Source organism: Coregonus lavaretus (genome assembly GCF_964263955.1).
Source record: "Coregonus lavaretus genome assembly, chromosome: 20".
In the NCBI taxonomy this organism is placed as follows: Eukaryota; Metazoa; Chordata; class Actinopteri; order Salmoniformes; family Salmonidae; genus Coregonus; species Coregonus lavaretus.
The window spans coordinates 25,388,517-25,492,698 of NC_140007.1; the positions used below are offsets into that span (position 1 = coordinate 25,388,517).

General features: G+C 42.4%; 4 protein-coding genes across 12 annotated transcripts; 1 reads left to right on the forward strand and 3 right to left on the reverse strand.

Annotated features, from left to right (window-relative positions):
• Window positions 1-2,978: 2,978 nt before the first annotated feature.
• Window positions 2,979-5,686, reverse strand: LOC311147299 (ubiA prenyltransferase domain-containing protein 1-like). The gene is made up of 3 exons (XM_084183985.1): window positions 5,491-5,686; window positions 4,013-4,629; window positions 2,979-3,886 (listed from the first exon to the last, which is right to left on the reverse strand). The coding sequence occupies exons 2-3, from the start codon at window positions 4,608-4,610 to the stop codon at window positions 3,399-3,401; spliced, it is 1,086 nt and encodes a 361-aa protein (XP_084040111.1). The 5' UTR covers window positions 4,611-4,629; window positions 5,491-5,686; the 3' UTR covers window positions 2,979-3,398.
• A 1,204-nt stretch (window positions 5,687-6,890) lies between these two features.
• LOC311148094 (matrix metalloproteinase-23-like) lies at window positions 6,891-33,283 on the forward strand (the record flags this gene model as incomplete). Its single annotated transcript, XM_084185006.1, has 8 exons — window positions 6,891-7,019; window positions 23,360-23,499; window positions 23,720-23,859; window positions 24,292-24,459; window positions 30,814-30,978; window positions 31,354-31,464; window positions 32,473-32,599; window positions 32,755-33,283. 8 exons carry the CDS (start codon window positions 6,891-6,893, stop codon window positions 32,927-32,929), a joined length of 1,155 nt encoding a protein of 384 aa, XP_084041132.1. The 3' UTR covers window positions 32,930-33,283.
• Window positions 33,284-34,187: 904 nt separating this feature from the next.
• Window positions 34,188-66,590, reverse strand: LOC311147661 (cyclin-dependent kinase 11B-like). Of its 9 annotated transcripts, none has more exons than XM_084184403.1 (21): window positions 66,536-66,590; window positions 65,872-65,919; window positions 65,377-65,510; window positions 64,396-64,535; window positions 64,065-64,243; window positions 55,170-55,320; window positions 43,806-43,939; window positions 42,334-42,462; window positions 42,058-42,153; window positions 41,723-41,839; window positions 41,479-41,553; window positions 41,105-41,316; window positions 39,413-39,503; window positions 39,212-39,333; window positions 38,826-38,931; window positions 38,542-38,663; window positions 38,191-38,298; window positions 37,612-37,728; window positions 37,005-37,153; window positions 35,083-35,272; window positions 34,188-34,863 (listed from the first exon to the last, which is right to left on the reverse strand). In XM_084184403.1, the coding sequence occupies exons 3-21, from the start codon at window positions 65,485-65,487 to the stop codon at window positions 34,771-34,773; spliced, it is 2,442 nt and encodes an 813-aa protein (XP_084040529.1). In that variant the 5' UTR covers window positions 65,488-65,510; window positions 65,872-65,919; window positions 66,536-66,590; the 3' UTR covers window positions 34,188-34,770. The 9 variants fall into 9 exon arrangements, with proteins under 9 accessions (XP_084040529.1, XP_084040526.1, XP_084040534.1 ...); XM_084184400.1 differs by having other exon boundaries at window positions 43,806-43,978; window positions 66,536-66,582; XM_084184408.1 differs by having other exon boundaries at window positions 64,065-64,192; window positions 66,536-66,579.
• A 2,311-nt stretch (window positions 66,591-68,901) lies between these two features.
• LOC311148208 (solute carrier family 35 member E2A-like) lies at window positions 68,902-102,630 on the reverse strand. The gene is made up of 9 exons (XM_084185089.1): window positions 102,395-102,630; window positions 85,682-86,126; window positions 85,366-85,501; window positions 80,872-80,999; window positions 72,064-72,184; window positions 71,882-71,935; window positions 71,545-71,617; window positions 70,779-70,924; window positions 68,902-70,480 (listed from the first exon to the last, which is right to left on the reverse strand). The coding sequence occupies exons 2-9, from the start codon at window positions 85,959-85,961 to the stop codon at window positions 70,243-70,245; spliced, it is 1,176 nt and encodes a 391-aa protein (XP_084041215.1). The 5' UTR covers window positions 85,962-86,126; window positions 102,395-102,630; the 3' UTR covers window positions 68,902-70,242.
• Between the last annotated feature and the right edge of the window lie 1,552 nt (window positions 102,631-104,182).

The following is a 104,182-nucleotide window of genomic DNA, read 5'->3' on the forward strand; positions in this document are numbered from 1 at the left end:
AATTAATAATGTAGCTATCGTGGGCAGTTTGTCCCATCTCCAAAACAATCAACTGCCTTAGCAAAATACCGGTAGCAATGTTAATGTATGACAACTTCTTCATAATTAACAGTATTGTCAGCTTCATAGCTAAAGATGCTGAACTTACCCTCAGATTCAAGTCTGCGTTTCTTTATCTGGGGGGAGGCAGTGGTCCGCTGGGTGAGTTGACGCCTCTTTGGCTGGGGAGGGCGATTGTATCCCAACCACAACTCTGGGAAAGGATTATCCTTGGTAGGTTTTTGGTCAACAAAGTGATAGGAACAAACAAAAACGTTGAGGGGTGGTTTCTTTAGATTCAATGCCTTCAGCCAGGTCCTTGATTCCGAGTCGGTATCAGGCTTGCGAAAAAATGTAAACAATGGAGCGCATGGACATTGCCTCTTCGTAGCTGGTTTGTGGTCGTAGCACTCTCTATCTAACCACTCGTTCAGGTGCTTTCTCGAGTTTTTGCAACCAACTACCGCACACGTCGTTCCCGAACCACTTTTCTTCATGTTGTAATTGTAATTTTTATATCCTCTTTGTCACTGCGATATCAGTGCTTTGTCGGCACAACGGAGCTAGCTAGCAAAACAAACCCAGCCCGGCAGAACGGAAGTGGATTGCATCGACGGGAGGAGTTCAGGAAGTAGAGCGGAAACGGCTCAAAAACGTGTGTATATCGACTCAAGATATGTAAATGAGAACGCATCGTGGCATGCAATTGTCTTACCTATTTTCTATGCAAACTTTCTAAATGTCGACCAACAAAATCAATGGACAAGTTATTGGAAAGATAGCTACTGATTGAGATAGGTGGGTATCCACCCCAAAGTACTATAGCCTACTCAGAAATCACCTCACTTGTTTCGATCAATGAGAGAAGACAGAGGCCCAACTCGGCGGAAAATCTGTCTCCCTCCAGCAGTTGGCGTTCTTTCGCCCACCAAGCAAGGGGTTTTCAGTCAGTGTCGAATTTGGTCAACAAAAGAATGAATGGCTTATTTGCTACGTGTGGTTTATTTGATTGAATAGAAGTTTCGTAATGCTTAGGTTGTTACGAGTGTACGAATATAAGTAGGACATGTGACATCCCCGCAACTTTGAGAAAAAACACTATATCTGAGATGGCTATGCATATTCCTGGCATGAGGCTAGTAGCATAGCATCTCTCCATTGAATACATGCGGTTGACGTCAACAACCCTCATCGAATATTAAAAAAATTATTAACATAATTGCATGTATCCACCAGTCCAAAGAAAGCATAGGTGGGACCTAAACAGTCTGCCATGCGGCTTTGTGGACAATGACTACCATTGTTACGGCGTATAATGTGAACGTCTAGCACCCCAAAGGTTGCGAGTACGAATCTCATCAGGGACAACATTAGCATTTGAACTAATTAGTAACTTTTCAACTACTTACTTATTTTTAGTTACTTTGCAACTACTTAGCATGTTAGCTACCCCATCCCCTAACCCACACCCGTCGCTATGGGCGGGCCATAGGGGGCCGGGCCCGCCCCCAAAAATGCTTGTGCCCCCCCCCACTTGAGGGAATGTATTATTAAATATACGTACCATAGGCTAATAATAATTGTGCCCTGCCCTCCCATGCATTTCATATGCCCCCCTTAAGACTGAGGTCTGGCGACGGGTCTGCCCTAACCTTTCCCCTAACCTTAATTTAGCTAACCCTTCTCCTAACCTTAACCTTGCTCCTAAACTTAACTCTAACCTTAACACCTAGTCTAGATAACGTTAGGCAATTCGTAACATATCATATGTTTTAGAAATTCGTAACATATAGTACGTCCGCAAATTCATTACATATAATACGAATTGTAATTCGTAACGTATAATACAAAATGGGTGCTGGACATCCACAACTTAATTAATACGATATGAAACGTAACGTATCATACTAAATGGAGTATCTCGGATTTACATACAGAATAATACGAAATGCCCTGAGACCAGGTTGAGGGGGTGGCATTATACATTGTTGGATTACTTCATGGTGCAAAAAATTATTTTATTTAATAATGAAGCATTTCCTAAATTCCAACGTTCCACCTGCAACTAGACATGAAGACAGCGGTGCCTTCCAAGTCGAAAATGAAGTATCACCAAGTAAAGATTTGTTGAAAATTAGTTGATGATGGATTGAACTACCCCAAGCTGCAATGGCTTATTGCAATAGTAGCCTACATTATTGCATATCGACCATTGCAGATCTGTAGTTAGGGGGAAGGCTCTTTCAGGGGATGGGCTTGCAAACCTGATGATAAGCACCAGGCTCTGATTGGTGAACTGATGTCTTATTCACACCTGAAGCAAAGACAGTACAGTATTAAGAAACTCTGTGCCTGAAGTTTGGCACTCAACCGAAGGCTGTTCTCTGTGGTGCAAAAATTGGGCACACACAGTGGCCCCATTTTAATTGCATATTTCAAAACCTTAGAAAAATGTAAGGATATAGTTCTTTCTGAAAGTCCAAATTATTGAAATATCTAATTTTGATATAACCTGAAGTAAATAAATAATATGACAATTTTTGCAATCAAATTTTTTTCTTATGACCCAATTTGAACAATGTCATGTGAGGAATAAGAAAAACAAAGACAATAGATGTAATTTCTTAATGAATCCTAAAAAGGTCACCACCTGGTCCAATGCAAATTAAGCTGAGATCTGGACCATTTGGGGGCATTTCCATGTACTCGCATCGCATCACAAGTTCGTATTAGGTTCTGGACTGGATCGATTAACCGTTGAACTCCTATGTCTGAAAATTAAAATGGACAATTCCAATCCGTGACTCCAAAACCTGATAATTACAAGGCTACCGTCTCTTTTCTGAAAACATAAAATTATTGTTGCTCATCATTTTAACCTCATAACCTGAAGAATATATAAAAGCTATTGTCCTAAAATAAGACATTTAATTTAAATGTAGAGATTAAAAGTTGTAGATTTGGTTTATTGACATTTTGAACAATTGCATCACCAGTAGCAAGTCTGAGGACCCGACGCAACGCATGGCAACTGTTTCTTCCATGTCTGTCCTCACGAGGAGGCATAGGGACTTGAAACGTCCTCTGTACTGTGGTCTTATACTAAATGAGTCTGAACACATCTCAGACTTCAACCGATACACAAAACTCTGTGCAAAATACTGGAACAATTACACATCTGGTTATATCTGTCAGTATTACAGAAGAATAACTAAACTGTCTGTTTCTCTGGATGTATAATCTAGACAATAAATTAAAGCCTTTGAACTCAAGCCAATCATTATAAATAAAAAGATGTACATAAACTAGTCTGTATTTAAACAAAAAAAAGCTATAAAAAAATGTAAGCTACAATTGGATCACAGTAGCGGTAAGCTGCCTTTAGGTGCCAGAATGATCCCAAAGACATAGAAAAGTCCCATCAGGAGGTTGAGCTTGGCTGTCTTTTGGGGGATCTTGGAATAGCACTGGCTGCGGAACTGCCTCTCCAGGGGGAAGGCCATGGGCAGCGTGAGCAGGGGTAGGGCCATGCTGATGGTGTAGTGGGTGGCCAGGATGCAGAAGAGCACGTAGGGGACAAACAGCAGGAGGTTGAAGAGGATGTAGGACAGCGTGGGCCCGATGAGGATGGCCAGAGTGACGATGCCTGCCTGTTTGTCAGAGTCCATGTCTCTGGTGTTGTTGCTGTGTAGAATGGCCTCTGTGTTGAGGGCCAGGGGGACGGCGTAGACCAAGGGCAGGACTGACAGGTAGCCCACCTGCACGGCGTGGGCAAACATGACTGCCAGGGGGCCAAATGTGATCAGGATCACCACATCCCCCAGGGCCACATACTTAAGACCAATGCCTGGAAACAGGACAAGGAAGATATCATAAGTATCTGGATATTAGTGTGTGTGTGGTTAGTACTGGTAAAAAGATAGTGAGTGAAATAATGTCAGTAAATCTTTAAACAGGTTAATGGTTAGCTCACCTCCCGTGTACAGGAAAGAACTTGAGAGCCCTCCAAAATAAATAAGGGCCAGATGCTCCATCCTCAACGTGGAGAGAAAGTAGAGCAGCGTGGCACACAAGCAGCCCAGAGAGTAGAGCAGTGCTCCGAACATGACCACGTCCTGCGGTGCCAGGATCTCATCCACAAGAGTCCTATCATCGCTCTTCTTGTGGTCGATCCCTTTGGAGAAGTCATAGTAGGTATTAACCAGGTTCCCTGCCCCATGCACCACCAGCACAGCTACGGCACACACCATGAGGATGACCAAGTCCACAGAGCCCTCCAGCTTGTAGGCCAGGGCACTACCCAACGCCACCGGTGTGAGAGAGGCACTGAAACTCCACGGCCGCAGGGCCAGCACATAAGCAGCACACTTGTACCTCATGTCGGACGCAACTCGGGCCATCCCTGAGCTTCGGTGGTCAGCGGTGTGGTTCCGCACAATGTCATTCAAACCAGAATGCCTTGTCTCATTATGTCCATTCGATCCAGCCAAAACAAATGTCTCTGTGTGGCTTGGTTTCTGCCCCACAGCCATACCTCTGCCAAGGTCCGCAGTAGTACCAGCAACAATCATAAACAAATGGATAGTAAACCTGAAACAGAATTACGGAGGTCACACATAGAACTTTTTTTTTTTGTCATTTAGCAGACGCTCTTATCCAGAGCGACTTACAGTTAGTGCATACTTTTTTTTTTTTTCATACCCCCTGTGGGAAACGAACCCACAACCCTGGCGTTGCAAACGCCATGCTCTATCAACTGAGCTACATCCCTGCCGGCCATTCCCTCCCCTACCCTGGACGACGCTGGGCCAATTGCGCGCCGCCCCATGGGTCTCCCGGTCGCGGCCAGCTACGACAGAGCCTGGATTCGAACCAGGATCTCTAGTGGCACAGCTAGCACTGCGATGCAGTGCCTTAGACCACTGCGCCACTATGTAAACTACTAACTTAATTTACATACAGTGAACATCATCTTGTGTAATGAGCAAGACCAACAAAATCCAGGCTCTGAAGTTCATTGAAAACCAGTAAGAAGCATCTATTATATTGTCCATCATTGAAGGGTTGCAAGAGCATGCAACAGGAAAAACAAATTGTTGTTGAGCAGGATTAAAGCTCGCTACTACATGCTAGGATGTAGCAACAAGTCTGTTTAATTTCCAGTACTTCCATCCTGAGTAACATTAGCTAGAAATATGCTAGCTGGGCCAGCTGTATTTCAATGCACCATCTTGTAAATTGTACAAAACACCTGTAGAATGACCACATTGCTTGCTTCCTACAACCTCGTAAAATGTGCCTTCAGAGCATTGCACTAGGGGGCTGGATCGTGAACTAGCTAGATACAGAGATTAAAGGATTAAAACTAGTAGCTAACTAGCCAGTGTGCTAATTAGCTAGCTAGCTAGCCAATAGCCAGGGAGAAATGAAATGTTCGACACCGGACATTACCTGTTTTATGTATCCTTTCTCTGACAAACTATTGCACACCATGTAACATCTTTCTGTGACCGCTACCTAACCACAGCGCTGACCCTGCTCCGTTGGCAAGCCTGCTACGTGTCAATTTTGAGGATATTTCACTGGCTGATCACAGTTAACCCTGACGGACGCCATTTCGTCCAACCAAAGTGCAGTATAAATAGGCACCGTTGGAAACTCATTCCAATGTCATCTGAGTTCCGCGTGTTGTAATGATGACTTGTCCAATAACCCTTTTCTCAAGATGAACATTTAAATAAAAATATTTTTTTTCTTACAAAATATCGCTTATTATCACACTCGCACCAACCCATATATTAAAAATACTAAGGCAGGAATTATATTCTCGGTTCTTTGGTGGTGGGTCAAAAAACAGCTCCGGGTAAAATTTGCAATAGGATAGAGACAGATCTAGGGTCAGCTCGATCTCTCCCTATCCCACCAGGATTTATTAAAGGGCGAATTCAGGCCAGCATCTAGGGGTAAATACCATACCCTCTAAAACGACACATCTCCAAAAACTTGTATGTACATGTTTGTTTCAATACTTTTCGAACGTTGCCGACTACGAATGCACACCAGACTCAAATTGCGTGTTTTGGCCCTTCACACACGCACTTATTTGATGTAGGCTAGGCTGCTGTAGGCTAGGCTACAACATTTGCGTTTTACACAGTTCTGCAGAATGTATGCCTATCATCATGGCTCACCATCCATTTGATGCAGGTAACTACAACTAGCAATATTCCCTCAACAATGAAAATAACATTTGAAAAATATATTTTACTTACATCAGTTTATATTTTATATTTTACTTGCATAGCCTGTTTTCCTATGCAATTATAAAATAGATGGGCCAATTGAATTTGAATTAAGAGTTATTATATAAATCAAAGTCAACCTAATATTGCTATATGCGCATACCTCAGCTAAAATGAGAGACCTGCACATAGACATTTGAGTAATTTTTTTCTCTTCAAATTAATAAGCAGTCAAAAATAATAGTTTTGTTAAAATAGTTTTGAGATTGTCGACTACATGTAGCTGGTTTCCTTTCCATTTAAACTTGTCGAGCTCTGAACTTCATTTAAAGTAATGTGAAACCATTTGGCAGACTGTGCGGAAAAGCGCTGCGGCCGAGGGTTGTATAGCTGCAGACTTTTTGATGCAGCCTTGAGCTGGCGGCGGGTGACGAAGGATTCCACAACCCATTCCGCTGGACTGTGCTTTGCCACCCTTATCCTCAATTGAAAATATTGTGTTCAAATAAAAGGATTCAATGGCCATTGATATCCATGGGGATAGATGGTGGTGAAATTGACTAGTCTGTCTTTGTTGAGGGAATGTTTCTGGAAGTTGATATCGCAACGATGGTGTGTCAGACGTTCAGAAGTTTACAAAGAGGCGATTTCAGTGCTCCTTTGCTTGCTGTGACGGTGCTTGGGGTTCTGTTCGCAGGGATGCAAGAAACCACAGCATTTCCCACCTGGAGAATAGAGGTATGGTGTGACAATTCCACTTTCTAACGACATACCTCTTATTGCACCGGCTCATTCAGTTTCTATACTGGACAGGTTAAGAAAACCACATTCCTGGAATAAGTTATGATCAAAACTTTGGATGTTGAAACCCATTAAGGACAACAAAAAACAACAACATTTGAACTTATTTTCTCTCGCTCTGTGTCTACCAAGAGATCTGCTTTGTGACAACTGTTGGACAACAGCACATTTTAAATAAAAAAAATGTCATTGTAATATGAAGCACATTTGTCGTTAGATGTTAAAGGACTATAGCCTACTATGACTTCATCAGACATTTACATTTACATTTTACAGACAGAAATCTATATGCCAATACACAATCATTAATTATGCACGAGATAATGTAGCCTTTTCCTATTCAATAATTAGAGGAATTCTGTAGTTTTGATGGTGCAATAAAATTGTAGGCCTTCAAAATAGACTACCTATCCACTGGATATGCTACAGTTAGTGGAAAATATTAAGGACAAAAATCTATTATGGAGTTGAATATGGATTGGATAGTTTCATCCAACTGGGCACACACTTGTTGAATCAACTTAGTTTCCAAGTCATTTCAAAGAAAATTAAATCTTATTTCTCACATGCTTGGTAAACAACAGGTGTGGACTAACCGTAAAATGTTTACTTATGGTCCTTCCCAACAATGCAGAGAGAAAGAAAATAGAGAAATAATAGAAAAGTGAAACACGTAATAATAAAAGTAATAATAGTAATAATAGAGACACAATGAGTAACGATAACTTGGATATATACAAAGGGTACCAGTACCGAGTCAATGTGTAGGGGTACGAGGTAATTGAGGTAGATATGTACATATAACTAGAAATAAAGTGAGGGATAGTAAATAGCAGCATATGTGATGAGTCAAAACAGTTAGTGCAAAAAGGGGCAAAGCAGATAGTCCGGGTAGCTATTTGGTTAACTATTTAACTAACTATTTAGCAGTCTTATGGCTTAGGGGTAGAAGCTGTTCAGGGTCTTGTTGGTTCGAGACTTGGTGCATTGATACGGCTTGCCGTGCAATAGCAGAGGGAACAGTCTATGACTTGGGTGGCTGGAGTCTTTTAAAATGTTTAGGGCCTTCCTCTGACACCGCCTGGTATAGAGGTCCTGGATGGCAGGGAGCTCGGCCCCAGTGATGTACTGGGCCGTCCGCACATTTTTATTTGTTTTATTTAACCTTTATTTAACTAGGCAAGTCAGTTAAGAACAAATTCTTACTTACAATGACGGCCTACCAAGAGGCAAAAGGCCTCCTGCGGGGACAGGGGCTGGGATTAAAAATAAAAATGTAGGACAAAACACACATCACGACAAGAGAGACACCACAACACTACATAAAGAGAGACCTAAGACAACAACACAGCATGGCATCAACACATGACAACAACATGGTAGCAACACAACATGACAACAACACAGTAGCAACATAACATGGTAGCAGCTCAAACATGGTACAAACATTGTTGGGCACAGACGACAGCACAAAGAGCAAAAAGGTAGAGACAACAATACATCACACGATGCAACCACAAGTGTCAGTAAGAGTGTCCATGATTTAGTATTTGAATGTAGAGATGGAGATAAAACTGTCCAGTTTGTGTGTTTTTCTGCAGCTCGTTCCAGTCGCTAGCTGCAGCGAACTGAAAAGAGGAGCGACGCAGGGATGTGTGTGCCTTGGGGACCTTTAACAGAATGTGACTGGCAGAACAGGTGTTGTATGTGGGAATGAGGGCTGCAGGTATCTCAGATAGGGGGAGTGAGGCCTAAGAGGATTTTAAGTAATAAGCATCAACCAGTGGGTCTTGCGTCGGGTATACAGAGATTACCAGTTTACAGAGGAGTATAGAGTGCAGTGATGTGTCCTATAAGGAGCATTGGTGGCAAATCTGATAGCTGAATGGTAAAGAATATCTAGCTGCTCGAGAGCACCCTTACCTGCTGATCTATAAATCTCCGTAATCTAGCATGGGTAGGATGGTCATTTGAATCAGGGTTCGTTTGGCAGCTATGGTGAAAGAGGAGCGATTACGATAGAGGAAACCAAATCTAGATTTAACCTTAGCCTGCAGCTTGGATATGTGCTGAGAGAAGGACAGTGTACCGTCTAGCCATACACCCAAGTACTTGTATGAGGTGACTACCTCAAGCTTTATACCCTCAGAGGTAGTAATCACACCGGTGGGGAGAGGGGCATTCTTCTTACCGAACCACATTACCTTTGTTTTGGAGATCTTCAGAACAAGGTTAAGGGCAGAGAAAGCTTGTTGGACACTAAGGAAGCTTTGTTGTAGAGCGTTTAACACAAAATCCGGGGAGGGGCCAGCTGAGTATAAGACTGTATCATCTGCATATAAATGGATGAGAGATCTTCCTACTGCCTGAGCTAAGTTGTTGATGTAAATTGAGAAGAGCGTGAGGCCTAGGATTGAGCCTTGGGGTACTCCCTTGGTGAAAGGCAGTGGCTGAGACAGCAGATGTTCTGACTTTATACACTGCACTCTTTGAGAGAGGTATTTAGCAAACCAGGCCAAATACCAACACTCCTTAGCCGACCCACAAGAATGGAATGCTCTACCGTATCAAAAGCTTTAGCCAAGTCGGAAAAAATAGCAGCACAACATTGCTTAGAATCAAGGGCAATGGTGACATCATTTAGGACCTTTACGGTTGCAGTGACACATCCATAACTTGAGCGGAAACGAGATTGCATATCAGAGACAATATTATAGACATCAAGAAAGCAGTCAGTTGATTATTGACAAGTTTTTCCAACACTTTTGATAAACAGGGCAAGATAGAAATTGTCTTATACAGTGGCTTGCGAAAGTATTCACCCCCCTTGGCATTTTTCCTATTTTGTTGCCTTACAACCTGAAATTAAAATTGATTTTTGGGAGGTTTGTATCATTTGATTTACACAACATGCCTACCACTTTGAAGATGCAAAATAATTTTTGGGGTGAAACAAACAAGAAATAAGACAAAAAAACAGAAAACTTGAGCGTGCATAACTATTCACCCCCCCCAAAGTCAATACTTTGAAGAGCCACCTTTTGCCGCAATTACAGCTTCAAGTCTCTTGGGGTATGTCTCTATAAGCTTGGCACATCTAGCCACTGGGATTTTTGCCCATTCTTCAAGGTAAAACTGCTCCAGCTCCTTCAAGTTGGATGGGTTCCGCTGGTGTACATCAATCTTTAAGTCATACTACAGATTCTCAATTGGATTGAGGTCTGGGCTTTGACTAGGCCATTCCAAGATATTTAAATGTTTCCCCTTAAACCACTCGAGTGTTGCTTTAGCAGTATGCTTAGGGTCGTTGTCCTGCAGGAAGGTGAACCTTGGTCCCAGTCTCAAATCTTTGGAAGACTGAAACAAGTTTCCCTCAAGAATTTCCTTGTATTTAGCGCCATCCATCATTCCTTCAATTCTGACCAGTTTCCCAGTCCCTGACGATGAAAAACATCCCAATAGCATGATGCTGCCACCACCATGCTTCACCGTGGGGGTGGTGTTCTCGGGGTGATGAGAGGTGTTGGGTTTGCGCCAGACATATCGTTTTCCTTGATGGCCGAAAAGCAAAAGTTTCGTCTCATCTGACCAGAGTAACCTTCTTCCATATGTTTGGGGAGTCTCCCACATGCCTTTTGGCGAACGTGTTTGCTTATTTTTTTCTTTAAGCAATGGCTTTTTTCTGGCCACTCTTCCGTATAGCCCAGCTCTGTGGAGTGTACGGCTTAAAGTGGTCCTATGGACAGATACTCCAATCTCTGTTGTGGAGCTTTGCAGCTCCTTCAGGGTTATCTTTGGTCTCTTTGTTGCCTCTCTGATTAATGCCTGCCTTGCCTGGTCCATGAGTTTTGGTGGGCGGCCCTCTCTTTTGGCCGGTTTGTTGTGGTGCCATATTCTTTCAATTTTTGAATAATTTATTTAATGGTGTTCCGTGGGATGTTCAAAGTTTCTGATATTTTTTTATAACCCAACCCTGAACAACGTTGTCCCTGACCTGTTTGGAGAGCTCCTTGGTCTTCATGGTGCCGCTTGCTTGGTGGTGCCCCTTGCTTAGTGGTGTTGCAGACTCCGGGGCCTTTCAGAACAGGTGTATATATACTGAGATCATGTGACACTTAGATTGCACACAGGTGGACTTTATTTAACTAATTATGTGACTTCTGAAGGTAATTGGTTGCACCAGATCTTATTTAGGGGCTTCATAGCAAAGGGGGTGAATACACATGCACGCACCACATTTCCGTTATTTATTGTTTAGAATTCTTTGAAACAAGTTACTTTTTTCATTTCACTTCACCAATTTGGACTATTTTGTGTATGTCCATTACATGAAATCCAAATAAAAATCCATTTAAATTACAGGTTGTAATGCAACAAAATAGGAAAAACGGCTGAGTCAAATAGGAATCCTGACTTAATGAAGTGGTGATTAAAGAGCTCAGCCATGTGCTCCTCGTCAGTAACAACCACATCATCAACATTAAGGGACATGGGCCGCTGGGAGGAGGGGTTATTCTCCAGGTCTTTCACCGTTTTTCAGAACTTCTTGGGGTTAGACCCACAGAGAGAGAACTGCTCCTTAAAGTAACTAACTTTGGCCTTCAAGATAGCCTGAGAGCACTTACAGTATTTCTCATTTGCGTGAATGACAGCCAGTCAGCCTGAGTATTTGTGTGCCGAGCCTTTCGCCAAATGGTGTTCTTGAGGTGGAGTAACCCTGCCAGATCACGGTCGAACCAGGGACTGAACATGTTTTTAATTCTAATTTTCTTTATGGGGGCGTGCTTGTTAACAGTACCACTGAAAATATAAGCGTTTTCGACAGAGGGGATCAAGCTGATTCTATACCAATTTACAGAGGCCAAGTCATGAAAGAAGGCTTGCCCATTAAAGTTTTTCAGCAAGCGTCTATGACAAATCAGTACAGGTAACTGAGCAGCCATTACACAGTCTGTAAAACAGTGATCACTAAGGTCATTACAGAAAACACCAGACTGATACATATCAGCATTATTTGTGAGGATAACATCAAGGAGAGTAGCCTTTTCTGGGTGTTTGGAGTCACACCTTGTGGGATTGGTAATAATCTGAGAGAGGTTTAGGGAGTCCCATTGTTTTAGGACTTGGTCAGGTGGTTTAAGCATGTCCCAGTTTAGAGGTGGTTAGAATAGGATGGGAGGCCAAGAGTCCGTGTAACAAATAGAGAGTCAGAGTCGCGAGTGTGGAAAAAACATTGTCTGTCCAACGGTCAGATAAACGAGCAAGTTTATAGTCAACAAAGCACGCAGGTATCATAGGGAAAATAGCATAAAGCACAAGAAAAAATGAAACGACTCATTGTAAGTTCAAAGAGTCACTCGCCCCAACAAGATAACTTGAGAGAATAGCTCTCTGAGTCGAGTAGGCTATAAAAGTCTGAGATAAAATAAATAAAAAGTAGGCCTATACTAGTTAATTAAAGTGTTTCTGAGTAAGCTCACATAATAAGCTTCACAAGTTAATTAGCCTACATAAAATTCTGATCAGTCCAAAGTCTGCGGTGTGTGTGTATGTGCGTGTGTGCTGGAGGCGAACGAAAGCTCAGGAGAGAGGGGGGAGTGTGGTGGGGGTACCTGTACCAGACAGGGGAGACAGGCCAGGGCAGACGGGGAACAGATCACCGGGTGGGATCCAAGCAGCAGTGCAGCAGGCAACGGGAGTAGGTGTCACACCCGCTTGGGAGAAGCTTTTTTCGGGAGGCTGAGGAGAGGAGGCGTTTAACCTTACCAGACAGGTGTGTGGTAGAGCAGATAAAAACGTCCAAAGCTAAAAGCTTTGTGAAGAATTATGTTAAAGTTGGCTTGAGTTTCGATATTCGCCAGACATTCGGGCCTTCAAACATCAATGATGAAAACCCAAAACCAGGAACTACTGCTGCTCATAATCACATAATTATACGTGAGCTATGACAGATTCTCGCCTGTAATGTGTCCACTGTCCACTTTACGCTGCAGCGGCGTCAGGTAGCCTCGAGGTTAGAGCGTTGGGCCAGTAACCAAAGGTTGCTGGTTCAAATACCAGCGCTGACAAGGTAAAATAATATGTCGCTGTGCCCTTGAGCAAGGCACTTAATCCTGATTGCTTCAGGGGCGTTGTATAATGGTAACTGTGACCCCACTCTCTGCAGGAGTAGGGCTATGCAAAAAAAAGCACATTTCCATTACACACTTGTGTAAGAGGACAAATATAAGCACCACCCAAATTATTATTGGAGTTGGCATAACAAGTGGTGATGCAGCCAGTCAAGATCCTCTCAATGGTGCAGCTGTATAACTTTTTGAGGATCTGAGGGCCCCCCCTGAGGGGGAAGAGGTGTTGTCGTGCCCTCTTCATGACTGTGTTGGTGTGTTTGGACCATCCTTAGTGATGAGGGCACCAAGGAACTTGATATTCTCTACCTGCTCCAGTACAGCCCTGTCAATGTGGATGGGGGTGTGCTCGGCCCTCCATTTCCTGTAGTCCACGATTAGCTCCTTTGTCTTGCTGACGTTGAGGGAGAGGTTGTTGTCCTGGCATTACACTGCCAGGTCTCTGACCTCCTCCCTGATGGCTGTTTCATCGTCATCGGTGATCAGGCCTACCACCGTCATGTCGTCTGCAAACTTAATGATGGTGTTGGAGTCGTGCGCGGCCACGCACTCGTGGGTGAACAGGGAGTACAGGAGGGGACTAAGCACGCACCCCTGAGGGGCCCCCATGTTGAGGATAAGCGTGGTGGATGTGTGATTGCCTACCCTCACCACCCGGGGGTATACCATCAGGAAGTCCCAGGGTCCTTAGCTTAGTGATGAGCTTGGAGTGCACTATGGTGTTGAACGCTGAGCTGTAGTCAATGAACAGCATTCTCACGTAGGTGTTCCTTTTGTTCAAGTGGGAAAGGGCAGTGTGGAGTGCAATATAAATTGTGTTATCTGTGGATCTGTTGGGGCGGTATGCGAATTGGAGTAGGTCCAGGGTGTCTGGGATGATAGTATTGATGTGAGCCATGACCAGCCTTTCTAAGCATTTCATGGCTACAGATGTGAGCGCTACGGGGCAATAGTCATTTATACAGGTTGCCTTAGCGTTTCTGGACACAGGGACTATGGTGGTCTGCTTGAAACATCAGGGAGAGGTTGAAAATGTCAGTGAAAACACTTGTCAGCTCCATCGGCGCATGCTCTGAGTACGCATCCTGGTAATCCGTCTAGCCCTGCGGCCTTGTGAATGTGAACCTGTTTAAAAGTCTTACTCACATTGGCTACAGAGAGCGTGATCACACAGTCGTCCGGAACAGCTGGTGCTCTTACACATGATTCAGTGTTGCTTGCTTCGAAGCGAGCATAAAAGGCATTTAGCTCGTCTGGTAGGCTCACGTCACTGGGCAGCTCGCAACTGGGTTTCCCTTAGTAATTTGTGATGGTTTGCAAGCCCTGCCACATCCGACGAGCATCAGAGCCATTGTAGTAGGTTTCGATCTTAGTCCTGTATTGATGCTTTGCCTGTTTGATGGTTCGTCGGAGGGCGTAGCGGGATTTCTTATAAGCGTACGGGTTAGTGTCCCACTCCTTGAAAGCGTCAGCTCTAGCAGATCAGTGTGGATGTTGCCTGTAATCCATGGCTTCTGGTTGGGATATGTACGTACTGTCACTGTGGGGACGACGTCGTCGATGCACTTATTAATGAATCCGGAGACTGATGTGGTATACTCCTCAATGCCATCGGATGAGTCCCAGAACATATTCCAGTCTGTGCTAGCGAAACAGTCCTGTAGCTTAGCATCTGTTTCATCAGACCACTTCCGTATTGAGCGCGTCACTGGTATTTTCTGTTTGAGTTTTTGCTTGTAAGCAGGAATTAGGAGGATAGAGTTATGGTCAGATTTGCCAAATGGAGGGCAAGGGAGAGCTTTGTATGCGTCTCTGTGTGTGGAGTAAAGATAATCTAGAGTTTTTTCGCCTCTAGTTGCACAGGTGACATGCTGGTAGAAATGAGGTAAGACAGATTTCAGTTTTCCTGCATTAAAATCACCGGCCACTAGGAGTGCTGCCTCTGGATGAGCATTTTCTTGTTCGCTTATGGCCCTAAACAGCTTGTTGAGTGCGGTCTTAGTGACAGCATTGGTTTGTGGTGGTAAATAAACAGCTACGAAAAATATGTATGAAAACTCTCTTGGTAAATAGTACATTTTTGGTCTCCAAAAACAGGCTGACAGCAAACATACGGCGGCAGGTAGCTTAGTGGTTAAGAGCGTTGTGCCAGTAACCCGAAAGGTCGCTGGTTCTAATCCCCGAGCCGACTAGGTAAAAAATCTGTCGATGTGCCCTTGAGCAAAGCACTTAACCCTAATTGCTCCTGTAAGTCGCTCTGGATAAGAGCGTCTGCTAAATGACTAAAAATGTAAATGTAATACGAAATACTAACTATGACTATAAACAACAATGAAACAGGGAGAACACTTCTCAAGTACCTGTACATACATCTCGCTATCAGACACTGTTTGGCATCGAGAAACTAGCAGAGAAAACAGAGTAAGGGAACACAGGGAAGTGAGGGCATAAATACACAGGTGACACCAATAGGATAATGATTAGTCCAGACTGTGAGTGAGGAGGTGCCGAAGGTTGTCGGAGGATGACACCTAGTGGGTCGCTCCGGAACTGCGACCCCTTCTGTAACAGCTGGGAGTCTAGGCCTCAGCTCTTGGCAAAGCTCTTGTTTTCCTGAGGATTGAGGAACATTGGAAATCTTGAAGGAATGCATAGTGTATACATAGTTTCCTTTTCATAGAGATATTTTACCAGTATAGATTCTGATTGATCAAATAGCCAATTCTTTAGGTTCTATTTCCACTGTATTTGTATGTAAGTTTGAAAACGTTGTATATAAACAATGCAAAGAGGTCAGGTCGTGTTGGTCCAATACTTTATCGTTGATGGTAAGGTGTTTGTGGAGTAGAGCTGTTGATAGGCTAAATTAGCTTATTCACTTGTTGTAAAAGTCACCTGTCACAAAGTCACCTAAAGTGATTTGGATAATCAGTCATACATTGTATACTTTAACTGTATATTTTACATTATATTACTATTATGTAATAATAACATAGTCACAATATATTTCTAACCGCTCTGAAATAGTAAACACCTAACTGGCCTCTTTCAAAGCTGTAAAACGAGAATAGAATCTAGCTGTTATTATTTGGAGAGTCTTATTTGTCCCTCTCCAAAGGGACATCAGACAAACTGTATCTGCAAAATGTATCATACTTAAAGTTTGGAAAGCAATTTTACTGCTGACCACTTCCTTTTTCCACAAGATGGAATGCCCTCGCATGAAAATGTAATACGTAGTTATGTGCTGTAGTAACTGCAGCATTACAATAGAGTTGAATATCCTCAGCTAGTCAAGTCAAACCAGAACTCTTGCAGCATGGAAATGTTGATTGTTTTGATTTTGAACACGTGGTTGATAACTATCAATACTGTATAAATGAATACCATAAATCACAACTGTCAGTTCAACTAACAGTGTTAGTAGATTACAGTACGAAGTTACAGACACACAGGTTCAGACTTGACCTGGTAACACTTTACTTGAAGGGGGTATACATAAGACATTCAAAATAGTTTTCAAAATAAAAGTTCATTTTCATTACGGGACTAAAAGTCTAAAAGTAACACTGAAATATATCTTTATTTATCCATTGTAGAACAGAAGTTTGTACAATGGAATTTGTACAATGGATCAGAACACATATTTTTGGCTTATTTTAGCATAGAACACGCTGTATGCCTAACATTACATTATTTTAACAGAGAACACACTGTATGCCTAACATTACATTATTTTAGCAGAGAACACACTGTAGGCCTAACATTACATTATTTTAGCAGAGAACACACTGTAGGCCTAACATTACATTATTTTAGCAGAGAACACACTGTAGGCCTGACATTACATTATTTTAGCAGAGAACACACTGTAGGCCTAACATTACATTATTTTAGCTGAGAACACGCTTTAGGCCTAACTTTAGCAGAGAACACACTGTAGGCCTAACATTACATTTATTATTGGTGCTCCAGGCCAGAACTCGCTTTAGGCCAGGTACTATGTTTACTTCAGATTAGCTTTCTCCCGGATACTGTCACAGAAAAGGTCTTAATTCAATAACATAATATTGATCTTTAAGGGCTGTTTATCCAGTGGCATCCTGCAGCATTGAAAGATCACAAGAGAGGATACAAAATACTCAATGCAAACCGTCACTAACCGCTTACCCTGTGCTGCTCCAAGCCTGTTACATGAAGTGGGTCAGAGGGTTGGGGACTGTGGTAGTAAAAATACAAATTTCCACTGTACAATAGATAAATAAAGAGCTATTTCAAGGGACTTTTATTTTGAAAACTTCTCACAAATGATGTTGAATAAATGTGTTATAAGGTTTGTTATTAATGATACTGCAACACTGTTATATAAAGGTATACCGTTGTTATATAACTGGTTTCATAAAGGTGTTATGCATGCTTTATGTATACCCCCTTCAGGTAAAGTGTTACCACTTACTTTTACTATATTTTACTCCTTTTACTCTCGAGTTCCCTCCATGAATACTTCTGTTCTTCCATGTCATGTTGTTACCAATATTCATCCTTAGTTCTTTGGTCAGGTTCAGACACTGGATCCTAAGTCAAGTCAGTCACATCATAATAATCTGTCATAATAAAATGTTGATTGGTCAAAGATTGATTAGTGAAAAAAAGAACACAATTGGGCTGCCTGTGTAAATGCAGCCATCGAAAGGAGATAGGAACACTAACAGTGACAGAACACTAAGCACTAGCTATGGATGATAGTTCATTACTATCATCCCCCATCCTGACATCTCTGCACTGGCTCCCCGTCTCATTCCGGATTGAATTTCTGCTGACTTTCCAGTGTATTCATGGCAATGCCCCTCATTATCTCAAAGAACTGCGCACCCTCCATAACCCCATCCGCACCCTCAGGTCAATCGATAGCCTGCTCCTCCATGACCAAGCTCCGCTCCTTGTGGGATCAGGCTTTCAGCCTCTGGAAAACCCTCCCGGCCTAAAAACGGTTCTCTTTAGGAAGGCTTTCTGTTGATAGCTGTGCTCCTTGGTGTCCTTGTCCCTTGTAGCGTTAGCTGTGTTCTTTGTGTCAGTTGCCCTGTCTAGTTGTGTCAATATTTGTTATTCTATTTGATAATTGTTTTTATTTTATGCACTTTGATATTATTCTGTAAAATGAAAATGAAATTATTATTATAAACACAAAGACAAACGCTATGTTATCTAAAAAAAAGTTGAAACCCAGCTAACACAGAACATATCCATCACTTTCCCTAAAGGTTCTCCTTTGATTATTTGCCAAACAATTTTCCCATAAAGTTCTGGAAACCCAAATTAGTTTGCTGGGAATCCAGATCGTGATCATAAATATAAATGAAATCTGGATGTTGAAGTGACACAGGCACGTGCACAGATAAGGCTCTACCTGTGCAGAGCACATGCTCCTTTGCCCTTCCAGGCTCTAATACTGTATATATTTATTTTGTAAACAGTTTTTTTCATTGTTGTTCTGAACCCACTGCCCGCAAGTCGTCATTAAATTCAAGTAAAATATGTTTCATTTAATTAGCCATTAAGATGTGGCCATCTATTGCTTTTATGTAACTAAATAGGAGTATGTGCGTGTGTGTTTGTCCGGCATTTGTTGTGGGAGGGTGGGGATGTTGGAGGGGAGGGGGGGTATGGGATGGACCACGGGAATTATTTGCTAGGATAATAATTGCTTGTCAATAAATTTAATGTAATACAATGGCAATCCGGGTTATATGTTAAAATCCTACGCATGAACTGCCAACATTATTACGCATATTAATTGATAATGATGGAAAATAGGATATGCATAATTCTTTTTAAATAGTTATATACAGTGGGGGGAAAAGTATTTAGTCAGCCAGCAATTGTGCAAGTTCTCCCACTTAAAAAGATGAGAGAGGCCTGTAATTTTCATCATAGGTACACGTCAACTATGACAGACAAAATGAGAAAAATAAATCCAGAAAATCACATTGTAGGATTTTTAATGAATTTATTTGCAAATTATGGTGGAAAATAAGTATTTGGTCAATAACAAAAGTTTCTCAATACTTTGTTATATACCCTTTGTTGGCAATGACACAGGTCAAACGTTTTCTGTAAGTCTTCACAATGTTTTCACACACTGTTGCTGGTATTTTGGCCCATTCCTCCATGCAGATCTCCTCTAGAGCAGTGATGTTTTGGGGCTGTCGCTGGGCAACACGGACTTTCAACTCCCTCCAAAGATTTTCTATGGGGTTGAGATCTGGAGACTGGCTAGGCCACTCCAGGACCTTGAAATGCTTCTTACGAAGCCACTCCTTCATTTTTACATATTTACATTTTAGTCATTTAGCAGACGCTCTTATCCAGAGCGACTTACAGTTTGTGAGTGCATACATTTTCATACTTGAACAGGAAGGTGTCGCGGCGGTCCTTCGTTGCCCAGGCGGTGTGTTTGGGATCATTGTCATGCTGAAAGACCCAGCCACGTTTCATCTTCAATGCCCTTGCTGATGGAAGGAGGTTTTCACTCAAAATCTCACGATACATGGCCCCATTCATTCTTTCCTTTACACGGATCAGTCGTCCTGGTCCCTTTGCAGAAAAACAGCCCCAAAGCATGATGTTTCCACCCCCATGCTTCACAGTAGGTATGGTGTTCTTTGGATGCAACTCAGCATTCAAATGTTTGTCCTCCAAACACGACGAGTTGAGTTTTTACCAAAAAGTTCTATTTTGGTTTCATCTGACCATATGACATTCTCCCAATCCTCTTCTGGATCATCCAAATGCACTCTAGCAAACTTCAGACGGGCCTGGACATATACTGGCTTAAGCAGGGGGACACGTCTGGCACTGCAGGATTTGAGTCCCTGGCGGCGTAGTGTGTTACTGATGGTAGGCTTTGTTACTTTGGTCCCAGCTCTCTGCAGGTCATTCACTAGGTCCCCCCGTGTGGTTCTGGGATTTTTGCTCACCGTTCTTGTGATCATTTTGACCCCACAGGGTGAGATCTTGCGTGGAGCCCCAGATCGAGGGAGATTATCAGTGGTCTTATATGTCTTCCATTTTCTAATAATTGCTCCCACAGTTGATTTCTTCAAACCAAGCTGCTTACCTATTGCAGATTCAGTCTTCCCAGCCTGGTGCAGGTCTACAATTTTGTTTCTGGTGTCCTTTGACAGCTCTTTGGTCTTGGCCATAGTGGAGTTTGGAGTGTGACTGTTTGAGGTTGTGGACAGGTGTCTTTTATACTGATAACAAGTTCAAACAGGTGCCATTAATACAGGTAACGAGTGGAGGACAGAGGAGCCTCTTAAATAAGAAGTTACAGGTCTGTGAGAGCCAGAAATCTTGCTTGTTTGTAGGTGACCAAATACTTATTTTCCACCATAATTTGCAAATAAATTCATAAAAAATCCTACAATGTGATTTTCTGGATTTTTTTTCCTCAATTTGTCTGTCATAGTTGACGTGTATCTATGATGAAAATTACAGGCCTCTCTCATCTTTTTAAGTGGGAGAACTTGCACAATTGGTGGCTGACTAAATACTTTTTTCCCCCACTGTGTGTATATATATATATATATATATATTAGGGGTGTAACGATTCGTTTTAACAACGATTCGATTTGTATCACGATTCGTGGTTGTCGATACGATTCAAGGACGATATTGGTTCATTTAGAACGATACGATCCGAAACGATTCAGTGACTTGAAATCGATTCAGTAACCTTTTAGCCAAAAATTCAACCAGTGTGACTGAAATAAATACCTGGATACTGGACAGTGCAGGTGAAGTTTCCTAGATTCCTGTTTCTTGTAAGGACCGCAATGGTGGCTTGATAATTTCTCGCTCGTCGGCTTCTCCTCTGTCGTCCGCCATGCTATGTTTTGTTGTCTTTGCGCCTTTGCGCTGCTGTTGGCGCGATGACGTCACGGATAGGCAGACTGAATCGAGTAATGTTTAAAGCCTTTATCATTAAAAGTGCTAAGAAAAAACATCCATATAAAGTCTGACGTGCTTAAATCCAATGGGTTATTTCCTAGTATCGATACAATCGATTTATTACATTTTAAAACGATGTTAGATCGATATATGTTGTCCAAAAGGCCAACTCGCCGAGCACAGATCGATGTAGTTGGATCATAGGAATATAAATCGATACATCGATGTAGTAGATGGATCGTTACACCCCTAATATATATACACAGTGGGGAGAACAAGTATTTGATACACTGACGATTTTGCAGGTTTTCCTACTTACAAAGCATGTAGAGGTCTGTAATTTTTATCATAGGTACACTTCAACAGTGAGAGACGGAATATAAAACAAAAATCCAGAAAATCACATTGTATGATTTTTAAGTAATTAATTTGCATTTTATTGCATGACATAAGTATTTGATCACCTACCAACCAGTAAGAATTCCGTATCTCACAGACCTGTTAATTTTCTTTAAGAAGCCCTCCTGTTCTCCACTCATTACCTGTATTAACTGCACCTGTTTGAACTCGTTACCTGTATAAAAGACACCTGTCCACACACTCAATCAAACAGACTCCAACCTCTCCACAATGGCCAATACCAGAGAGCTGTGTAAGAACATCAGGGATAAAATTGTAGACCTGCACAAGGCTGGGATGGGCTACAGGACAATAGGCAAGCAGCTTGGTGAGAAGGCAACAACTGTTGGCGCAATTATTAGAAAATGGAAGAAGTTCAAGATGACGATGCAAGATCTCACCTCGTGGGGCATCAATGATAATGAGGAAGGTGAGGGATCAGCCCAGAACTACACGGCAGGACCTGGTCAATGACCTGAAGAGAACTGGGACCACAGTCTCAAAGAAAACCATTAGTAACACACTACGCCGTCATGGATTAAAATCCTGCAGCGCACGCAAGGTCCCCCTGCTCAAGCCAGCGCATGTCCAGGCCCATCTGAAGTTTGCCAATGACCATCTGGATGATCCAGAGGAGGAATGGGAGAAGGTCATGTGGTCTAATGAGACAAAAATAGAGCTTTTGGGTCTAAACTCCACTCGCCGTGTTTGGAGGAAGAAGAAGGATGAGTACAACCCCAAGAACACCATCCCAACCGTGAAGCATGGAGGTGGAAACATCATTCTTTGGGGATGCTTTTCTGCAAAGGGGACAGGACGACTGCACCGTATTGAGGGGAGGATGGATGGGGCCATGTATCGCGAGATCTTGGCCAACAACCTCCTTCCCTCAGTAAGAGCATTGAAGATGGGTCGTGCCTGGGTCTTCCAGCATGACAACGACCCGAAACACACAGCCAGGGCAACTAAAGAGTGGCTCCGTAAGAAGCATCTCAAGGTCCTGGAGTGGCCTAGCCAGTCTCCAGACCTGAACCCAATAGAAAATCTTTGAAGGGAGCTGAAAGTCCGTATTGCCCAGCGACAGCCCCGAAACCTGAAGGATCTGGAGAAGGTCTGTATGGAGGAGTGGGCCAAAATCCCTGCTGCAGTGTGTGCAAACCTGGTCAAGACCTACAGGAAACGTATGATCTCTGTAATTGCAAACAAAGGTTTCTGTACCAAATATTAAGTTCTGCTTTTCTGATGTATCAAATACTTATGTCATGCAATGAAATGCAAATGAATTACTTAAAAATCATACAATGTGATTTTCTGGATTTTTGTTTTAGATTCCGTCTCTCACAGTTGAAATGTACCTATGATAAAAATTACAGACCTCTACATGCTTTGTAAGTAGGAAAACCTGCAAAATCGGCAGTGTATCAAATACTTGTTCTCCCCACTGTATATAAAAAACATGGGAGATTGGAAGTGATGCAGACAATTACATTGATAGAAGTTACAATCTATCTGCAATATTAAGCTGATCTACCCCCATAAAAAAAAAAAAAAAAAAAGATGTGGCCATCTATTGCTTTTATGTAACTAAATAGGTCATAATAGATCAACAATTCTGTGACCACAGTTGCAGATATTTGTTTTGGGGGGTGCCCTTTTTTTTATCTTGAGCACCCGCCCCCCCAAAAGGTCTATGCACGGGCCTGAAATGACATCTGTGTCCAGTAGGTTGTAACTCCTTCCCTCGCTCCTAACTGGTCGAGCCACGTCTCAGGTGGTTAATCTACTATTTTTTTGTCCAAGGAAGAAGCTCACACCTCCGGTGTGTTGATTATTGGGATTCGCAAAGATGCCCACTCACAGGTTCTCCACCTCTCCAGGAACAAGCGCTACACCTTCACCCCTGAGAAACTAAAATGGGACAAGTTCAAGCTCACATACAAGTATGGAGATTACTTTTTTTCACTCTTTCCTTTCTAACCAAAAGTTTACTGCCTAAAAACAAAAGGAAATGCTGTTTTATTTGACTTCAGACATATTTACGAGGGACGGTTGTCTTAGAGCTTTATTCAGGTGTTTTGATAGCGGCCATTGATTTAACTGATTTCTGCTGTTGTAATATGCCAAGTGGTTTCCTCAGATAATCACATTGTGTCTGTGCAGGCTGCTCTCTTTCCCAAGGAACCTGATGAATGCCAGTGACACGCGCCGGGGCATCGCCAAAGCCTTCACTATGTGGAGTGACGTCTCACCCTTCAGCTTTAGAGAGCTTCCCGCTGACCAGGAGGCAGACATCAAGATAGGTGGGGGCACAACAACATATACTGTACCTAAAGCATATCAGGCATGATGACTCGCATATAGCCCTATTCTAGTAGTAGGCCTACACAGTGAAATGGGCCTGAAATGCCATCAGCATTTGAATTTAACAAATCTGCCTCTACGGTATAGTTATCTAATGTTCAGTGTGAATTATGCCTGAGAAAGAGTCTTGTACACTTTCCAAGCATGTGTAATAATTTTTAAGTGACCTAAATCATGCCGAAGCTGTCCCAGTGGGAGCACCACGGTCTGCGACTCTTGTTCCATAAATACATTATTGGTGCAAATGTGAGAAATGTCTGTCATCCCCAGGGGGGTTGAAAAGTTTGTCCTTTGAAATCCATCATCTTCTAGACTGTATGTAGAATGAGATAGAGGCTGGAGACTAAGGTACAGCTCTCTCTTTTTGGCAGGCTTCTACCCCATCAACCATACAGACTGTCTGCAGTCCTACTTGCACCACTGTTTTGACGGCATTACCGGCGAACTGGCCCACGCCTTCTTCCCCCCGACGGGGGAGATACACTTTGACGACCATGAGTATTGGATTCTGGGAAACATGCGCTTCAGCTGGAAAAAAGGCATGTACCTCTTTCCGGTTTTTGTAAGCTGCTGTTGTGCACTCAGCACCAAAGCTACTTTCTGGATATCCAGTTCAATTATTGTCAGATGCACTGGGTTGAATAGTATACATTGTTGTAGACACTGTAGTTGGTAATTATGTCTTGAAGCTGGAAAAGTACACAGTGTAATACTGTTCCTAAATGTGTAATGGTTGGTTACTGTGATCTTATAGCAGGAATGGGCAACTGGCGGCCCCCCTTTTGAAGGCCCTCGGATCAATTTGGTTGTTCATCAACAGTTTTTCTCTTGTTATGTCAGTCACTGATAGTCACTCAGTTAGCCCATGTCAGCTAAATTTTTTTAAATTAGTCTAGTCCATTCATCCAAACTTCTTGCGGGCATCTGCGTAGCCAGGCTCTAAAATAGAACTTGGTTGACACTTGACTACTCATTGGTTTTTACAAGCAGATACCCACGTGCGTGATTGAAAGATGAGCGAGGTCCAGTTGGTGGTGGTAATGCTCCTTAAAGTTGGTTGCCAACCGCAATATCAAATCCACAGACGAAGAAGAAGAAGAATGAACGGGGAGAGATTAATCAAAGAAAATGTACTAAAAACTAACTAGGTTTCCCTTTTTTATCTGTGGATTAATTGTTGGAGTAGAGAATAAATGATTTTGTATGACCATATGCATTTCAGGTAAAATAACAACCCAATGTTTATCTCCCAGGACAAATTAACAGCAAGCTAGCTAAATGTCCATGAATGTTTCATGTGTTTCGACCTGTCCCAAAATTAATATAGTTGGTTCACAGTTGGTTTTGGTATTTTAACCTCTGTGTCTTTTCACAGTCCCCAGGTCCAGAACAAATTCAAGGAAACGTATAGTATTATACAGAGCCATGAGTGCATGGAACTCCCTTCCATCTTATATAGCGCAAGTGAACAGCAAATTTGGTTTCAGAAAACAAATAAAGCAACACCTCATGGCACAATGCCTCTCCCCCATGTGACCTACTTGTTGTGTATATGTACTGACATGTACAGTATGTGTAAGTGATAGATGCACACACACACACTACATGTTAATATTTTTAAAGGTACAGTGCATTCGGAAAGTATTCAGACCCCTTGACTTTTTCCACATTTTGTTACGTTACAGCCTAATTCTAAAATGGATTAAATTGTTTGTTTTCCTCATCAATCTACACACAATACCCCATAATGACAAAGCAAAAACAGGTTTTTAGAAATGTTTGCAAATGTAAAAGTAAAAAACGGAAATATCACATTTACATAAGTATACAGACCCTTTAGTCAGAACTTTGTTGAAGCAACTCTGGCAGCGATTACAGCCTCAAGTCTTCTTGGGTATGACACTACAAGCTTGGCACACCTGTATTTGGGGAGTTTCTCCCATTATTTTCTGCAGATTCTGTCAAGCTCTGTCAGGTTGGATGGGGAGAGTCGCTGCACAGCTATTTTCAGGTCTCTCCAGAGATGTTCGATCGGGTTCAAATCCGGGCTCTGGCTGGGCCACTCAAGGACATTCAGAGACTTGTCCTGAAGCCATTCCTGCGTTGTCTTGGCTGTGTGCTTAGGGTCGTTGTCCTGTTGGAAGGTGAACCTTTGCCCCAGTCTGATGTCCTGAGCGCTCTGGAGCAGGTTTTCATCAAGGATCTCTTTGTACTTTGCTCCATTCATGTTTCCCTCGATCCTAACTAGTCTCCCAGTCCCTGCCACTGAAAAACATCCCCACAGCATGATGCTGCCACCAACATGCTTCGCCATAGGGATAGTGCCAGGTTTCCTCCAGACGTGATGCTTGGCATTCAGGCCAAAGAGTTCAATCTTGGTTTCATCAGACCACAGAATCTTGTTTCTCATGGTCTGAGAGTCCTTTAGGTGCCTTTTGGCAAACTCCAAGCGGGCTGTCATGTGCCTTTTACTGAGGAGTGGCTGCAGAGATGGTTGTCCTTCTGGAAGGTTCTCCCATCTCCACAGAGGAACTCTGGAGCTCTGTCAGTGAGCATCGGGTTCCTTTTCTCCCGATTTCTCAGTTTGGCCGGGGACCCTCAATGCTGCAGAAATATTTTGGTACCCTTCCCCAGATCTGTGCCTCGACACAATCCTGTCTCAGAGCTCTACGGACAATTCCTTCGACCTCATGGCTTGGTCTTTGCTCTGACATGCACTGTGAACTGTGAGATCATGTCCAATCAATTGAATTTACCACAGGTGGACTCCAAAGAAGTTGTAGAACTATCTCAAGGATGATCAATGGAAACAAGATGCACCTGAGCTCAATTTCGAGTCTCATAGCAAAGGGTCTGAATACTTATGTAAATAAGGTATTTCAGTTTTTAATTTGTAATACATTTGCAGAAAATTCTAAAAACCTGTTTTCTCTTTGTCATTATGGGGTATTGTGTATAGATTTATGATAACATATACATTTTTTAGATACATTTTAGAATAAGGCTATAACGTAACAAAATGTGGAAAAAGTCAAGGGGTCTGAATACTTTCCGAATGCACTAATGGATTGAATAAATACAAATCCTCATAATGACAAAGCGAAAACAGGTTTTTAGAAATTGTTGCAAATGTATTAAAAATAAAAAACAGAAATACCTTATTTACATAATTATTCAGCCCCTTTGCTATGAGACTTGAAATTGAGCTCAGGTGCATCCTGTTTCCATTGATCATCCTTGAGATGTTTCTACAACTTGATTGGAGTCCACCTGTGGTAAATTCAATTGATAGGACATGATTTGGAAAGGCACACACCTTTCTATATAAGGTCCCACAGTTGACAGTGCATGTCAGAACAAAAACCAAGCCATGAGGTCGAAGGAATTGTCCCTAGAGCTCAGAGACAGGATTTTGTCGAGGCACAGATCTGGGGAAGGGTACCAAAACATTTCTGCAGCATTGAAGGTCCCCAAGAACACAGTGGCCTCCATCATTATTAAATGGAAGATGTTTGGAACCACCAAGACTCTTCCTAGAGCTGGCCGCCCTGCCAAACTGAGCAATCGGGGGAGAAGTGCCTTGGTCAGGGAGGTGACCAAGAACCTGATTTTCACTCTGACAGAGCTCTAGAGTTCCTCTGTGGAGATGGGATAAACTTCCAGAATGACAACCATCTCTGCAGCACTCCACCAATCAGGCCTTTATGGTAGAGTGGCCAGACGGAAGCCACTCCTCAGTAAAAGGCACATGACAGCCCACTTGGAGTTTTCCAAAAGGCACCTAAAGGACTCTCAGACCATGAGAAACAAGATTCTGTGGTCTGATGAAACCAAGATTGAACTCTTTGGCCTGAATGCCAAGCCTCACGTCTGGAGGAAACCTGGCACTATCCCTACGGCGAAGCATGGTGGTGGCAGCATCATGGTGTGGGGATGTTTTTCAGTGGCAGGGACTGGGAGACCAGTCAGGATCGAGGCAAAGATGAACGGAGCAAAGTACAGAGCGATCCTTGATGAAAACCTGCTCCAGAGCCCTCAGGACCTCAGACTGGTGGCGAAGGTTCACCTTCCAACAGGACAACGACCCTAAGCACACAGCCAAGACAATGCAGTAGTGGCTTCGGGACAAGTCTCTGAATGTCCCTGAGTGGCACAGCCAGAGCCCGGACTTGAACCTGATCGAATATCTTTTGAAAGACCAGAAAATAGCTGTGCAGCAACGCTCCACATCCAACCTGACACAGCTTGAGAGGATCTGCAGAGAAGAATGGGAGAAACTCCCCAAATACAGGTGTGCCAAGCTTGTAGCGTCATACCCAAGAAGACTCAATGCTGTAATCGCTGCCAAAGGTGCTTCAACAAAGTACTGAGTAAAGGGTCAGAATACTTATGTAAATGTGTTTTCAGTTTTTTATTTTTAATAAATTAGCAAACATTTCTAAAAACCTGTTTTTGCTTTGTCATTATGGGGTATTGTGTGTAGATTGATGAGGGAAAAAAACAATTTAATCAATTTTAGAATAAGGCTGTAACGTAACAAAATGTGTAAAAAGTCAAGGGGTCTGAATACTTTCCGAAGGCACTGTAAATTGTGAAGTATTTTGTCTGTAATGTCTCTTTCATTATGTTTCGTACCACAGTAAGACCAGCTGTCGCCATTGGCGTTGGCTAATGGGGATCCTGATAAATCAAATAAATGAACGCGTCTGGTGGGGATAGACAAAATCAACATGCGCACGCAGATGCACACGCGGAGCCGGTTTGGTTAGTGTGGCTTTTATTAGCAAATATATACTACCGAACAAAGAAATATCAACATTTATAATCATTACTTGTGTTCAAACGTATGAAGTTATCAAAATGTCTGTTGATCAGTGGCCTCTCAAACTGTACACTTCTATGAGAATTTGACCCCTGAGAGTGTGGCAGTTTGAACAAAACAGTTTCAAGAGCATAAAACCACAAGAAAACCATAAAAACATTTTAAATTGATGCTTTTCGCCCCACTGTCACTAACCACGTTTCCATCCACAGTTTTTATGAAAGTAAAGTCACATGCTATTTTTAAAAAAAAATCACTAGTGTGATGGAAACAGAAGGTGTCAGTAAAATTTAGAAATGTCGACAATTTGTTTGTTCGACATGGTGGGATGTTTTTGTCGGTAAAATTAATTATGTGACGAATTGCGGTGGAAATTATTTCTTGTTGATATCATGATGTCGAGGTTTGCAGTCACTTGATGCTATGTTGTGTGGTCCTCCCACTGCAACTTGGAAAAGCATGCACAGTTTAGGCTACAGGGTGGTGAAAGTACACGGTGATGAGCTTATGCTCCTTTTTAACCATGGCCCTTCATGATGAGTTCAGACTTTTTGTGGCCCCCACCACCATCAAAGTTGCCTATCTGGCTTAGAGCTTTGCAGCTTGTGGCGTTGTTGTTAGATCAACTGTATTTCAGTCTTGTCTCCTTCATCGACACTGATCTGAAAAGACAGGTATAGGTGAAAGCCATATGTTGTTAACCCACTCAGGACTAGCTTCCATGTGTGTAGTTCCTTTAGATACACTACATGACCAAAAGTATGTGGACACCTGCTCGTCGAACACGTCATTCTAAAATTATGGACATTAATATGGAGTTGGTCCCCCCTTTGCCGCTATAACAGCTTCCACTCTTCTGGGAAGGCTTTCCACTAGATGTTGGAACATTGCTGCAGGGACTTGCTTCCATTCAGCCACAAGAGCATTAATGAGGTTGGGCACTGATGTTGGGCGATTATGCCTGACTCGCAGTCGATGTTCCAATTCATCCCAAAGGCGTTTGATGGGGTTGAGGTCAGGGCTCTGTGGAGGCTAGTCAAGTTCTTCCACACCGATATTGACAAACCATTTCTGTATCTACTTTGCTTTGTGCACTGGGGCATTGTCATGCTGAAACAGGAAAGGGCTTTCCCCAAACTAATGCCACAAAGTAGGAAGCACAGAATCGTCTAGAATGTAATTGTATGCTGTAGCGTTAAGATTTCCCTTCACTGGAACTAAGGGGCCTAGCCCGAACCATGAAAAAGAAACGCAGAACATTATACCTCCTCCACTGAACTTTACAATTGGCACTATGTATTCGGGCAGGTAGCGTTCTCCTGGAATCCGCCAAACCCAGATTCGTCCGTCGGACTGCTAGATGGTGAAGCGTGATTCATCACTCTAGAGAACGCGTTTCCACTGCTCCAGAGTCCAATGGCGGCGAGCTTTACACCACTCCAGCCGACGCTTGGTATTGCGCATGGTGATTTTAGGCTTGTGTGCGGCTGCTCGGCCATGGAAATCCATTTCATGAAGCTCCCGACGAACAGTTATTGCGCTGACGTTGCTCTAAGAGGCAGTTTGGAACTCGGTAGTGAGTGTTGCAACCGAGGACAGATTATTTTTATGCGCTTCAGCATTCGGCGGTCCTGTTCTGTGAGCTTGTGTGGCCTACCACTTCGTGGCTGAGCCTTCGTTGCTCCTAGATGTTTCCAGTTCACAATAACAGCACTTACAGTTGACCGGGGCAGCTCTAGCCGTGCAGAAATTTGACAAACTGACTTTTTGGAAAGGTAGCATCCTATGACGGTGCCACGTTGAAAGTCACTGAGCTCTTCAGTACGGGCCATTCTACTGCCAATGTTTGTCTATGGAGATTGCATGGCTGTGTGCTCGATTTTATACACCTGTCAGCAACGGGTGTGGCTGAAATGGCCAAATCCACTCATTTGAAGGGGTGTCCACATACTAACTAGTGTATTTCCGTGGATGAGGAAAATAAGAGGGAAAGGACAATAGCCACTTTAGACTCAAGATGCACCCCAATTGCCGAGACAGAATTAACAGTGTTGTGTTGTTATTTGTGCAGGGGTGTGGCTGACAGACTTGGTCCATGTAGCGGCTCACGAGATTGGCCACATCCTGGGCCTCATGCACTCCCTGAACCCTAAAGCCATCATGCATCTGAACGCAACTCTGACGGGGCGCAAGCTCATCACACAGGACGAGGTGTGGGGCTTGCACCGACTCTACGGTACGCCAAGCGCCCACAAGCAAATAGCCCTATATTACAGACACAGAGAAACAATGGTATTACATTGTTTTGTAGCACAAAACAACCAATCGGTACTTAGCATATTTTATACTTTAAAGAACCAATTTATATAGGGTTTATAGAGCATTCATTAAGTCTTCATAAGCACTACATAGCTGCTTCACAAATAATTTAGACGCAACACCATTGCCTGCTGCAAGTAAATGTGGCATTATTGAGTATTGTTGAATCTCTCATAATACAGTGAGTCATTGTAATTGTGCAGGCAGATTGTCTTCCCAAATGGCTTTGCTGCTGCTAAAGTTGCTCTCTGGTCCCTCTCTCCCCACTCCTTCTTCTCCTCCTCTCCTGTAGGCTGTTTGGATAGATTATTTATCTGTCCAGCCTGGGCGAGGAAAGGCTATTGCGACAGCAAGCGCAAGCTCATGCAGAAGCACTGCCCCTCCAGCTGTGATTTCTGTTACGGTAAGAGCAGCACTGCAGAGGAAAAAATGATTACAATCAATCTACTGGTGCAAGGAATTGCTCAGTAACGTTTGCCAAAGCAGCGAAACGCAGCCAACAAAGTCCAGCCATGCAGAACCATGAGGGTTTGCAGCCCTTCTGATTTAAAGGCAGATTAGATACTTGCCTGTGGAGTAGTCATTCACAAAGAATTAACTCTGGATGAGACCCAGTCTGCCTTACAAAGCATGTCAGTGAGGCACCTCGACAGCTTGAATTCCCATAACCTCCACAGCCAGTCTCACCAGGGCCGAGGCCTCCAGTTGCACAACAGGTTATGACTCCTCCTCACCCCGGCAGCCATAGATTGTTGTGGGTTTGTCCGATTTTTGTGTGTAACAAGGGAGAACGTGGAGGAGAGAGGATACCATTCCTTGCTCCTAATATGTTCCTCATTGTTGATTGGGAAACGTTGTACGGCTGTGGAAAATTCCAGAGTTACTCCAAACCACTGGAATTTCAGACTGTGGCTTGAGACACGGAAGGTCAATTTGGGATTTTTGTGGCCCAAAGTAGTGGCTGTCTTTTAAAAATACTTCCAGCTGGTCATGAGGCACAACGTTGAGATTACACTGATAGAATGGCTGTAGCACTTAGGTAGCCCTAAATTAACTAGCTAGACAATGTCCTTCATCGTCTACAAATGGCTTCTGACAGGTGCCAGTGACTTTTTTATGCACAACATGTAGATAGATAGGAGGGAGATATTACGCTTAATTTGAGTGCTTATATCTTGGGGGATAATTTGAAGTTTAATGATCCTAAATTCCCACTCAGATCAGGGTAAACAATTTGTAAGGCGGCATTTTCTGGGAGCTTCTTAGTTTACTTTTTGGAGTAAGCATGTCATGAAAAGACATTAACATCCCCATTGTGAAATGAAAGCCATACTATACAGTCATGTCTGGTTAAGACTTTATACAGAAGTGGATATCCCAGCCTTTAGCCTTGTGTTCCCTAACTCCTCAGAGTTCCCCTTTCCCACCGTGGCCCCCACCCCCACCCCCCAACGGACCAAACACAAGCTGGTGGCTGAGGGGAAGAAGCTCACCTTCCGATGTGGGAAGAAAATTGCAGCTAAGAAAGGCAAAGTATAGTGAGTATGGATTATTTAGTCCAACATCACTTCTAACAAATCATGATATCCTACCAACAATGGATTGAATTTAAATGGATTTGACCCCAATCCTGATATTATGCGCTCTCTGAAAGATCTTTCTAAGCTAGGTGTATTTACTTGTGTTTCCGTAGCTGGTACAAGGACGGAGAGCTTCTGGAGTACTCCCACCCTGGCTATCTCTCCTTAAAGGACGACCACATCAGTATTGTGGCCAATGCTATCAACGAGGGCACATACACCTGCATTGTGAGGAAAAAGAACAAGGTCCTCACCAACTACTCCTGGAGGGTACGTGTGCGCTTCTGAGGGCGATGCCACCCTCTGCACACAGAAGCACTGGGTATTAGCACAGACACAAGACCATAGAAAAATAATTCCTAGAAAACGCAAAGCCCCTCAGACCACTGCAATTTCACTGCACCCTCTTGGGTACACTCAAAATGGCCACCAGTCCACCTATTGACTTGAATGTGGATGTCCGTTCTAGGAATTATATTTCCATGCACACGTTCACTCACACAAACATTGCTTGGTCAAACGGGGACTTCACTCACTTGGGCACATATTTTTATGTATGTACGTTCTATTTCTAAACAATCATGTTTTATGTCTTTTTTTTGTCATGCATTTTCATATGTACACAATAAACACTTCTGTGATAAGTAGTATATTGAATAATGATGTAAAATTACATTTTGTGACGATCGAGTACAAATTAGATACACTGCTGGCATTGTTTCTGTTATGTGAACAATAGACTGATCATTTTAGTTAGAGGTCACTAACACTTACAGGCTAGCTAGTAGCCTCAGACTTGAAATATTGTCCTGAAATGTTTTATAATTTTGCCTAACCTGGCTATATTATGCCATGGGTAATGCATTCTAAAGCTACTGCCTCTTAATGCATGCCATCTAAATAATGTACTGTCTGAATTGAAGTTGCGTAAACCAAAAACATTGTTTACAGTCACTGTAACTATTTGTACCTTTATTCACATATGGAACACCTCAGATATCCTTTAGGTGGAGCCAATGCTTTGCCTCCAGAAGGTGCCGTTCCACTAACAGCTCCCTTTCCATGCTCATTTGACACATCGGGTGTAATAATCCACAGAAGGGCTTAGAGGGGACTCGCAGATAAAACGGATTAATGTACATTTCCATTTGTGTTGGTTCTAAAGAGTCTCCAGACGAGGGAACGTTTTGCAACTGTTTCAGTCCGAGCAGCCAACAGTCTCCCAGGAATGAGATTGCACTGTTTATTTTCCTCCAGCTAGAAATCAAAGAATTTATTGGTTTAGTCCTAAAAATTGCAGAGCCACTTTAACAATAAAGACAGAGAAGTCTGGGGCTCTTTTCCCTGAAAGAACAAAGTCCTGAGACAAAGTGTGCAGTGCAAAGAATTACATCACTCTTGGACGGCTACTATTGAGCTGGATTCAACGCTGGGATTTTTGGGGGACTCAACTTCCCTTCATTTTTTCCCTTTGGCAGGCAGTGTGTGGTGCTGTTTGCTTAGCTTAGACAGCATTTATAAATACCAGCAAAAAGGTGGACAAATAAAAGCTTCACATTTTATTTCTAGCAAAAACATGTCCCGGGTCAGTATGTAAGCCATCGGTTATACAGTAAAGTCCTTATAATATGATGGCTCTAACACTGCTACATTATTATACAGTAGCTCCAGTACTCAGGAAATACCAACCACTTAAAATCTGGTCCTCTTCAGCAGTGTAAAAAAAGAAGACAGAAAACAAAACAAAAAGCAAGACATGAGCTAAGCTACAGACAAAATTGTAGTTCGGTTTCAACGCACAGTTCCCTCATTTACATAAAAGTTCAACCTTGTCAGAAAATCGAGAAAATACTTTAAAAGTTGACAGTTCAATGGTTGGGATTCAGCCATAAAGTGGGGAAAAAAGGGAAATGTAGCATGTTTGTACGTGGTTCATGTCATGTGACGACCAGTCTCTACCCTCACAGGGTCACAGTGAGGGCAGTAAGGTGACCCCTGACAACGGAAGCCATTCCCACAATGTGTCCAGCCACATAAGAAACTAAATGTCCCATGATTCTTGTCCGGTCAGCTGGCCAGGCTAGTATGTCTCTTCCCATACACAGGGTGTCCTGTCCTCAAGGTGCAGCTCAGAACTTGAGGCTGAACCCTGGGCCCACGGCAGAAACCCCTTGGTTGCTGGTGGTCAGATGGAAGCCTGAGTCTTTCAGGTCATCGTCACCCTGGAGAGAGGACAAGCCACACACGTTAGCTGATGAGGAACATTGCCTTTATGCCAGGGAACTAATGTATTCTGAAAACATAAGTATTAAGCAGTGGGAGGATGTTTCTCGACAACACATAGTAAAGTGCTGTAGGTCTACAATCTGTCTAACACAGAAACTGAGCTCAGATGTCAAAACCTAGTCGACAGAGGGCTGTAGAGTTAAACCCAGCCTCACCAGCTGACTGTAGCCCAGGCCTCCCTCAGGGGGGCGTGGGCTGGTGCCCCTCTTCACCCTCTGTTGCTCGCTCTTGGCCGGCCACGTGGGGAACATGGAGGGGTCGATGGGCTGCGGTGTCTCCCGGAAATACTCGTGCTTCAGCGCCTCGTCCGACAGGATCCTCTTGCTGGGGCAGTAGGTGAGGAACCTAGTGGAAAGGGAAAAGGTCAAGGCATAGGGGCGGCAGAGATCACTCAAAATAGCAGCACTTCTGTAATTAGGTTGGACTTGATATTTTCTAAACTTTTTAAACTATTAATTTGTCTTTCTTTTTGTCCATCTTCACAGACTAACATTCTAAAGCTCCCCATTGTGACATAATCACTTCCAACTTCCATTCACTGTAAACACAACAATGCAACTTTTGACACAAATCAGCTACTTTGACCATTTTGCCAAACACTTACACAAAAAGTTAGAGGGTATGACATATTCCTCTACTTCTCTGCTATTCAAATCTGAAATAACAGAAATATCTACTACCAATCAAGAGGTACAGCTGTTTTAGTATCCACGTCAACTAATTTAGCTAACTTCCCACTGTTGAATGAACTGCCATGGAACTTTTCAGAACTTTCAAATTATAACAATGGGGGAGTTAGCATGAGACAATGAGTAAACATTGTGACTTCTGACACTAATCAGCTACCTTGACCACTTTTCTGAACAATGCGTCGTAGACAAAAACTTAAAAGGTATGGCACCTTGGTCTACTTCTCTGATATTCAAATCTGAAATCAGAAGAGCAATAACTACTACCAATCATCCCCCCCACACACACACCATCTACACCTTCAACCATACATTCATTCCTTTATCATACCAATCAGTCCAACTTCACCTGGTTTTATCCCTTCATCCATTTGGTCTTCTATTCCTGTATCCTTACTTTATTCATTGTCCATTTATTTATCTATCCTATTCATTTATCTATCCAGATTTAACTTAATTTTAACAGCCTTTTCCTTTGATTAAGAAATGAATATATGGTTGAAGTAAAGGATACATGCTTGGGATAAAATACAGTTTTCTAATGTGTTTTAAACTTCAACAATGCCTCCTTGTCTTCTGTACTCTATTATTACGGTTTGCATATACTGTGGTATTCTAGTAGGAGAGTGTATAAAAGTGTAGTAGGCTAGTCTGAGTGTAGTTATTTGTGATGAAATATGTGATCTAACTGCCCCACAATCCAAAGTAATAAGGTTTATAGTGTAGTCTATTAAAGTAATCAGACCAATTATTTTACTACATTTAACATGGACTATATTTAACTTCTTGGCTTAAGTAAAACGTTTTAAACTTCTTCCACTACCACAAAAATACTTGTAAAGAGTTAAAGCAAGTCACATCAACTTTTCTTCATGGAAAATTACCATCTAGTCTGTATTAGAGCTTCTACGGAGCACATAGGGTCCCTCTAAATACATAGTTTTCATCTAATCTGATCACACAGGGTAAGTGAAAGCGAAAGCAACAAGGCTGACACAATGCAATCTTAAATCACCCTCCAGAGATTAATAAAGTTAAGTCCAGTCTTGTGGCTGAAGGACTGCCAGCCCCCAGTCCAAACATGATGAGACGGCTAGCAGCCACTGGCCAGGGGTCATTGCACTTCCTGGGTCATTAGACTGTGACGGTGTTCCACTCAGTTGCACTGGTGTCAAACTTCACCCAAAAGATGACAAACTTATGTATAGCAACACTTAGCTAACGTTTCATTTTTGCTAGTATTTATAGAGGACATTTTTAGATTACAATTTCATGGCATTGTTCATTGAGTCCAGTGGTTTTGTATTAAAATCTTCTCAACTGAGATGTTCTAAGAACCAAACGCTTGTTTGTCTGAAATGTAACAGGTATGGGTAAACTAGACGTACTTGTTCATGAGGTCGAAGCCCTGGTCTGAAAGCAGGGCTCCGAAGCGCTTGCGCAGGTTGTTGTAGGGGTACTCTGTGAAAGTCATCTTCTTCACAGCAGGGAGCTCGTTGTAGCCTGGCCAAATCTTCTCACTGGGCGACCCAAGGTCCTGACGAGAACACGTGTCAACACACAGACAAATGGAGTTAATGTTTGTATGTGTGGGCTGGTGGTCCCCCACTATGTCTGGTATGTTTGGAACTGCTAGGGGGGGGGGGGGGCACAGTCAAGAACACAGCTTTTAAATTTAAGTTTTACAACTTTGCCCAGTCACACAACCACCACAGACAAGACTGTTACGTCACCATGTCTATCTAAAAGAGACTGGGTCACTGAACTGCAGTCCCTTTCTGAAAAATACACTGTGCAGTCAAATCAAATCCATTAAATCCGACTACATCCTATTCCTAACTCTGCCACCTTGTGGGGAGATCATAAAACTGCAAAACTCACAAAAACATGGTGGCTGCCAAGAACGCATGCAGATGTAGGAGTGGAGTATATAAAGTGCTTTACCTTTCCAGACAGTATGAAGTAAAATTGACTTCTTGATAAAAATGTGCTAACCTTAAATATCTTGTTAATTTGGTCGATTTCAGATTTTCCAGGGAAGAGAGGTTTCTGGGTAAGGAGCTCTCCAAATATGCAGCCTACAGACCACATGTCCACAGCTGTGGAGTACTCCTGTGGAGAGAGAAACACACACTCGCTAAAACCACAGTATTCTAAGTAACAGACAGCACCGCATGAGTCTGGGTTGGAGTATTTAGTCTGGGCGAGGATAAGCTTTGACTTGGTAGTGGTGCTGTGTGTATGTAGTCTTGGGCTGTGTTCAGAACTGCGGACATCCACACTATTGGAAGTTGTACAAAGTATGTGTTGTGTCGTCTGGGTGCGGTAATGTTCACACTCAAGTAGGCGTTTAAAATGGCACTGTTTTGACTGGAGAGGGTCTTTGATGATTGATGTTTCTTGAGATGTTTTGTCTCAAGGCAGGGTTTTGAATGCAGGTGTCTGTACTGTGTGGCTATGTCGCCCCCAAGACATTGATCCAAGGTCAGTTTTGCATGTCATTCCACAAATGGTCATTGTTAGGATTTGGGGAGGTTAAACAGATTCTAGATCTGTGCTTAGGTCCTGACTCACCTTGGCTCCCAGCAACAGTTCTGGAGAACGGTACCACAGGGTCACCACCACAGGAGTGTAGGGCTTCAGGGGAGAACCATACTCACGGGCCAGACCAAAGTCCCCCACCTAGAACAGCACAACAAACAAAGAACTAACATTACAAAGATGCCTACGAGGCAATTATACACACTCACATTCAAGTCATTATTCTTTGTCATTAACAAGCCTAGAGCCTTGTATTTCTTCATCCGAGCCATGGATGATCTAATCCTTATCTGAAGTTCCCAACCCACAGTGGTTTTAATATTATTATAATGGGATATAATATAATATATCATAATATCAAATACAACAGGACATCTATGACACCTTGAGGATCCCCTTGTGGCTGAGAAGCAGGTTGGAGGTCTTCAGGTCGCGGTGGAGGATCCAGTTGTCATGGAGATGGCGTACGCCTCGCAGCAGCTGGATCATCAGGGTCTTCACTTCGCCTGAGGCCAACAAGAATGAGGAAGTGGAAAAGAGACGTGAGCTCATAAGCTTACATTAAAACAATTATCTTAAGCTAACCTAGCCAAAAGACATGGGAAAATGGCTGGAGGACATAAGCGTACTGTATTTTATCCAACTCAAACTGTATCCCACAATGTTACCTGGAAGAAAAGGCTGCTTCATGGTCTCCATCAAGCTTTTCAGGTCATGCTCCACGTAATTCATCACAATGTAGATCTTGTCCATGTTGCTTCCAACAACAATTTCCTAACATGGGAGAAAAGAGAGGGGTTTATCTAGCACTAATATACCTTGCTCTTTTATCCCTATTTTTTTTTTTTACCACAGTTTTATTCTTTCAATTTGTGAAACACTTTGGGCTACTATGCATTGTATGAAAGGAGCTAAACAAAATGTATTTCAAAATAATATATTATTGAGGGGGGGGGGGGGGGGGTTCCTCAATCAAGTGTGTGCTGCTCACCATAGAAATATAATACAAATACCAATTGATGATATTTTCAATGAGTATTTATATGCTCCTCACCCTGACAGTGACGATGTTGGGGTGCTGGGCCTTCAGAATGGTGTTGATCTCTCTCAGAGATGTGATGGGGAAACCTTCTTTCTCCTTCTCCATCTTCAGACGCTTCAAGGCCACAATCTCATCTAGAAGGGAGAGGCCTGTTTTAGTGTGTGTCTGATTCCAGGGATGGATCGGAAACAGATTGCAAGGTAGCCCACATACCTGTCTTTTTATCCTTGGCCCTGTACACCACACCGTAGGTCCCTTCCTCGATACGATTCAGACACTGGAACTCCTCGACACTGCGACAGCCCTGAAAATGACATGAAACCAACGCCAATCAATACTTGTCTATATGATTTGCGTGTGTGTACAGGCCTGAGTCAAATACGAAATCATATTCAGTCAAATACTTGAGGTGCACTTGATTTCGTCTGCCAGGTGAGAGCATTTCTTGAAATATTCCATTGTACCAGGCAAGCTAGTTCCAGGGTTCACACACATCTTGCCAAATGGAATTTATTGACTTTTCCATGACTTTTAACCACATTTCCATGACCAACAATTGTCGCCGTCTATGTACGTATACAAAAGTAAGCGTAATGTGGTAGACACCTGGAGGCTGCGCTCTGATCCCATGTACCATCTCCTGTCGAATAGAATACCTGTTAGGCAACTGTATAAAACACATGTGGTCAACCCTCAGCCTGGAGAGCTACTTGGTGTGCAGGCTTTTGATCAAGACATCAGAGGCAGTTTATCACGGTCCGGTTGAGCAGCTAATTTCTAAAATGTGGTTTGTTAGAGGGGTACTGGAATAAAAGCCTGCACACCCACTAGCTCTCCTGGATGATGGTTGACCACCCTTGACGTATAACATTGCAACTTTACAACTAAATGTGTTTTATACCTTTTGAAATAATTTGCTCATTTAATATATCAAAGATCAAATGGCTATGGTAGGCTACAAATCATTTTATTCAGCTGAAGCAAGCCCATGAATTTTCTTCAGGAAATGTACCTTTTCTAGTTCAGACATATTTATCTTAGAAGTGTTTACATTTCAGGCTATTGAGTTGCAATGTCCCATACATTGGATGGCCAAATAAACTGGAAATATCTACAAATCAAGTTTTGAAGCGAAATAATCCAAAAGAAAGGCTACATCTAATCTTTTTTTCCTAAAGTTACTGTTTGCGATTGACAAATAATTATTTTGATTCACATGACTCGATTCACCGCGAACAAACTGAATTTCAACTAATAAAATAGCGAAGTGAATCATTTGTTTCGTCAAAAATAATTGTTTAAATTAATAATTTAAAAAAGTAAATCAACTTTGTATAGCCTTATTCGCGATTGTATGGCCTTATTCGCGAGTGTAGGTGGAAAGTGTTTTGGGACATGACATAAGGAAAACATTAATGCATGCTAATAATAGCTAAACGGATAACTAGCGTGTACAAGATATGTTTTTAATTGGCTAACTAGTTATTAGTCTGTTCTCTATCATATTTTATAGACTAGGCCTACCTTCTGCCGCAATGTCCGACTGTCTCATCTCTCCTTGAGCAACCGCCCACTCCTCTCGCACACATGCAGACACGCTAAAGTGTCATTCTGAACCTGGCTGATGTGTTGATTTTTATTTGATTGATAAAATATTTAAAAAAACTGTGCCTAAATAAATTACATTAACAGAAATTATTAAATTAATTTCAATGACATTTCGGATTTGATCATTTTCCAAAACTTTTCCAGGCCTGGAAAACACCATTTAAAAATTCCATTACTTTTCCAGGATTTTTATAATGACTGTACGAACCCTGTAAGTCAAGCGCACCTCAGGCATTTGAAATAAAATAAAAAGGTATTTGACCCTGGTGTGGTGTTCTGCCAGACAGATGGACAGACCTGTAGAGCTGGAAGGTACTTGGGCAGCTCCTTCTTTAGCTCCACGGGGGAGATGGGGGGAGAGTCGAGGATGTAGTTCTCCTCAGGCTCAGGGGTGGCTGAGTGGGAGTGAGACACAGACTGGGGGGTCACGTCTCCATCCCCTGCCTCCTCTTCCTCTTCCTCTTCCTCTCCGCTTTCCTCAGTGTCGTGGTCAAATCGGGACTCTGGCACTGTGAGGGTTAATGAGGGGCAGTTAAGCTGGTTTTGAGTTAGATCTAAACTTTTCAGATAAACAAGCTTCAAGACCATTGAAAACTAACTTTACTCTCAGACATAATAATAACACCTGTTCAAATGACTGCCACCAGACAAATTGGGGGTGAAATGCCTACCTGGGGGAATATGGTTGCCGTTCTCTCTCTCTTCCTCAAACTCTTCCTGAGACTGCTCGTCTTCACTCACCACACCTGAAACACAGACAATGGGTGGGTCAGAGCCGTGTCACTGTGACAATACTGTAATGGTACCAATTTGTAAGTCGCTCTGGATAAGAGCGTCTGCTAAATGACGTAAATGTAAAAAGGGATAAAACAAGTGCACACAAACAAGCAACATAAGTAGAGTAATTCAGCAGACCTGCAGTCTGGTCAGATTCTCCTGAACCTGATTCCTCGTTCTCTCCCTCGCTCTGGCTGCTAGATCCATCTTCAACGCCATTATCCTCATCATCAGAACCCGACCCTGAGCCGGAGCCTAGGGAAGAGAAGTCCACTCAATGTCACCTCCAAACAACCCACATTGACTTATATCACAAGCAGATGTGTCTGGATTGTAAATACAGTATCTATTAGTTAGAACTCTTACCGATTAAACATCAGTAGAAGTGTTGTTTTCATTCCTTTTTTGTGATGCCATCTGGTGTGAAGTGACTGTGGGGTATGTTGCAACCTTGAGTGTGTGTGTCTACCTACCTAAGGAGGACTCTCCTGTGCTGGTCTTTCTCTCGCTGTCACTGATGTCCTGAAGGTCAGAGAGAAGGTCCTTGTCCTCTGGCTTCTCATCCTTCACTGCAGGACCACAAACAAAACAACATGAGCGTCCCTAATCACACAGAAAAATGATAGTCATGGATTTCATTCAATTGACTTTTTAAAAAAGGGGGAAAAATAAGACTTAGTTAACTAAGTCTTGACACCAACTCTACCAAAGCAAAATTATGTAAAACCATCTTGATTGGATAGTCTCACCACCAGTTCTACATGGCTCACTGCTGTGCTCCGATCGGTCCTGGGGAGCCCGGTTGGGGCTGCGGCTGCGGTGGCTCTGTTTGGGCTTGTCCCCGTACTCATCGGGCAGCGCACGGTGGTGGGACGGCACTGTCAAAGGGCAGACAAGACATTTCACTTCCCGTCACCAACAGCGCGTCCTTACATACAGTACCAGTCAAAAGTATGGACACACCTACTCATTCAATGGTTTTTCTTTATTTGTACTATTCTACATTATAAAATAATAGTGAAGACATCAAAACTATGAAATAACACATATGGAATCATGTAGTAACCCAAAAAGTGTTAAACAAATCAAAATATATTTTACATTTGAGATTCTTCAAAAAGCCACCATTTGCCTTGATGACAGCTTTGCACACTCTTGGCATTCTCTCAACCAGCTTCAGCTGGAATGCTTTTGCAACAGTGTTGAAGGAGTTCCCACATATGCTTAGCACTTGTTGGCTGCTTTTCCTTCACTCTGCTGTCCGACTCATCCCAAACCATCTCAATTGGGTTGAGGTCGGGGGATTGTGGAGGCCAGGTCATCTGATGCAGCACTCGTGTTTCTTGGCCCAAGCAGGTCTCTTCTTCTTATTGGTGTCCTTTAGTAGTGGTTTCTTTGCAGCAATTCGACCATGAAGGCCTGATTCACAAAGTCCCCTCTGAACAGTTGATGTTGAGATGTGTCTGTGACTTGAACTCTGTGAAGCATTTATTTGGGCTGCAATTTCCGAGGCTGGTAACTCTAATGAACTTATCCTCTGCAGCAGAGGTAACTCTGGGTCTTCCTTTCCTGTGGTGGTCCTCGTGAGCGCCAGTTTCATCATAGCGCTTGATGGTTTTTGCGACTGCACTTGAAGAAACTTTCAAAGTTCTTGAAATGTTCCTTATTGACTGACCTTCATGTCTTTAAAGTAATGATGTACTGTCATTTCTCTTTGCTTATTTGAGCTTTTCTTGCCATAATATGGACTTGATCTTTTACCAAATAGGGCTATCTTCTGTATACCCCCCCTACCTTGTCACAACACAACTGATTGGCTCAAACGCATTAAGGAAAGAAATTTCACAAATTAACTTTTAAGAAGGCACACCTGTAAATTGAAATGCATTCCAGGTGACTACCTCATGATGAGAGAATGCCAAGAGTGTGCAAAGCTGTCATCAAGGCAAAGGGTGGCTATTTGAAGAATCTCAAATATATTTTTATTTGTTTAACACTTTTTTGGCTACTACATTATTCCATATGTGTTATTTCATTGTTTTGATGTCTTCACTATTATTCTACAATGTAAAAAATAGTAAAAATAAAGAAAGATCCTTGAATGAGTAGGTGTCCAAACTTTTGACCGGTAGTGTATATCAAAATACTTACATTCACGCACACGCTAAGGCTGTAAACGCTAACCTTACATGTGTGCGCAAATGCGTGTGTGAACCCTGACCTTCTCGGCGAGCCTCACGCTCTTTGCGGCGCTCCTCGGCCCTCCTCTCCCTCTCCTTCTGCTGCTGCTGCTGCTGCTGCTCGCGGAGCTTGCGGTCCCTCTCGCGCTGGCGCTCCACCTGCTCCAACCTGTCCCTGTAGTCCGGGGAAGACGGGGGAATCCTGTCAGGAGCTCTCCAGAAAACCAAAAGCCACCCACCCCACACTGTTAATGTCTGCTTCAGGGAAGGGGAAGAGTACAGTTTACAGTGTGACAGGTAACTGCATGGTAAAAATGATGTCTGACCAGCACGTGGCAGTTTGAGGATTTGCACGTTTAAAGGTAGACTAAGATATATGACATCATCATAAGCGTGGTTTCCATCCAATTTGCGACAGATTTTCATGCAAATATGATAAAATATGCATTTTAAAAACAGGTGTTTCCCTCAGACTGACTTTGTTGCGGATAAAGGGCTGTGTGTGTTGACGTAGTGCACATAAAACACTTTTGCGCTTAAGTTTCCATGTACCGAATAAAAAAACATGAGTTTAATGTGTTTCCATTGCATTTCCCACACTACTGATTCTTTGGTTGTCACACAAACTGTAGCGATCAGGGTTCGATACTGCAACCAAAACAGTCGCATTTGTGACCGTTTGTTTGACTTGACAGAGCGACACATTTTTAATTTGTTGCAAGGGTGCCAGTGATTTCTTTTAACCTGGTCATGTTATTTATTTTTATCATCATGATGTATTCAAACAGTATTGTGCAATTGACCAAAAATAAACAAACTTTCTGAAGAGGCAACAACGGTACAGGAATGCCCCTGTCTGTGTGTGTCAGGGCTCGACATACAGGGGAGGTTTTGGAAACCCTCTGGGCCAGTCAATCAGACATTTGAAAAATCTGATATTTCCTCTCAACCTGGTCTCAGAGCATTTCGTATTATTTTGTAAGTGAATCAGAGACTCTCCATTTAGTATGATATGTTACGTTTTGTATGGTATGTATTAATTTGTAGATGTCCATCACCCATTTCATATGATATGTTACGAATTACAATTCGCATTATATATGTTACGAATTTGCAAAACATATATGTTACGAATTCTAGCGAGGTGGCTAACGTTAGCTAGCTGGCTAACATTAGCTAGACTAGTGGTTAAGGCTAAGTTTAGGAGTTAGGTTAAAAGTCAGGGGAATGGTTAGCTACAAGGGTTAAGGTTAGGGGAAGGGTTAGCTAACATGCTAAGTAGTTGCAAAGTAGCTAAAAGGTAGTAAGTACTTGAAAAGTTGCTAATTAGCTAAAATGCTAAAGTTTTCAGTGATGAGATTCGAACTCTCAACCTTTGGGTTGCTAGATGTTCGCGTTATACGCCCACCCAATCACCGACGTTTTGCATTATATGGCCACCCATCCAGACCAACCACCAAACGTAACATATCTTACTAAATGGAGTGTCTCAGATTTATGTACAGAATAATACGAAATGCTCTGAGACCAGATTGTTCCTGTAGTCTTTGGTCCTTGAAAAGTAATTGAAGTTGGCAGCCGATTTAGAAGTTCTACCGCTCCAATATAATTATGCCATGATTTCATTTCTGACCAGTTTTTATGAGTTGTAAGCGCTTTCGTTTGTTTCCCGCCGTTTCAATTGAAAAGTGTTGAGCTAGTCTGTTGCGCTTCTTGCAGTAAAGCTATGTGCGGTTATTATGAGCAAGACAACATTGAATGTTGGCTTCAACTTGGTTTTCCATACAAAACGTTCCATTACGAAGGGAACCCGGTTTTTGGTTGCTTTCTCGTTTTAAAACAGTAACCCCTCAATAACTCTTCAACATCTCAAATGGCGAGACTAGCTATCACATGGACAGACGTCATTAAAGTGTGTGTCGGGAACATGCTATGTATTTAGCCAGGCAATGCACACATTTCTGACATATTTTAGAATGTCAATGAACAATGCCATTGGGTAGGCTTATAATTTTTTTTATTACTTATTCTTAAAGTGGTAATGCATACTTTTTTTCTACAGGCTATTACAACAATTAAATATAAAATGTAGATCCTTGAAAATTATATTTAAGTGCTTGAATTAGTCCTTGAATTTGAAATGGCCAATGTCTGTATGAACACTGTATAGGCTACTTGCTCAGCCCGCAAATGAAAGATAAAATCACCTGCTATTGAAATTATGCATGCATCATACGCTTTCCTGTCAGATCTTGACCTGGGTCAGTATTCCCCCCCCCCATTCGGGCCAGTAGCTTCCAGTTGGCACTGGCAAATTTACCTGAATGTCAAGCCCTGCTGTGTGCGGTGCGCGTAGGGCCTATATGTCTAGCACTTTGTGTAGCCGTTCGCGATGCTAATAGTTTTCGGGTAGATGGAAAGGTAATTAAAAGGTAACTACAGAGTAGCCTATGCCTACCCGGCAGAATCATGATTATTTGCATCAATGCAGTGGCCATTTGTTTTTGAAAACTCCATCACAAGCATGCTACAGAAACACAGCTAGCTAAACACAACTATCTGGATAGGTGCGGATCTGAATTAAAGGGTAACTACACTAACAAATCTACATTTCTCAGATTTTACCCAGACCTCAAATTTTCCCCTGATATGGTTTAAGCATTGTTTTTCTATTAAAAAAGGTGTGATTTTGAGAGTGAAAACCTGAAAGAAACTTGGGGAAATCAGTCCTCCTCACACTGTTTTTTTTTAGCCATGGTACCATTTTGGTATTAAGTATAATTTTTTTACATTCTGCCCTCTAGAGGATTTTGCAGAAAAGAACACATGGCACTTTGAAATCTGCAATAAATACATTTTTTGCACTTTATTTTAAGTCTCTTTTCTTTGCTGTTACAATTAATCTATCCAAATCAATGTAAGAACACAACGGTACGCTAATTTAAAAGACGGATAGTAATTATTAGCCTGGCTCTGTATGGAATGGCCAGGTCATTGTCAATTCTAAAATAAATTATTTAAAAAAATAGGAGTGACTAAATCATGTGCTGATGCCACCAACTGAAAAAGTTGGTAGCACCAGTGCCACCTGTGGAAAAAGTTAGCGTAGAACCTTGAGCGATAAATGGCAAACTTGCCCAATCTGGTTCACGCATGCTGTCCAGACAACAGTTCGCTGATAAAGTGGACACTGTAACGGTTAGGTTATATGATGAGATGGATAAGATCATTTTTATTTGTTAATTGGCAGCTAAGCAACTATTATCATGTCATCTCAACCATCCATCCAAATAATTCCATGCATCTGCCTTTTGTCTCTATACATTTTCACATAGCCTTTTCCACAATACGGGGTAATCCAATGAGCAACACCGCAGCTGTTGCAGTGATCATCATTCATCACGTATGCTATATATAATCAATACACAACTTTCAAGGAGTAGTGTATTTGATGCAAGGGTGTTTGATGTAAACATATAAGAATACTTGTCCATTTGACAAAATTAGCCTACATTATGACATTCTCTTGATCGCTCGAGGAAGGCAATTTGTCCCTGGCTTGCAAACAAAATTCCCTGCATCATTGTCATTAGCCTACCTTTTTGAAAATGTAAATGCTGGCTAAAAATAAATGTCATAATAGCATATTTGAACTACCCCAATGAAAAATTGGACAGTGAGCATAAATCTGATTTCGATTCATGCAAGCATTAGTACCTAGGCTATCTATTATCTCTGCAATGGAAATGATTTTACAAGGATAGGGTCAGCTGGCAATTATAGGAAAGTTACAATCTAATTACACATTTGTTACATAATTTAGCCGTTTAGGCGATGTGTCATCCTATGAAGTGGACGTCATGTCTTTCCCTCTCATTGTAGTAGATATATTTTTCAGTAATACTCTGATCACACCATGCAACAAGGGATGTAGCCTACAGTCAGAGACAGAAGATGGACAACGTTGGTAGGCGGAATGATATCCAACAGGGTTGCAAGGTAAAAGTGTGAGGCGGGATCAGGTCGGCTCCTTTCCTCCTTGCTTGACAGAGATCTCAGAAAAGATACAATTGTGAATCTGCGATGCAAATGTATCACATAAAATGTATGCGCAATATCTCACAACCTGGTGAAGTAGCTTTTGCTCTACCTCTCTCCCTGAGTGAGAGAGGTTTGTACTTTGATAGACAATTTACCTTGACATGGTTATTTGATCAACAATTGCGCAATAAATAATTTCCACCACAATTCGTCGCATAATTAAATTTTACAGACACAAAATTATCCTACCATGTCGAATGAACAGATTGTTGACATTTATAACATTTTACCGACACTTCCTGTTTGCATCACAATTGGTGTGATTTTTTTGGGTATTGCATAACTTTACTCGCATAAAAACAGTGGATGGAAACGTGGTTAGTGACATGGGGTCAAAAAGCATGAATAAATAAAAATATGTTTTTTGTGTGGTTTTATGCTCTTGAAACTTTTGTTCAAACTGCCAAACTCTCAGGGGTCACATTCTGGTAGAAGTGTACTGTTTGAGAGACCACTGATCATACATTTTTATAACTAAATACCTTTGAACACAAGTGATGATTATAAATGTTGATATTTCTTTGTTCTGTAGTATACAGTAGAGTATGAAAATGTATGCACTCACTAACTGTAAGTCGCTCTGGATAAGAGCGTCTGCTAAATGACTTAAATGTAAAATGTAAAAAAAGTACCAGTCAAAAGTTTGGACACACCTACTCATTCAAGGGTTTTTCTTTATTTTTACTATTTGTAGTAACCAAAAAAGTGTTAAACAAATCAAAATATATTTGAGATTCTTCAAAGCAGCCACCCTTTTGCCTTGATGACAGCTTTGTTGGCAATCTCTCAACCAGCTTCACCTGGAATGCTTTTCCAACAGTTTTTTGTATTTTGTATTTATTATGGATCCCCATTAGCTGTTGCCAAGGCAGCAGCTACTCGTCCTGGGGTCCAGCAAAATTAAGGCAGTTATACATTTAAAAAAACATTACAATACATTCATAACAGATTTCACAGCACACTAAGTGTGCCCCCTCAGGCCCCTACTCCACTACCACATATCTACAACACAATCCATGTGTACGTGTGTATAAGTCGCTCTGGATAAGAGCGTCTGCTAAATGACGTAAATGTAAATGTATAGAGCGTATGTTATCATGTGTGTGTATGCATGTGTCTGTGCCTATGTTTGTGTTGCGTCACAGTCCCCGCTGTTCCATAAGGTGTATTTTTATCTGTTTCTTAAAATCTGATTCTACTGCTTGCATCAGTTACTTGATGTGGAATAGAGTTCCATGTAGTCATGGCTCTATGTAGTACTGTGAGCCTCCCATTGTCTGTTCTGGACTTGGGGACTGTGAAGAGACCTCTGGTGGCATGTCTTGTGGGGTATGCATGGGTGTCTGAGCTGTGTGCCAGTTGTTCAAACAGACAGCTTGGTGCTTTCAACATGTCAGCACCTCTCACAAACACAAGCAGTGATGAAGTCAATCTCTCCTCCACTTTGAGCCAGGAGAGCATGACATGCATATTATTAACGTTTGCTCTCTGTGTACATCCAAGGGCCAGCCGTGCTGCCCTGTTTTGAGCCAATTGCAATTTTCCTAAGACCCTCTTTGTGGCACCTGACCACACGACTGAACAGTAGTCCAGGTGCGATAAAACTAGAGCCTGTAGGACCTGCCTTGTTGATAGTGCTGTTAAGAAGGTAGAGCAGCGCTTTATTATGGACAGACCTCTCCCCATCTTAGCTAATGTTGTATCAATATGTTTTGACCATGACAGTTTACAATCCAGGGTTACTCCAAGCAGTTTAGTCACCTCAACTTGCTCAATCTCCACATTATTTATTACAAGATTTAGTTGAGGTTTGGAGTTTAGTGTGAATGATTTGTTCCAAATACAATGCTTTTAGTTTTAGAAATATTTAGGACTAACTTATTCCTTACCACCTACTCTGAAACTAACTGCTACTCTTTGTTAAGTGTTGCAGTCATTTCAGTTGCTGTAGTAGCTGACATATAGTGTTGAGTCATCCGCATACATAGACACTCTGGCTTTAATCAAAGCCAGTGGCATGTCATTAGTAAAGATTGAAAAAAGTAATGGGCCTAGACAGCTGCCCTGGGAAATTCCTGATTCTACCTGGATTATGTTGGAGAGGCTTCCATTAAAGAACACCCTCTGTGTTCTGTTGGACAGGTAACTGTCTCCACAATATAGCAGGTGGAGTAAAGCCATAACACACGTTTTTTCAGCAGCAGACTATGATCAATAATGTCAAAAGCCACACTGAAGTCTAACAAAACAGCCCCCACAATAATTGAATCATCAATTTCTCTCAGCCAATCATCAGTAATTTGCGTAAGTGCTGTGCTTGTTGAATGTCCTTCTCTATAAGCATGCTGAAAGTTTGTCATCAATTTGTTTACTGTAAAATAGCATTGTATCTGGTCAAAAACAATTTTTTCCAATACTTTACTAAGGGTTGGTAACAGGCTAATTGGTTGGCTATTTGAGCCAGTAAAGGGGGCTTTACTATTCTTAGGTAGCGGAATTACTTTTGCTTCCCTCCAAGCCTGGGGGCACACACATTCTAGTAGGCTTAAATTGAAAATATGGCAAATAGGAGTGGCAATATCGTCCGCTATTATCCTCAGTAATTTTCCATCCAAGTTGTCAGACCCCGGAGGCTTGTCATTGTTGATAGACAATAATTTTTTCACCTCTTCCACACTCAGAATTCAAAATTACAACGTTTGTCTTTCATAATTTGGTCAGATATTCTTGGATGTGTAGTGTCAGCAATTGTTGCTGGCATGTCATGCCTAAGTTTGCTAATCTTGCCAATGAAAAAATCATTAAAGTAGTTGGCAATATCAGTTGGTTTTGTGATGAATGAGCCATCTGATTCAATGAATGATGGAGCTGAGTTTGCCCTTTTCCCAGAATTTCATTTAAAGTGCTTCAAAGCTTTTTACCATCATTCTTAATGTCATTTATCTTTGTTTCGTAGTGTAGTTTCTTCTTCTTTTTATTTGGTTTAGTCACATGATTTCTCAATTTGCAATACGTTTGCCAATCGGTTGTGCAGCCAGACTTATTTGCCTTTCCTTTTGCCTCATCCCTCTCAACCATACAATTTTTCAATTCCTCATCAATCCACGGGGATTTAACAGTTTTTACAGTCATGTTCTTAAATGGGGGCATGCTTATTAGTAACTGGTATAAGCAATTTCATAAATGTGTCAAGTGCAGTGTCTGTTTGCTCCTCATTACACACCACGGACCAACATATATTCTTTACATCAACAACATAGGTATCACTACAAAACGTATTGTATGACCTCATACACAATATTAGGCCCAGCCTTTGGAACTTTGGTTTTCCTAGATATGGCTACTATATTGTGATCGCTACATCCAACGGATTTGGATATGCTTTCAAACAAATCTCTGCAGCATTAGTAAAGATATGATCAATACATATTGATGATTTAATTCCTGTACTGTTTGTAACTACTCTAGTAGGTTGACTGATAACCTGAACAAGGTTGCAGGCACTGGTTACAGTTTGAAGCTTTCTCTTGAGTGGGCATCCTGATGAAAGCCAGTCAATATTTAAATCACCCAGAAAGTATATCTCTATTGATATCACATACATTATCAAGCATTTCACACATTATCCAGATACTGACTGTTAGCACTTGGTGGTCTATAGCAGCTACCCACCAGAATGGCCTTTAGGTGAGGCAGATGAGTTCCCACATATGCTGAGCACTTGTTAGATGCTTTTCCTTCACTCTGCGGTCCAACTCATCCCAAACCATCTCAATTGGGTTGAGGTCGGGTGATTGTGGAGGCCAGGTCATCTGATGCAGCACTCCATCACTCTCGTTATTGGTAAAATAGCCCTTACACAGCCTGGAAGTGTGTTGGGTCATTGTCTTGTTGAAAAACAAATGATAGTCCCACTAAGCGCAAACCAGATAGGATGACGTATCGCTGCAGAATGCTGTGGTAGCCACGCTGGTTAAGTGTGCCTTGAATTCTAAATAAATCACTGACAATGTCACCAGCAAAGCACCCCCACACCATCTCACGTCCTCCTCCATGCCTCACGGTGGGAACCACACATGTGGAGATCATCCGTTCACCTACTCTGCGTCTCACAAAGACACAGCGGTTGGAACCAAAAATCTCAAATTTGGACTCATCAGACCAAATGTCCATTGCTCGTTTTTTTGGCCCAAGTAAGTCTCTTCTTCTTATTGTGTCCTTTAGTAGTGGTTCCTTTGCAGCAATTCGGCCATGAAGGCCTGATTCACGCACTCCTCTGAACAGTTGATGTTGAGATGTGTCTATTACTTGAACTCTGTGAAGCATTTGTTTGGGCTGCAATTTCTGAGGCTGGTAACTCTAATGAACTTATCCTCTGCAGCAGAGGTAACTCTGGGTCTTCCTTTCCTGTGGCAGTCCTCATGAGAGCCAGTTTCATCATAGCGCTTGATGGTTTTGCGACTGCACTTGAATACATTTTTGACATTTTCCATATTGACTGACCTTCATGTCTTAAAGTAATGATGGACTGTCGTTTCTCATTGCTTATTTGAGCTGTTCTTGCCATAATATGGACTTGGTCTTTTACCAAATAGGGCTATCTTCTGTATACCACCCCTACCTTGCCACAACAACTGATTGGCTCAAACGCATTAAGGAGGAAAGAAATTAAACAAATTAACTTTTAACAAGGCACACCTGTTAATTGAAATGCATTCCAGGTGACTACCTCATGAAGCTGGTTGAGAGAATGCCAAGAGTGTGCAAAGCTGTCATCAAGGCAAAGGGTGGCTACTTCGAAGAATGTCAAATATAAAACATGTTTAGATTTGTATAACACTTTTTTGGCTACTACATTATTCCATATGTGTTATTTCATTGTTTTGATGTCTTCACTATTATTCTACAATGTAGAAAATAGTACAAATAAAGAAAAACCCAGGAATGAGTAGGTGTCCAAACTTTTTACTGGTACCGTGTATATACAGTGGGGAAAAAAAGTATTTAGTCAGCCACCAATTGTGCAAGTTCTCCCACTTAAAAAGATGAGAGAGGCCTGTAATTTTCATCATAGGTACACGTCAACTATGACAGACAAATTGAGGAAAAGAAATCCAGAAAATCACATTATAGGATTTTTTATGAATTTATTTGCAAATTATGGTGGAAAATAAGTATTTGGTCACCTACAAACAAGCAAGATTTCTGGCTCTCACAGACCTGTAACTTCTTCTTTAAGAGGCTCCTCTGTCCTCCACTCGTTACCTGTATTAATGGCACCTGTTTGAACTTGTTATCAGTATAAAATACACCTGTCCACAACCTCAAACAGTCACTCTCCAAACTCCACTACGGCCAAGACCAAACAGCTGTCAAAGGACACCAGAAACACAATTGTAGACCTGCACCAGGCTGGGAAGACTGAATCTGCATTAGGTAAGCAGCTTGGTTTGAAGAAATCAACTGTGGGAGCAATTATTAGGAAATGGAAGACATACAAGACCACTGATAATCTCCCTCGATCTGGGGCTCCACGCAAGATCTCACCCCGTGGGGTCAAAATGATCACAAGAATGGTGAGCAAAAATCCCAGAACCACACGGGGGGACCTAGTGAATGACCGGCAGAGAGCTGGGACCAAACTGACAAAGCCTACCATCAGTAACACACTACGCCGCCAGGGACACAAATCCTGCAGTGCCAGACGTTTCCCCCTGCTTAAGCCAGTACATGTCCAGGCCCGTCTGAAGTTTGCTAGAGTGCATTTGGATGATCCAGAAGAGGATTGGGAGAATGTCAGATGAAACCAAAATATATTTTTGGTAAAAACTCAACTTGTCGTGTTTGGAGGACAAAGAATGCTGAGTTGCATCCAAAGAACACCATACCTACTGTGAAGCATGGGGGTGGAAACATCATGCTTTGGGGCTGTTTTTCTGCAAAGGGACCAGGACGACTAATCTGTGTAAAGGAAAGAATGAATGGGGCCATGTATCGTGAGATTTTGAGTGAAAACCTCCTTCCATCAGCAAGGGCATTGAAGATGAAACGTGGCTGGGTCTTTCAGCATGACAATGATCCCAAACACACCGCCCGGGCAACGAAGGAGAGGCTTCGTAAAAAGCATTTCAAGGTCCTGGAGTGGCCTAGCCAGTCTCCAGATCTCAACCCCATAGAAAATCTTTGGAGGGAGTTGAAAGTCTGTGTTGCCCAGCGACAGCCCCAAAACATCACTGCTCTAGAGGAGATCTGCATGGAGGAATGGGCCAAAATACCAGCAACAGTGTGTGAAAACCTTGTGAAGACTTACAGAAAACGTTTGACCTGTGTCATTGCCAACAAAGGGTATATAACAAAGTATTGAGAAACTTTTGTTATTGACCAAATACTTATTTTCCACCATAATTTGCAAATAAATTCATAAAAAATCCTACAATGTGATTTTCTGGAAAAAAAATTCTCATTTTGTCTGTCATAGTTGACGTGTACCTATGATGAAAATTACAGGCCTCTCTCATCTTTTTAAGTGGGAGAACTTGCACAATTGGTGGCTGACTAAATACTTTTTTTCTCCACTGTATATATATATATGCTAATACAAGCCACGCTAACATGCTGACCAAACCGTCTCCGTGCGTGCGTCTACGTGTGCATGTTGATTTTTTCTATCCCCATTAGACACGTTCTTGACATGCAGGTTAAAATACCAAAACCAACTGTGAACCAACTATATTAATTTGGGGACAGGTCGAAACACAAATGAAACATTCATGGACATTTTGCTAGCTTGCTGTTGGTAGCTAATTTGTCCTGGGAAATAAACAAACATCGGGTTGTTATTTTACCTGGTCCTTTCTTTAGCTGGATCTTTGTATGTTCTCCACTCCGACAATTAATCCACAGATTAAAAAAAAGGGGAAACCTAGTTAGTTTTTTCATTATTAACCTCTCCTCATTCATATTTCTTCTTCTGTGGATTTTATATGGCGGTTGGCAACCAACAAAGTTGCATTACCACCACCAGTGGATTGTGGACCTCATTCATCTTTCAATCACACACGTGGGTATATGCTCGTAAAAACCAATGAGAAGATGGGAGAGGTGAGACTTGCAGCGTGTCACGTGTCAACCAATTTATATTTAAGTGCCTGGCTACGCAGATACCCGTTGACAAACATAAGCAGTTTGGATGAAATGATTGACTAACGTGCACGTATAAATATATTTTGCAATGCTCGCGCACACAACATGGACGGTTTGGTCAGCATGTAATACACACGTGTGTATGTGGTCACAGTAGTCACCTCTCTCTGCGGGATTGGGCTCTGGCCTGCTCCCTGCGTTTCTGCCTCTCCCAGTCTCGCCTGGCCTTGTCCTGCTCCTCCCACTGCCGCTTCCTGCGCTCGCTCTCCCTGTCCTTGTCTTTGGGCCGCACGTGTTTCCCTGCTGCTGCTACTGTGATAAAAACAAACAAATGTAAAACAGTGCAACTAGGTGCTACATATAGTTTAATACCACACACACACACTAAAACCAGTCCCTATGCAGCTTTCTACAGCAATACCGTAGAGATAGAGGACTCATCCTTATAGCTTTGCCATTATAGCGTCTGTGACAGCATGGCAGGGCTGACCCCATTTGGTCGACTGGTCGATAGGCTGTTGGTCGACCAATATTTATTTTAGTAGAGCACGAGACACCTGTCTGATTCTCACCTGTCTTCTGTGGACTAACCCAGTGAGAAGGCCGCGGAGATGCCACCATCCAAGAAGAAGGGGAGTGTGGCTAAAATGCACAAGACATGTCTTTCTCCGGAATGAGCTCTCTCCAGCCATTTTGTGCAGATTCATTGTTTCATAATTTCATTGTGTGAATTGTTTGCCCTTTGATTGTTAGTTTCTATTAATTCCCCATTACATATATCACCAGTAGTAGCCTACATTTACCGTTAATTTACATTATTTCTAATCCATACTGAACAAAAATATAAACGTAACAAGCAACAATTTCATTGATTTTACTGAGTTACAGTTCATATGAGGGAAATCAGTATATTGAAATAAATTCATTAGGCCCTAATGTATGGATTTCACATGACTAGAAATAAAGATATGCATCTGTTGGTCACAGATACCTTTAAAAAAAAATGGTCCTCATGATCTTGTCACGGCATTTTTGTGCATTCAAATTACCATCGACAAAATGCCATTGTGTTTGTTGCCTGCCCATACCATAAGGCCACCGCTACCATGGGGCACTCTGTTCGCAACATTGACATCAGCAAACCGCTCGCCCACACAACGCCATACACATGGTCAGCGGTTGTGAGGCCGGTTGGACGTACTGCCAAATTCTCTAAAATGACATTGAAGGCATCGGCTTATGGTAGAGAAACTAACATAAAATTATCTTGCAACAGTTTCATGAGCTGAAATAAAAGATCCCAGAAATGTTCTATATTCACAAAAAGCTTATTTCTCTAAAATGTTGTGCAGAAATCTTTACATCTCTGTTAGCAGGGCTGAACCCGACAAAAAAAAATCTTAGTCGACAAAGAGACAGACGTCTGTTCTTTTTAAGCTTTTATTTTTCCATATACAGTGCATTCGGAAGGTATTCAGACACCTTGACTTTTTCCACATTTTGTTACGTTACAGCCTTATTCTAAAATGGATTAAATAAATGTTTTTCCTCATCAATCTACACACAATACCCCATAATGACAAAGCGGAAACAGGATTTAATAAATCTTTGCAAATGTATCATAAAAAAAAGAAACTTATTTACATAAGTATTCAGACCGTTTGCTATGAGACTCGAAATTGAGCTCAGATGCATCCTGTTTCCATTGATCATCCTTGACATGTTTCAACAACTTGATTAGAGTCCACCTGTGGTAAATTCAACTGATTGGACATGATTTGGAAAGAAACACACCTATCTATATAAGGTCCCACAGTTGAGAGTGCATGTCAGAGCAACAATCAAGCCATGAGGTTGAAGGAATTGTCCGTAGCGCTCCGAGACAGGATTGTGTCGAGGCACAATTCTGGGGAAGGGTACAAAAACATTTCTGCAGCATTGAAGGTCCCCAAGAACACAGTGGCCTACATCATTCTTAAATCAAAGAACTTTGGAACCACCAAGACTCTTCCTAGAGCTGACCGCCCTGCCAAACTGAGCAATCGGGGGAGAAGGGCCTTGGTCAGGGAGGTGACCAAGAACCAGACTGTCACTCTGACAGAGCTCCAGAGTTCCTCTGTGGAGATGGGAGAACCTTCCAGAAGGACAACCATCTCTGCAGCCCTCCATCAATCAGGTCTATACGGTAGAGTGGCCAGACGGAAGCCACTCCTCAGTAAATGGCACATGACAACCCGCTTGGAGTTTGCCAAAAGGCACCTAAAGGACTCTCAGACCATAAGAAACAAGATTCTCTGGTCTGATGAAACCAAGATTGAACTGTTTGGACTGAATGCCAAGCGTCACGTCTGGAAGAAACCTGGCACCATTCCTACGGTGAAGCATGGTGCTGGCAGCATCATGCTGTGGGGATGTTTTCAGCGGCAGCGACTGGGAGACTAGTCAGAATCGAAGCAAAGATGAACGGAGCAAAGTACAGAGAGATCCTTGATGAAAACCTGCTCCAGAGCACCTAGGACCTCAGACTGGGGGCGAATTTTCACCTTCCAACAGGACAACGACCCTAAGCACCCAGCAAAGCCAACACAGGAGTGGCTTCGAGACAAGTCTCAATGTCCTTGAGTGGCCCAGCCAGAGCCCGGACTTGAACCTGATCAAACATCTCTGGAGAGACCTGAAAATAGCTGTGCAGCGACGCTCCCCATCCAACCTGACAGAGTGCTTAAGAGGATCTGCAGAGAAGAATGAGATAAACTCCCCAAATACAGGTATGCAAGCTTGTAGCATCATACCCAAGAAGACTCGAGGCTGTAATCGCTGCCAAACAAAGTACTGAGTAAAGGGTCTGAATACTTAAATGTAATATCTGTTTTTTATTTGTAATAAATGGGTAAACATTTCTAAAAACCTGTTTTTGCTTTGTCATTATGGGGTATTGTGTGTAGATTGATGAGGGGAAAAATATATTTAATGCATTTTAGAATAAGGCTGTAAAATAACAAAATGTGGAAAAAGTCAAGGGGTCTGAATACTTTCCGAATGCACTGTATAGAGACATCCTATGTGTATTAATCAAATCATCTATATGCACTGAGCTTGTCTGATGCTTTAAGCGAACTGTTTGATTAAATAATTAAGACACACAAATGACTAGAGGGAGTCCGACCGCAATTGATTTGATTGTGCCGCCTGGCTCAGACTTGCTGTGCTTTGTTAAAAAGAAAAGAGAGCGAGTGACTGTGTGACTAGCACCCGTTGTCTCTCTCTCTCCTCCCTGCTGCAGCGACTACCACAGAACATAAGTGTTTATAGTGCTGTCCATGTTGCTGAAGCTGCAACATAATTACAGCCATTTCTGACTGAAAAGTTCTGTTACCGAAATCCCTAATTTGTTTAAGAAAAACATTCCCTATTCCCTCAACCTTTGCTGTCTTTACGTGACACATGTATGCTTCATATGCACGTGACCAATAGGGCCTAACATATAGCATCTCATAATCACATCAATAAATTGGTTATAAAAGAAACTATGAACACCGTAACACATGACAGCAAAATGGATGCAGTGGACGTGACAAACTTGAAACAGGGGAATGTTTACTGGTTGCGTAGGAGGTAAACGGGAAGTGAGCATTTCTCCTTTGCCAAGATAATTCATCCACCTGACAAGTGTGGCATATCAAGAAGCTGATTAAACAGCATGATCATTACACAGGTGCACCTTGTGCTGGGGCCAATAAAAGACCACTATAAAAAGTGCAGTTTTGTTACAACACAATGCCACAGATGTCTCATGTTTTGAGGGAGCGTGCAATTGGCATGCTGACTGCAGGAATGTCCACCAGACCTGTTGCCAGAGAATGTAATGTTAATTTCTCTCCCATAAGCCGCGTCCGATGTTGTTTTAGAGAATTTTGCAGTACGTTCAACCGGCCTCACAACCGCAGACCACGTGTATTGTGTGGGCGAGTGGTTTTCTGATGTCAATGTTGTGAACAGCGTGCCCCATGGTAGTGGTGGGGTAATGGTATGGGCAGGCATAAACTACGGACAACGAACACAATTAATTTTAAATCGATGGGATTTTTAATGCACAGAGATACCATGGCGAGATCTTGAGGCCCATTGTCGTGCCATTTATCTGCCGCAATCACCTAGTTTCAGCATGATAGTACACAACCCCATGTCGCAAGGATCTGTACAAATTCCTGGAAGCTGAACATTTCCCAGTTCTTCCATGGCCTGCATATACTCACCAGACATGTCAACCATTGAGCACGTTTCGGATATTCTGGATCAACGTACAAGACAGCGTGTTCCAGTTCCCACCACTATCCAGCAACTTCACAAAGCCATTGGAGAGGAGTGGGACAACATTCCACAGGCCACAATCAACAGCCTGATCAACTCTATGCGAAGGAGATGTGCCACGCTGCATGAGGCAAATGGAGGTCACACCAGAAACTGACTGGTTTTCTGATCCACGGCCCTACATTTCTTTAAAGTTACACTACATGACCAAAAGTATATGGACACCTGCTTTTCGAACATCTCATTTCAAAATCACGGGCATTAATATGGAGTTGGTCCCCCCCTTTGCAGCGATAACAGTCTACACTCTTCTGGGAAAGCTTCCACTAGATGTTGGAACATTGCTGCGGGGGACTTGCTTCCATTCAGCCACAAGAGCATTAGTGAAGTTGGGCACTGATGTTGGGCGATTAGGCCTGGCTCGGAGTCGGCATTCCAATTCATCTCAAAGGTGTTCGATGGGGTTGATGTACGGGCTCTGTGCAGGCCAGTCAAGTTCTTCCACTCCGATCTCGACGAACGTTTTCTGTATGGACCTCGCTTTGTGGCCGGGGGCATTATGCTGAAACAGGAAAGGGCCTTCCCCAAACTGTTGGAAGCACAGAATCGTCTAGAATGTCATTGCATTAAGATTTCCCTTCACTGGAACTAAGGGGCCTAGCCCGAAACATGAAAAACAGCCCCAGACCATTATTCCTCCTCCACCAAACTTTACAGTTGGCACTATGCATTGGGGCAGGTAGCGTTCTCCTGGCATCCGCCAAACCCAGACTCGTCTGTCGGACTTCCAGATGGTGAAGCGTGATTCATCACTCCAGAGAACACTTTTCCACTGCTCCAGAGTCCAATGTGGCGAGCCTTACACCACTCCAGCCGACGCTTGGTATTGCGCACGGTGATCTTAGGCTTGAGTGCGGTTGCTCGGCCATGGAAACCCATTTCATGAAGCTCCCGACTAACAGTTTTTGTGCTGACGTTGCTTCCAGAGTCAGTTTGGAACTCGATAGTGAGTGTTGCAACCGAGGACAGACCATTTTTACGCGCTACGCGCTTCAGCACTCGGTGGTACCGTTCTGTGAGCTTGTGTGGCCTACCACTTCGCGGCTGTGCTGTTGTTGCTCCTAGATGATTCCAGTTCACAATAACAGCACTTACAGTTGACCGGGGCAGCTCCAGCAGGGCAGACATTTCACGAACTGACTTGTTGGAAAGGTGGCTTCAGTAAGGCCATTCTACTGCAAATGTTTGTCTATGGAGATTGCATGGCTGTGTGCAATAGGTGTGGCTGAAATAGCCAAATCCACTCATTTGAAGGAGTGTCCACATACTTTTGTATATATAGTGTATGTGACCAACAGATGCATATCTGTATTCCCAGTCATTTGAAATCCATAGACTAGGGCCTAATGTATTTATTTAAATTGACTGATTTCCTCATATTAACTGTAACACAGTAAAATCTTTGAAATTGTTGCATGTTGTGTTCATATTTTTGTTCAGTATAATTTTTACTTCACCTCAAACAGCAAGTAAACAATGTCTGTTTTTAGAATCCATTGAGAATGACAATAGCGCTCTCCCTTTCAATAACCACTCGGCATGAAAGGGAAACATGTAATGATCTGATCCAATGGAAACATGAAATACCTGATTACTTCTCATCACTTGCACATATAACCTACAGCTGTGTCTGTCCCGAGCTCACTGGCGCATGAAACTCTGAGGGCCCAGAATATTTTATAGAATGTTGCAAGTTTGGTAGTGCTAGCTTCGGTTGATAGTTGATACAATGTTTTAAGTTTGTTGCAGTATTAGTATTAGGATACTTTCTACCTGCAGGCTGCAATGTTTTTATTTGCTGGCTTTATGTAAGCTATTTTTACATACAGTGCATTCGGAAAGTATTCAGACCCTTTGACTTTTTCCACATTTTGTTATGTTACAGCCTTATTCTAAAATTGATAAAAATTGTTTTTTTTCCCCTCATCCATCTACACACAATACGCCATAATGACAAAGCAAAAACAGTTTAGACATTTTTGCAAATGTGTTTAAGATTTTAAAAAACTCATATTTACATAAGTATTCAGACCCTTTACTCAGTACTTTTGTTGAAGCACCTTTGACAGTGATTACAGCCTCAAGTCTTCTTGTGCATGACGCTACAAGCTTGGCACACCTGTATTTGAGGAGTTTCTCCCATTCTTCTCTGCAGATCCTCTCAAGCTGTGTCAGGTTGGATGGGGAGCGGCGCTGCACAGCTATTTTCAGGTCTCTCCAGAGATGTTAGATCGGGTTCAAGTCCAGGCTCTGGCTGGGCCACTCAAGGACATTCAGAGACATGTCCCGAAGCCACTCCTGAGTTGTCTTGGCTGTGTGCTTAGGGTCGCTGTTCTGTTGGAAGGTGAACCTTCGCCTGAGCGCTTTGGAGCAGGTTTTCATCAAGGATCTCTCTGTACTTTGCTGTTCATCTTTCCCTCGATCCTGACTAGTCTCCCAGTCCCTGAAAAACATCCCAACAGCATGACGCTGCCACCACCATGCTTCACCGTAGGGATGAGACATGTCCCAAGAAGACACGAGGCTGTAATCGCTGCCAAAGGTGCTTCAACAAAGTACTGAGTAAAGGGTCTGAATACTTATGTAAATGTGATGAGTTTTTTAAAATCTTTAATACATTTGCAAACATTTCTAAAAACCTGTTTTCACTTTGTTATTATGAGGTATTGTGTGTAGATTGATGAGGGAAAAAATGTACACTAGCGTTCAAAAGTTTGGGGTCACTTAGAAATGTCCTTGTTTTTGAAAAAAAAAAGCATTTTTTTTGTCCATTAAAATAACATCAAATTGATCAGAAATACAGTGTAGACATTGTTATTGTTGTAAATGGCTATTGTAGCTGGCAACGTCTGACTTTTAATGGAATATCTACATAGGCGTACAGAGGCCCATTATCAGCAACCATCAGTTCCGTGTTCCAATGGCACGTTGTGTTTGCTAATCCAAGTTTATCATTTTAAAAGGCTAACAGATCATTAGAAAAACCTTTTGCAATTATGTTAGCACAGCTGAAAACTGTTGTACTGATTAAAGAAGCAATAAAACTGGCCTTCTTGAGACTAGTTGAGTATCTGGAGCATCAGCAATTGTGGGTTCGATTACAGGATCAAAATGTCCAGAAACAAATAATTTTCTTCTGAAACTCGTCAGTCTATTCTTGTTCTGAGAATTGAAGGCTATTCCATGCGAGAAATTGCCAAGAAACTGAAGATCTCGTACAACGCTGTGTACTACTCCCTTCATAGAACAGCGCAAACTGGCTCTAACCAGAATAGAAAGAGGAGTGGGAGGCCCCGGTGCACAACTGAGCAAGAGGACAAATACATTAGAGGGTCTAGTTTGAGAAACAGACGCCTCACAGGTCCTCAACTGGCAGCCTCATTAAATAGTATCCGCAAAATACCAGTCTCAACGTCAACAGTGAAGAGGCGACTCCGGGATGCTGACCTAGGCAGAGTTGCAAAGAAAAAGCCATATCAGACTGGCCAATAAAAATAAAAGATTAAGATGGGAAAAAGAACACAGACACTGGACTTTTTCTTTGCAACTCTGCCTAGATCAGCATCCCGGAGTCACCTCTTCACTGTTGACGTTGAGACTGGTGTTTTGCGGGTACTATTTAATTAAGCTTCCATTTACATAAGTATTCATATTCTTTACTCAGTACTTTGTTGAAGCACCTTTGGCAGCTTAGGGTCGTTGTCCTGTTGGAAGGTGAACCGTCGCCCCAGGATGAGGTCCTGAACGCTCTGGAGAAGGTTTTCATCAAGGATCTCTCTGTAGTTTGCTCTGTTCATCTTTTCCTCGATCCTGACTAGTCTCCCAGTCCCTGCTGCTGAAAAACATCCCCACAGCATGATGCTGCCACCACGCTTCAACGTAGGGATGGGGCCAGGTTTCCTCCAGACGTGACGCTTGGCATTCAGGCCAAAGAGTTCAATCTTGGTTTCATCAGACCACAGAATCTTGCAGAATGGTCTGAGAGTCCTTTAGGTGCCTTTTGGAAAACTCCAAGCGGGCTGCATGTGCCTTTTACTGAGGAGTGGCTTCCGTCTGGCCACTCTACCATAAAGGCCTGATTGGTGGAGTGCTGCAGAGATGGTTGTCCTTCTGTAAGGTTCTCCCATCTCCACAGAGGAACTCAGAAGCTCTGTCAGAGTGACCATCGGCTCTGAATACTTATCTAAATACGGTATTTCTGTTTTTAATACATTTGCAAACATTTCTAAAAACCTGTTTTGGCTTTGTCATTATGGGGTATTGTGGGTAGATTGATGAGGGACATTTTAGAATAAGGCTGTAATGTAACAAAATGTGGAAAAAGTGAAGGGGTCTGAATACTTTCCGAATGCACTGTATAGTTGATTTTATCAAAACACATGGGATGTATCTATATATGGAAAACAACATGGCTAAAAATTTAGACCAATCGATTGGTAGAAAGAAAAGACTACTCTCGGTCGACCAAGAATTTTTTTTGCTGGGGACAGCCCCACAGCATGGGCAGCGCCATTGAGGCTACAACCCATAGGAATCCCCACCCAGTTGACTACATCGACTACTTTAAAATGGCTGAAGCATGGTGGAAGCCCTCAATGGCACTGACCATGCTAAAATGGCCTTTTAGCCATTAGAGGCATTTATAATTCTCTATGAGCAATACACATCCCAGGATGGCAATGTACCTCCTTCAGCAGAGTGACTGCGACGGCGTCTCTTGTCCTTTCTCTTCTCCTCCTTTCTTTGGTGAGATCTGTCTTTCCTGGCCATTTGCTGGGGAGGCTTTATTGCCAGCGATTCATCCTCTTCTCCCCTGGAATTGGGAAGACTGTCTAGTGCCAACGACTCAACAAACAGGCTGCCCCTGTGCATAGCAGGGTCGCGTTCAGTTAGGACAAAAATGGGAGAAAATGTATTCAAAGGGATAAGTTCAGTTTTTAAAGACGTTTTCTCCAGTATCTGGCCCTCCTGAACGTGACCCCAATTCCCACGGCTCTTTTTCCGTTTCCCCTTTACCTGTCCTCTGTGGAGTCTTCCCGTATGTACGGGGAATTCCGGATTGTTATTTCCATTTTTTTATCCCGTAGTTCTCCTTCCTCCGGAGTGTTTCGTTTGGCTTCCCGATCATCCGTCTGTGGAACAGGGCACGGAACGCACTAGACAAAACATGGGAAAGCGGGGGCATTTTAGATCCCCCTCCAAAAAATAAACGTTCTAAAAAAAAGTATACACGGTACGGTAAACATAACAATGATTGATTGCACATAAGGTAAGATTATGATAAAGTTTGAGACAGTAGTACAAGGAGAGCTCTAGTATGTGCGATACATTTAGTCAAAGCGGGAAACGGCATCCTCTGATGGGGGAGAGAAACAATGTGTCCTAAATCAACCCTTAGCCCAGGGTTGCCCAACCCTATTCCTGGCGAGCTACCCTCCTGTAGGTTTTCGCTCCAACCCCAGGTGTTACTAACCTGATTCATCTTATCAACCAGCTAATTATTAGAATCAGGTGTGCTAGATTAGGGTTGGAGCAAAAACCTACAGGACAGTAGCTCTCCAGGAACAGGGTTGGGCAGTCCTGCCTTAGCCCATAGTCAGGTGGAGATCTGATCGGATATGTCTAAGCAATATGGCCAACATTTCACCTAGTTTATCAGGGGGCAAGGTTGAGCCATTTCCACATTCCTTATCCCAATCTCTTCTCAGATCTCCCCATGTGTATAGTTGGTACTAGGGCAGTGTTTCCCCAACTCCCGTCCTCGAGTACCCCCTACAGTGCACATTTTTGTTGTAGCCCCAGACAAGCACACCTGATTCAACTTGTCAACTAATCATCAAGTCCTCAATGAGTTGAATCAGGTGAGTTTGTCCAGGGCTACAACAAAAAGGTGTGCTGTTGGGGGGGGTACTCGAGGACTGGAGTTGTTTAACACTGTACTAGGGTATAGGGGCTAGTGGTCAGTTTTGGGCACCACAGTATTTCTCTTCTGTTTACATTTTTTTGGCGTTTGGGCTCGGTCCTCTCTTCCAGCTCCCGTCTGCGTTTCTTCTCTTGGAGAATTTCGTCGAGTGTTTTCACTTTCCAGGTGTCCTTTTCGTCCCCCATCAGCACCCGCTCGCCACCGCCTTCTACACAGAGACCACCAACACAGAGGGATTTAATGCAAGTGTATTGTGCACTGTGAGATATCATGTTAGTGGCAACTGTGGTATTCATGTTCAATGATTTCGTTTCTGTTCAGTAGCTATGGGATGTAGGCCTGCAGGATGACTTTGGACAGTACCTCTACAGTTCAACGCATGCGTTTCATGATTTGAGCAAATGTGTACATACACACTATTTCGCAGTTCAGGACAAGAGGGTTGTACGAATATGAATCTGATGGGTAATAATAGTACAGACGGGTTTTGCCCAGGATAAAAAAGGTTTATCGTATAGGGGTTGTAGGGGAGAAGAGGGTCAAGTTTGCAGCCTATAATTTGTTGTTACCTGAGTAGCGCCTCGTATCTTATCCATAGCAGTAACGTCACACTTTCACTGGTAAAAAATAAACACAAAACACCAATCCAAAAATGATGTAAGGAAAACGTCGGGGTGATAAAGGTGGGGGAAAGAGAAGTCATAAGTCCAAGTCAAATCGAGAAATCTACAAACACACGTTGCGTGAAATCTGCCACTGTAACGGTAGGTAACTGTAAACTCTGAATATATTAAATGTTACTGCCTAGCTAGTATGTTTACTTAACTAATGTTAGTCCTGTTATCATAAATACACCAACTCTAAACGTTATGTAAGGTCAATTCGTTTGCAGTTAGCGTAAGCTTAAGATAAACAGCAAGCAAAATTACCTGTGATGTAAACGAATATGCTAACTGGCTGTCTTTAGTTAACATCGGTAGGTATACACCGTTACCTAGCTAGCAGCATATGTGCATGCTTCTTGTAACTAGCTAGTCAGATGCTAACATTTGCCAATAAGTTAGCTACCTAGCTCACGGACGCTAACATTGGCGAGAAATGAACGTTCCGGTGATACGTTTAGAGTTTAAGGGACACATTTTGATTGAACTTCGTCTCTTTTAAATATACCCGAAGCGTGTTAGATAAAAGCTTTCGAATGATTCGCATTACAACTTAAGTGATTTAACAAACCTTAAATATGCTCCGCGCAATTTTGGAACACCGGAAGATTCGTCGACTTCTGGGGGTCATAAAATTACTTCCGGTTAATACTTATTCGCTGCATTGAAAATAGTGAACACCTTACTGCTATCACCTGGGCAGGAGTTGCAACGGTTTATGTGCAAAACTACGGATACCAGCGAACAAACATTTCCAGACCTGGTATACACAAGAAAATCACTTTTATTAATCCGGTTTATACTGTACATGATCTATTATTAAATCGATTAAACCTTATTGTTTCACATAACCAGCTCCCCACAATATACAATTAGGCACCCAAAATATACAATTATGATCCTCATTTACAATTTCAAATGGAACACCCTTTTCAGTTATAGGTCTTAGCACTAGGCCTATTCAGTTATATTATCATCCTTTAATCCTACACAATCATTTTACCTTCCATTTTCTGTTACAAACAGATTGAGAGGCAAATTAACGTGAATTGTGACATATTGCTAGATGCATAAATTACAATGAGAAGTGGGAGATAAATCACAGTGGTAAGTAGTATATCAAGTTCATATGGCAACCAACAAAATAATTGAGGTGAATGCATCAACATCAAATATCAGTCCAGAAGTTTCTTTTTTTGACAGAGGCCTCTCTTTTAAAATAATACTTCACTTACAAGATACATCCCAAAAAGCAGATTCTGATAAAATTCTCAGAGAATAGGAGGAAAGCGTCTCTTGGTGAGAATTTTCCAAAGCAGTAGACATGATGTAGTCTTTCATATACCCCACTGGTTAAACATTTTGAAGTTGACAAAAAATACCTTAAATCACAGTAGTCTTATCAACACTGTACCATCACTGAAAAGCACATTCTGGTAGAAATGTGCAAATAGAGTAGCACTAGTAAAATAATTCAAAGATTGAACAAAGTCAGTCTTCAAGAGTCAGAAATAATTTACAACGAACTATAAACATTGATTGATTGATTGCAATAGTCAGGGAACACAATATGGCATTCTAGTCAAATGCACACAAATTATTAGTCTACATTAGTCATGTATGAACATTGTCATCCAATGGCATGTGAGAACCTTTACAAATATTGTGTTGTTTAAACACAGACTCAGCAATGACACTGTCATACACAGCAGGGTGACTTCCTGCTTAGATAAGATTTTTAAAAAGATTTCCGATGAGTCAAAAGTTTAGACATGGCCATAACGGGAAGTACCAACAGTGCAGTCTTGGCAAATTCAAACTTTCCTTGGTTGAACTTGTAGTCTGAGAAAAGCACCACAGAGTACCACACCATAACAAAACCAAGGCAATGCCAGTACTATTCACTCAAGCAAACAGACATTTCCTTTTTATGTCAGCTTCCCCTTACAAAATGTAGTCAGTTTTATATAGTTTCACTTTAGCCTATCGTACTGACCACACTTTTACTATAGACAAAGAACAAAAATGACATCCAGTTTTACTAAGCCAAAGCTCGAGTGGCACAGTTGCAGTGCTAGCTGTTCCACTAGAGATCCTGGTTCGAATCCAGGCTCTGTCGTAGCCGGCCGTGACCGGGAGACCCATGGGGCGGCGCACAATTGGCCCAGCGTCGTCCAGGGTAGGGGAGGGAATGGCCGGCAGGGATGTAGCTCAGTTGGTAGAGCATGGCGTTTGCAACGCCAGGGTTGTGGGTTCGATTCCCACGGGGGGGACAGTATAAAAAAATAAAAATGAGTTGAATCAGGTCAATTGTTGTTGCTAGCTCTTTCAATCCATAGGACTGACAGTTTTTAATTGAAGTGGCAACTCCTTCCATCCGGGATACATTGATGTCAAATCAAAACACACTTCTGAGAGGCCAGTGCAGAAAAAAATTGAATTCCAGCCTTGGTCTGCTTCAGGGGTGCACAACTCCAGTCCTTGGGGGTTTCCACTAGATAGCACAGCCACAAAGTCAAAATGGGTTATATCGTAAAAATTTACAAAAACTAAAATAAGCTTTTTGGTCTTAGTTTAAGGTTCGGTTTAGGCATAAGGTTAAAAATATTTTTTTTATAAGATACATTGTAGAAATAGGCGGGGTTTATTACTTTGTGGCGGTGGTAACTAGTGATGGCCGTCCTTGGGGCCAAATTCCTTCTGGTTTTTGTTTCTCCCTGGTGCTTAATTCCTCAAAGTGTCATTGATTGGCCAAGGAAGTCACACCTGGTTATGCAGATATAATCCAGTCCCAAGTTAAAAGGCAAGGACAAAAAAACAGCATAGAATACAGGCCTAGAGGACAATAGTTGTACACCCACAGTCTGATCGCTTGTTCTCGCTCTCTATTGTCAGGCAGCATTGAGTAAATCAGTCTTTGGAGATTCCACAACAGAATCTATTTAACTTAGCTTGTTTAATGCAAATATTAGATTACATCACCAAAATGGTAATATACAGAAATGGCTGAGAGGATATGGTTAAAATGGTTGAGATACCTTGGGGCGTTTCACAACCAGAATTACTAAAAATACATTCATTGTTGAACAAGAATGCAAAGACAACAAAGGAATGTATTCAAGACATAACAGTTTCATTAACAATATGCTAAGCACTTGAAATAAAGTACATCAAGTCTCCCTTATTCAACTGACTCTTAGCAAATAAGGTTAAATGTGGCACAGAAAGTAAGACGGATGCAGAAAGCTACACAATGCCACATAAGCCCAAATCAATCTCTCAACACCTAGCTATGTTGAAACTGAAAGAACCTTTTTAGGTTCTGTTCAAGAACAACAAGAAAATGAAGAACCAACACAATAGTAACCTAAAGAAAGCTTTGCAAAAATAAAAATGGTTGCTAGGTGAATTTCTAAGACCTGCAGATGATGATACGACCTCTGCAGACTGCACTCAAGGTTTTCAAATATTTCACATTGCTGTGAGAAGTTCAGTGTCAAAGGTGAGCTTTGGGAAAACAAATAAGCGTTACCCTCTCTACCTCATCTCCCCCGAGGGTAAGACACACCTTTGTGGTCAGGCTAATGCCTCAAATATTTGCTTTACACTTGTGATCAATTGGTATACAGCTGAGCTAATGCCCTATTGGAATGAATGAATGCCTTGACTGTTCTACATGTTCATGGACCTTCGCCAATGATCAGGAGAATAAAGCTGTTTTGTCAACGAGAATGTGTGCCCATAACCGAAAAATGTAAGACTCAATAAAACATTTAAAAAATTATAATAATCATAAAGGCAAGTATGCAGATTTTTTTTTACTTGCATTGAACCACTTCCACCAATGAACATTGAGAGAAATCCTGAGTTTGCTCGTGTTTCGAAACCATATTAAATATTTCAGGTGAGGGAATGGAACAACAAAAGGAATTGACAGTGTAAAAGTGAACGGTGAAGTGACGTTTAAACACACCAGACCAGAGTCAAACACTGGTCCGCGTTCAGACCGCAAGTTCACAAAGGTATCATCAGAGAGTGAATCAAGGTGAGGCTGAATGAAACCAGCCTCTCAAATGGACAATTCCCACTGAGAGAAACCCCACTTGAGCGACAGATCCTTCCACTGTGCTATGATGACCGTTGACTTCCCGATTTGTCATAATGCTGGTGCGAGTAAAAACATGGTCTAGTCAAATAGTCTGCATATCAGGTTCTACATGATCAAAGTTAAGAAGAACAGACCTCCTTGGTCTCTCCCTCCTTGGTCTTCTGGGGAGTCTATCGGTCCGATGCTTTGAGCTCGTGGTCCTGCAGTAGTGGTTTGTTGTGTTGGTCCTGAGCCTGGGCGTGGGCCATGGCCTGTAAGGTGTCTCTCTGAAACTGCTTGGCCTTGTTGTACAGCAGCACGCCTACAAATACCAGGGCCGTGCCGGCAGCGCTGAGCACCGTGATGTGGTTACTGAACACAATGATGCTCAGCCAGATAGACAGGGCGTGCTTCACTGTGCTGGCAACACTGTGGAGGCAAGGGGAGGGTGTTAGACACTGCTCCACAATTTTTTTTTTTATGTGACTACTGTCCATCTGTCTGACAGACTGCCTGTCTAAATGTGATGACTGTCAAGGATAATAGTGCTTAGTGTTTTCCACCTGAAAGTGACTGGGAGTGGGGGGCATCTCAATAGTTTCAAGTGGCTCTCTATCCTTATCTACTTTCCTTCATCTGCACGGAGGTAAAAAATAAATAAAAAATGATGGGAATTATGGTTAACTGAATTGAAATGCCCCCCTGCCTGAGTGTGTCAAACTCCTACCTGAAGGTGACGGGAGAAATGCGCCCCATGAGGGCGTAGGCGGTGACACTCTGCAGGTGGAACAGGACCCCATCAAACAGCAGCAGCAGAACAATGTCTTGACTCCAGCTGAACGAACGCCCACTCTTCCCAATCACTGGAAGGTCCTGGAGGCACAAAGGAGCATGGGATAACACCTTCAAACTGTAACAGCCTCAAACCAAATACCAGATCAAGTTGCTAACTTGGCACTTTCATTGTTAACCAACTTAAAACGTAAACAGCATTTTTCAACGTAAACAGGTATTAGGCTATAGTCATTATGATGGTAATAGTATTTTCTATCATTTGTATCTGCTATCAGTATCTTTAACTGCACAACACAGTACTGTATTCAAAACAAATGGAGACCGGTACACACTAGGCTACACAATATACTCCAGGTCATGAAGCTCAATTATTAGGCCACAGTCTGGGAACTTCTTGTCAACAATAGCGGCCTACTGTCGTTACACCAGAGCACTGTGTGCAGGGTGCACTCCAATTACCATGACGTCAGCCTGCTGGACACATATACTTTTCTAATATAGAAGGGATGACATTTATGCACTATTATCATCATATTAGTTATTTTGCTAATACAATATACTAAGAAATATAGACATTCATTTTCAGTTACTGTAACAAATGTTAAACAGAATGTTCAGAGCACCCATTAACTGTCAATCATAAATGTGGAATACCAAAATGTAATACATTCAATAGTACAGTAATATACGTGACTGACCATTAGGAAGACCCAGGCAGGTATAAGCATAATGACTGCAGCTGCACTGGTGTAGAACTGCAGTTCTGGAGGGCTAAACAGGACACGGGAACAAGTATTTTATTCAGTACAGATACCGGTAACTACTTCACATCCTATAATCTACAGTCAACAGTTCAACATCAAATTCCTCAAATTCTTTACACATCTGTTAACAATACACTTTGTGATGTATTGTGTTTTTTTGTATTCCTATGATATAACAGGAATTAGTATCCAGTACAGGATATAAAACTGGGCGTAATAAATTAATTTAGTTCTGTATATTACAAAATAGGAAGTACTAAAAACAACTTACCTGAATTTGTAGGTGTCTCCACTTAGTAGCTTCTTTGAAAAAACATTCTGTAAACTGATAGAGGGAATATGAAGAGAACCATGAGAATGTGTGGTGGTGTCACATTGCCCTGAAAAGACAAAGCTGTGAAATGTGAGAAACGTCATAAATACGGGTACTATTGTGTTACTGTGTGCGAGTACCAGTCCATGATGTTGGTGGAGAGGGCTGCGGAGAAGCCCAGCATGTTAAAACTGATCTCTGTTGCAGTGCAGAGGGCCAGGCCAGCCATGACAGGAAATAGGGACAGGTTCACCCACATCCCTACAGTAGTGTACACACAAACACACACACGTCAGCTATCTGCACAACACTTAACCCTAAAGTATTGGGAGAGTAACACATTTTGTTGTTTTGGCTCTGTACTCCAGCACTTTGGAATTGAAATGATACGATGATTATGAGGTTAAAGGGGCATTTTCATCCAGATCAGGTGAACCATTTAGAAATAACAGCACTTTTTGTACATAGTCCCCCCAAAGGTATTGGGACAAATTCACTTACAAACACTTCTAGATTAATGTGGATGCTACCATGATTACGGATCATCCTGAATTAATCGTGAATAATGACAAGTGAGAAAATTAGATGCACAAATATCATACCCCCGAAAAATGCTAACATCCCCTGTTATTGTAATGGTGAGAGGTTAGCATGTCTTGGGGGTATGATGTTTGTGCGTCTAACTTTCTCACTCATTATTCACGATTAATTCAGGATTATATTTAATCATGGTAACATCCACATTAATGTAGAAGTGTTTAGAAACATATTCTATTCTTATTTACAATAAAAGTGACTCCAAAATGATACAAAACAATATTTACCATTAATTTCTATTGAGCACAAAATAATCTGAAACACAACCAAAACAAACAGCAAATACATCCAACAAATGTGTAGAGTTACAAGCTTGATGTAGTCATCGCCTGCTATGAATATGGGACCAAATACTTTTATTTTTACTCCTTTAATACGCGTAAGTGAATTTGTCACAATACTTTTGGTGCCCTAAAAATGGGGGGAATACAGAATGTACAAAAAGTGCTGTAATTTCTAAAACGGTTCACCCGATATGGATGAAAATTAAATTAAAGCTGACAGTCTACACTTTAACCTCATATTCATTGTATCATTTCAAATCCAAAGTGCTGGAGTACAGAGCAAAAACAAACAAAAATCGGTCACTGTCCCAAGACTTTCGGAGCTCACTGTAGGTGTGGATATACACTACATGGCCAAGAGTATGTGGACACCTGCTCGTCAAACATCTCATTCCAAAACCATGGGCATTAATATGGAGTTGGCCCCCCCTTTGCTGCTATAACAGCCTCCACTCTTCTGGGAAGGCTCCACTAGATGTTGGAACATTGCTGCGGGGACTTGCTTCCATTCAGCCACAAGAGCATTAGTGAGGTTGGGCACTGATGTTGGGCAATTAGGCCTGGCTCCAATTCATCCCAAAGGTGTTCGATGGGGTTGAGGTCAGGGCTCTGTGCAGGCCAGTCAAGTTCTTCCACACCGATCTCGACAAACCCTTTCTGTATGGACCTCGCTTTGTGCACAGGGGGCTTTGTCATGCTGAAACAGGAAAGGGCCTTCCCCAAACTGTTGCCACTGCTGCTACTCTGTTAATTATTTATGCATAGTCACTTTAACTCTACCCACATGTACATATTACCTAAACTAGCCGGTGCCCCCGCACATTGACTCTGCAACGGTACCCCCCTGTATATATAGCCTCCCTACTGTCACTTTATTTTACTTCTGCTCTTTTTTTTCCTCAACACTTTTTTTTGTTGTTGTTTTATTTTAACTTTTTTTTTGTTGTTTAAAATAAATGCACTGTTGGTTAAGGACTGTAAGTAAGCATTTCACTGTAATGTCTGCACCTGTTGTATTCAGTGCATGTGACCAATAACATTTGATTTGATTTGATTTGAAAGTTGGAAGCACAGAATCATCTAGAACAGGGGTGTCAAACGTCCTGCCCGCGGGCCGGATCAGGCCCGCAAACGGGTTTAATCCGGCCCGCGAGATGATTAAAAAAATATATATACAGTGGGGAGAACAAGTATTTGATACACTGCCGATTTTGCAGGTTTTCCTGCTTACAAAGTATGTAGAGGTCTGTAATTTTTATCATAGGTACACTTCAACTGTGAGAGACGGAATCTAAAACAAAAATCCAGAAAATCACATTGTATGATTTTTAAGTAATTAATTTGCATTTTATTGCATGACATAAGTATTTGATACATCAGAAAAGCAGAACTTAATATTTGGTACAGAAACCTTTGTTTGCAATTACAGAGATCATACTTTTCCTGTAGGTCTTGACCAGGTTTGCACACACTGCAGCAGGGATTTTGGCCCACTCCTCCATACAGACCTTCTCCAGATCCTTCAGGTTTCGGGGCTGTCGCTGGGCAATACGGACTTTCAGCTCCCTCCAAAGATTTTCTATTGGGTTCAGGTCTGGAGACTGGCTAGGCCACTCCAGGACCTTGAGATGCTTCTTACGGAGCCACTCCTTAGTTGCCCTGGCTGTGTGTTTCGGGTCGTTGTCATGCTGGAAGACCCAGCCACGACCCATCTTCAATGCTCTTACTGAGGGAAGGAGATTGTTGGCCAAGATCTCGCGATACATGGCCCCATCCATCCTCCCCTCAATACGGTGCAGTCGTCCTGTCCCCTTTACAGAAAAGCATATCCAAAGAATGATGTTTCCACCTCCATGCTTCACGGTTGGGATGGTGTTCTTGGGGTTGTACTCATCCTTCTTCTTCCTCCAAACACAGCGAGTGGAGTTTAGACCAAAAGCTCTATTTTTGTCTCATCAGACCACCTGACATTCTCCCATTCCTCCTCTGGATCATCCAGATGATCATTGGCAAACTTCAGACGGGCCTGGAGATGCGCTGGCTTGAGCAGGGGGACCTTGCGTGCGCTGCAGGATTTTAATCCATGACGGCGTAGTGTGTTACTAATGGTTTTCTTTGAGACTGTGGTCCCAGCTCTCTTCAGGTCATTGACCAGGTCCTGCCGTGTAGTTCTGGGCTGATCCCTCACCTTCCTCATGATCATTGATGCCCCACGAGGTGAGATCTTGCATGGAGCCCCAGACTGAGGGTGATTGACCGTCATCTTGAACTTCTTCCATTTTCTAATAATTGCGCCAACAGTTGTTGCCTTCTCACCAAGCTGCTTGCCTATTGTCCTGTAGCCCATCCCAGCCTTGTGCAGGTCTACAATTTTATCCCTGATGTCCTTACACAGCTCTCTGGTCTTGGCCATTGTGGAGAGGTTGGAGTCTGTTTGATTGAGTGTGTGGACAGGTGTCTTTTATACAGGTAACAAGTTCAAACAGGTGCAGTTAATACAGGTAATGAGTGGAGAACAGGAGGGCTTCTTAAAGAAAAACTAACAGGTCTGTGAGAGCCGGAATTCTTACTGGTTGGTAGGTGATCAAATACTTATGTCATGCAATAAAATGCAAATTAATTACTTAAAAATCATACAATGTGATTTTCTGGATTTTTGTTTTAGATTCCGTCTCTCACAGTTGAAGTGTACCTATGATAAAAATTACAGACCTCTACATGCTTTGTAAGTAGGAAAACCTGCAAAATCGGCAGTGTATCAAATACTTGTTCTCCCCACTGTGTGTGTGTGTGTGTATATATATATATATATATATATATATATATATATAAATTTTGTAAAGTATAAAAATGCGCTGCAATTTTTCAATAAAATAAACTGCTGTTCCAATTGCGTCCACTGGATGGCGCAATAGCAATTGTGTTAAGCAAGCAAACTGTTTATACCGGGGCAGAGCAAGTAGGTCAAGCACGTGCAGCCAATGAGCTACTTTGTTTTGCCCGCGATATTTATTACGGCTTCTACTTTTAACATTATGTGCTTTGGCACCCTCATTGCCCCAATATGTCTCTGTCAAAAAAGAGAAAAGTGGACGCAGAGTGCAGAGTGTTCCAAGAAAAATGGTCATCCTATTTATTCACTGAATTGAATGGGAAAGCTGTATGTTTGGTGTGTTCAGAGCATGTTGCAGTGCTGAAAGAATATAACCTTCGTCGCCACTATGTGAGTCTTCATGCCGACAAATATGACAACTTTCAAGGACAGCGGAGATGAGAGAAGGTGAATGAACTGTTGGCGGGTCTGAAGAAACAGCAGTCTGTGTTTACTCACAGCCGAGACATCAGTGACGCTGCAGTGAAAGCTAGCTACCTCATTGCTAATGAAATCGCAGTGGCTTCAAAACCATTAAGTGAGGGTGAATTTGTAAAAACATGCATGATGAAGGCAGCGGAGATTGTGTGCCCTGAAAAGCGGCAGGCTTTTGCAAATATCAGCCTGACAAGAAACACAGTTGCAGACAGGATTTCCGAACTTTCAGTGGATTTGGACAGCCAGTTGAAGCAAAAAGTAAAGTCATTTATTGCGTTTTCGGTTGCAATTGATGAAAGCACGGACATTACAGATGTTGCACAACTGGCCATTTTCATCCGCGGAGTTGATGACACATTAAACGTCACCGAGGAGTTCATGGAGTTGGTGCCGATGACAGATACAACGACAGCAGCTGATATTTTTACCGCACTCGTCGGCGCGCTGGACAGGGTCGGAGTGGACTGGTCCCGCGCTGTCAGCCTGGCTACAGATGGTGCGCCCTCAATGATCGGGTAAAAAGCAGGCGTTGTGACAAAGTTCAGAGAGAAAGTGCAATCTGCAAATGGAGGACGTGATTTTTTGACTTTTTACTGTATTTTGCACCAGGAGGCTTTGTGTTGCAAGTCATTAAAGATGGATAACGTCATGAAGGTGGTCATCCAAACTGTTAATTTCATCCGATCCAGAAGCCTGAATCACCGTCAGTTTGACAGCCTTCTCAGAGAGAAAGACCACATCTATGGCCTGCCATACCACACTGAGGTAAGATGGTTAAGCCGAGGTGCTGTGCTGAGGCGTTTCTTTGATTTACGAGAAGATATTGAACAGTTCATGGAAGAAAAGGGCAAACCAGTGTTAGAATTTCATTCCGCAGAATGGATGCAGGACCTTGCATTTATGGTGGATGTTACAGAGCACCTGAATAACTTGAACAAACAGCTGCAAGGGTGCAACAAAGTTGTCACGCAGTATTATGACAGCATACGTTCTTTCAAGTTGAAGCTGTCATTGTGGGAGACGCAACTTGCCGGTGGTGATGCAGCTCACTTCCCCTGTCTGAAAAATGTGTGCGCGACCCAACATGTGGCAGACATGAAGCGGTTCAAAGATAAAATAACGGGACTGTTACGGGAGTTTGAGCAACGCTTTCAGATTTATGTTTATATGTTTTTATGTTGATGTGCTATTGTTTTTAATTGATTTTATTTTATTTGTATATTTAACCTATTCTTGACTCTGTGGTTCTTGCACTTGTTTGGGGAACAGGATTTCATTATTTTTATCTACATTTCTGCCTGAGAAATGACACCCTGATATAGTTCTGTGATCTGTGATATACTTCTGTGAATCACTGAGGCATTGTGTGTGTTTGTGTGTTCTTTGTCCTCAGAACTTTCAAATAACTTGAGGTGTTTTATGATTAATAGTGATGTTGTGCTTTTGGACACTGTCCTCAGGCTCCAGCTTTATGTTTATATGTTTTTATGTTGATGTGCTATTGTTTTTAATTGATTTTATTTGTATATTTAACCTATTCTTGACTCTGTGGTTCTTGCACTTGTTTGGGGAACAGGATTTCATTATTTGTATCTACATTTCTGCCTGAGAAATGACACCCTGATATAGTTCTGTGATCTGTGAAACAGTTCTGTTAATCACTGAGGCATTTTGTGTTTGTGTGTTCTTTTTCTTTAGAATTTTCAAATAAACTTCAGGTGTTTTATGATTAATAGTGATGTTGTGCTTGTACTATTTTGGACACACTGTCCTCAGGCTCCAGCTTTATGTTGTATGTTGATCGTATTAAAACAAAGAAAACAATCTGAAGTTGTTGTTTTTAAGTTATATATACCATGATTTTTCCGGTCCGGCCCACTTGGGAATAGATTTTCCTCCATGTGGCCCCTGAGCTAAAATGAGTTTGACACCCCTGATCTAGAATGTCATTGTATGCTGTAGCGTTAAGTTCACTGGAACTAAGGGGCCTAGCCCGAAACAATGAAAAACAGCCCCAGACCATTATTCCTCCCCCACCAAACTTTACAGTTGGCACTATGCATTGGGGCAGGTAGCGTTCTCTTGGCATCTGCCGAACCCAGATTCGTCCGTCAGATAGTGAAGGGTTGGTGATCTTAGGCTTGTGTGCGGCTGCTCGGCCATAGAAACCCATTTCATGAAGCTCCCGACTAACAGTTATTGTGCTGACGTTGTCTCCAGAGGCAGTTTGGAACTCGGTAGTGAGTGTTGCAATCGAGGACAGACGATTTTTACGCGCTAGGCGCTTCAGCACTCGGTGGTCCCATTCTATAAGCTTGTGTGGCCTACCACTTCGCGGCTGAGCCGGTGTTGCTCCTAGACGTTTTCACTTCACAATAACAGCACTTACAGTTGACCGGGGCAGCTCTAGTAGGGCAGATATTCGACGAACTTACTTGTTGGAAAGGTGGCATCCTATGACGGTGCCACGTTGAAAGTCACTGAGCTCTTCAGTATGGGCCATTCTACTGCCTATGTTTGTCTATGGAGATTGCATGGCTGTGTGCTTGATTTTACACACCTGTCAGCAACGGGTGTGGCTGAAATAGCCGAATCCACTAACTTGAAGGGGTGTCCACATACTTTTGTATATATATAGTGTATAACTCGGCTGTGGTAGACAGCGCGCAAGATGCGCTAGTCACTAGGGCGTACCTACCACTGTGGTTCAGACGGTTTCTATACACATATCCACACATTATACAGTGGCTTGAGAAAGTATTCACCCCCCTTGGCATTTTTCCTATTTTGTTGCCTTACAACCTGGAATTCAAATTGATTGTTTGGGGGTTTGTATAATTTGATTTACACAACATGCCTACCACTTTGAAGATGCAAAATATTTTTTGTTTGTTGAACAAACAAGAAATAAGACAAAAAAACAGAACTTGAGCGTGCATAACTATTCACCCCCCCAAAGTCAATACTTTGAAGAGCCACCTTTTGCCGCAATTACAGCTTCAAGTCTCTTGGGGTATGTCTCTATAAGCTTGGCACATCTAGCCACTGGGATTTTTGCCCATTCTTCAAGGCAAAACTGCTCCAGCTCCTTCAAGTTGGATGGGTTCCGCTGGTGTACAGTAATCTAAGTCATACCACAGATTCTCAATTGGATTGAGGTCTGAGCTTTGACTAGGCCATTCCAAGACATTTAAATGTTTCCCCTTAAACCACTCGAGTGTTGCTTTAGCAGTATGCTTAGGGTCATTGTCCTGCTGGAAGGTGAACCTCCTTCCCAGTCTCAAATCTCTGGAAGACTGAAACATGTTTCCCTCAAGAATTTCCCTGTATTTAGCGCCATTCATCATTCCTTCAATTCTGACCAGTTTCCCAGTCCCTGCCGATGATGGGGTGAATACATATGCACACACCACTTTTCTGTGATTTATGTTTTTTAATTTTTTTGAAACAAGTTATTTTTTTCATTTCACTTCACCAAATTCAACTAATTTGTGTATGTCCATTACATGAAATCCAAACAAAAATCAATTTAAATTCCAGGTTGTAAGGCAACAAAAAAGGAAAAAAGCCACTGTACAATCCAGATGGACGGACAAGGCGTTACGTATAATAGATATGCCTTCAGTAAAAGGATTTTCGGAAACAAGTACCCCCATAAAGAATATAGGCAACTATTTCCCGGCCTCCGCATTTTAGCCACCCAGGAAGCCAAACAACACCTAAGGAAATACTAGAGAGGGGAATGTTTTCAGAATGAAACACAGACAGAATCCAAAGAACATAATGAAGAGTGCATACAGCGCTGTGAAAAATTATTTGCCCCCTTTCTGATTTTCTCTATTTTTGCATATTTTTCATACTGAATTATCAGATCTTCACCCAAAACCTAATATTATATCAAGGGAACCTGAGTTTACAAATAACAACAACAAAAAATTACTTATGTATTTAGTTAACAAAGTTATGCAACACCCAATTCCCCTGTGTGAAAAAGTAACTGTCCCCTTACACTTCATAACTGGTTGTGCCAACATTAGCTGCAATGACTGCAACCAAATGCTTCCTGTAGTTGTTGATCAGTCTCTCACATTTCTGTGGAGGAATTGTGGCCCACTCTTGCATGCAGAACTGCTTTAACTCTGCGACATTTGTGGGTTTTCAAGCATGAACTGCTTGTTTCAAGCCCTGCCACAACATCCCAATTGGGATTTGGTCTGGACTTTGACTAGGCTATTCCAAAATGTCACATTTGTTGCTTTTTAACCATTTTCATGTAGACTTGATTGTGTTTTGAATCATTGTCTTGCTACAAAGCTGCGCTTCAGCTTCAGCTCACAGGCGAATGGCCTGACTTTCTCCTGTAGAATTCTCTTAAACAGAGCAGAATTCAGGGTTCCTTCTATTAAGGCAAGTCGTCCAGGTCCTGAGGCAGCAAAGCATCTCCAAACCATCACACTACCACCACTATGCTTGACCATTGTTATAAGGTTCTTACTGTGGAATGCAGTGTTTGGTTTTCGGCAGGCATAATGGTTACCATGTCGTCCAAAAAGTTATACTTTTGACTCATCTGTCCATAGAAAATTCTTCCAAGAGTCTTGATGATCATCCAGGTGCTTTTTGGCAACTTTTTGGATGAGATGGGTCCAATTAAAAATCAGATAGGGGGCAAATACTTTTTCACAACACTGTATATGGGCATGGTGAAGGATTTTTCTGGATTGGAACTGAGCCAGGGTCTTTACAGTGTGCTTTACCTGTGTATTCCCCTAGGATCAGCCTAGACATGATGACAGTGAAGATAGGCGCTGAGCTCTTCACTGTCTCGGCAAAGGAAACGGCCACATTCTTCAGGCTCACCAGTCCCAGCACCACACTAGTAAACCTGTAGAACAGGACAGGTTAGTGGCATTCAGACCAGAAGACAATCCCACACCACAACCACTCCTAACCTCTGCTACACTGACTATCCCTTTTCCAGATTGTCAAACTGTTTACCTGTAATGATCGATGGCGGCAGGTAGCTTAGTGGTTAAGAGCGTTGTGCCAGTAACCGAAAGATCGCTGGTTCTAATCCCCGAGCTGACTAGGTGAAAAATCTGTCGATGTGCCCTTGAGCAAGGCACTTAACCCTAATTGCTCCTGTAAGTCGCTCTGGATAAGAGCATCTGCTAAATGACTTAAATGTAAATGTAATGAGCTGAGATTGCGTTGCAAGCATCGCACTTACCTCAAATGTAACTGTTTAGCGGCCATTTAAAGGCCCACCTCAGAGGAAGTTGCCGCACCTATTCCCGAGTATTCCTGTCCTAGAGCGGAATTTCTCATTTAGGTTCCACTTCGAAGACTGACGCAGGCTGCTAATACATATTCAGGAATTGGGGGTGGGAACGTTGTGGTGATTTCCACGTGTAGCAGAGAAATAACAAATAGGGCACTGACAGACAGCTGTCAGTGTAACTAGCTAGCATGCTAAGCTAACAGTCAGCTAATGAAAGTTGTGAGCACCATTTTAGTTAAGACAGGCATACTGTAAAGGAGTCCGCATGCTTCCTTGCCGAAACAGTTTGGTAGAGTTCGTGCATATTTTATGACAACGTTTTTGTTCGTTTTGGACTTCAGTTAGGTTTTTGTCGGTTGTTCGGGAACAGAATATTTTTTCTGGAGGCAAGCTTTAGTTCGGAGCCAAAGTCTACGCCCCTTCTTCTGTGAGTGGTCAAAAATAGGTATTCTTCAATAAAGTATTTGTTGACATTCAATGAGAGATGAGTCGTTTTGATGCAAAAAAAAAATTGTGAAAAATACTGCACCAAACATCATAGTTAGTTGAAAAATGTCTTAGACAAAAACGTCAAAATTAATGACAGATTTCTTGAGTTATCTTAGATTAACTCTGACTATTTTGAGGAAGTGTATACTGGCTACGGCACTCAAAATGGACAAACAGTACTATTGCCGCTTTTTTCTGGTTTTTCAAGAGAAGGGAGTACGCAGCACACTGGTTCGGTTCGGCCAGCCGAACTGATGCATACTGGCGCCTTAAATCAGGTGAAAATAATTTTTCCTGAAAAAGACTGCCAGCCTACCTGTCAAGAGATGAGTCTAAGCTAAACCGTGCCTATACGAGCTGTTGACGATTGTCTGACTCTTGCCGTTTGATAATTCTAGTGAAACAGTGTCGGACATTATATTGCTATTATCAAATAGCTATATTCTTTGTTCTCTCTGTTATCAATTCAGTAAGCTAGCGAGCTATATACCAATGCATTGTCTAAATTGCGACCACGAATCCGCCATAGAAATAGCAAGAATATAAACTCCGGTAATATGGATAGCCTAAATATTGAACTGTGTGAAGAATGTATTGAAGCAATGTTTGTTTTGCATGGCCCAGTGCCCTGGGTGGGTGGAGATTTCTCTTTAGGATCAATGGAATGGTAGAAAATGAGCAAACCCTGCACACCCGGGTCACCGAGCCATGCGTAACGAGTTTTCCTAAAACGTTAGTAATCAAAACCATTCATCTTGGGGCAACAGGGGGAGCGAGGTTCTAAAATGCAATCATATCATGCAATTTTACCATTTATAAAATTGCATTTTTTAAATGCAAACTAGCTAAAAAAATAAGTGAAACTTGACAAATGATCTAATGGATTATGATAACATGCTGGTAAAAAAGGGGCGGTGCAAAAACATTAGTTTGCATCCCCTATTTTAATTTGCTCAATGGCAAGGCGGCCAAGTGTAGGGTCGTCACTAGTTAACGCAACCAAAGTCGTAAACCATGTCTATTTCTACATTTTCTCTTCTTAAAATTAGATTTTAACACTAACAACACTGCTAACCTTAGCCTAACCTTAAATTAACAACAAAAAGGTCATTTTTGTTTTCATGAATTTGTACAATATAGCCAATTTTGCCTTTGTGGCTGTTTTAGTGGAAAACCAAGTGTAGGCTACAGAGAAAAGCTGTTTGGCTCTCAGACGACTCGCGAATAGAAATAACTTTGCAGCAGGTGTTTTTGATTAATAAGCCATGCTGGTGGGTAAGTAGCCATGCACGAGCCTTGGCTAGACAGGACGCTAGTCTATCGCAGGGCCTTGCCCCCAATCTTTCTCTTTTATGCGGAGTGTCAAGCAGAGACGCATCAGGTCCCATTTTTACAGTCTTTGGTATGACTCGGCCGAGGATCGAACTCCCAACCTTCCAATCTCAGGGCAGGAACTAATCACAAGGCCACAGCCTGTAACGAAACGTAGGCTGAAAAGAATTTGCACGTCATCACATAGAAAAATATATGTAAGACTCACGGGAACGTCCGAAGTCACACATTCGGATTTGGCACTTCAAGCCCAAATACATATAATACTTTGACTAAAACGATGACTTATTGACTTACATCGTTGTGCAACATCATGGGTAAGCTCTGGCCATTGTTTTTCAGCTCGAAAAAGTAGATTTCTACTGGTGTGGCCATTAGGTTCAATGGCCATTTTTGTAGCACTGACACTTCTCCCATGGAAGCAACACTCTCAAATGGTCACAACAAATGGTCCTGCCTGCTTGGCCCCGTCCAGGGGTAACTTTGGACAGGGCCACAGTGTCCACTCCCAGTATCTATGCTGCAAAAGCCTATGTGACGGGGGGCTTGGGTCAGTCTGTCCTATCTGGTGTACGGTTCTCTCTCTCGCACTCTCCACTCATTACAGGATTTTTCTTTATTTTTTACTATTTTGTACATGCTGCCTTGACAGCTTTGCACACCCTTGGAATTCTCTCAACCAGCTGAACAGCTCAAATAAGCAGAGAAACGACAGTCCAACATTACTTTAAGACATGAAGGTCAGTCAATACGGACAATTTCAAGAACTTTGAAAGTTTCTTCAAATACAGTCGCAAAAACCATCAAGCGCTATGATGAAACTGGCTCTCATGAGGACCGCCACAGGAAAGGAAGATCCAGAGTTACCTCTGCTGCAGAGGATAAGTTCATTAGAATAACTGCACCTCAGATTGCAGCCCAAATAAATGATTCACAGAGTTCAAGTAACAGACACATCTCAACATCAACTGCTCAGAGGAGACTGCGTGAATCAGGCCTTAATGGTCGAATTGCTGCAAAGAAACCACTACTAAAGGAAACCAATAATAAGAAGAGACTTGCTTGGGCCAAGAAACACGAGCAATGGACATTAGACCGGTGGAAATATTTTGATTTGTTTAACACTTTTTTGGTTACTACATGATTACATATGTTATTTCATAGATTTGATGTCTTCGCTATTCTACAATGTAGAAAATAGTAAAAATAAAGAAAAACCCTGGAATAAGTAGGTGTGTCCAAACTTTTGACTGGTAATGTAGATATTCAGTCCTGCCTGCAGCTATGGAACCCTTCCTGACCTGTTTCACCGGATGTGCTACCTTGTCCCAGACCTGCTGTTTCGACCCTCTCTCTCCCGGACCTGCTGTCTCAACCTCTGAATTGCTTGACTACGAAAAGCCAACTGACATTTACTCCTGAGGTGTTGAAAGGTTGTCTCTATAACCACTGTGGTTATTATTTGACCCTGCTGGTCATCTATGAACGTTTGAACGTCTTGAGGAACGATCTGGCCTTAATGGCCATGTACTCTTATAATCTCCACCTGGCACAGCCAGATGTGGCCTGGTTCCTCTCTAGGTTTCTTCCTAGGTTCATGCCTTTCTAGGGAGATTTTGCAAGCCACTGTGCTTCTGCATTTGCATTGCTTGCTGTTTTAGGCTGGGTATCTGTTTAGCACTTTGTGACAACTGCTGATGGGAAATTCCATGGTAACAGAGTGATGCTGAGACTCAGCACTTTAGAATGTATGTCAAACAAAAGTTTGTTACCGTCATTCTGTTACCAAACTTTGCTTCTGCACTGTTCAAGTAAATGTGTTTTTGTAAAATGTTCTGTGGAAAGTAGTCCTTGTGCATAGAGTTGTATGGTTTGTTTAACATTGCAATCATTGTTTTTTTCAAGTGACAAATCTGAGACTCAGCATCACTCTGTTACCATATAATTGCCCTGATGTAAAAAGGGCTTTATGTAAAATACATTTGCTTTATTGATTGACAACATAAATATTGATAAATTAATGTTAGTCATGATGGAAATAAAGGCTAGTCATGTAAGTGTTAGTCATCCAACTTAACAAAAGGAAACAAACCAACCAAATAACTTCAACTATGCAGCTGAAAGTAGAGCAATAACAGTGCAGACCCACCTCATGAGCCCCACAAACAGCATGATCATGAGGAAGTTGGGAGGGTACTCAGTCCTGGACTTGTGCTGGTATAGGCAGCAAGGCACATACATCTTCAGAAAGCCTATGATGGTGGTGGAGACCATTTGAACAGCACCTACAAATCAATTCAAACCAATAAACCATGGGACAACAACATGAACAAATGTAGTCCTCTACCCCTGAGGCCCTTAGTACCCTGAATAAAATCAACCAATTGATGAGTCAAACCATCTATTGATTGGAGTATTGAACATCTGAAATTGAGTGTGTGTCTGTGTGTGCACATGTTCCTTACCCAGCATGCTGGGCTCCCCCTCCAGCAGAGACAGGATGTACTTGTTGAGGAACAGTGTGCAGAAGCTGAAGAAGCACCACAGGCCCAGGTAGACCAGCGACTTGGAGTTCCACACCCCCGAGTCTGCCTCGATCACCGTGGTCTCTGTGATGGTGATCTTCAGCACGTGTTCCCCCGGCATGCTTTCGCTTCGCGCCAGCACCACACGCTCCTGCCTGCTCCGGAACGGCGAGAGGAACCGCCACAGGGAATGTCTTCCAGCCCGACCGTTGGACGCCATGACACACGGTAACCGAGGATCTACCGACCGGGATCCAGCAGGCACAAACACAGACAGTAGGGGGAGGGGACTGGTGGAGAGGGCCAGTCAGTCCATTGTCAGTCTGTGTGTCGGTCCAATGGCGTGTTCAGCATGCCTGTAGAACTGGTGGTCTCTGTGACACAGCTAAAACAAAAGGAATGATTGTAGTTGAGTCTTCTAGCACAGGGGTACTCAAACTTTTTGGGTCCGGGACCCCTTTTGTGATAGCAAATTCATCAGGGACCACCTCATAAATCAGAACACAACTCGAGTGGGATAAAAATAGCATACAAGGAGTTTTACTATGACTTTTGCAGTGCATGGCCGGACTAACCAAGTCTCGGGCCCTGGGAAATAAACATTTTAAAGATCTGCCTCTTGGCATCTGAGAGAACATTTTGCAGTTTTAAAGCCAATTTCCTGTAATTCTACACATTTTGTCATCAAACTTTAAAAAGGTAAAATGCAACCGTTTTCATCAATATCAAATCATTTCTGGGTAACAATTATGTACCTTACTGTGATTGTTTCTTTTTACAATTTTAATTGAAAACAAACAGATTTCTAGCAAAGGGCAATTTCTCAAGCAAGAACTGAGCTAGGACTGTCTGGGAGTGGTCTGAGTAGGGAGGGGAAAACTGAAAATGTGCTGTTATTGGCAGAGGTTCGGAATAGGGATACACATTTCGGTACATTTTGCTGCCGACCCTCAATAACTGGTTAACAAACAGTTACATTTGTTCCAAATAGTAAAATGATGTGACCAACAGAAAATACTATGTGCATACAAGGAATGGACATTTTTCATTATAGAGCTATTTTGCATACATTTACATTTTACCCCACCATGAGACTTTCATGTCTTCATCACTGGAAAAGATAAACGGTTGAGGTTGACATTTATAATCTTACAAACAGGGTTGTCAAACTATTTTCAAAGTTCCCCCCCAAAAATGTTTGCCAAGATTTCTATTTTTTTTTACATTCACGTAAATTATCTAAAAACACATAAACTATGTTTTCTTTCTTCATATTTGCATATGTTGTAGCTTAGACCCTATTTGACATAATATTACGTTTTTATGTTGTGCCCACCATCAGTTGAGACGCAACATGGGTGGGTGTGTGTTGTTGCTCAGGGTGGGTGTTGTTGTAACAAGAGCCCACCAAGGGACCACGCACCCTTGGTTGTGGGTGATGGAGAACACAAGTCCCACATTCCAGGCTAAGATTTACAGTTCTGTTAGTGACGGCGCCCCCCTTTACAAGCCATCACGAGAACAAACAAACAAACTGCTGAGTGGCCCTGAGGGTCTTCAGCAGACAGAAAACAGACTCCTTCGGCAAGTCAGCAGACTGTCTGTTGATCTGCATGTGTTACTGGGTGAACAACCAGCCAGGATTTTGAGTACTGGGGATGTGTATCCCAAGAAGAGATGTCAGGAACTTTTTTTTCTACTATTTGTAACAAAGAGAAAATAGTGGCAATAGCACAAAGGAAATTTAAACACGTTTTCTGGACAATGTATCAAACTGAAGGACTCATGACATGTTGATATAAACTAAGCATACTGTGACATTTTTCTTCTCCTTTCATATATATATATATATATATATATATATATATATATATATATATATATATATATATATATATATATATATATATATATATATATATATACACACATACAGTACCAGTCAAAAGTTTAACAACCCTACCTTGTCACAACATAACTGATTGGCTCAAACGCATTAAGGAAAGAAATTCCACAAATTAACTTTTAAGAAGGCACACCTGTTAATTGAAATGCATTCCAGGTGACTACCTCATGAAGGTGGTTGAGAGAATGCCAAGCATGTGCAAAGCTGTCATCAAGGCAAAGGGTAGCTACTTTGAAGAATATAAAATATAATTTGATTTGTTTAACACTTTTTTGGTTACTACATGATTCCATGTGTTATTTCATAGTTTGTTTCACTATTATTCTACAATGTAGAAAATAGTAAAAATAAAGAAAAACCCTTGAATGAGTAGGTGTCCAAACTTTTGACTGGTAGTGTATATTTTTTTTATCCAGAGCGACTTACAGTAGTGAGTGCATACATTTTCATTCGTACTGGTCCCCCGTGGTAATTGAACCCACAACCCTGGCGTTGCAAGTGCAATGCTCTACCAACTGAGCCACACGGGGGTATAATGGGTATTTTGCAGTAACATCAAATGTATGGCTTTTACCCAAGGTATGTTTGTCACCTACAGGCTACGTATTACATTAATATCGGTCAATTTTGCTGCCGACTAACTGACCCTCATTAACCAGTCAACAAACAGTTAAATGTTTTCCAAACAGTAAAATGACATGACCAATATAAAATTACATTAGAGATCTGTATATAATGACAAGATGCTTATGTTTTTGCCCTAACAATGGGAGTCGGCCCAAGGCGGGCAGGCTTACAGTTGTGCAGAACAGCGCCGGAGAAGATGGCTGCCGTTTTACAGCCCTCTAACCAATTGTACTATTATGTGTGTTTTTCCGCGTTATTTGTAATTTATTTTGTACATAATGTTTCTGCCATCGTCTCTTATAACCAAAAAGAGCTTCTGGATATCAGGACAGCGATTACTCACCTCGTATTGGACGAAGATTTATTCATCAACGAGGTGGCCGCGAAGGATATCATACAGACACCCGACAAGGCCCAAATCCCCGTCATTCGTGTGAGGAAGAGACGGAGATATCGTGGACGTAGATCGGGGTGCCTTGTAAGGATCCGACGGCGAGCGAGTAAATCTGCCTCTTCCATCAATCCTATTAGCCAACGTTCAATCATTTGAAAATAAATTGGATGACCTAAGATTACGGTTATCCTACCAACGGGACATTAAAAACTGTAATATCTTATGTTTCACCGAGTCGTGGCTGAACGACGACAATGATAACATACAGCTAGCGGGCTATACGCTACATCGGCAGGATAGAACGGCTGACTCCGGTAAGACAAGGGGTGGCGGTCTGTGTATATTTGTAAACAACAGCTGGTGCACAAAATCAAATACTAAGGAAGTCTCGAGGTTTTGCTCGCCTGAGGTAGAGTATCTTATGATAAGCTGTAGACCACACTATTTACCAAGAGAGTTTTCATCTATATTTGTCATAGCTGTCTATTTACCACCACAAACCAATGCTGGCATTAAGATTGCACTGAATGAGTTGTACAAGGCCATAAATCAACAGGAAAACGCTCATCCAGATGCAGCGCTCCTAGTGGCCGGGGACTTTAATGCAGGGAAACTTAAATCCGTTCTACCTAATTTCTACCAGCATGTTAAATGTGCAACCAGAGGAAAAAAAACTCTAGACCACCTTTACTCCACACACAGAGACGCATACAAAGCTCTCCCTCGCCCTCCATTTGGCAAATCTGACCATAACTCTATCCTCCTGATTCCTGCTTATAAGCAAAAACTAAAGCAGGAAGCACCAGTGACTCGGTTAATAAAAAAGTGGTCAGATGACGCAGATGCTAAGCTACAGGACTGTTTTGCTAGCACAGACTGGAACATGTTCCGGGATTCTTCAGACAGCATTGAGGAGTACACCACATCAGTCACTGGCTTCATCAATAAGTGCATCGATGATGTCGTCCCCACAGTGACCGTACGTACATACCCCAACCAGAAGCCATGGATTACAGGAAACATCCGCACTGAGCTAAAGGGTAGAGCTGCCGCTTTCAAGGAACGGGACTCTAACCCGGACGCTTATAAGAAATCCCACTATGCCCTCCGACGAACCATCAAACAGGCAAAGAGTCAATACAGGACTAAGATTGAATCGTACTACACTGGCTCTGACGCTCGTCGGATGTGGCAGGGCTTGAAAACTATTACAGACTACAAAAGGGAAGCACAGCCGCGAGCTGCCCAGTGACACAAGCCTACCAGACGAGCTTAACCACTTCTATGCTCGCTTCGAGGCAAGCAACACTGAAGCATGCATGAGAGCACCAGCTGTTCCGGATGACTATGTGATCACGCTCTCCGTAGCCGATGTGAGTAAGACTTTTAAGCAGGTCAACATTCACAAGGCCGCAGGGCCAGACGGGTTACCAGGACGTGTACTCCGAGCATGTGCTGACCAACTGGCAAGTGTCTTCACTGACATTTTCAACATGTCCCTGACTGAGTCTGTAATACCAACATGTTTCAAGCAGACCACCATAGTCCCCGTGCCCAAGGACTCTAAGATAACCTGCCTAAATGACTACCGACCCATAGCACTGACATCTGTAGCCATGAAGTGCTTTGAAAGGCTGGTGATGGCTCACATCAACAGCATTATCCCAGAAACCCTAGACCCACTCCAATTTGCATACCGCCCCAACAGATCCACAGATTATGTACTCCTGAGTGGAGCAGTGGTCTAAGGCACTGCATCGCAGTGCTAACTGTGCCACTAGAGATCCTGGTTCGAATCCAGGCTCTGTCGCAGCCGGCCGCGACCGGGAGACTCATGGGCGGCGCACAATTGGCCCAGCGTCGTCCAGGGTAGGGGAGGGAATGGCCGGCAGGGATGTAGCTCAGTTGATAGAGCATGGCGTTTGCAACGCCAGGGTTGTGGGTTTGATTCCCACGGGGGGGGGGGCAGTATATATAAAAAAAAAATGTATTCACTAACTGTAAGTCGCTCTGGATAAGAGCGTCTGCTAAATTACTAAAATGTAAATGTTATGCAATCTCTATTGCACTCCACACTGCCCTTTCCCACCTGGACAAGAGGAACACCTACGTGAGAATGCTATTCATTGACTACAGCTCAGCATTCAACACCATAGTGCCCTCTAAGCTCATCACTAAGCTAAGGATCCTGGGACTAAACACCTCCCTCTGCAACTGGATCCTGGACTTCCTGACGGGCCGCCCCCAGGTGGTAAGGGTAGGTAACAACACATCTGCCACACTGATCCTCAACACGGGGGCCCCTCAGGGGTGCGTGCTCAGTCCCCTCCTGTACTCTCTGTTCACCCATGACTGCATGGCCAGGCACGACTCCAACACCATCATTAAGTTTGCCGACGACACAACAGTGGTAGGCCTGATCACCGACAACGATGAGACAGCCTATAGGGAGGAGGTCAGAGACTTGGCCGTGTGGTGCCAGGACAACAACCTCTCCCTCAACGTGACCAAGACAAAGGAGATGATTGTGGACTACAGGAAAAAAAAGAGGACTGAGCACGCCCCCATTCTCATCGACGGGGCTGTAGTGGAACAGGTTGAGAGCTTCAAGTTCCTTGGTGTCCACATCACCAACGAACTATCATGGTCCAAACACACCAAGACAGTCGTGAAGAGGGCACGACAAAGCCTATTCCCCCTCAGGAGACTGAAAAGATTTGTCATGGGTCCTCAGATCCTCAAAAAAATTCTACAGCTGCACCATCGAGAGCATCCTGACTGGTTGCATCACCGCCTGGTATGGCAACTGCTTGGCCTCCGACCGCAAGGCACTACAGAGGGTAGTGCGTACGGCCCAGTACATCACTGGGGCCAAGCTTCCTGCCATCCAGGACCTCTATACCAGGCGGTGTCAGAGGAAGGCCCTCAAAATTGTCAAAGACTCCAGCCACTTCTCAACAGCTTCTACCCCCAAGCCATAAGACTCCTGAACAGCTAATCATGGCTACCCGGACTATTTGCACTGCCCCCCCACCCCATCCTTTTTACGCTGCTGCTACTCTGTTAATTATTTATGCATAGTCACTTTAACTCTACCCACATGTACATATTACCTCAACTACCTCAACTAGCCGGTGCCCCCGCACATTGACTCTGCAACGGTACCCCCCTGTATATATAGCCTCCCTACTGTTACTTTATTTTACTTCTGCTCTTTTTTTTCTCAACACTTTGTTTGTTGTTGTTTTATTTTTACTTTTTTTGTTAAAAATAAATGCACTGTTGGTTAAGGGCTGTAAGTAAGCATTTCACTGTAATGTCTGCACCTGTTGTATTCGGCGCATGTGACCAATACAATTTGATTTGATTTGATTTGATTTCTATGGACTTATTTTGGACAGATTTTGGCAAGAGTGAAACCTCTGGCTTTGCCTCTTCCTCTCTGATACTATGCATGCCTACAAGGACCGGACATTTTTCATTAAGAGCTTAATGGAAACATGCAACAATAGCAAGCCTACCGTTCTACAGTTCAAAAGGCCATAGCCTATTATTGAACATGCAACTCCTGTAATGAAGCAGCTAATAAAACGTCCTTTTCGAACATTTGCCAAAATGCAATTAGCTGAAAACACCGCTCTAAATCTAATGCGAGCAGTTGTGACAGAAATTAAAATCTCTGTTAGAAACTTAGAGGGGGAATCTAATAGCAACAACTATGATGGGTTGCTAATATGACTAGGATTGTGCCTTTGGCTTCTGGACAACAAAATAAAGTTGATATGAAAACCAATAGAACAGGAGAGAAATGCTGGTTAAATGGCATGAGGAAGTCTTTATAAAATAATTGCCTCCACGTTTCTACAGATGGATTTTCGCAAGGCTACTTTGATGCAAGGTAAGACGTGCCTCATTATTTGAAGTAAAGTAAAACATTCAGGTTTCAAACAATTATACTGCCTCATTGCAAAGTGGTGGGTAAAGTGCTGATAGTCAACGGTAGGCAGGCTATAGCCTATACACCTGAATGACGAATGGGAGGTGCGTTTTAATTACGAGTTGAGATTGAGAAATAAAAAGCTATTTTTAAAATCGTGGCCACCAAAGTTTTTAACACCCGATTGCATTTAGAATTGTTATTTGTTGCGCAATGACTGGGCTTACAAAAGCAGGTTTCACTCCAGTAGCCTACAGACTTTTTGAAGTGCTACTCTATCTGACAAGTGGTAGGCTATTCCACTCCTCAAACTAGGCTCTGTATGCTGAGCGCGTGTGATAAATAAGATGCATGACGACTAACGAAAATATACACGCGCCAATTTAATTCCACAAAATTATGCAAATTACCTTATAGACCGATAAGCATTGCCGGTCAAATGTATTTCGACGGCTAACCGATTAACGGTTAACCGTTAACATCCCTACATCATAGGGATTGTTAAACTGTTTTTGTACAGAAGGAACATTCTGTGAACATGTATGAGGAAATGTCAGATTAATCTCACTGAACCTAAATGTGCTGAATTCTGGTCCCGTGACGCCCTATCAGAGCCCGCCGTCTGTGAGTATGCCTATAAATTACAGGACTTGCAAACAGACGTTAGATCAAGTTTCTGTGAGGTGCGGCCACGCCCGTCGAACAAACGGTCCCATCTCCTTGGTAGCCAAACACCTATTGACGAGGACCTATCCTACTCGGACAGAAGCATTCATTCCAGAGGACCCTGCGGAATGCACTGTTGCTCATTCAAGACCAACGGACTGAGTTCACAATACATCCCGACTGTGATCAGAGAAATAATGACAACAACTCTAATAGACTTTACCTTCCGGGACTCAGCCTGCTGGCCTCATAGCACTACTGTCGAGAGAAGAGGACGACTGACCTTTTCTTCATCCCATCCTAGCGGAAACCAACTGGACAGGCAACATCGGCATACAACTAAATTACCCACTATATTCTTAAATTCCTCTGAAAGTGGCATTGTGTATGTAAAGTGGTGGTTTTCACTGAGTGATGGCGGGTCTAATTTACAAGCAAGCCCATGATCAATACTGTCCCGGCATTGTCCACATCGGATGCCAACTGGTAGCCTAGCCCATTGTCTATTCCTGGTTGGTGAAGCTCACTATAATTTCACGGTTGGAAAAGCCTATGTCGATGATGTAGCCCTCTCACATTTTCTCTTTCAATTAATAAGATCATGTCATTCTCAAAAGTCTGGTGAATGTAATATTGTATTTGCCTGAGTTGAGTACGGAAGTTAATTTACAGTTGAAGTCGGAAGTTTACATACACCTTAGCCAAATACATTTAAACTCAGTTTTTCACAATTCCTGACATTTCATCCTAGTAAAAATTCCCTGTCTTAGGTCAGTTAGGATCACCACTTTATTTTAAGAATGTGAAATGTCAGAATAATAGTATAGAGAATGATTTATTTCAGCTTTAATTTATTTCATCACATTCCCAGTGGGTCAGAAGTTTACATACACTCAATTAGTATTTGGTAGCATTGCCTTTAAATTGTTTAACTTGGGTCAAACATGTCGGGTAGCCTCCCACAAGCTTCCCACAATAAGTTGGGTGAATTTTGGCCCATTCCTCCTGACAGAGCTGGTGTAACTGAGTCAGGTTTGTAGGCCTCCTTGCTCACACACACTTTTTCCGTTCTGCCCACAAATGTTCTATAGGGTTGAGGTCAGGGCTTTGTGATGGCCACTCCAATACCTTGACTTTGTTGTCCATATGCCATTTTGCCACAACTTTGGAAGTATGCTTGGGGTCATTGTCCATTTGGAAGACCCATTTGCGACCAAGCTTTAACTTCCTGACTGACGTCTTGAGATCTTGCTTCATTATAGCCACATACATTTTCCTTCCACAAAATAAATGGCATCATGAGAAGTGCACCAGTCCCTCCTGCAGCAAAGCACCCCCACAGCATGATGCTGCCACCCCCTTGCTTCACGGTTGGGATGGTGTTCTTCGGCTTGCAAGCCTGCCCCCTTTTTCCTCCAAACATAACGATGGTCATTATGGCCAAACAGTTCTATTTTTGTTTCATCAGACCAGAGGACATTTCTCCAAAAAGTACGATCTTTGTCCCCATGTGCAGTTGCAAACCGTAGTCTGGCTTTTTTATGGCAGTTTTGGAGCAGTGGCTTCTTCCTTGCTGAGCGGCCTTTCAGGTTATGTCGATATAGGACTTGTTTTACTGTGGATATAGATACTTTTGTACCTGTTTCCTCCAGCATCTTCACAAGGTCCTTTGCTGTTGTTCTGGGATTGATTTGCACTTTTCGCACCAAAGTACGTTAATCTCTAGGAGACAGAACGCGTCTCCTTCCTGAGCGGTCTGAGGTCTTGGCTGATTTCTTTTGATTTTCCCATGATGTCAAGCAAAGAGGCACTGAGTTTGAAGGTAGGCCTTGAAATACATCCACAGGTACACCTCCCAATTGACCAACCGTGTAGCTCAGTTGGTAGAGCATGGCGCTTGCAACGCCAGGGTTGTGGGTTCGATTCCCACGGGGGACCAGTATGAAAATGTATGCAATCACTAACTGTAAGTCGCTCTGGATAAGAGCGTCTGCTAAATGACTAAAATGTAATTAGCCTATCAGAAGCTTCTAAAGCCAAGCTGTTTAAAGGCACAGTCAACTCAGTGTATGTAAACTTCTGACCCACTGGAATTGTGATACAGTGAATTATAAGTGAAATAATCTGTCAGTAAACAATTGTTGGAAAGATTACTTGTGTCATGCACAAAGTAGATGTCCTAACCGACTTGCCGCTCAGCAAGGAAGAAGCCACTGCTCCAAAACTGCCATAAAAAAGCCAGACTACGGTTTGCAACTGCACATGGGGACAAAGATCGTACTTTTTGGAGAAATGTCCTCTGGTCTGATGAAACAAAAATAGAACTGTTTGGCCATAATGACAATCGTTATGTTTGGAGGAAAAAGGAGGCAGGCTTGCAAGCCGAAGAACACCATCCCAACCGTGAAGCAAGGGGGTGGCAGCATCATGCTGTGGGGGTGCTTTGCTGCAGGAGGGACTGGTGCACTTCACAAAGTAGATGGCATCATGAGGAAGGAAAATTATGTGGATATATTGAAGCAAGATCTCAAGACATCAGTCAGGAAGTTAAAGCTTGGTCACAAATGGGTCTTCCAAATGGACAATGACCCCAAGCATACTTCCAAAGTTGTGGCAAAATGGCTTAAGGACAACAAAGTCAAGGTATTGGGGTGGCCATCACAAAGCCCTGACCTCAATCCTATAGAAAATGTGTGGGCAGAACTTAAAATAGGTGTGTGAGCAAGGAGGCCTACAAACCTGACTCAGTTACACCAGCTCTGTCAGGAAGAATGGGCCAAAATTCACCCAACTTATTGTGGGAAGCTTGTGGAAGGCTACCTGAAACGTTTGACCCAAGTTAAACAATTTAAAGGCAATGCTACCAAATACTAATTGAGTGTATGTAAACTTCTGACCCACTGGGAATGTGATGAAAGAAATAAAAGCTGAAAGAAATCATTCTCTCTACTATTATTCTGACATTTCACATTCTTAAAATAAAGTGGTGATACTAACTGACCTAAGACAGGGAATTTTTATTAGGATTAAAATGTCAGGAATTGTGAAAAACTGAGTATAAATGTATTTGGCTAAGGTGTAAGTAAACTTCCGACTTCAACTGTGTGTGTGTATGTATATATATTCAGTCAATAAAAAAAACAATTTATTGAAACTGTAATATCAACTGGTTATATTATATCATGGAACATAATCTTCAAAAAGGTAGTAACTTCAGCAGTGTGACGCTTGCTTGTAGAAGCCTACGGCTGTGCAATGGCATAGCCTTGTTTTGTTAATTTAGCAGACAAGACGCTCTTATTTCCGAGCCCTTATCGCAGTCAAAACACCTAAAATACATTATGTAATAAGTAAGAGCTGATCAACGAGGGGCTATGCATTCTATGGAAAATAATGAACGATGTGGAAGCTGTGTTGCACGACGCTCTAGCGGAGTGGAACTGACCTTCCACAGAGTTGCATTATTTTCCATAGAACACATAGTCCCTCATTAATTATCCCTTTTATACCATGGATATAATTTAACACATTTGCCACTATAAATGTGTTAATTTGCCGTAGAAATGTGTTCAACATCCACTGAAGTAGCTAGCAAGTTTACTAGATAGCTACAGTAGTTGCCGGGGTAACCAAACAAACAGACTTGCTAGTTTAGCCAAAGATGTTCATTGTGCTATCTGCGGTTTATAATAATAATAATATAATATGCCATTTAGCAGACGCTTTTATCCAAAGCGACTTACAGTCATGCGTGCCTACATTTTTGTGTATGGGTGGTCCCGGGGATTGAACCCACTACCTTAGCGTTACAAGCGCCGTGCTCTACCAGCTTAGCTACCAAACCATCAGTCCTAGCTTGCTATTATGAAAACCGAATTCAACAACAACATGAACTATAGCCATTTAATTCTACTGTGCAAATATACAGTGTGTTATAGGGAAATAATGCACACTCTAGAATTCCCTTCAAGCCAATCAGAAAGGAGTATTCAACAATGCCATGGTATATAACAGAATAAAATAGAAGTAATTCGCATCTGGCATCTAGAAAAGTTATTCTTTAAGAGTGAAAACGGGGCTCAATTTGGCAAGTTGAAAAACATTTTTCAAAATCTGTCTTCTTTTTGATATACAGACATTCTATTTAGGTTATTATGCCTGTTTCCTTGGATTTTTCTAAATGGATTAACAATTCTACATTGAACACTGCATGGGGATGAATTATGGCCAGGACATCTGTTTGTTGAGTAGGCCTGATGAAACTAAGCTCTCTGTCAAACTAATATTTTTGCATATTTTCAGTGTGGAACCGGTCTATGTTTAGGGGGCTAATAGCCTAACCAATTCTAAATGCCACTTGCAGTTCGCAAAGTAGGGTCGTCACTGACGTTAGTTACCACAGCCACAAAGTCATAAACCCTGCCCGTTTCTACAATTTTGCTTCTTAAAATCTGATTTTAAACCTAACCCCACTGTGAACCTTATGTCGAACCTTAAATTAAGACCAAAAAGCAAATGTGTTTTCATGAATTGTTACGATATAGACAATTTTGACTGTGTGGCTGTGGTAAGTAGTGACAACTGTAAAATTATGCAATTATTCGAAAACTGTAGCTCATTGTTGGAACACATATTTTCCCTATTTCAGTCAACCAGTCCATTTAGAATTTGTGATAAAACTGTCATCATTTGGCAAGGAATGCAGCTTGTGTATCCCATCAGTTAGATACGTTTTTAATAGGCTTTTATTTCCTTAGCACGCGTGTGTCGGAAGGCAATTAAGTGAGTGAGACACAGAGGGGAAAGGAACTTTAGGAAGCAGAACTGTGTGATGCTTGGCTTTGCTTATTTTTTGTTGTCTCGGAAGACATAGGCCGCCACCTGTGCCAATTAGCTATTTTGCATGGTCCGAACACCTGTGTGTAAGGTAATTGGGGAGGAAGTGTAGTTCGTCAACTGGATCTGTGCAAAACTGCTACAGTAAGGGTTGTTTTTTTTTATTGTGTAAACTACAACACCGAAGCTGTGTTTTAACGTTTAGAAACGTCAATAATCATGGCTTTCTACAAGTTTTCCTAAACATATGCTGATATGGCCTTTATCTTTCATGTCAGCGAGAAATAATCTTTCAAATAAAAAAATATATACTTACTGTAGCAGTTTTGCACAGATCCATACACTGTATGTGCCTCCAGTTGACGAACAACTGGAGGTTTTGGGACACTGTAAAGTCCATGGAGAATAAGAGCACTTCCTCCCAGCTGCCCACTGCACTGAGGCTAGGAAACACTATCACCACCGATAAATCTACAATAATCGAGAATTTCAACAAGCATTTTGCTACAGCTGGCCATGCTTTCCATCTGGCTACCACTAACCCGGCCACCAACTCTGCACCCTCTGCTGCAACTTGCCCATGCCCCCCCCGCTTCTCCTTTACACAAATTCAGACAGCTGATGTTTTGAAAGCGCTGCAAAATCTGGACCCCTACAAATCAGCTGGGCTAGACAATCTGGACCCTTTCTTTCTAAAACTAGCCGCCGAAATTGTCGCAACCCCTATTACTAGTCTGTTCAACCTCTCTTTCATAACGTCTGAGATCCCCAGAGATTGGAAAGCTGCCGCGGTCATCCCCCTCTTCAAAGGGGGTGACACTCTAGATCCAAACTGCTACAGACCTATATCCATCCTGCCCTGCCTTTCGAAAGTATTCGAAAGCCAAGTTAACAAACAGATCATCGACCATTTCGAATACCACCGTACCTTCTCCGCTATGCAATCCGGTTTCCGAGCTGGTCACGGGAGCACTTCAGCCACGCTCAAGGTCCTAAACGATATTATAACCGCGATTGATAATAGACAGTACTGTGCAGCCGTCTTCATCGACCTGGCCAAGGCTTTCGACTCTGTCAACCACCGCATTCTTATTGGCAGACTAAATAGCCTTGGTTTCTAAAATGACTGCCTCGCCTGGTTCACCAACTACTTCTCAGATAGAGTTCAGTGTGTCAAATCGGAGGGCCTGTTGTCTGGACCTATGGCAGTCTCTATGGGGGTGCCACAGGGTTCAATTCTTGGGCCGACACTTTTCTCCGTGTATATCAATGATGTCGCTCTTGCTGCTGGTGACTCTCAGATCCACCTCTACGCAGACGACACCATTTTGTATACATCTGGCCCTTCATTGGACACTGTGTTAACAAACCTCCAAACGAGCTTCAATGCCATACAACAATCCTTCAGTAGCCTTCAACTGCTCTTAAACACTAGTAAAACTAAATGCATGCTTTTCAATCGAACGCTGCTAGCACCCGCCCACCCGACTAGAATCACCACTCTCGACGGGTCTGACCTAGAGTATGTGGACAACTACAAATACCTAGGTGTCTGGTTAGACTGTAAACTCAACTTCCAGACTCACATAAAGAATCTCCAATCCAAAGTTAAATCTAGAATCGGCTTCCTATTTCGCAACAAAGCCTCCTTCACTCATGCTGCCAAACATGCCCTCGTAAAACTGACTATCCTACCGATCCTTGACTTCGGCGATGTCATTTACAAAATAGCCTCCAACACTCTACTCAGCAAATTGGATGTAGTCTATCACAGTGCCATCCGTTTTGTCTCCAAAGCCCCATACACTACCCACCACTGTGACCTGTACGCTCTTGTTGGCTGGTCCTCACTACATGTTCGTCGTCAAACCCACTGGCTCCAGGCCATCTATAAATCACTGCTAGGCAAATCCCCGCCTTATCTTAGCTCATTGGTCACCATAGCAGCACCCACCCGTAGTCTGCGCTCCAGCAGGTATATCTCACTGGTCATTCCCAAAGCCAACACCTCCTTTGGCCGCCATTCCTTCCAGTTCTCTGCTGCCAATGACTGGAACGAATTGCAAAAATCTCTGAAGCTGGAGACTCTTATCTCCCTCAATAACTTTAAGCATCAGTTGTCAGAGCACCTTACCGATCACTGCACCTGTACACAGCCCATCTGAAATTAGCCCACCCAACTACCTCATCCCTATATTGTTATTTATTTTGCTCTTTTGCACCCCAGTATCTCTATTTGCACATAATCTCTTGCACATCTAGCATTCCAGTGTTAATACTATTGTAATTATTCTGCACTATAGCCTATTTATTGCCTTACCTCCATAACTTGCTACATTTGCACACACTGTATATATATTTTCTGTTGTATTTCTGACTTTATGTTTTTTTTTACCCCATATGTAACTGTGTTGTTTTTATTGCACTACTTTGCTTTATCTTGGCCAGGTCGCAGTTGTAAATGAGAACCTGTTCTCAACTGGCTTACCTGGTTAAATAAAGGTGAAATAAAAATTAAAAAATTTAAAAAAAAAACACTTCCTCCCCACATTCAAAACAACTGGGAACCCTGAAAAATACGAGGTAAAATCATGACGTCAGTGATCTTCAGGTTGGAAAGTCAGAGCTCTAGAAAGAGGCCCGAGTTTCCAAGTTGGAATTCCGAGTTGGATGACTGTTCAAATCGGTTTTTCTCAGAGTTCCCAGTTGTTTTGAACGCTCTGAAGTTGGATGTTGGAGATTTCCGAGTTCCTAGTTGTTCTGAACACGGCATAACACACAGGTGTTCGGAGCACACTAGGTAGCTAATTAGCACAGGTCTGTCTTCAGTCTGTCTTCCGTAAACAAGAGCTGTAAAATGGCAATACGGCCATGTGGGAACATTAACCCTAACAAGATGTGTAGTAATTTACCTTTTGGGAAATTATTTCACGCTGATATGAAAGATACATTCCCTATGTTTCCAAAAGAGTAGATCAAGTGATTCGTCTCAATGTTTAGAGCAAGCGTCAGGGCTCTTAACAAAACTCTCCTGTTCAGAAGATTATATTGTCAACATGTGCTAAAGTAGTTAGCGTCTATGAATGGCGTAGTGTACACGGAGCCAATTGTGGGCGAATGTAATGACTGAAAACCCTACATATGGAGAAGAAGGATTTTGAGAGCTACCAAGGGTTACATAAATTGTAAAGTAATAATATTAAATTGTATTACACCCTCTAAACTTATTCCACGGATCCCTTGGCCAAAATTTTTTAATGTGTTGTTGGTAGTAATATTCATTAAAAAAAAAGAAATGTTATATATATATATTTTTTTTTATTAGATCTGGAGGTGGACCCCATGCTGTACCTCCGTGCACCGAATAGCCGCGGGAAATAAGGGTGCTGCAGCACCCCCTGAAAAATCAGAATAAATAAATAAAATAAATCATATTTTAAGTAGTGCACTGGCTCTTTAATAGTCCTGTATTAGCAACTAATTTAGCAGTCTGCAGCGAAAGCGCAGCCCCCCCCCACCCGTTGACAAAACATTCTCAGCACCACCCACCACACCATCTGCGGCGAAAGAAATCGCAGCACCCCCACCCCAAACTTCTTCCTGCAGCTATGCGCGGACCCCACTTTGAGAACCCCTGTTCTGAGGCATCAAAGTTACTCAACCCATGTATAGAAAAGAGCCTTCATTAGTGAGTAGGTTGTAGTTAAACAATGCTACACTAGACATTACAGGCAATACTGCCGGGCACAAGCTTATGACAGTGCACGAAAGTAATAAATCAGATCCACATGGCGATTAAAAGGCAGGAGTGGTGCAAAGGTCGGTGTAGTTAAAGTAGCCTAGATCTTTATTTCTATAGAAACCACTAATAAATACGTACAAGCCAGTTTAAATGCCAGGTTACATATGAATACCTAAAGCTGAAATATTTTAAATATTCCTAATGCCGCCTCTGGCATCCTCGCTCATCATGTTTTCGCTCATTTGACACAAACAAAAGCTAGCTAAAACGGCACAGTTGGTTGGCAAGTATTTAACGTTAGCTAACTAGTTTACTATTTGACAACCGAACTACCTAACTACTGTAACATTAGTTGACAAGCAAAATTCACCAGCAGGTTAGCTAGCTAGCTAAAAGTGAATATGCTTGTGTCTCAAATAGCCTGCTCAAAACATTCTCATTCATTGAATTAATGAACGGGCTGTACATTGGTAGAATATTTATTTTCTTTCAAAACGGCTATTAAACTCAGCTTGTAGATGCAGTAAATATGGGAATTATCTTACCAAGTGGTGCCACCAAGTTAGCTATGCAACTCCGATTTCTGGTATTCGAGTTCAAAACAGTCGCTAGCATGAGGATACCACGGTTACCACAGCCACAAAGTCAAAATTGGCTATGGTAAACATTTATAAAAACAAAGATAAGCTTTTTGGTCTTAATTTGAGGTCATGGTTAGGCATAAGGTTAGCAGTGTGGTTAGGTTATAAAACGGATATTAAGAAGATAATTGTTTAAATAGGCGGGGTTTATGAATTTGTAGCTGTAGTAACTAGTGACGACCAGACACCACCCCCGCTTGTTGGACTTTCAATTACTTTCACGGAGTTTAGCGTTGGCAGGGAAACTTAAACCCGTTCTACCAGCATGTTAAATGTGCAACCAGAGGGGAAAAAAAAAAAACTCTAGACCACCTTTACTGCACACACAGAGACGCGTACAAAGCTCGCCCTCCATTTGGCAAATCTGACCAGAACTATATCCTCCTGATTCCTGCTTATAAGCAAAAACTAAAGGAGGAAGCACCAGTTACTCGGTTAATAAGGAAGTGGTCAGATGACGCAGATGCTAAGCTACAGGACTGTTTTGCTAGCACAGACTGGAAAATGTTCCGGGATTCTTCCAATAGCATTGAAGAGTACACCACATCAGTCACTGATGTTGTCCCCACAGTGACTGTACGTACGTACCCCAACCAGAAGCCATGGATTATAGGCAACATCTGCACTGAGCTAAAGGGTAGAGCTGCCGCTTTCAAGGAGCGGGACTCTAACCCGGACGCTCATAAGAAATCCCGTTATGCCATCCGATGAACCATCAAACAGGCAAAGAGTCAATACAGGACTAAGATTGAATCGTACTACACCAGCTCCGACGCTCGTCGGATGTGGCAGGGCTTGAAAGACTACAAAGGGAAGCACAGCCGCGAGCTGCCCAGTGACATGACCCTACCAGGCGAGCTAAATCACTTCTATGCTTGCTTCGAGGCAAGCAACACTGAAGCATGCATGGGAGCATCAGCTGTTCCCGGATGACTATGTGATCACGCTCTCCGTAGCCAATGTGAGTAAGACTTTTAAGCAGGTCAACATTCACAAGGCCGCAGGGCCAGACGGATTACTCCGAGCATCCGCTGACCAATGGCAAGTGTCTTCACTGATATTTTCAACATATCCTTGACTGAGTCTGTAATACCAACATGTTTCAAGCAGACCACCATAGTCCCTGTGCCCAAGAACACTAAGATATCCTACCTAAATGACTACCGACCTGTAGCACTCATGCCTGTAGCCATGAAGTGCTTTGAAAAGCTGGTCATGGCTCACATCAACACCATTATCCCAGAAACCCTAGACCCACTCAATTTGCATAGCGCCCCAACAGATTAACAGATGATGCAATCTCTATTGCACTCCACACTGCCCTTTCCCACCTGGAGAAGAGGAACCCCTACATGAGAATGCTATTCATTGACTACAGCTCAGCGTTCAACACCATAGTGCCCTCAAAGCTCATCACTAAGCTAAGGACCCTGGGACTAAACACCTCCCTCTGCAACTGGATCCTGGACTTCCTGACAGACCGCCCTCAGGTGGTAAGGGTAGGTAACAACACATCTGCCACGCTGATCCTCAACACGGGGGCCCCTCAGGGTTGCGTGCTCAGACCCCTCCTGTACTCCCTGTTCACCCATGACTGCATGGCCAGGCACGACTCCAACACCATCATTAAGTTTGCCGACAACACGACAGTGGTAGGCCTGATCAGCCTATAGGGATGAGGTCAGAAACCTG

What these genes read in the sequence shown, in the direction of transcription:
- LOC311147661 (XM_084184401.1), bottom strand. Translation starts at nt 65,487, where the DNA reads ATGGGGGACGAAAAGGACACCTGGAAAGTGAAAACACTCGACGAAATT. An exon ending in GCGTGAGGCTCGCCGAGAAG is followed by an intron (nt 42,463 to 43,805) that starts GTCAGGGTTCAC and finishes GCCCTTTGACAG; the next exon opens with TGCCGTCCCACCACCGTGCG. An exon ending in TGAGCCATGTAGAACTGGTG is followed by an intron (nt 42,154 to 42,333) that starts GTGAGACTATCC and finishes GTGGTCCTGCAG; the next exon opens with TGAAGGATGAGAAGCCAGAG.
- LOC311147299 (XM_084183985.1), bottom strand. Translation starts at nt 4,610, where the DNA reads ATGATTGTTGCTGGTACTACTGCGGACCTTGGCAGAGGTATGGCTGTG. An exon ending in TTCTTTCCTGTACACGGGAG is followed by an intron (nt 3,887 to 4,012) that starts GTGAGCTAACCA and finishes TCCTGTTTCCAG; the next exon opens with GCATTGGTCTTAAGTATGTG.
- LOC311148208 (XM_084185089.1), bottom strand. Translation starts at nt 85,961, where the DNA reads ATGGCGTCCAACGGTCGGGCTGGAAGACATTCCCTGTGGCGGTTCCTC. An exon ending in GGGGGAGCCCAGCATGCTGG is followed by an intron (nt 85,502 to 85,681) that starts GTAAGGAACATG and finishes ATTGATTTGTAG; the next exon opens with GTGCTGTTCAAATGGTCTCC. An exon ending in CTGTTTGTGGGGCTCATGAG is followed by an intron (nt 81,000 to 85,365) that starts GTGGGTCTGCAC and finishes CCTGTTCTACAG; the next exon opens with GTTTACTAGTGTGGTGCTGG.